We start from the raw sequence: 139,497 nt of genomic DNA, 5'->3' as shown, positions 1-139,497 counted from the left end.
GTCTGTATAAAACTATATGCTTTGATCAACTTATCAAAACGTATATTCCAACTCCGAGATGCTTGCACCAGTCCATAGATGGATCACTGGAGCTTGCATATTTTTTTAGCACCTTTAGGATTGACAAAACCTTCTGGTTGTATCATATACAACTCTTCTTTAAATCCATTAAGGAATGTAGTTTTGTTTATCCATTTGCTAGATTTCATAAAATTGCGGCAATTGCTAACATGATTTGGACAGACTTTAAGCATCGCTACGAGTGAGAAAATTTCATCGTAGTCAACACCTTGAACTTTGTCAAAAACATTTTTCGACAAGTCTAGCTTTGTAGATAGTAACACTACTATCAGCGTCCGTCTTCCTCTTGAAGATCCATTTATTTTCTATGGCTTGCCGATCATTGGGCAAAATCCATCAAAGTCCATACTTTGTTCTCATACATGGATCATATCTCAGATTTCATGGCCTCAAACCATTTCGCGGAATCTGGGCTCATCATCGCTTCCTCATAGTTCGCAAGTTCGTCATGGTCTAGTAACACGACTTCCAGAACAGGATTACTGTACCACTCTGGTGCGGATCTCACTCTGGTTTACCTACAAGATTCGGTAGTAACTTGATCTGAAGTTACATGATCATCATCATTAGCTTCCTCACTAATTGGTGTAGTAGTCACAAGAACAGATTTCTGTGATGAACTACTTTCCAATAAGGGAGAAGGTACAATTACCTTATCAAGTTTTCTACTTTCCTCCCACTCACTTCTTTCGAGAGAAACTCCTTCTCTAGAAAGTTTCCGAATTTAGCAACAAAAGTCTTGCCTTCGGATCTGTGATAGAAGGTGTATCCAATAGTTTCCTTTGGATATCCTATGAAGATTTACTTCTCCGATTTGGGTTCAAGCTTATCATGTTAAAACTTTTTCACATAAGCATCGCAGTCCCAAACTTTAAGAAACGACAGCTTAGGTTTCTTGCCAAACCATAGTTCATACGGTGTCGTCTCAACGGATTTAGATGGTGCCCTGTTTAACGTGAATGCAACTGTCTCTAATGCATAACCCCAAAACGATAGTGGTAGATCGCTAAGAGACATCATAGATTGCACTATATCCAATAAAGTACGGTTATGACGTTCGGACACACCATTATGCTGTGGTGTTCCATGTGGCATGAGTTTGTGAAACTATTCCACATTGTTTTAATTGAAGACCAAACTCGTAACTCAAATATTTGTCTCCGCGATCAGATCGTAGAAACTTTTATTTTCTTGTCACGATGATTTCCCACTTCACTCTGAAATTCTTTGAACTTTTCAAATGTTTCAGACTTATGTTTCATCAAGTAGATATACCCATATCTGCTCAAATCATCTGTGAAGTTCAGAAAATAACGATACTTGCCGTGAGCCTTAACACTCATCGGACCGCATACATCAGTATGTATTATTTCCAATAAGTCAGTTGCTCGCTCCGGAGAACGGAGTCTTAGTCATCTTGCCCATGAGGCATGGTTCGCAAGCATCAAGTGATTCATAATCAAGTGATTCCAAAATCCCATCAGCATGGAGTTTCTTCATGCGCTTTACACCAATATGACCTAAACGGCAGTGCTACAAATAAGTTGCACTATCATTATTAACTTTGCATCTTTTGGTTTCAATATTATGATTATGTGTATCACTACGATCGAGATCCAACGAACTATTTTCCTTGGGTGTGTAACCATATAAGGTTTTATTCATGTAAACAGAACAACAATTTATTCTCTTACTTAAATGAATAACCGTATCACAATAAACATGATCAAATCATATTCATGCTTAACGCAAACACCAAATAACACTTATTCAGGTTCAACACTAATCCCGAAAGTATAGGGAGTGTGCGATGATGATCATATCAATCTTGGAACCACTTCCAACACACATCGTCACTTTACCCTTAACTAGTCTCTGTTTATTCTGCAACTCCCATTTCGAGTTACTAATCTTAGCAACTGAACTAGTATCAAATACTGAGGGCTTGCTATAAACACTAGTAAAGTACACATCAATAACATGTATATCAAATATACTTATGTTCACTTTGCCATCCTTCTTATCTGCCAATCACTTGGGGTAGTTCCGCTTCCAGTGACCAGTCCCTTTGCAGTAGAAACACTTAGTCTCAGGCTTAGGACCAGACTTGGGCTTCTTCACTTGAGCAGCAACTTGCTTGCTGTTCTTCTTGAAGTTCCCCTTCTTCCCTCTGCCCTTTTCTTGAAACTAGTGGTCTTGTCTACCATCAACACTTGATGTTTCTCTCGATTTCTACCTTCGTCAATTTCAGCATTATGAAGAGCTTGGGAATCGTTTCCGTTATCCCTTGCATATCATAGTTCATCACAAAGTTCTACTAACTTGGTGATGGTGACTAGAGAATTCTGTCAATCACTATCTTATCTGGAAGATTAACTCCCACTTGATTCAAGCGATTGTTGTACTCAGACAATCTGGGCACATGCTCACTAGTTGAGCGATTCTCCTCCATCTTTTAGCTATAGAACTTGTTGGAGACTTTCATATCTCTCAACTCGGGTATTTGCTTGAAATATTAACTTCAACTCCTGGAACATCTCATATGCTCCATGACGTTCAAAACGTCTTTGAAGTCCCGATTCTAAGCTGTTAAGCATGGTGCACTAAACTATCAAGTAGTCATCATATTGAGCTAGCCAAACGTTCATAACATCTGCATCTGCTCCTGCAATAGGCCCGTCACCTAGCGGTGCATCAAGGACATAATTCTTCTGTGCAGCAATGAGGATAAACCTCAGATCACGGATCCAATCCGCATCTTTGCTACTAACATTTTTCAACACAATTTTCTCTAGGAACATATCAAAATAAACATATGAAAGCAACAACGCGAGCTATTGATCCACAACATAGATATGCTAATACTACCAGGACTAAGTTCATGATAAATTAAAGTTCCATTAATCATATTACTTAAGAACTCCCACTTAGATAGACATCCCTCTAATCCTCTAAGTGATTACGTGATCCAAATCAACTAAACCATGTCCGATCATCACGTGAGATGGAGTAGTTTCATTGGTGAACATCACTATGTTGATCATATCTACTATATGATTCACGCTCGACCTTTCGGTCTCCGTGTTCCGAGGCCATATCTGTATATGCTTGGCTCGTCAAGTATAACCTGAGTATTCCGCGTGTGCAACTGTTTTGCACCCGTTGTATTTGAACGTAGAACCTATCACACCCGATCATCACGTGGTGTCTCAGCACGAAGAACTTTCGCAATGGTGCATACTCAGGGAGAACACTTCTTGATAATTTAGTGAGAGATCATCTTATAATGCTACCGTCAATCAAAGCAAGATAAGATGCATAAAAGGCTAAACATCACATGCAATCAATATAAGTGATATGATATGGCCATCATCATCTCGTGCTTGTGATCTCCATCTCCGAAGCACCGTCGTGATCACCATCGTCACCGGCATGACACCTTGATCTCCATCGTAGCATCGTTGTCGTCTCGCCAAGCTTGTGCTTCCATGACTATCACTACCGCTTAGTAATAAAGTAAAGCATTACATCGCGATTTCATTGCATACAATAAAACGACAACCATAAGGCTCCTGCCAGTTGCCGATAACTCGGTTACAAAACATGATCATCTCATACAATAAAATTCAGCATCATGTCTTGACCATATCACATCACAACATGCCCTGCAAAAACAAGTTAGACGTCTTCTACTTTGTTGTTGCAAGTTTTACGTGGCTGCTACGGGCTTAAGAAAGAACCAATCTCACCTACGCATCAAAACCACAACGATAGTTTGTCAAATAGACTCCGTTTTAACCTCCGCAAGGACCGGGCGTAGCCATACTTGGTTCAACTAAAGTTGGAGAGACAGTCGCCCGCAAGCCACCTATGTGCAAAGCACGTCGGGGGAACCGGTCTCGCGTAAGCGTACGCGTAATGTTGGTCCGGGTCGTCTCGTCCAACAATGCCGCCGAACCAAAGTATGACATGCTGGTAGGCAGTATGACTTATATCGCCCACAACTCACTTGTGTTCTACTCGTGCATATAACATCAACATAAATAACCTGGCTCGGATGCCACTGTTGGGTTTCGTAGTAATTTCAAAAAATTTCCTACGCACACGCAAGATCATGTGATGCATAGCAATGAGAGGGGAGAGTGTTGTCTACGTACCCATGCAGACCGACTGCGGAAGCGTTGACACGACGTAGAGGAAGTAGTCGTACGTCTTCACGATCCAACCGATCAAGCACCGAAACTACGGCACCTCCGAGTTCGAGCACACGTTCAGCTCGATGACGATCCCCGGACTCCGATCCAGCAAAGTGTCGGGGAAGAGTTCCGTCAGCACGACGGCGTGGTGACGATCTTGATGCACTATAGCAGCAGGGCTTCGCCTAAACTCCGCTGCAGTATTATCGAGGACTGTGGTGGCTAGGGGCACCGCACATGGCTAAGGAATAGATCACATAGATCAACTTGTGTGTTTCTGGGGTGCCTTTGCCTCAGTATATAAAGGAGCCAAGGGGGAGGGACCGCCGGCCAGGAGGTGGGCGCAGGAGGAGTCCTACTCCTCCCGGGAGTAGGACTCCCCCCCAATCCTAGTTGGACTAGGATTCCCCGAGGGGGAAAGAGGGAGTGGGGGGGCGGCCACCTCTCCTAGTCCTAATAGGACTAGGGGAGGGGGGAGGCGCGCGGCCACCTTGGGCTGCCCCTTTCTCCTTTCCACTAAAGCCCATTAAGGCCCATATGGCTCCCGGGGGGTTCCGGTAACCTCCCGGTACTCCGGTAAAATCCCGATTTCACCCGGAACACTTCCGATGTCCAAATATAGACTTCCAATATATCAATCTTTATGTCTTGACCATTTCGAGACTCCTCGTCATGTCCGTGATCACATCCGAGACTCCGAACAACCTTCGGTATATCAAAATGCATAAACTCATAATATAACTGTCATCGTAACCTTAAGCGTGCAGACCCTACGGGTTCGAGAACAATGTAGACATGACCGAGACACGTCTCCGGTCAATAACCAATAGCGGGACCTGGATGCCCATATTGGCTCCTACATATTCTACGAAGATCTTTATCGGTCAGACCGCATAACAACATACGTTGTTCCCTTTGTCATCGGTATGTTACTTGCCCGAGATTCGATCGTCGGTATTCCAATACCTAGTTCAATCTCGTTACCGGCAAGTCTCTTTACTCGTTCTGTAATACATCATCCCGCAACTAACTCATTTAGTTGCAATGCTTGCAAGGCTTAAGTGATGTGTATTACCGAGAGGGCCCAGAGATACCTCTCCGACAATCGGAGTGACAAAACCTAATCTCGAAATACGCCAACCCAACATGTACCTTTGGAGACACCTGTAGTACTCCTTTATAATCACCCAGTTACGTTGCGACGTTTGGTAGTACCCAAAGTGTTCCTCCGGTAAACGGGAGTTGCATAATCTCATAGTTATAGGAACATGTATAAGTCATGAAGAAAGCAATAGCAACATACTAAACGATCGGGTGCTAAGCTAATGGAATGGGTCATGTCAATCAGATCATTCTCTTAATGATGTGATCCCGTTAATCAAATAACAACTCATTGTTCATGGTTAGGAAACATAACCATCTTTGATTAACGAGCTAGTCAAGTAGAGGCATACTAGTGACACTTTGTTTGTCTATGTATTCACACATGTATTATGTTTCTAGTTAATACAATTCTAGCATGAATAATAAACATTTATCATGATTATAAGGAAATAAATAATAACTTTATTATTGCCTCTAGGGCATATTTCCTTCACCATATGGCTACCTTCCACCCCTGCCGGATTCGGAAAAACCCTCCGCGACGACACCTCAGGGTCGCCCGCCTCGCTAGGCGGTACAGCAGGGGGAGGCGTTCCGCTCTCCATCATCTCCGGAAGAAGATCCCCCGAAGACGAGCTCTGCTGAGAAGGGCTGAGGTCCGAGCTGCAAGGTAAAATTTCGGTTAATCTTCTCAGATAAAAAGTAAGGATTTCTCTCATCCCTCTAAAGGAAAATCTTTCTCTACTTACGGCTCGCTAGAGGGCTGATCCCTTTGGGGGCGTAGTTCGGCCGAGGATCTCCCCGGCGCCGGACCCTCTGACAAGGACTTCTTCCCCCGCTTTGAGGCCATGGTCTCCAGGTCGTCAGAGGCGGCCCTCTTCTTCCCCCTAGGAGAGGAATTGTCGGTTCCTCCCTTCGGAGCAGCCTCCTTCGAGGAGGCCATAGTTTCCTTGTCCTCCCCCTCACTTCCTTCCAAAGGCACGATCTTCAACATCCTGACTAGCACGGGATCCGGCCTGGTCTCAGGAAGGGGAGCCAGACACCTGATCAGCTTCGCCTTCGCTACCCACTCCTGTTTAAAAGGACAGCTCTTTTAGGGGCGAGTTTATGACAATTTTACGGATAGCGAGTCCGGGCACAAGGTTACTTACTTGAGTATCCGGGCGATTGCAGCTTAAACCTGCATCCTCGGTCAAATCCGGACACATCGCTCGTGATCCGAAGAACATTTTATACATCTCCACGGGCGTTGCACCCATAAAATGTTGGAGAGCTCGTGGTCCCTCCGGATTAAACTCCCACAGATGAAGGGAGCGACGTTTGCCGGGCAATGTTCGGCGAATCAGCATGACCTGCATCACCTTGACCAGGTTGAGGTCTCTTTCTAAGAGATCCCTAATGCGGCCCTGCAACAAGGGCACGTCTTTGGATAACCACCAATCTAATCCTTTGTTGACCCATGACGCTAGCCGTGGTGGGGGACCCGAGCGAAAGGCAGGAGGCGCCACCCACTTGGCGCTCCTGGGAGCGGTGATATAGAACCACTCTCGTTGCCACAAGCCGAGCTCCTCTTGAAAGGAGCCCTCGGGCCATGGAGCATCGGCATTCTTACTTATGACAGCACCTCCGCACTCTGCGTGCCGTCCCTCGATCATCTTCGGCTCCACTCCAAAAGTCTTGAGCCATAATCCGAAGTGAGGAGTAACACGGAGGAACGCTTCGCACACAACGATGAATGAGGAAATGTGGAGGATGGACACCGGAGCTAGGTCATGAAATTCCAGCCCATAATAGAACATCAGCCCCCTCACGAAGGGATCCATCGGGAAGCCTAAACCCCGAAGGAAGTGAGACATGAACACTACGCTCTCACTAGGCTGGGGACTGGGAATAGCCTGCCTTTGAGCAGGCAACCTATGCGAAATTTCGGCGGTCAAAAACTTAGCCTCTCTCAACCTTAGCACGTCCTCCTCCGTGACGGAGGAGGGCATCCATCGGCCTCGAAGGTCGGAACCGGACATTGTCGAAGGTCCGAAGCGCCTGGAATCTGGAGCCTAGGGTGTTGGAACTCGAGGCGACAGGCGAACTTGTTTTGAGATTGGAGAAAAGGAGTAAGGCCTTGGTCTCTTTATAAGAGGTTGAATACCAGGAGCCCTCCCCGTAACCATTTGGGACTCGCCTTTAATCGAGAAAACATGCTAATGGGCACGATTGGGTTACCCACATCCGTATTAACGAGGATCTCGTAAACAAAGGGGACATGATCTCTGCTTTGACAAGACGTGCCAAGGAAACCGCCTCGCAAAACACGCTGAGGTGGAGAAGTGAAAACGATTTGAATAAAGGCTTGGCCATAGTGTGATGTCACGCTGCGGAATACGTCAGCAGATTAGATTGGTGTTAATATTATTCTCTCTATGGCAATACGTGGAAGCTTATTTTGCAGAGCCGGACACTACTCTTGGTGTTTACAAACTTTTATGAAGAATTTGGAGGAGGAACCCGCCTTGCAATGCCGAAGACAATTTGCGCGCCGGACTCATCATCATTGAAGCCTGGTTCAGGGGCTACTGAGGGAGTCCTGGATTAGGGGGTGTTCGGGTAGCCGGACTATACCTTCAGCCGGACTCCAGAACTATCAAGATACAAGATTGAAGACTTCGTCCCGTGTCCGGATGGGACTTTCCTTGGCGTGGAAGGCAAGCTTGGCGATGCGGATATTCAAGATCTCCTACCATTGTAACCGACTTTGTGTAATCCTAACCCTCTCCGGTGTCTATATAAACCGGAGGGTTTTAGTTCGTAGGACAACTTCACCATACAACAATCATACCATAGGCTAGCTATTAGGGTTTAGCCTCCTTGATCTCGTGGTAGATCTACTCTTGTACAACCCATATCATCAATATTAATCAAGCAGGACGTAGGGTTTTACCTCCATCAAGAGGGCCCGGACCTGGGTAAAACATTGTGTCCCTTGGCTCCTGTTACCATCCGGCCTAGACGCACAGTTCGGGACCCCCTACCCGAGATCCGCCGGTTTTGACACCGACACTCCCACTCACTTCTTTCGAGAGAAACTCCTTCTCTAGAAAGACTTTGAATTTAGCAAAAAAAGTCTTGCCTTCGGATCTGTGATAGAATGTGTACCCAATAGTCTCCTTTGGGTATCCTATGAAGACACATTTCTCCGATTTGGGTTTGAGCTTATCAGGATGAAACCTTTTCATATAAGCATCGCAGCCCCAAACTTTAAGAAACGACAGCTTAGGTTTCTTGCCAAACCATAGTCCATACGGTGTCGTCTCAATGGATTTAGATGGTGCCCTATTTAACGTGAATGCAGCTGTCTCTAATGCATAACCCCAAAACGATAGTGGTAGATCGATAAGAGACATCATAGATCGCACCATATCTAATAAAGTATGGTTATGACGTTCGGACACACCGTTACACTGTGGTGTTCCAGGTGGCGTGAGTAGTGAAACTATTTCACATTGTTTTAACTGAAGGCCAAACTCGTAACTCAAATATTTTACTTCTGCAATCATATCGAAGAAACTTTTATTTTTGTTACGATGATTCTCCACTTCACTCTGACATTCTTTGAACTTTTCAAATGTGTCAGACTTGTGTTTCACCAAGTACATATACTCATATCTACTCAAATCATCTATGAAGATCAGAAAATAATGATACCTGCCGTGAGCCTCAATATTCATCGGACCACATACATCAGTATGTATGATTTCCAACAAATCTTTTGCTCGCTCCATTGTTCCGGATAACGGAGTCTTAGTCATCTTGCCCATGAGGCATGGTTCGCAAGCATCAATTGATTCATAATCAAGTGATTCCAAAAGTCCATCAGCATGGAGTTTCTTCATGCGCTTTACACCAATATGACCTAAACGGCAGTGCCACAAACAAGTTGCACTATCATTATTAACTTTGCATCTTTTGGCTTCAATTTTATGAATATGTGTGTCATTACGATCGAGATCCAACAAACCATTTTCGTTGGTGTGTATGACCATAGAAGGTTTTATTCATGTAAACAGAACAACAATTGTTCTCTAACTTAAATGAATAACCGTATTGCAATAAACATGATCAAATCATATTCATGTTCAACGCAAACACCAAATAACACTTATTTAGGTTCAACAATAATCCCGAAAGTATAGGGAGTGTGCGATGATTATCATATCAATCTTGGAACCACTTCCAACACACATCGTCACTTCACCCTTAACTAGTCTCTGTTCATTCTACAACTCCCGTGTCGAGTTACTACTCTTAGCAATTGAACTAGTATCAAATACCGAGGGGTTGCTATGAACACTAGTAAAATACACATCAATAATCTGTATATCAAATATACTTTTTTTCACTTTGCCATCCTTCTTATCCACCAAATACTTGGGGCAGTTCTGCTTCCAGTGACCAGTCCCTTTGCAGTAGAAGCACTTAGTCTCAGGCTTAGGACCAGACTTGGGCTTCTTCACTTGAGCATCAACTTGCTTGTCGTTCTTCTTGAAGTTCCCTTTCTTTCCCTTTGCCCTTTTCTTGAAACTAGTGGTCTTGTTAATCATCAACACTTGATGTTCTTTCTTGATTTCTACCTTCATCGATTTCATCATCATGAAAAGCTCGGGAATCATTTTCATCATCCCTTGCATACTATAGTTCATCACGAAGTTCTACTAACTTGGTGATGGCGACTAGAGAATTCTGTCAATCACTATTTTATCTGGAAGATTAACTCCCACTTGATTCAAGCGATCGTAGTACCAGACAATCTAAACACATGCTCACTGCTTGAGCTATTCTCCTCCATCTTTTAGCTATAGAACTTGTTGGAGACTTCATATCTCTCAACTCGGGTATTTGCTTGAAATATTAACTTCAACTCCTGGAACATCCATATGATCCATGACGTTCAAAATGTCTTTGAAGTCCCGATTCTAAGCTGTTAAGCATGGTGCAGTAAACTATCAAGTAGTCATCATATTGAGCTAGCCAAACGTTCATGACGTCTGCATCTGCTCCTACAATAGGTCTGTCACCTAGCGGTGCATTAAGGACATAATTCTTCTGTGCAACAATGAGGATAAACCTCAGATCACGGATCCAATCCGCATCATTGCTACTAACATCTTTCAACTTAGTTTTCTCTAGGAACATATCAAAAATAAAATAGGGGAGCTAAACGCTAGCTATTGATCTACAACATAGATATGCTAATACTACCAGGACTAAGTTCATGATAAATTAAAGTTCAATTAATCATATTACTTAAGAACTCCCACTTAGATAGACATCCCTCTAATCATCTAAGTGATCACGTGATCCAAATCAACTAAACCATAACCGATCATCACGTGAAATGGAATAGCTTTCAATGGTGAACATCATTATGTTGATCATATCTACTATATGATTCACGCTCGACCTTTCGGTCTCAGTGTTCCGAGGCCATATCTGCATATGCTAGGCTCGTCAAGTTTAACCTGAGTATTCTGCGTGTGCAAAATTGGCTTGCACCCGTTGTAGATGGACGTAGAGCTTATCACACCCGATCATCACGTGGTGTCTGGGCACGACGAACTTTGGCAACGGTGCATACTCAGGGAGAACACTTTTATCTTGATATTTAGTGAGAGATCATCTTATAATGCTACCGTCAAACAAAGCAAGATAAGATGCATAAAAGATAAACATCACATGCAATCAATATAAGTGATATGATATGGCCATCATCATCTTGTGCTTGTGATCTCCATCTCCGAAGCACCGTCATGATCACCATCGTCACCGGCGCGACACCTTGATCACCATCGTAGCATCGTTGTCGTCTCGCCAATCTTATGCATCCACGACTATCGCTACCGCTTAGTGATAAAGTAAAGCATTACAGCGCAATTGCATTGCATACAATAAAGCAACAACCATATGGCTCCTGCCAGTTGCCGATAACTCGGTTACAAAACATGATCATCTCATACAATAAAATTTAGCATCATGTCTTGACCATATCACATCACAACATGCCCTGCAAAAACAAGTTAGACGTCCTCTACTTTGTTGTTGCAAGTTTTACGTGGCTGCTACGGGCTGAGCAAGAACCGTTCTTACCTACGCATCAAAACCACAACAATAGTTTGTCAAGTTGGTGCTGTTTTAACCTTCGCAAGGACCGGGCGTAGCCACACTCGGTTCAACTAAAGTTGGAGAAACTGACACCCGCCAGCCACCTGTGTGCAAAGCACGTCGGTAGAACCAGTCTCACGTAAGCGTACGCGTAATGTCGGTCCGGGCCGCTTCATCCAACAATACCGCCGAACCAAAGTGTGACATGCCGGTAAGCAGTATGGCTTATATCGCCCACAACTCACTTGTGTTCTACTCGTGCACAACATCAACGCATAAAACCTAGGCTCGGATGCCACTGTTGGGGAACATAGTAATTTCAAAAAAATTCCTACGCACACGCAAGATCATGGTGATGCATAGCAACGAGAGGGGAGAGTGTTGTCTACGTACCCTCGTAGACCGATCGCGGAAGCGTTATATCAACGCGATTGATGTAGTCGTACGTCTTCACGATCCGACTGATCCAAGTACCGAAAGCACGGCACCTCCGAGTTCTGCACACGTTTGGCTCGGTGACGTCCTCGCCTTCTCGATTCAGCAAGAGGGGCGAAGTAGTAGATGAGTTCCGGCATCACGACGGTGTGGTGACGGTGTTGGTGAAGAACAATCTCCGCAGGGCTTCACCTAAGCACTAAGAAAACTATGACGGAGGATAAACTAGAGGAGACGGGGTAGCCGGCACACGGCTTGGTGTTTCTTGATGTGTCTTTGGTGCTAGCCCTACCCCTCTATTTATATGTTGAGCCCTGGGGTCGAAACTTGGAGTAAAAGCCTCCTCAAAGTCGGTTTCACCCGAAAGGAAAGAGTCTTTCTCGGACTCCAGGGCTAGACGCCAGGGTTCCCGGAGTCTACCCCCTAGACGCCAGGGTTCCTGGCGTCTAGCCTCTGGTCTCCGCAAAACTTCCTTTTGCACTTTCCAAAAGCCTCGTGGGCTTTCCCCTTTGGCCCAGATAAAGTGTTCTCGTGCCCAAACATTTTGGGAAACATCCGGAACCCCTTCCGGTGAATTCCGGAACCCTTCCGGAGATCAAACACTACTATCCACATATCAATCTTTACTTCCGGACCATTCCGGAGTTCCTCGTCATATCTGTGATCTCATCCAAAACTCCGAACAACATTCGGTCACCAACATACATAACTCATAGTACTATATCGTCAACGAACGTTAAGCGTGCGGACCCTACGGGTTCGAGAACTATGTAGACATGACCGAGACACCTCTCTTGTCAATAACCAATAGCGGGACCTGGATGCCCATATTGGCTCCTACATATTCTACGAAGATCTTTATCGGTCAGACCGCATAACAACATACGTTGTTCCCTTTGTCATTGGTATGTTACTTGCCCGAGATTCGATCGTCGGCATCTCAATACCTAGTTCAATCTCGTTACCGGCAAGTCTCTTTACTCGTTTCGTAATACATCATCCCGCAACTAACTCATTAGTTGCAATGCTTGCAAGGCTTATAGTGATGTGCATTACCGAGTGGGCCCAGAGATACCTCTCCAACAATCGAAGTGACAAATCCTAATCTCGAAATACGCCAACCCAACAAGTACCTTTGGAGACACCTGTAGAGCACCTTTATAATCACCCAGTTACGTTGTGACGTTTGGTGGCACACGAAGTGTTCCTCCGGTAAACGGGAGTTGCATAATCTCATAGTCATAGGAACATGTATAAGTCATGAAGAAAGCAATAGCAACAAACTAAACGATCAAGTGCTAAGCTAACGGAATGGGTCAAGTCAATCACATCATTCTCCTAATGATGTGATCCCGTTAATCAAATGACAACTCATGTCTATGGTTAGGAAACTTAACCATCTTTGATCAACGAGCTAGTCAAGTAGAGGCATACTAGTGACACTCTGTTTGTCTATGTATTCACACATGCATTATGTTTTCGGTTAATACAATTCTAGCATGAATAATAAACATTTATCATGAAATAAGGAAATAAATAATAACTTTATTATTGCCTCTAGGGCGTATTTCCTTCAAAAAGTGTCCTCCACATGGATGGGCATTTTTCCTGTTAGGGAGAACAAGAAAGAGGAGAGGTACAAGTTCATGTTTGATGTGTACAAGGAGATGATGGATCAGGACCGGGAGAGGGTAAACAAGAAGCTACAAATTGAGAGGGAGAAGAAAGAAGCGACGATCAAATGGGAGATCGAGAAGGCCAATACATTTGGAGAGCTTCAGCTTGAGAAGAAGAGATTGCAAATCACACGAGACGCGGAGGATGCCAATAATGTTGATGGACGAAGGCCTTTTGGACGAGCATGCAAAGAATTGGCTTGTGGGGATGAAGAAGAAGCTCAACGACATAAGGAGTGAGGCAGCGAGGGTGGCTATGGCAGCAGCGGAAGAGGAGGCAAGGATGCAGGCGGAGCAAGAGGCAAGAATGGTCACGGAGCAGGCGGCATAGCTGGCGTCTGGTGACTGATCCGGCCAGTGAGTGATCTGTTACGCTCGAACTTTGTTTATGTTGGCGTGTCCAGATTGTTGAGATATGATTTGTTTTGCTTTGTTGTTTTTGTTTCAAAACGTTGAATTATGATGAATTTGTGTCGTATAATCGATGTGCATGACTTGCATGAATTTGAGGATCGTATCGATCGATGTGCATGACTTGCATGAATTTGAGGGTACATATTTGAGATGTGTGATTGAGCGACATGGTAAACGAGGGGTCATCTAACACTGTTTGCAGACACGTATAGATGTATAGGGCCGTATTTGCCAACTCCGGCGGTAGATGCTCTTAGGGGCATTGTTTTCCGCCACGAGCAAATCGTTAGGGTGTCGGCGTAGTCTTGTGCTCTTGGCCGTCAGAAGGTAAAGACACGACAGCACCACGTTTGGCGTGTCTGTGTCCTCCAGCCCCACTGGCACGTGCAATTGCACGGTCGCTGCCGCATCGACATCACTGCCTCACCGGTAACAGCGACGCAAACTTCATTGCCGGCCCGCAGTGCCTCTACAAGTTGGCCCGTGCGAGTGCGATCGAGCAGTCGGTCGCCGTCTCTCGTCTCCGCGCGCATCTTCCACTCGGTTCCCACTTGCAAGTGCGAACACACTCTGCGCACGCTAGCTACGTACGAGCGCTGAAGGCATGGCCAGCCACTTCGTCCTCAGCACCGGCGCCAAGATCCCGTCGGTCGGGCTCGGCACCTGGCAGTCCGAGCCCGGCGTTGTCGGCGACGCCGTCTACGCCGCCGTCAAGGTGCGTGCGTACGTCGTCGCTGCAAACCGATGCTCCTTCGCGCTGTCTGAATCTTACTCTGCGTAATAATGCAGGCTGGTTACCGGCACATCGACTGTGCTCAGGTCTACGGCAACGAGAAAGAGGTAACCAGATCGTCCCTCTCTCAAATTAACGATGTTAATTTGCATCAAAAGGCAGGACACTAGACAACCTCTACGCCACTGCAGATCGGATTCGCCCTCAAGAAGGTGTTCGACGAGGGCATAACCAGCCGGCAAGATCTCTTCATCACCTCCAAGCTATGGTGAGCCTTTGCAGTGTTTGTCTTCCCATCCTCCCATCATCTGAACATTGCCCATTCAGACACTCCAATTGCGAAAAACTGAGAAGTTAACGAGCGAAAATCTTGATCTGAATGTTTCGAGGTGCACTAACCACGCGCCGGAGGACGTGCCGGTGGCGCTGGACGGCACGCTCCAGGACCTGCAGACCGACTACGTGGACCTTTACCTCGTGAGCCCGCGCACCATCTGACTGACTGCATTGCTGCAGTTTCTTCCACCCGGTATCTTGATTTTGATTCCTGAGATGCATTCTTCGTTCTCGTCAGGTACACTGGCCGATCCGGATGAAGAAGGGCGCCGGCTTCAGCCCGGAGAACGTGATCCCGGCCGACATACCGGCGACGTGGGCGGCGATGGAGGGCGTCTACGACTCCGGCAAGGCCCGCGCCATCGGGGTCAGCAACTTCTCGTGCAAGAAGCTGGAGGATCTGCTCGCCGTCGCGCGCGTGCCGCCGGCGGCCAACCAGGTGGAGTGCCACCCCGTCTGGCAGCAGGCCAAGCTCCGGGACCTCTGCGCGTCCAAAGGGATACACTTCTCCGTACGTTAATGTCTCTCGTATAGAAACACGCCATTGTTACTGTAGCTTTCCCGGTGTGTTCAACAGTTCATGCGTATGCAGGCCTACTCGCCGCTGGGCTCGCCGGGGACGTTCAAAGCATTCACCGTGCTGGAGCACCCGATGGTGGTGTCGACGGCGGAGAAGCTGGGGAAGACGCCGGCGCAGGTGGCGCTGCGGTGGGGGATCCAGTCGGGGCACAGCGTGCTGCCCAAGAGCACCCACGAGGAGAGGATCAAGGCCAACTTCGACGTCTTCGACTGGTCCATTCCGAGCGACCTGTTCGCCGGCTTCTCTGAAATCGAACAAACAAGGCTGATCCGCGGGAAATTCTGGACTCACCCGGAAGGCCTGTTCAAATCCGAAGAAGAGATCTGGGATGGTGAAATATAGTCTGAACAGAACAGTCACTGTTCCTTGAGCGGAGGCTGCCAAGTGCTGCCATGGCAACAGAATAATGCGGTAGTAATAATCAGCAGTCGAAGGAGCTCGAGCTTCGCTGCTGCTGGTATGTAGAGCAATTTGCATGAGTGATTTGAGTTCAGAATCCTCCCTGGAAGTTGTAAAATACAAATAGCTTTGTCCTGCTCTGTCATTTTTGTTTTGATGCATTAGTCAATCCAAAGTCATTGTGAAAAAAAGCAGATAGAACAGTTCATTGCAGTGTCACCACCAACAAGGCCTTCTAATTTACTGCAATGTCCCCTCACTGTGCTAGATACTGCCTGCAAAGGCCACCGCAGCACTTGCCGAGATGGTGCTCCAGTCGTCGCTTCCGGCACCACCACCACCACAAACATAGTAGAAAACCAGGCCGCCGACGAGCGTAGAGGCGAGCTGAACCGTCAGGTTATCGTCCAAGCGCGTGCTGACGGGGAGTGACTCGACGGTCGCCGCGGCAAGCGACGTGATGCCGAAGCCAACGGCCATGGCCCAGCTCTGCTCGACGAACCCGAAAAGGTCGAAGTAGCCCATGAAGCTGCAGGTACACCACATCCAGTTCTAGTTTCAGTCATACAGTTACAGACAACAAAACAAAAGATGACCTGGGACTTCATTGCTCTTTTGCTTACAGGACCGATGACACGAAGCCGGCGAAGAACATTGCGGTGGTTCCGGTGTAGGATTTGTCGGTATTGTAAGGGAGCTTCGCGCAGCCGAATCGCCTCCCGGCTATGTCAGCCACACCTAAAAGAAGTAGCATACATAGTTATGCTGTTTTCTGAAACCTTCCCTTGAACAATCAAATTAAGGAGAATGTAGCACCGGACAAAAATTTAACTGCATGAGAAAGAACTTGGTACCATCACCCGCGCACAAATTGCAAATCACGGCGATGGAAACGGGAGAAGTCCTCCGAAAGATTACAGCAGCGAAATCTAAAGCCCGGCGTAATACTGTGGACCTTTGAGAAGCTCTCTAGAGATGATGGTGAAAAGATGAAGATGTAGTCAGCTCATTGTTAGACTAATTATTAATTAAGAAGTTACCAAAGATGGGGAAAAAGAGAGGCTTACCTATAGTCTCCATGTCTTGTCATTGAATTAATTAAAACTAATAGATCGATTTTGTTTGCCGTACTTTGCCCACCGTGGGGCTTTCTCATTATATAGACAACAACACATACATGTTTAGAGTACACGGCAAGGCTAAGGATCACAACCGATCCTTGCCATAGTTAGGATATGCACAATCCCTAAACAATAGCTACAGCTAACCAACGCTACGCTTAACACTCCCCCTCAATCGGAACCGACGTGAACGAGGTTTAGATTGGACTGAAATCTACGGAGGGTGAGATGAGTAGCGGGTTTAGTGAACATGTCAGCTAGTTGATCACCAGACGCGATGAACCGAACATCAAGAGCGCCCATGGCCACCTTCTCGCGAACAAAGTGGAAGTCAATCTCAATATGCTTGGTACGTGCATGGAAGACAGGATTCACCGATAAATACGTAGCGCCGAGGTTGTCACACCATAAAACTGGGGGTGTCGATAGATGCACTCCAAGCTCCCGCAGCACATACTGTATCCAAGTAGCCTCGGCAGTGCCATTAGCCAAGGCTTTGTATTCAGCTTCGGTACTCGAACGAGAGACAGTGGGTTGCTTACGAGAGCTCCACGAGACAAGGTTGGGACCAAAGAAGATGGCGAAACCGCCAGTGGAGCGCCGATCATCTGAACAGCCAGCCCAATCAGCATCAGTGTAGATGTTGAGAGCACACGAAGGAGAACGTGCAAACTGCAGTCCCGTGGAGACAGTACGCTTGACAGCTTCATAATGAACAGTGGTCGGCTGAGACAGAAACTGGCAAACTTTGGAGACAGCAAAAGAAAGATCTGGCCGCGTCAATGTGAGATACTGCAAACCCCGAACCAAACTGCGGTATTTAAAGGCATCTTCAGCAGAAAGCACAATACCAGCAGTACGAGAGAGTTTATCCGTGGATGACATGGGGGTGGGAACTGAACGACAACTCTCCATGTTAGCACGATGCAGAAGATCGAGAGCATACTTATGCTGAGTAAGAAGCAGGCCAGAGGAACGATATGTAGCCTCAATACCGAGAAAATACTCCAAACGCCCAAGATCCTTGATAGGAAAGGTGCCAGCGAGAGTCTGAACGAGGCGATCAACAGCAGCAGCCGAAGAACCAGCTATAACAATGTCGTCAACATACACCAACATGAATACCTGAACACCTTGATGATCGAAGATGAACAGAGAGGTATCTGCCTTGCTGGAAACAAAACCAAGCTGATGAAGTTTATCACTCAGACGGGCATACCAGGCGCGAGGAGACTGCTTCAGACCATACAAAGCACGCTGAAGTTTGCAAACATGTCGTGGATAACGAGGATCCTCAAAACCAGGAGGCTGCTGCATATACACATCGTCAGACAAGAAACCGTGGAGAAACGCATTACTGACATCAATCTGGCGAAGACACCATCCACGCGACACGGCGAGGGAGAGCACAAGACGAACAGTGACAGGTTTGACCACTGGACTGAAGGTGTCATGATAATCGATGCCATGCTGCTGAGTGAAACCACGGGCAACGAGACGGGCTTTGTATTTATCAACAGAGCCATCGGGGCGAAACTTCGTCTTGAATATCCATTTACTGCCAACAATGTTAGTACCGGGGGGCCGAGGGACAAGTACCCATGTTTGAGTCCGCTGAAGGGCGTCGAACTCTTCCTCCATCGCGGTCCTCCATGCTGGTTCTGAAAGAGCAACCCGATGCGTCGCCGGAACAGCGAGAAATGCTCCGCGGCGATACGGATCATAACGGACCGTACTGTCCGTCCATATCTTCGGACGGAACACATTGTTGCGCTGCCGTGTCGTCATAGGTTGAGGCGCTGTCGGAGAAGCAGGCGGCACTGAGGATGTCGCAGATGAGGAGACATCAGCAGAGGGCGGCGGCGAAAGAACCTCCCCCTGGTCGCGCACAGGGGAGCTGGCCACTGGAGAGGACGATCCAGCATCAGCGCCGGGCCCAGTATCGGCGTTGGGCGACTGCGGCCCGTCAGGTGGGCCGGACGCGGAGCAAGGCGAGGACGAGGCAGTGGCCAGGCGTGGGCTGGCGGGCCGGTGCGAAGCGCTGGGCGCCTCGGAAGGCGGGGCATGCACATGCACGTCAAGTGATCCTGCGCCTGGTACGTCGATCGCCCGGGCTGGTACCTGAACAGAAATAACAGAAGAAACACCAGTAGCATCAACGGGTAACAAGGACATGTCATAATTACGCGCATGGTCATTCTGAACAACTGGTTCTTTCGGAGGAAACGACACAGGGAGGAGCTGAGACACGTCAACCACCGCACCTGGAGTGGCAAACGGAAAAACATTCTCGTCGAAAGCAACATCGCGAGATATGTAGATGCGACCGGTACTGCGATCGAGGCATTTGTAGCCTTTGTGCATAGGACTATATCCAAGAAACACGCACATTTTGGAGCGAAACTCTAACTTACGGGAGTTATATTTTCGGAGGCTAGGCCAGCAAGCGCATCCAAACGTACGAAGGAAGGAGTACTCGGGGGCTATGTTGAGGAGGCGAAAGAGAGGAGTGGCATGATTTATGACTGAAGTAGGCATTCTATTGATAAGATAACATGCGGTGAGAAACGCTTCATCCCAGAACCGGAGTGAAAGAGAGGAATGCGCAAGGAGAGCTAGCCCAGTCTCGACAAGATGTCGGTGCTTCCGTTCAGCAATACCGTTTTGTTGAGATGTATGAGGACATGACACATGGTGGGAAATACCGATGCGCTGGAAATAGGCATGGAGACGGTGATACTCACCGCCCCAATCAGACTGCACGGCGCGAATAGTGGTGTTTAAGAGGCACTCAACGTGCTTCTGAAACACATAAAAAACATTCTCAACATCGGATTTATGCTTAAGCAAGTATATCCAACAATAGCGACTATAGTCATCAATGAAACTAATGTAGTATTTAAAACCCCCAGAAGAAGGCAACGCCGGACCCCAAACATCTGTATGAACAAGCTCAAGAGGTGTAGTAGACACACGGGTGGAATAACCATAAGGTAATTGATGACTCTTAGCACGTTGACAAGCATCACAGATAGAAGACTCAATGTTTGGAGTACACGGGAGATTATTGGACTTGATAGTTGTTTGAACTACTTTATTTGACGGATGACCAAGACGCTGGTGCCAGTGGTGCGATGAAAGCTTGACACCAGAAGACGCATGCTTCTCATGATGGGAGGCTCGACCGATCGGAAGAGGATAAAGGCCTCCACGACTCCTACCGCGAAGGAGGATTTTCTTCGTTACCTTGTCCTTAACAAGAAAGAAATATTTGTGAAATTCGAGGAAGATGTCATTGTCAAAAACAAGGCGATAAACGGAGAGTAAATTTTTGGCCAACGAAGGGACATGGAGGATATTGTTCAAAACTAGGGAAGAACCAGCTAAACGAGATTGACCAACGTGCGTAATAGACATACCTGAGCCGTTTGCGGCTTGAACCTGGTCCTTCCCGTGGTAGCGTTCATGGATGCCTAGTCGCTCCATGTCATTAGTGAGATGATCGGTTGCCCCTGTGTCGAAGAACCACGGCTGTGACTGGGGCACCCGCTCGTTGTGGCCGTGGGTGGAGGCGGCAGCGTTGCCGGAGCGCTGTCCGTCGGCCTGAAAGGCGTCGTTGTAGCGATTCTTGCAGGAGAGGGCCTCATGACCCCATGCCTTGCAGACCTGACAGCGTGGGCGCCAAGGACAGTTGCCACCGCCTTGACCGCCACCGCCTTGGCCTTGTCCGCCGGTACCGCCGCCGCCGTTGCGGTTTGTGTTACGGTTGCCCTGCTGGCCACCGTTGTAGGAGCCTCCACCGCCATAGTGGCCACCACCGTGTTGGCCACCGCTGCCATGCGATGGGCCACCACCAGAGCGCCCGGTGATGTCGAAGGGGCGGCCGCCACCGTGGCTGCTATCACCCTGCCGAGCCGCGGCGTTCGCCGAGGAGGAGTATCCGCCGGCCTGAGCGTTCTGCACCTGGATCGCCTCACAAGACAGCAGCATGGGGTAAAATTCAGAAAGAGACAGGGAGGCGTTGGCGGCACCAAGGACGGCGAGAGCTTGCTGAAGTGCCTCGAACTGGGATCCGAGGCCAACGACGATGTAGTCGATCAGTTCATCGTCGGGGACGGGGGAGCCCGCCATTGCCATGGCGTCGGCAAACCCCTTCATCTTGCTGTAGTAGTCGGCGGCGGACATGTCGTTCTTCTTTAACGTCGTCAGCTGGCGACGAATCTGACGGATCCCGGCCCGATTTTGGGCGGAAAACAGGTCGGCGACGCAGCTCCACACCGAAGCCGACGTGGTGCGCCCGACCATCTGCGCGAGGATGTCCTCGCTCATCGATCCGACAAGAATCGAGAGGACACGCTGATCGGCGTACCACCAGCGCGCATACTCCGGGTTGGCCTCCGTGGTGGCTTTATCCCCGCTTCCCGTGGTGATGGTGGCGGGAGGGCAGGCGCAAGACCCGTCCAGGAAACCATACCACCCTTGGCCGGCAATGGCGGGCACGACCTGGGTTTTCCACAGGAGATAGTTGGAGCGATCTAAACGGATGGTAATGGTGTTGTTGAAAGAGGTAGGTAGGGTGGTGGGGATGGAGGTGGCAACGCCGGCGGCTAAGGAAGCGGAAGAGGAGGAGGTGAGCGCGCCGACGGTGGTGCCAGAGAGCTGCAGCGTGGACGTTGTCATCGCGCGCGGCCTCGGGAGATTGGATCGGAACAATCGCTCTGTTACCAAATTAAAACTAATAGATCAATTTTGTTTGCCGTACTTTGCCCACCGTGGGGCTTTCTCATTATATAGACAACAACACATACATGTTTGGAGTACACGGCAAGGCTAAGGATCACAACCGATCCTTGTCATAGTTAGGATATGCACAATCCCTAAACAATAGTTACAGCTAACCAACGCTACGCTTAACAGAATTAACCACGCCATCGTCCTGAACAAAGGCCACATAAGGAAATATACCTGCCCGTCACTTATGTGCACCAGCTTCCTGCAGAGTTTCTGAAAATGCAGAGCAAAAGACAGGCAGATTGCGAGATACCAACCAACTTCTCATTAATAATTTGCATGATAAAGTTCAAATAAATAAATTTTCTTGTTGATCTATAGAATTTCCTCCGGATTTTTTCCGCGCAAATCAAAACAATCATCAATCCGAAAGAGAAAAAAAAACAAAAAACAAGAAAAGCGTGCGTATTATTTAGATGGTGAGCAGAGATTACTCGGTCTGCCGTTGCGGACCTCCTCCCAGAAGCCGAGCACCATCATGCCGGCGCCTACGGTGAGCACGGCAGCGCCGACGTCCCGGAGAAGCGGGCTCTCCGGGGTCCGGCCACATGGATCCAGCAACTCTACTTACATCAAAGAGGCCAACTGGCCAAGCAAGTCAAGAGGGGAGCTCTAAGCCAGCTCTTTTCTTTTTTCAGGAGAGCCTTCTATTCATCTAGCAAAAAGAAGGCACGACGTGCTCGAAGATGAACCATTTCTTGCAGCCTGAATAGGTCGAGACACTGTGCAAGTGATGCCTACGTTGTGCAAAATAATCCTGCCACAGCTTTGTCTGTTCACTTCACAGCAGGAACAGATGACACATCTTCTAGAAATCGCAGCTGCCATGATCCCATTCACTAACAGTAAGTACGTGTCGTTCATTATGTATAAATTATTGCCCAAACCCTACCCCCAACCCCGCTGAACCTTCCACCCACCATCCTTACGTGTTTGAATTGGTAGTCTCACTCCCTGCTAGTTTATATTACTCCAGTCCTAGCTGAGTTTTCTTGACCAAAAATGGCTGGATCATTCGTCCTGAACACAGGCGCAGGGATCCCATCGGTTGGCCTTGGGACATGGCAGATAAAACCTGAGGTTGTCGGCGACACCATCTACGCCGCTGTCAAGGTCTTTTCTCCTTGCTCTAGCTCTGCCTTGATTCCTTCCTCATGGTTTTCTGAATCTTGGACATGTATACCTGTATGGGTTGTTGCTTTACCGCGCTCAGTTCAGATATGCTATCAAACTACATCCCTTTTATGAGTTTCATGTTTTTTTCTGGCAGGCTGGATATCGGCATATTGATTGTGCTCCAGCATACAGCAATGAGAAAGAGGTACTTGTAATTACTTGCACCATATATAGCTTTTCCTCCCATGTTTGTCCCGAAAATGTGGCTTGCTTCTGCCTCTCTGATCAATACTCTTATGACAAAATGGTCGGCGTATGCTTAAGCGCATGTTTGGTTCATATACTAAGTTTTTCTTAGGGATGGTTCATATACTAAGTTTGCCACCATTTACCACACTTTTTGCCACAAAATTGGCACCACAGTTTGCCACACTTTTCTGACATGTTGCAGAGGCCGGGAGTAATCCTCCTTTTCGAAAAAAAAAACACTTTTCTGACATGTGGGGTCTAGTTTGCATGAAAGGAATCTTGCCCTAAGTGTGGCTGCAAACCAAACCGGGGCCTAACTCAGTCAAACTTGCCTAACTTGGAGAGTGGTAAAGTGTGGAGACTTAGTATACCAACCAGACACACCCTAAGTGTCATGTCGATGAATGTGTGATCCCACAATATTGTATCATTCTAGATGTTTGGATTTTATCATACGGAAAGCATATCCTTTTAATTTCGGTACGTTATACGCATATCTGATAGGTCTGTAGTTTTTGTGCTGAAATTTAGTGCACATTTTTCTAATAGTAATTTTGAAGGAAATATACCTTCATATGAGAAGGAAATACTTGAGTTCTGAAACATAGAATCAGGCACCAGCAATAAGATGGCAAAAAGGGTGTGTCCGTGTCCTGTGTGTGCTGACACACAGTACATCAATGAAACTGGAAAACAAGAAAACACTTGAGGAAGTTTTCTAGTTTTGCGATATTATCATTTTGTAGGTCACTAAACCGAATGACCTTTCGTAGGTCGGCTTGGCTTTGAAGAAATTATTTGAGGATGGTGTGGTTAAGCGTGAAGAATTGTTTATCACCTCTAAGCTATGGTTAGTTTTCATTTCCCAGCCTCAGTTAAAGCAACAGGTGAAACAATTTCTGTCTTGTCAGGAATGTTCTTAATTTTGCAGGTCCGGTAATCATGCACCGGAAGATGTGCCAGAGGCAATTGACACTACTCTGAAAGATTTGCAGCTTGACTACCTAGATTTGTTCCTCGTAAATTCCCATGCTTCATAGTACAGTCAGTTATTTGTATGTACATTTAACCGCTTTATACTGACATGTGTCTATTTGGTTGTTGAAATGACCTTATATTACAGATCCATGGTCCAATCCGTATCAAGAAAGGAACCACGCACAGCCCTGAAAATTTGATCCCAACTGACATCCCTGCTACATGGGGAGCGATGGAGAAGCTATACGATTCTGGCAAAGCTCGAGCAATCGGTGTGAGTAACTTTACTTGCAAGAAGATGGAGGACTTGCTCGCCTTTGCACGCGTGCCTCCAGCAGTCAACCAGGTTGAGTGCCACCTGATCTGGCAGCAAGACAAGCTCCGTGAACTATGCCAGTCAAGGGGTGTTCATCTTTCTGTAAGCTCATTACATATATTATACTAGCATTCTTTCAGTTTCAGTAAGCTACTACCTTAGCTTGCTAATAAGCAGCAATGCAAATATTTCTTGTCATAAACTGCCACTTGTTTTGTTGCAGGCACATTCACCATTAGGTGAGGCTAGTGTCCTTAGCAACACTATTGTCGTGGCTGTTGCCGAGAAGCTGCAGAAAACGCCTGCGCAGGTCGCGTTACGCTGGGGTCTTCAGATGGGTCAGAGTGTACTACCAAGAAGCGGCAACGAAGGAAGGATCAAGGAGAACTTTGACATATTTGATTGGTCCATTCCTGAAGATCTGATGGCAAAATTCTCCGACATCAAACAGGCATGTCTCAAGTCTCAGCACATGGTTCTCCCAAAGTCCTGAATCTTGTAGTGTAACGATATGCACATGGCAATGGAGAATCCTCCAAAGACCAGACCATTCTTTTCTCAGAGATATACTCCCATATCACTGGAGAAACTCATTCGACATTTTGTTTGATTTGGAAAAAAATGCAGGTAAGGTTGGTGAAGGCGGAGTTTGCAGTTCACCCTCTGAGCGGTTACAAAACATTGGAGGACTTTTGGGATGGCGAAATCTGAAGCATGTGAACTTCTCCGGAGCGAACAAACCGAATGAGCCAGCCAAAGACACTCCATGCTTACTAAATAAAGTCGATTGTCATGGAGATAATTTTCCTTTATTTCTTGAACACCTGATAATGTAGGGTTCAGATAAACCCCCCCGAAAAGAACCGCTCTGAAGTTCACCTGGAGTGTATGTACCAAGTACTACTATATATGATGTGCGCCTTTAGTTTCTCATTTCTAAAACTTACGCGCCCTAGTTTTGTTCATTGAAAAACAACGGCAACGTAATCAACGATCGTTTTTCTCGCCGAGGAATTCCGTGCCTCAGTCTCTCCACCTCCTTTGTTTTCCTTGCTACCCCCCTGCGCCTCATCTGTTCTGCACAGATAAACTTTTGGTCACATTCTTGTCCACAACAGCAAAGAGGGCCCATCTTCTAGAAAAGTCTAGCTCTTTAACAATCTTATATCACTGATAAAGTGATAGTGGAGTGTGTCGGTCACTCTGTCTCATACATTATGTGTAGTTGCCGCAGAACAAATAGATACCTCCACTAGCAGCCCCAAGCCCACCGTACCCATCTTCTTTGATAGTCTTTCTCCTCTACCTTGCTCCAAAGATGGCCTACATTAGGTGTAGTTGCTGCAGAATGAATAGATATACACCCACCACCAACCCCAAGCCCACCGTACCCTTCTTCCATAGTCTTTCTCTTCTAGCCTCTTGCTCCAAACATGGCCGGGTCCTTCGTCCTGAACACTGGCGCAAGGATCCCATTGATTGGCCTCGGCACATGGCAGATAGAGCCTGATGTTGTCGGCGACGCCATCTACGCCGCTGTCAAGGTCTTTTCCTGTCCCTTTAATTCCTTCTTGATGGTTTTGTGAATCCAAGATATATCTGTATGTGGAGGTGAGCTCGAATTACCTGCTCATTTCATCAAGGTAGGGTAGGGCCTATAGAATCCTTAGGATGAGTTTTAACTGTGGATCGAATTGTATCCTAAGTGGAAATCTGTGTTCATTCAGTGAACTCAACTTAACTTCTGAATTTTGCGCACGCATGTGTTCTGAAGCCCTGAGATATAACTCTTTCCCTTATTTTCCCTTCTAAAAGTTCCATGCTTTTCCGGCAGGCTGGATATCGGCATATTGATTGTGCTCCGGTGTACCGCAATGAGAAACAGGTATTAGTGATTACTTGCAATATTTTTCTTTTCTTTTTCGAGTAACGCGTTAAATACTTGAATTGGACTGATTAGTACTCTCAGCAAAACAATACTAGTGTGTGTTTAACTAGTCCATGATTGGTTGATCCCACATGAATATTACATTGGTCTAAATGTGAATTTTATGATATAAAAAGCATTTAATTTTGATATATTATGTGCATATAGTTTCTGTGCCGAAATTCAACGCATATTTTTTTTCTCAAAACAATACTGGGAAAATATGTTGATGATAACTGATAAGTGAGAAGGAAACACTTCAGTGCAGTTCTGAAATTTAGAATCAGACACAAACATGAGATGGCAAAAGGGGTGTGCAAGGTAGTAGATCAATGAAACTGAAAAACATGTACACATATCAAGAAGCCTCCTGGAGTTGCAATAGTATTATTTTGATTTGGGAATATTTCTACTAATATGAAGTATTGCCTGTGTAGGTTGGCTTGGCTTTGAAGAAATTATTTGAGGACGGCGTGGTTAGGCGTGAAGATTTGTTTATCACATCTAAGCTATGGTTAGGATTCATTTCCCAGCTTCAGTTAGGAGAACATGTGAAATAATTTCCATCTTGTCAGAATATTCTTAATTTTGCAGGTCTGGTGATCATGCACCTGAAGATGTGCCAGAGGCAATTGGCACTACTCTTAAGGATTTGCAGCTTGACTTCTTAGACTTATTCCTCGTAAATTTCTATGCTTGGTAGTATATTCAGTTATTCGTTTGTTTACAGTTATGTACTGAGATATACCTATAACTAACTGAATACCAAAAGGTAAGGAGCAAAAACCTCTTCTTGATACTATTTCTACATGGGCTGGCAATATTCTTGTCCAGAGATAATTATGTTTGTGTATGGTCCTTAGGTATTTTCATAGGGATGTTCATTAGGTATTTTTTAGGGATGGTCATTTGGTATTAGTTGCAGAACAAAAATGGAAAACACACTAGGATTATCATAGAGAATTTCTTTGTCCTGTATAAATTGGTGATAATTATAATTTCATTATAATAACTGACACTAAACATATTTTCAAGGTTGTTCTGTATTTGAGAATATATGAAAGAAACCTGCAAATACAGCTCTGCTGAACTGAGTAGATGAACAACTGTGCACAATAGAACTGCTTTAATTGCACGCAACCTATTACCTCGTCTGGTTGTTGAAATTGTTGGAATTATGTGTCCTGCAACTATATTCAAATTACTTAGAATTGTTAATATTCGGAATACCTCGTACGGAATTATACATGTATTTATACATGGAATTGCTTTACATGTTTAGCATGGAGTTGTTACTTGTTGGAATGTACTTAAGCAATATATGCTTAAGGAAACTGGTCGATTATCAGTGGAATACAATATACTATTTATATTGGAAAGACTACCCGGATACACTGTGGAAGGAGCTAGATCGTACAGTTAGATTACAGCCCTAATGTTGATCTACGTAATTAGAGGAATTTACACTGTTATGGCGCGTTGCTCACAAGCGCGTGCTCCAGGGACACAACGGGTAGAATCCGTTAACAGACAAATTTGATCGTGGTTGGTAATTTGATCTGGACTCTATCCGGAAAACTAGTTGGAAAGACTAGGAATCTTATCTGTATAAGAGATGGACTCTTTGGAAAGGCAGTATAAGAAGGTCCCTACCCCCTAGTCTCAGATATGCGAATTGTGAGCGGCACCACGGATAAGCGCAGAGGAATTAGGGGTAGACCGCAAACCCTAAATTTCTAACAGAAATGACCTTATTTACAGATTCACGGTCCAATCCGCATCAAGAAAGGAACAACGCCGAGCCTTGAAACCTTTCTCCCACCTGATATTCCTGCTACATGGGGAGCGATGGAGAAGCTATACGACTCTGGCAAAGCTCGAGCAATTGGTGTGAGTAACTTTTCTAGCAAGAAGATGGAGGATTTGCTTGCCGTCGCACGCGTGCCTCCAGCAGTCAACCAGGTTGAGTGTCATCTGATTTGGCAGCAAGACAAGCTCCGTAAACTATGCCATTCGAGGGGCGTTCATCTTTCTGTAAGTTCGATAAGTCATCTCCAGTGCTGTAGCATTTTCTTTCAGTTTCGTAAGCTTCTGCTACCTCCGTTTGCTGATAATCGGTACTGCACCACTCCCATATGTTGTGAAAAACTGCCACTGGTGTTGTTGCAGGCATTTTCGCCATTAGGTTCACCTGGATCACCTCTACCTGGGATCATTAGTGTCCTTAGCAACCCTATTGTCATCTCTGTCGCCGAGAAGTTGCAGAAAACGCCTGCGCAGGTTGCCTTTCGCTGGGGTCTTCAAATGGGTCAGAGTATACTTCCAAAAAGCACCAATGAAGCAAGGATTAAGGAGAACTTTGACATATTTGATTGGTCCATTCCCAAAGATTTGATGGCGGAGCTCTCCGGTATCAAGCAGGCATGTCTCAAGTCTCAACACATGTTTCTTCCGATGTCGCATGTCATTGACTTGTCGTCCATGTTTGTTACTTCCACTATCTAACCATATGCACATGGAATCGGCAATATATCATTCGATAGCTCAAAGTGCTTGCCCTTTCATTCTTCGCATCTGATATCTGGTTTGATCTGCAAAAAATGCAGGAAAGGTTGCTGAAAGCAGAATTCGCAGTTCACCCTCTAAGCGTTTACAAAACCTTGGAGGACCTTTGGGATGGCGAAATTTAAAGGACATGAACTTCTTCTGTAGTGAACAAACTGAAGAAGGTAGTGAAGGCACTGCATGTCCGCAGTATGCCTTGTGTGTTAAATAAAGTTTTTTTTTTGATAGGGTTGTGTGTTAAATAAAGTTAATTCCTTGCCTTGGCACGCTCAACAAGGATTGCAAGAATATCCGCCACAGTATTACGCAAAATGTCCCCCTGTCGGAGGCCCTTCTTTGTCTAGAAGTAGTAATCAATGTCATCATTGACCTTGATGGCTACACTACCCCTTACCATTAGGAGAGAAACCCTTCATTATGAGCGCTTGTTAAACAAAAAGGCGACTTAGCTCTATCATATAACTTTTCAAAATTGATCTTGAATATGAAGTAAAATGTACTGGTGATCACTGTACTTGTCTCAGCAGGTTTTACTTTTGTAATTGTACTAAAGAATGCTGTCAATAAATACGATATTTGGTGATTATATGGCCACTGGCTCCCCGTATAGCTCTGCATTTTATTTACATTGACAGGTCAAACGTGGCAAGTCAACTCACGTTCTCCCTCCCTCCCTACGCTTCAGTGAATGGAAAAAACAAATAGAGGGAAATAAAATCATCCGTCGGTCGGTCGGTCAGTCACCCTTTATAATCTTATATATACTATCACTGATAATGGAGTGTGAGCAGGTCACTGGGTCGCATACAATATATGTGTAGTTGCTGTAGAACGAATAGGTATACCCCCACAACCAAACCCAGGCCCACCGTACCCATCATCTTCCATAGTCTTCCTCTCCTGCCTTGCTCCAAAGATGGCCGGGTCCTTCATCCTGAACACCGGTGCAAGGATCCCACCGATCGGCCTCGGCACATGGCAGATAGAGCCTGATGTTGTCGGCGACGCCATCTACGCTGCTGTCAAGGTCATTTCCTGTCGCTTTAATCATCCTTGATGGTTTTGTGAATCTTTGGGTATTACCTGCTCACTTCAACAAACACGTGCTTGTGTTATGAAGTTCTGAGATAATATCAGATATATTTCCCTTGTTTTCCTTTCTGAAAGCTTCATGCTTTTCTGGCAGGCTGGATATCGGCATATCGATTGTGCTCCAGCATACCACAATCAGAAACAGGTATATTAATTAGTTCTCTCAACAACAACAAAAACAGGTATTAGTAATTATACTTGCACCACAGTATTCGGTCGCATGTATGTCCCTTCAATAGCTCAATGTGCATGCTGCAACCCGTTTCTTCTCTTTTTTTTGTGTAACGGGTTAAATACTTCATTTGGACTGATTAGTCAGCAGAACAATGGTTCGTGTATGTTTCACTAGTCCATGATTGTTTAATCCCACATGAATATCATGTTGGTCTAAATATTTGAATTCTATGACATGAAGAGCATGCTTTTAAAAGGGACAAGTGAGAAGGAAATACTTCAGCTCTGAAATTTAGAAGCAGGGACAAACAATGAGATGGCAAAAAGGGTGTGCAAAGTAGTATATGCTCCCTCCGGTCCTTTTTACTCTGCGTATTAGATTTGCGTCAAGTCAAACTTTACAAAGTTTGACCAAATTTATATTAAAAAATATCAACATCTACAATACCAAATATATATACTATGAAACTACATTTCGTAATGAATCTAGTAATGTTGATTTGGCATTGTGAATGTTGATACGTATTTTTATAAATTTGGTCAAAATAGACATACTTTGACTTTGGACAAAATTATATGCGGACTAAAAAGGACCGGAGGGAGTATCAATGAAAGTGGAAATAACAAGCACACATTTCAAGAAGCCTTCTAGAGTTCAGATGTTATTATTTTGATTTGGAAATATTTCTAACTAAATCGAAGTATTAATTACTTGTGTAGGTTGGCTTGGCTTTAAAGAAATTGTTTGAGGATGGTGTGATTGAGCGTGAAGACTTGTTTGTCACCTCTAAGCTATGGTTAGGCTTCATTTCCCAGCCTCGGTTAAAGGAACATGTGAAATAATTCCCGTCTTGCCTCTGAATTATCCAGGTTTGGTGATCATGCACCTGAAGATGTGCCGGAGGCAATTGACACTACTCTTAAAGATTTGCACCTTGGCTTCTTAGATTTGTTCCTCGTAAATTCCTATCCTTGGTATTAAACTCAATTATCCGTTTAATTAACTGGTATATATGTAGATGTGCCTATAATTAACTGAACATTGAAATGGAAGGAGCAAACAATATCATGAGTTCCCAATTTTTTCCGTATGGCTTGGCCCTATTCTTATACAGTGCTAGCCTATAGTCACTACATATTAGTTGCAATCCAAAAGAAGAAATCATACTAGAATTACCAGATTGGATATCTATGCCATAGTTCTTGCATAAATTGGCAGCAGTCCCCATTCTATACTAATAGCTGACTTTTTTTTAACAGTGAGCACAACAAAACTGTCCCTTAAGTGTACGCTACCTATTATCTGATTTGGTTGTTGAAATTACCTTACTTTACAGATTCATGGTCCAGTCCGCATCAAAAAAGGAACTACACTGAGCCCTGAAAATTTGCTTCCACCGGATATCACTGCTACATGGGGAGCGATGGAGAAGCTATATGACTCTGGCAAAGCTCGAGCAATTGGTGTGAGTAACTTTGCTTGCAAGAAGATGGAGGACTTGCTTGCCGTCGCACGCGTGCCTCCAGCGGTCAACCAGGTTGAGTGTCATCCGATTTGGCAGCAAGACAAGCTCCGCAAACTATGCCAGTCGAGGGGTGTTCATCTTTCTGTAAGCTTTGATATGTCATCTCTAATGCTGTAGCATTTCTTTCAGTCTTGTAAAGCTGCCCCTACACTCGGTTTTTTGACAATCTGTACTGCTACTCCCATATGCTGTCATAACCTGCCACTTGTGTTGTTGCAGGCATATTCACCATTAGGTTCACCTGGATCACCTCTATCTGTGGTCAGTGGGACTAGTGTCCTTAGCAATCCTATTGTCATCTCTGTTGCCGAGAAGTTGCAGAAAACGCCTGCACAGGTCGCCTTACGCTGGGGTCTTCAAATGGGCCAGAGTGTACTTCCAAAAAGCATCGATGAAGCAATGATTAAGGAGAACTATGACATATTTGATTGGTCCATTCCCGAAGATTTGATGGCCAAGTTCTCCGAAATCAAACAGGCATGTTTGAAGCCTCAACACATGTTTCTTCCCATGTCTCATGGCATTGACTTCTCGTCCATTTTTGTTACTTCTGCTATCTAACTCGATATGGACATGGAAATAGGCAATCCTTCAGAGATCAAGACCATTATTTTTCCGGCAATATAGCATCCGATAGCATCAGAGTGCTTACCCTTTCATTCTTCACATCTGACATCTGGTTTGATCTGAAAAATGCAGGAAAGGTTGCTGAAAGCAGAATTTGCAGTCCACCCTCTAAGCGTTTACAAAACCTTGGAGGATCTTTGGGATGGAGAAATTCAAAGCACATGAACTTCTCGAGAGTGAATGAATGAGCAAGTGAAAGGCACTGCATATATGCAGTATGCCATGTGTGTTGAATGAAGTTAATTAGTTACTACTTTACAGATATTTTTCATTTCTTTCTTGAAAACATCTGATAAACTAATAATCTGTGCCACTGATCTGAGAAGTTTCCGAAAGGAACCGATCTGCTGTTCATTTGAAGTCTTGTGCTGTTTCTCAAAGAAATCTGATTTCGGTTTTGTCATGCTACTATAGTGTGTGTGTGCCTTTAGTTATTCTTTCTAGACAAGTATGGTGTGCTTTTTTATCACAAAGTTGAATAGTGCTAACCGTCTGTCCGTCCTAAGCACAACCAAAAGAGGCGTGTCCATTTCAGATAACGCCGTTAAATCATTCTGCAGAGATTCTGCACAAAGTTTCCGTTCCTTCACAAGGAGTTGATGCTGCTCCCCGTGTTGTGCCGTGCTACATCCATCAAATTCCTGTGATGTACGTAGTTGTGCCTATATGCTGCAGTCCCTAATTTGGCTAATGACCGTTTGTTCCGCACCGATCCACTTTTGGTCAAATTCTTGTCCACAACAGCGAAGAGGACCCATCTTCTAGAAAAGTGTACTCAGTCCAATCAGCTCTTTACAGTCCTGTCACTGATGACATACATTATGTGTGTGTCGATCACTCTGTTACATTGATATGTCTAGTTTATTGCAAAGCGAATAGATAACCCCAGCAGCAACCCCAAACCCACCGTACCCATCTTCTTTGACAGTCTCTCTCTCGTCTATCTTGCCCCAAAGAGCAAAGATGGCCAGGTCCTTCGTCCTCAACACCGGCGCAAGGATGCCATCGGTCGGCCTCGGCACATGGCAGATAGAGCCTGATGTTGTCGGCGACGCCATCTACGCTGCTGTCAAGGTCTTTTCCTGTCGCTTTAATCCCTTCTTGATGGTCTTGGATATTAAGTGCTCACCCCATCAAGCTAGGTTCAGCTTTGTGTTACCTGGGGCCTGTAGAATCCATTAGGATGAGGTTTTAATTGTGGATCAAGTTAGCTCCATTAGGGTGATTTTTTAATGGTGGATAAAATTGGCGACCTGTGTAGAAATCTCTGTTCATTCAGTTACCTCAAGTTGACTTTTGAATTTTCCACATGCTTCTGCTCCGGAGCCCTGAGATATATATCAATCTCTATCCCTTATTTTTTCCCTTCTAAAAGTTCCATGCTTTTCCGGCAGGCTGGATATCGGCATATTGATTGTGCTCCAGTGTACCGCAACGAGAAACAGGTATTAGTAATTACATGCACCATAGCGTGACCGTTACATCACATGTTTGTCCCTTCAATAGCTCAATGCGCATGCTGCAACCTTTTTTCTTTTCTTTTTTGTGTAATAACAGGTTAAATACTTAAATTGGAGTGCTCCGCAAAACAATGTTGGTGTATGTTTTTTAATTTTGATATATTATGTGCATACAGTTATTATGCCAAAATTCAATGCATATTTTTTTTCTCAAAACAATATTGCGGAAATGTATTGATGATAATTGATAAGTGAGAAGGAAATACTTCAGCTCTGAAATTTAGAATCATACACAACAATGCGATGACAAAAAGGGTGTGCAAGGTAGTATTTTTTTAGGGGTGTGTGCAAGTAGATCAATGAAACTGGAAGTAGCAAGTACACATTCCAAGAAGCCTTCTAGTGTTTCAATATTATTATTTTGGTTTGGAAACATTTCTACTAATATGAAATATTATTTGTGTAGGTTGGTTTCGCTTTGAAGAAACTATTTGAGGATGGTGTGGTTAAGCGTGAAGATTTGTTTATCACCTCTAAGCTATGGTTAGGATTCATTCCCCAACCTCAATTAAGGGAACATGTGAAATAATTTCCATCCTGTCAGGAATATTCTTAATTTTGCAGGTCTGGTGATCATGCACCTGAAGATGTTCCAGAGGCAATTGACACTACTCTTAAAGATTTGCAGCTTGACTTCTTAGATCTGTTCCTCGTAAATTCCTATGCTTGATAGTACATTCAGTTATTCCTTTTCACACTTATGTACTAAGATATACCAATAGCTAATTGAATACCAGAAGGTAAGGAGCAAAAACCTCTTCTTGATCCAAATTCTTATTACCTCTGCATGGCTTGGCAATATTCTTGTCCAGGGCTAATTATGTTTGTGTACAGTCCTTCGGTATTTTTTTAGGGATGGTCGTTAGGTGTTAGTTGCACAGCAAAAATGGAAAACACACTAGGATTATCATATTGGGGTTCTAATTTGTGCAGTCATAGCTCTTACATAGACAGTTCTAATTGCAAAATAAAATAAAAATGTGAGAAGACAGTTCGATTTTCACGATAATAACTGACACTAAATTATATAGTCAAGACTGATCTGTTTTTGAGAATATATGAAAGAAAATTGTAAATACAAATGTGTTAAACTGAGTACATTAATAACTGTGCACAACATAACTGCTTTAACTGCACACCACTTATTACCTCGTTTGGTTGTTGAAATGACCTTATTTTGCAGATTCATGCTCCAATCCGTATAAAGAAAGGGACTACGCCGAGCCATGAAAACATTCTCCCACCTGATATTCCTGCTACATGGGAAGCGATGGAGAAGCTATACGACTCTGGCAAAGCTCGAGCAATTGGTGTGAGTAGCTTCTCTTGCAAGAAGATTGAGGATTTGCTTGCCATTGCACGTGTTCCTCCAGCAGTCAACCAGGTTGAATGTCATCTGATTTGGCAGCAAGACAAGCTCCAAAAACTATGCCATTCGAGGGGTGTTCATCTTTCTGTAAGCTTGATATGTCTAATGCTGTAGCATTTCTTTCAGTTTTGTAAGCTGCTATCTTGGTTTGTTGATAATCGGTACTGCGCCGCTTCCATGTGTTGAAATAAACTGTCACTTGCAGGCATTTTCGCCATTAGGTTCGCCTGGATCATCTCTACCTGGGGTCAGTGGGGCTATCGTCCTTAGCAATCCTATTGTCATCTCTGTTGCTGAGAAGTTGCAGAAAACGCCTGCTCAGGTTGCCTTACGCTGGTGTCTTCAAATGGGTCAGAGTGTACTTCCAAAAAGCACCAATGAAGCAAGGATTAAGGAGAACTTTGACATATTTGAGTGGTCCATTCCTGAAGATTTAATGGCAAAGTTCTCCGAAATCAAACAGGCATGTCTGAAGTCTTAACGCTTGTTCCTTCTGTTATCTAACATAACTTGAAAATCGACAATACTTCAAAGATCAAGACCATTCTTTTCTCGGCAATATATCATTGGATAGCTCCAGTCCTTACACTCTCATTATTCACATCTGATATCTGGTTTGACTTGAAAAATGCAGGCAAGGTTGATGAAAGGGGAATTTGCGGTTCACCCTCTAAGCGTTTACAAAACCTTGGAGGACCTTTGGGATGGCGAAATTTAAAGCAGATGAAGTTTTCTAGAGTGAACAAACTGAATGAGCTGAAGGCACTGCATATCCGCAGTATGCCTTGTGTGTTTAAACAAAGTTAATTGTTTTGAAGATATTTTTCATTTCTCTCTTGAACTTCTGGTAATGTAATAATATTTGCCATTTATCAGAGAAAAATCCGAAAGGAATCGCTCTGCTGTTTATTTGAAGTATTGTATTGTTTCTCAAAGGAGTCTGCCTAAGGATGCATCATGCTACTATAATGTCTGCAGAGTTGAATATGTGTCTTTATAGTTTTATTAAAAGGAATATGTGCTTTTTACCACAAAGTTGAATAGTGCTACATATATGGATATAATGAAGTCAAGAAAGTCAAATCACATAGTGGGACACCACTAACTGTCTGTTCGTCCTAAGCACCTGTTTCGTCCTCCTGTCCTCGCTGTCCACAACCCTGCGCAGCACTTCTACGACTACGAGTAGGATGGCGATGTCTCTTGCGGGTATGGGATTGCGCCGGAGGTGGCATGGCCAGGGTGACCTGTGAGGCCGGCGGTGGTGGAGTATCTGGTGAACCCGCAAAGAGCATGCATATGAGTCATGCAGGTTTCATAGGAAAACCATAGTTACAACATCACGATCACTAAAACAGTAATTAGTATATTAGCACTGATATATACCTGTTGTCACCATCACTGAGAGTTGAGCAGGAGGGGGGTGAGGTTGGTGGTACCAGGAGGAGCCACCGGACTGCATAGGGGAAGGTGGAGGCAGCAGGCGGACCGTTGGCTGGAACATCGGCCTAGCACGGTGTGAGGGGCATGGGGGAGTGTGTGCTTCGCGACTAGACAGGGTGTCAGATGCACCCTATGCCTCAAAGTCTCGAAGATCCTCCGCAGCTTGCTCTAAGTACGCTGCCACGCTGCTAGATTCTCGGACGGAGTCATTTCGATCCCCATGGTCACTCGGTTAATTATCACGGCAGTCTCCTCTTGAGCCTCCAGCATCAACTGGGCCTGCAAATTCCCTAACAGTTAGAAATCGGTCACTTCTTATGGTTCCGAAATATGAACTGAATAAATGATGTAACCATATTGCTTACCGAGTGATCTATGACGCTGGTCACTGAAGAACTCTAGTACGTCTCCGAAGCCGAAGTGTGAGCCGTCTCCATGTCCTCAGGGTCAGCTCTTGGTATGCAGCGCAATCTCATCTGTGGCCGGTACCACCGTAGGTGAGCCTCATGCGCAGCTCGGTCGAAGAGCGCCTCCTCGTGCCAGTGAACCAAGCTTGCTGTTCTCCACTGCTCAACGAATGGTCTCAATTTTGTTTCCCAATTATGTGCCGTCTTATTTCCACCCTTGCCGCCGTACCTACAAATGATGTTTTTTTAATATAAGTGAGAAAAACATATGACAATAAGCTTAGCTTCCAACAAAAATATATGCATGCAGTTCTGGATGTGAGGTTGAATAGGATCTGCTGGCGGGGTAAATATATGATACTGTAGTAAATTTAGTTGCCAAATTAGATATGCACATACTTCCTCCGTTCCGAATTACTTGTCGCGGGTATGGATGTATCTAGATGTATTTTAATTCTAGATACATCCATTTCTGCGACGAGTAATTTGGAATGGAGGGAATACTTGTGAATGTGAGGTTGAATGGGATGTCTTGGTGGGGGAGGAAGCACTTGGTGTCTGCCAAACTGCCGCATCACTCGGTGAACGGCCGTCTCCTCCACGGTGACATCGAATACTAGCTTTGCCTTAGTCATCTACTCCCTCTGTTTCTAAATATTTGTCTTTCTAGAGATTTCAACAAGTGACTACATACGGAGCAAAATGACTGAATCTACACTCTAAAATACGTCTATATACATCCGTATGTGGTAGTCCATTTGAAATCTCTAAAAAGACAAATATTTAGGAACGGAGGGAGTAGTATTGTTTGCCTCTGGTACACAAGACGGAAATCCCTCTGAGTGCTCGTGCCAACACCGCTTCTTTGCTATGCCCGTCTCCTAACACGAATTTCTTCTCAGTGGGTTGCACTAATGCGACCTGAAGATTTTACCGAGCATTGCATGGTCAGGCCAAGATACCTGGTCTCTAGTGCTTCTGACGGCAACAACTTCCATTTGATATCGATTACTGCTTGATATTGACAACATATTGCGAAGGATCATGTCGGCCAATCATTCGCTTACCAGATGTTCGGCCTCTCCCAATAGGTTAGAGGCAAGGCAACATGGCTGAAATCAGTGATATCAACCCCATTAAAATTTTAGGATTGAACAAACAAGCTAGGGCAACATGAAGGATTTGGCGAGATGTTTGGCCTCTCCGAACCAGATAGATGCAATGGAACATGGATGAATTCAGCACCCTTTTACAACTTTAGAATTAAACGAACACATGAAGGGTCTATAGAGTTTGAGAGAAGCTAAATGTCAGCCAATCATTCACTTATCTGATGTCTGCATCTACGGATTGGTTAGAGGCAAACATGGCTTAATCCAGCGAGATCGATCCCATTAATTTTTTACAGTATTAGCTAAGGTGCCGTGCATTAAGTTATAATAATACTTCAGTATTAGTTATTACTACAATCGAATAAATAACTAAGCAAAAAATTAAACACGTAACAGTACATTTTTCAGACACTGCACACTCCAACACATAAACAAAACAATCTCCAATAATAAGCATAATTTTTAGACAAATATCAACACAGCCTAGTGCGTATTGCTATTTAGATCTACACAAAGTACTGACCAGAAATAAAACCATACATACCATGCGAGGAAGCGTTCCCCTCTTCTTCGAGCTCTTCTCCTCCCCCGGGCGGTTCCTCTCGTCGTCGACCTCTTCTCCTCCGCTGGAGCGGTTCCTCTTCCCGGCCATCTCCTCCCTCCACAGAGCTCGAGCTCGAGCTCATCCCCCTCACCTCTCTCTGGATCTGTTTCGGCGCAGCAGCGACATAGGAGGAGACAGGCATAGCAAAACTGCAAAAGGCTGGCTGGGTTTCCAGTCGTCCAGCTGACTTGGATAGCCTCGAAAGCCCGAAGACCCGACCCATGCGCCCACCATCGTCGTGGGCCGGCGACCCACGATGCTCGTTTGTCGTTCTACCGCTGGACGACAACCGCAAATTCTGCGTCAAAGCAAAAAATGTTTCATCTATATCTATACTACTTATAAAAAAGCAAACATTATCTTCTCTAAGTGCACCTCACAAAACGTATACGGATACATTTCCACCGCATGATTAGTCCCACTAAACTTAATCTAACGGCTAGCCTTAACCGAATCTGTTCTCTATGTGCACTTAGCAATTTACATTGACTGATCGTACTCCACCGTGGAGGAAAATATGAAAGTTCATGCCTGGTCAATTAGGAAACTATAATCACGAACACGTCCTATTAAGAAACTAATCACGGTCACATCTAATTATTAGGAAACTAATCACAAACCCATCCTATCATTAGGAAAAAAAATCACGCGTGCATCCTATTATTAGGAAAATAATTACGAGCCATCCTATTAGAAAATTAATCACGGACGCATCTAATTATTGGGAAACTAATCATGACTGCATCCTATTAGATAACTAATCACGAACGCATTTAATTATTAGAAAACTAATCACGAGCGCATCCTATCGTCTCCTATCAGGGAATCGTGATCGCGAGTCGCCAGCCGTCACCAGCCCACCACCCACGCGAGCCACAATGGGAGACACGCGAGGAGGAACTGCGGCTTCCTCCGAACACACTTCTACTGACTGCAACGACTTTATCCACATCCTGGGCATGCTCTCCGGGAACCATCGGCATCCGCGTCGACTTCGGCTCCATCCACAACACCCACGCTGACAACCACCCACCGCCGAGGTCCTTCAAGTGGGGGCAACGCTGAGTATCTTGGACCAGTATAAGCGGGCCAAAAAAATCTGCCCCCACAACCATGCATGTAGATTCGCCTGGTCGCCAACCATCATCGTCCCCAGGGCGGTGCAGGTCTCGGTCACTGTGCAGCAGGTGAAGCTAATCACGGCCCCGTCTCACTCGCCCGAAGCCACCGCCGATTCCCTCAGCTCTGATGCGTGCTGCTCCGTTGGACACGCTTGTCCGGTACTCGCGTGTGGACGACGTCGTCCAAAACTAATCCCGGTGCATGGAGGCCGCCGCCTCAAAGTTGGACGACTGACTCACCTGCGTCGACAATGCCGCCCAGCTGGTGAGAGGACACGGTCGCCGCGGCCGCTCGCAGGCCTAAACGACGGAGACGCTCGCCTTCATGCGAACGCACCACACACACGCATTAATCAAGTAAGTATCGAGTGTTGTTTTTTTACTGTCATCGCTACCTCGCCGGTGGTGACACATCTAGAAGTACAGGAACTAGAGATGATGCAATGAGAAACAGAGGAGCGTTGAAGCACACACAGAGACGTTCGCCTTCTTTCTTTCTTTATTTTTTCACTGATTTTCACGTACCTGCAACAGACATCCTTGTTTTTTTAAGTACTGACTACCGGTTATTACATGGCCAACTCACGACTACATAGTGAACTCACAGACAAATTCGCTGAACCAAGACCTTACTTGCAGTCATGAAATTACGTTTCACTGAAAAAACCCAGAAGTTTGCATAAGTTTTAATGAAAAAAACTAAAGTTCGCATAAGTTTTATTAAAAAAACCTGAAGTTTGCATAAGTGTATTTGTTTGTCCAGCAGATACATGGCAATTGTAATTTTACATGAGCATTTTCATACCATCCTTATCTACAGTTAAGTTAACATGTTTTCCTGATAGAAAACTTGGACTACATACAAGAGAAGCAAAAACTGCATGTTGATTATGATGATGATGAATGTAGGATATTTTGTGGTCATGGTAAATTTCATATCATTTAGTACATAAACAATATTCACAATTTTATTTTATTACCATCAATTGTGTTGAGTTTCTTTCATATATATGTATTGACCCTTTTCTTTAAATTAGATGTGACAGATGCGGAATGAACTCATACCACATGATCGCATACGAGCAATTCAAGAGGAATTGGCGGGATTCTTTCTTGACCATGTCATACATAAAGACGGAGAATGCCATGTGGAAGTTGAAATCGATTTTAGATGTTAGGGATTATAAGAGATGTTATATTGTATATATGTAGTAGTGTCGGATAGATATATACAAAAACTTGTTGTTCGATCAATCTCGGAGAAAGAGAGGTCACTTCTCTCTGTATATGTTCATGACGATCTTGTGTAATTCTTGACTGGAATTTGTTGGCACTGAAACGGTTCCTTAGCTTGTCCTAAGTGACATTTTCATGTGTGACTATACTTGCATAAATGTGTGCATATGAAGAATCATGATGAATCTTCTAAATAATTTTGTATTTTATACATTGATAAAAGTGGGTGGTCTTTTAATACAGGAGACATGTTGATTAAGAAGAAACGATATTTCAAATTATTTGTACGAGTTGGAAATAAGAGATCGTGTACTTTATAGGGAAATTTCAAATTTATGAATAAATTATCTTGTATTAAGTTTAGTATAATATGTTAATCCAAATAGATGCGTATTACGTGTGCACACTTATTAGTTCAAATAGACGTGTGTTGCACGTGCACATTTACTAGTCCTACCCAAAAAGCAAGGCAATATATCCGGACTGAACTTTTTGAAACACAGGAGCTTCTAATCCGAGCTCAAATATATCCTCATGAATCATAAAATCAAAAAAACATTAGTTAAAAAATGAATTTTATTTGCACAAACATCGTTGAATGCACATGCGTGTGATTTTTCATGAAGAAAAAACATTCCTAATGCTCTAGGCAAAAAAGTCAATGCTCCAGAAAATACTATTTTTTAAAGCAATTTGAAGCACTGATTTGTTTTTTTCTTTTTAGAGAATTAGGAATGTTTTTCCTTCACGAACATTTGCAAATCAGATAATGTTTTTTTTGCCAAAAAACTCTGAATATTTTGATTTTGTCTACTTTTTATATTTTTACTCCTTCCGTTTCTAAATATAAGTCTTTTTAGATATTCCACTATGGACTACATATGAAACAAAATGAGTGAATCTACACTCTAAAATATGTCTATATACATCTGTATGTAGTCCATAGTGGAATATCTAAAAAGACTTTCATTTAGGAATGGAGGAAGTACTATTTATGGCTGGTGCATTTGAGCTCGGGAGTAGAAGGTTACTTTCGGGACTAAAAGTATTTTGCAAGAAAAATATAACTATACAATCTGTATATGTTGAATCCATGTGTTTTGTACATATTGGTTGTCAATGTCATATATCGAAGACCATAAACATTTAAATGTGCACTATATTTTGGAACTAAAGAGCATTTACAAAACAAATTCTAGTTAACCCAGAGACTACTCTCCGAAGCATTTCATCAAACGAGCTTTATGACTGGGTTATTGCCTCATTGGCCACCTTGCTGAGTTTATGAACTCTTCGTGGGATACGGGCAATGATCGGTGTTGACGTCGGGATATGCTAAGAGGACTAGTAAGTGGCCATGGCCCATTGGTGGCGCGATAATAATGACTCCATCATCGTTCGCACCACACATGGCAATAATGCAATATAACTTGCACCGAAGAAAAAGAAAAACTGACTATGGATACATTTCAAGACTCATAATGCTAGAACCCCCCCCCCCCCCCCCCCCCCCCCCCCCCCCGCGAAAGAAGAGAGCTCTTGTTCACCAAATACACAGTCTCTTAGACAACTCTGTTGTTTCATGTACATATCATCCCACTTATGGCCATTGTGTAAGTTCCTATGGTCCAAGTAAAGTTTTAAATATTCGAAATTTAGTGCCACATTTACCATGCAATATGTTTCAACGTCAGATTTTACATGCATAAGTTCATCGCACACATTATTACCAGTCATGATCATCTAAAAACCCTGTCCTACCTAAAGAATTTAAATGACTAAGGGCGTGTTCGGTAGTTCACCATAGCTGCAAAATCCTGAACTCCGTCGCCCAGATCCAGCAGCCAGCTTCCCACCTAAACTCCAGGAGTGAGCAATCCGTTCGGTGCTGCAGCTTCTCGTTGCGAGCGATTGACTAGGTAAAAAGGCCAGAAAGTGCCTGCTCGGGAATGGGTGGTCGGGGACGGAGGAGACAGTCCGCGACGGCGGCGAACGACCGGCGGTGGAGAGCGCGGCTGCCGGCGCTGAAGGTGCAGACTGACGGTGGAGAGCGCGGCCGCCGGCGCTGTCGGTGCAGAGCAGTGGATGAGGGTGAGCAGGGCGGGGATGGGTGGTCGGGGACGAAGGAGACGGTCCGCGACGGCGACGGTGGAGAGCGCGGCCGCCGGCGCTGAAGGTGCGGAGCGGTGGCGGAGAGCGCGGGCGCCGTCGCTGTCGGTGTAGAGCGGCGGCTAGGGTTGGGGGAAGGGGAAAAGGAGCCGCGGGTGTGGTGGAGTGGCCCCGAGGGAACGGTTGGTGCAGTCCATCGATCACTTGGCGGTGGCATACGCCCGTAATTGTTGCTGAATCCAGCTTCCCAGTTTCCACAGAGCCAGGTATTTCCAGCTCCACGACTCCGTCAATTTTGCACGTAGCGTCGAGCCAGCTTCTCGGTCAAATAACCAGGAGTGGAACCGTTCGGCGGGACTCCAAGGCTGGAGTCGAGGAGTTGAGAGGCCAGAGGGCTCCCGAACACGCCCTAACTATAGTTCAAAAGGATGCTACCCAGTTCACGTCCACGCCGCCTAGTCATGTGCTGACCGATCACCATATATGACCTCAGGCCAGTTTTGTCGAAGGAAGCGGATAGATGCGGCACAAAAGAGCGGCCAAGTTAAGAGAAAGTCATGGGCAACATCTTTTCATCTCCGTTTGCCATAGCTTGAGCATGCCCATTGTTTTACGGATGTTTTCAGCACCAAAATCCTGTCTAAAGGGCATGTTTGGAATGCAGCCACGGGCGCCTCTACCAAAAAATTGCTCGTTGACCACTACTATGGGCGCCCGTTTGGACCGGCACCAACATTTCGAATCGACAGATAATTTTTTGGTCCGTTCAGCTTTCACACCCACGCGTTAGTGAGATTGCGGCGACAAAATATTTCGTCAAATTTTTGGTGGGGCTGGTTGGGGCGTGATCCAAATGGACCCAAATATACTGAATAGAGACACGTCATTTGCCACGTGTGTGCATGCCCGACGTGCCATGTTCGGACGCCTGCTTAATTTGGACTAAATTGTTCTGCAAGACACTTGCTCCTGCTTGCAACCAGGCCTGCAGTTAGAGGACCGGACGGATTACCACAAGGGAAACACAACCGAAACATGTTCCCGTCTCGGTCCATCCATATCCACATATCCATATGTACTAGGAGATTCAAACCGAAACAACGTGAAGTTGAAAGTTGAAACAACCTCGGACCTCGGGTGACCATGCCGACGAAATACTTGATCGCCGCCCTCCCCGTACAATCCGCCGGCGGCGACGTCGCCGCCGCCGAGAACTCCCTCTGGCGCAGCCTCGAGGACTCCATCTCCCAGCACTCCATCGACACCCCCCTCTACCGTGTAAGCATATACTAATAGCAAGCCTCTCCTCCGCGATCCTCTCTTCTAGCTACTTCAATTCAATCTCCCCGAGCTTGATCACTCCCTCCTGCAGTTCACCGTCCCCGCCCTCAAAGGCGGCACGCTCGACTCCCTCCTCGCCCTCAGCGACGACCTCATCAGGGTGCGCCTCCTCCTCCCCTACAAGCTATATATAATCTCGTTCGCTAGTGTTAGGGTATTCTGATCGTTGTCTGTCTCTGTGCTTCCGGGCGTGCAGTCGAACCTCTTCATCGAGGGGGCCTCGCACAGGATCAGGAGGCAGATCGAGGACCTGGAGCGCAACGGAGGCGCCGGCGAGGGCGGCGCCCTGATCACCGTCGACGGCGTCCCAGTCGACTCCTACCTCTCCAGGTCTGCGCATGCATTCAGCTGTTGGTTTTCACGGCCGCGTCTGCTTAGCTTAACTGAAGCTTGGCCTTGGATTTTCGCGCAGGTTTGTGTGGGATGAGGGAAAGTACCCAACAAAGTCGCCACTCAAGGACATCATCGCCAGCATCCTGTCGCGGGTCTCCAAGATCGAGGATGAGATCAAGGTGATAAGTAACTCTACTTCTTGTTTATTCGTTAGTTTTTTTATTCCAGTCTGCTCCGAATTCTGCTAAGATAGTGGAACGTTAACACTGGTTACCCGTGTAGCTACATGCATTATGGGAACTGTACATGTTGGATAGAATTGTTTAGCAAGTAATTTTACTCGTCAGCTACACCAAGCCATTCTTATACATATGCCAAGTAGTAGTGGTTTGGGGCTCAATCTTGAGTTTATGGATGTTCACTTCGTTATGAAATACGAATAAGATGAAAATTCCCCCCCTGAAGTTTTGGGTAGAATTTCGAATTTAATGAAACTCAAGATTACCTTTTGCAGGTTCAAGCAGCAAAGTATAATTCTTGTAAGAACCACCTTAGAACAGTCTACAGAAAGCAAAGTGTAAGGTAAAATACCTAGATGTTGCTAGAATGTTGACCACTACTTAGTCCCTAGAATGTTGCTGAGTTCTTGACCTCAAGTCTCCTTGTAAAATAAGAAAAACATGTTTCTCCTTCCATTCATTGTTTTTCCTACTTTAATTGGTCCGCCTTTCTTGTGTGACAGTTTAGTCGTGCGTGATCTGTCGAACCTGGTAAAACCAGAGGATATAATCACTTCGGAACATCTAGCAACACTTCTTGCTATTGTTCCAAAATGCTCCCAGAAGGACTGGTTGTCATGCTATGAGTCACTTGACACCTTTGTGGTAAGTTTGAAATTGTGTGTATGCACTTGAGTAGTGATAATATTTGTGGAAAACTGTCACTCAACTATTTTAGAATTGTCATTCATTTCAATAACTGCCTATTCTGCTTGTGTGTTTTCCCCTCTAGTGTCAATAATCATGAACTTGACATCATATATAAATTACAAATACATTTGACTTGCAACTCTTTTTCACTCAAATTTTGTTGTATTTGCCCTTATGAAGAGCTTGTACATAATTTTTGCCAAAAAGTTATCCTATTTGCGATTATATTCAGTTGAGGTAGTTGTTGAATTATAGGTACCGAGATCATCCACAAGGCTTTATGAGGATGATGAATATGCGCTCTACACCGTCACATTATTTGCGAAGGTTGTTGGCAACTTTAAAGCACATGCTCAAGAGAGAGGTTTTCTGGTAAGTTTTTTGCCCATACCCTCTTTGGAACCTTGTTTACACTTGTCGTAGTTTCACAAGGTAACCTCGATCCAAGCATCCTTCGGTATAACACTAAGGGACAATTCTTTTGCTGGCTTTTTTGGGCTTTCAGAATAAGCTACTCCCTACCCAGCTTATTCTAGAAGACTAACCAAAAATTTTTTAGAAGCCTACTAGTCAAGCCTTAACTATTAGGCTTCTAAAAAAATTGGTTGCGCTTCTAGAATAAGCTGGGTAGGGGGCAGCTTATTCTTGAAGCCAACAAAAGAACTGGCCCTAAATGATCTTGATTATCGTCCATGTCATTTTTTTCCTACTTTTGTCAACCATTAACATCTATTTCACCCTGGATTACAGATCCGTGATTTTGTGTATAGTCCTGAAGCACAGGAAAGTGAGAAGGACGACCTGGAAAAGCTGCTGCAAGACGAGGAAGCTATGAGAACGTCTCTTCTGCAACTATTATATGCCAGATACAGTGAGGTATATGCCTTCTGTAGCTTATTTACACGTTCCTGTCCAAAATGGCGTCATTTTCTTCTTGAAAACAAAAGAAGGTTATGTCTCCACTCACTATGGTTTTCCATGAGAACCATTATGTCATGGTGTCCGGCGTCTTATTTTTCTTCAGTTTTCGTTAAGATTGATACTATTATAGTTTCCATATTTGCCGGAGACAACAAGTCATTTGGATGTTTGCATTTTGTTCCGTAGATCTTCTTCACTTTTGCATTAATACCCACTGATTGCGAACTATAATCTCCGTCTATTATTTCCTACCTATTTGAGTTCTTATTTCTATTTATTCTTTTGTGCTCCATAAGTTTTTTCATTTCTTCTCTGGTTGAACTGAAAAACCTCCACACTATGGTTCTGAATTTTTTATGTCTATATCATCTTCTTTAGTAATTTGACTGTCTGGACATGATGATACTGGCATGTCCAAATCAGGCCTATTCTGACTTACTAATCTGATAGTGGTTGTTCTGAGTTGTCAACATTACACGGTCAACACTTATGGGTTTCTCGTGAGTCGCGACCACCTATGTTCCTGCATGCCTCCTCGATTATAACTGCTTTTACTGACTATGGTGCAGGTATTCAGTTCCTGGATGCACATATGTGCTGTATTTGTCTTTGCAGAGAGCATTCTTAGATATGGTCTGTCACCATCAATCCTGGTAATTATTAATTTCCTCCACTGTTCTACCATGGCCAGTCTTATAATTTCATTATCTGACCGATAAATCTGCTGTTGCTTTTTGCGTCAATCAGTGTGTCGTTCTAGCACCGTCTACGCAGAGCGAAAAAAAAGTAAGGAACATCTTAGAAGAGCATTGTGGAAATGCCAATAGGTAATTCATTGCTTGGGTTGCAGTCAGTTGCGACGTTAGTTAGTTACAAGTCACTCATATTGTTTTGCTAATTGAACGTTTGAATTGCAGCAATGATTTCTGGAAATCTGACGATGATGGTCTCGGAGGTGAAATCCACCCTTATGTATCCTCCACCATGAATGTCGTGTGAGTATGAGCATATAGTGCTAGTGTGCTCCTGATATCTCCATGGAGGCAATGTTCTGGAGCAACTGTTCTTTCAGTAATCAACATATTTTTTCAATGCACTGTTATTGACTCATAACGTCGCATTAAGGGGATACAAGCGTAACGGATTCACACCCGGCCTCTGCAATATGAACGAACAAATTGTCACAACGCAAGTTTGGTCAATTTTTCGGTTTATATGTAGCTTATGTCCTAGAAATGAACCGACCCATTTGTAGCTTTGGGAATCTTTATTTTTTTGGCACAAGACGGAATTCCCGTGTTGGCTTTATAAATGTAAATATATATTTCTGGCACGATATGGAATTTCATTTATGTATAGTTACTCGTCACGATGAGAGTTTGAGTTGTGTTGTTGCAACTAGTTTGTGTTGGTAGCTGATACAACGTTGCATGCCATTTTTGCAGAAGTGATTAGGGGGACTAAAGATATTCACTAGGTATGTCAACATGCTTTAATCGCATGGAAATGAAGAAAAGGTACTTAGAAACCCTAAGCAAAGAGGAGGAAGCAAGGCGACATTTATTTATGCATTTATTCTCTATGTTGAGTAATAGGGAAGATATACTATTCAGAGGGTGTTCGATTAGAGTGGGATGAATGCCTAGCCTCCAAACGCATCTATGACAAAGACATATGCCAATTAATTAATATTTTAAACAAAGTAAGTACATTGAGATGTGACAATTTTATTATCAATGAAGTGGTAACTTGGTCAACTACTAGGTGATAGCTTTTGACGAAAAAAGGTATGAAGATCCTACTAAGACAAAGTCGATTGAAAGAGTGTAAATTCGATGAGAGCTAAGACATTTTTCATTTTCAAATTCATAAAGAATTTTGATGATATCATATGTTTTGTCTCCTAGTATACGTGAAATACCAACCACGTGCACATCCAAGCCTCATTTCATGCAAGGTGCCATTGATCATCTCTAGTCGAACCGTCAAAATTTATCCCCTCAAAAGCCTCCTCAAATTTTAACTCCTCAAATTTGTGGAGTTAAGAAAAAGTGGTTCCCGTTGAAGTGTAGATATTGATTGCCTAACCCTTTTCATAAGTTCAGACTTTTGGTTGCGTTGGCTAATGCATGAAACTTAACATGACATCAGTGCCTAAGATATTGGTTCAAGTCCCGGCTTTCGCAATTTATCCAAAAATTGATGATACCCCCTCTATGTCCACCCTAGGCCATCTTTTCAGGCTCAATAGTGGCGACGTGTTGCGTCCGCACTCTCTTTGGGGCATCGTCGTGGAGCTCTTGCCCCGTCTGATTGGTCTCCTATCTTTTACAGGTGTCCTTGTTGTCACTGTTCTCGGTCCTCGTGATCTCCTAGCAAGATCAGTACTCCACATCCCACGAGAGGGTAGGCGCTAGTCTATTCTGGGCCGATGGTTACGGTAGCTTGTTGTTAGATGTTTTGTCTCCTCTTTTATTGTTCGACTTTGAGTTTTGGCGTTGTTGCTTCCCTCTCATATGTCATTTTGTTTTGATTTGCTTGCATATAGCTTTCATTGCCCCATTATATCAGTTCAGCCGTATGGAGGAAAGCCTTTTTTGAGGTTTGCAGGACATGAATTCATTGAACAATCTCAAATTAAACTCAAATGATAAGTGTCACATGTGTGGCACGAAGCACTCCGGCCCTGACATTTTTTACAACTAAAGTTGCCATCCGAAAAGAAAAAACAAACAAAAAAACAGAAACTTGCCATACAAAAAGGTAGTTTCCATGCTTGATAACCAAAGTTGACATCCTTGTGTCACTAAAATTGTCATAAAACGGAGTTGCCATGTGTTCGTGCCACACTTGTGGCACTTATTAGGGTCCTTAAACCCAAATTATATCGGCTTCCGGCTAGGTTTTTGGCACAACCTCTTCGCAATGCTTCGTGGGCCGAGATATGCTAGGGACGTGTTTGGTGGCCTTCCCGAGCGAGCCTGGCTCAACGAAGCCTGACTGAGATAAGACAGGCAGAAAACTAACATCTGCACTTCGTTTGGTTGCCTGCATCTAGTCCTCTTTCCATGCAACACTTGTTGTCTGGTAACCTCTTCAGCGAGGTGGTGAGGTTACCAGAACACAGCAGTGTGAAGAATAAATTATACACACACAACAGAAGATAGTTGTAAACTATAGCAAGCCACAGTTTTAAATATAGTGCCACAGTTAAACATATCAGTTCAAACGCAAATTGGTACGATAAGAAACTAAACCAACTGGAGCATAGGAAGGATTGTTCTAGACGTTCACGGCGAAGGCGTCGTCATGCCTCCCACACTTGGTTACCACTTCAATGTTGTCATCGTTGAGGATGACGACCTTGAGCGTGTCGGGAGTGAGCAGATTGAACGTCACCATGTAGCTGATCTTGATCTGATAGATGACTACGAAGGGGGCCCAACCCTGATCGAGGGTGACCCTTCCGTCCATCAGCCGGACAGTGACCCTCCATGATCAGCCGGTGTTCGTCCTTAGCTTGAACTCTTGCAGCACGGCAGGGAAGTGCTTGCTGAAGTCTAGGGGTTTCCGGATGCACTCAAGCTGAGGGGAAAGGATCACCTTGCAGAAGTGGGTTGGACCACCCTCCTCCTAGTAGTGCCCGTACTTCCGTTGCTTCCCGCTATGGGGCCCCTCCGGCACTACGTCGTCATCCGTGGCCACCTCCTCAGGCGTGGTCGGCACAACCTTCATGGGCGGCACCACCTCCTTGCCCTTCTCCATGGGCAGCACCACCTCCTTGCCCTTGTTCTCCGTGTCGTTCTCCATTACAAAGAGCACGCATTATGAAGAGCACAAAGTTCCGAGGTTGATCACCGTTAAAACCTATCATCCATAACCCTTTTATTTACCCATCCTCACGGTCACTACTTACCCACCATCTCACTAAGTTATGTTTGTCTCTCACTGTTCCTCGTATCCATCGCCATGAACTCCAGCAGCAGCTCCAACCCCATCCCCAACCCCTTCCCTTGGGGCATTGGATGGAGGGCTTTCTTCCTCGGGTGCTCGCTCGGTGACCGCACCAAGTTCGAGAACACCATGGAAGTCTGCTCGAACTTCACCAGCATGGCAGACATGCAGAAAGAGTCGGACGCTGTGGTGAAGAAGGCAACGCCGGAGGAGTTGAAGACGTTGATTCTTGACCCAGCGAAGGGAGCTATGTTAGTTGACATCCTTTGCTAGGGCATGAAGATTTACTCCCAATACTGTTGGAAATATGCCCTAGAGGCAATAATAAAATGATTGTTATATTTCCTTGTTCATGATAATTGTCTATTGTTCATGCTCTAATTGTATTATCCGGAAATCGTAATACATGTGTGAATACATAGACCACAATGAGTCCCTAGTGAGTCTCTAGTTGACTAGCTCGTTGATCAACAGATAGTCATGGTTTCCTGGCTATGGACATAAGGATGTCATTGATAACGGGATCACATCATTAGGAGAATGATGTGATGGACAAGACCCAATCCTAAACATAGCACAAGATCGTATAGTTCGTTTGCTAAAGTTTTTCCAATGTCAAGTATCTTTTCCTTAGACCATGAGATCGTGTAACTCCCGGATACCGTAGGAGTGCTCTGGGTATACCAAACGTCACAACGTAACCGGGTGACTATAAAGGTGTACTACGGGTATCTCCAAAAGTGTCTGTTGGGTTGACACGGATCAAGACTGGGATTTGTCACTCCGTATGACGGAGAGGTATCTCTGGGCCCACTCGGTAATGCATCATCATAATGAGCTCAAAGTGACCAAGTGTCTGGTCACGGGATCATGCATTACAGTACGAGTAAAGTGACTTGCCGGTAACGAGATTGAACAAGGTATTGGGATACCGACGATCGAATCTCGAGCAAGTAACGTACCAATTGACAAAGGGAATTGTATACGGGGTTGCTTGAATCCTCGACATCGTGGTTCATCCGATGAGATTATCGAGGAGCATGTGGGAACCAACATGGGTATCCAGATCCCGCTGTTGGTTATTGACCGGAGAGCCGTCTCGGTCATGTCTACATGTCTCCCGAACCCGTAGGGTCTACACACTTAAGGTTCGGTGACGCTAGGGTTGTAGAGATATGAATATGCAGTAACCCGAAAGTTGTTCGGAGTCCCGGATGAGATCCTGGACGTCACGAGGAGTTCCGGAATGGTCCGGAGGTGAAGAATTATATATAGGAAGTGCAGTTTCGGCCATCGGGATAGTTTCGGGGGTCACCGGTATTGTACCGGGACCACCGGAAGGGTCCCGGGGGTCCACCAGGTGGGGCCACCCATCCCGGAGGGCCCCATGGGCCAAAGTGGGGAGGGGAACCAGCCCATAGTGGGCTGGTGCGCCCCCCTAGGCCCATCCCATGCGCCTAGGGTTGGGAACCCTAGGGAGGGGGGCGCCCCACCTAGCTTGGGGGGCACTCCACCCCTTGGCCGCCGCCCCCCCCCCTAGGAGTTCCCATCTCCTAGGGCCGGCGCCCCCCTAGGGGGCCTATATAAAGGGGGGAGGGAGGGGCAGCCGCACCCTTGTGTCTTGGCGCCTCCCTCTCTCCTGCTACACCTCTCCCTCTCGTAGTCTAACGGCGAAGCCCTGCTGCGGTGACGCCCTGCATCCACCACCACACCGTCGTGCTGCTGGATCTTCATCAACCTCTCCTCCCCCCTTGCTGGATCAAGAAGGAGGAGACGTCACACTGACCGTACGTGTGTTGAACACGGAGGTGTCGTCCGTTCGGCGCTAGATCTCCGGTGATTTGGATCACGTCGAGTACGACTTCCTCATCCCCGTTCTTTGAACGCTTCCGCGCGTGATCTACAAAGGTATGTAGATGCAATCCGACCACTCGTTGCTAGATGAACTCATAGATGGATCTTGGTGAAACCGTAGGAAAATTTTTGTTTTCTGCAACGTTCCCCAACAGTGGCATCATGAGCTAGGTCTATGCGTAGTTCTCCTTGCACGAGTAGAACACAATTTGTTGTGGGCGTAGATGTTGTCAACTTTCTTGCCGCTACTAGTCTTATCTTGCTTCAGCAGTATTGTGGGATGAAGCGGCCCGGACCGACCTTACACGTACGCTTACGTGAGACTGGTTCCACCGACTGACATGCACTAGTTGCATAAGGTGGCTCGCGGGTGTCTGTCTCTCCCACTTTAGTTGGAGCGGATTCGATGAAAAGGGTCCTTATGAAGGGTAAATAGAAGTTGACAAATCACGTTGTGGCTATTACGTAGGTAAGAAAACGTTCTTGCTAGAACCCTTTTGCAGCCACGTAAAACTTGCAACAACAATTAGAGGACGTCTAACTTGTTTTTACAGCAAGTGATTTGTGATGTGATATGGCCAAAGTTGTGATGAATGATGAATGATATATATGTGATGTATGAGATCATGTTTTTGTAATAGGAATCACGACTTGCATGTCGATGAGTATGACAACCGGCAGGAGCCATAGGAGTTGTCTTTATTTTTTGTATGGCATGCGTGTCATTGAGAAACGCCATGTAAATTACTTTACTTTATTGCTAAATGTGTTAGCCATAGTAGTAGAAGTAATAGTTGGTGAGCAACATCATGGAGACACGATGATGGAGATCATGATGATGGAGATCATGGTGTCATGCCGGTGACAAGATGATCATGGAGCCCCAAGATGGAGATCAAAGGAGCTATGTGATATTGGCCATATCATGTCACTATTATTATTTGATTGCATGTGATGTTTATCATGTTTTTGCATCTTGTTTACTTAGAACGGCGGTAGTAAATAAGATGATCCCGCATAATAATTTCAAGAAAGTGTTCCCCCTAACTGTACACCGTTGCGACAGTTCGTTGTTTCGAAGCACCATGTGATGATCGGGTGTGATAGATTCCAACGTTCACATACAACGGGTGTAAGACAGATTTACACATGCAGACACTTAGGTTGACTTGACGAGCCTAGCATGTACATACATGGCCTCAGAACACAGAAGACCGAAAGATCGAGCATGAGTCGTATAGAAGATACGATCAACATGAAGATGTTCACCGATGTTGACTAGTCCGTCTCACGTGATGATCGGACACGGCCTAGTTAACTCGGATCATGTTATACTTAGATGACTGGAGGGATGTCTATCTAAGTGGGAGTTCATTATATAATTTGATTAGATGGACTTAATTATCATGAACTTAGTCTAAAATCTTTACAATATGTCTTGTAGATCAAATGGCCAACGTTGTCCTCAACTTCAACGCGTTCCTAGAGAAAACCAAGCTGAAAGACGATGGCAGCAACTATACGGACTGGGTCCGGAACCTGAGGATCATCCTCATAGCTGCCAAGAAAGATTATGTCCTACTAGCACCGCTAGGTGACGCACCCGTCCCACAGAACCAAGACGTTATGAACGCTTGGCAGACACGTGCTGATGATTACTCCCTCGTTCAGTGCGGCATGCTTTACAGCTTAGAACCGGGGCTCCAAAAGCGTTTTGAGCGACACGGAGCATATGAGATGTTCGAAGAGCTGAAAATGGTTTTCCAAGCTCATGCCCGGGTCGAGAGATATGAAGTCTTCGACAAGTTCTTCAGCTATAAGATGGAGGAAAATAGTTCTGTCAGTGAGCACATACTCACTATGTCTGGGTTACATAACCGCTTGACGCAGCTGGGAGTTAATCTCCTGGATGACGCGGTCATTGACAGAATCCTCCAGTCGCTTCCACCAAGCTACAAGAGCTTTGTGATGAACTTCAATATGCAGGGGATGGAAAAGACCATTCCTGAAGTATTTGCAATGCTGAAATCAGCAGAGGTAGAAGTCAAAAAGGACCATCAAGTGTTGATGGTGAATAAAACCACTAAGTTCAAGAAAGGCAAGGGTAAGAAGAACTTCAAGAAGGACGGCAAGGGAGTTGTCGCGCCCGGTAAGCAAGCTGCCGGGAAGAAGCCAAAGAATGGACCCAAGCCCGAGACTGAGTGTTTTTATTGCAAGGGAAGTGGTCACTGGAAGCGAAACTGCCCCAAATACTTAGCGGACAAGAAGGCCGGCAAAATGAAAGGTATATGTGATATACATGTAATTGATGTGTACCTTACCAGCACTCGTAGTAGCTCCTGGGTATTTGATACCAGTGCAGTTGCTCACATTTGTAACTCAAAGCAGGAGCTGCGGAATAAACGGAGACTGGCGAAGGACGAGGTGACGATGCGCGTCGGGAATGGTTCCAAGGTCGATGTGATCGCCGTCGGCACGCTACCTCTACATTTACCTACGGGATTAGTTTTGAACCTCAATAATTGTTATTTGGTGCCAAGTTTGAGCATGAACATTGTATCAGGATCTCGTTTAATACGAGATGGCTACTCATTTAAATTCGAGAATAATGGTTGTTCTATTTATATGAGAGATATGTTTTATGGTCATGCTCCTATGGTGAATGGTTTATTCATAATGAATCTCGAGCGTAATGCTACACATATTCATAGTGTGAATACCAAAAGATGTAAGTGTAGGATCTAGAAGTATATGTGTCTAGAGGGGGGTGATTAGACACTTAATGCTAAAGTTGCAATTTTTAAGCTTTTTCGGTTTAAGTGGAGTTTAGGCACAATTTCAACACACACAATACATATCAAGCAAGCATGCAAAGAGTATATGAGCAGCGGAATGTAAAGCATGCAACTTGCAAGAATGTAAAGGGAAGGGTTTGGAGAAATCAAACGCAATTGGAGACACGGATGTTTTTCCCGTGGTTCGGATAGGTGGTGCTATCCTACATCCACGTTGATGGAGACTTCAACCCACAAAGGGTAACGGTTGCGAGAGTCCACGGAGGGCTCCACCCACAAAGGGTAACGGTTGCGCGAGTCCACACAGGGCTCCACCCACGAAGGGTCCACAAAGAAGCAACCACCCACAAAGGGTCCACGAAGAAGCAACCTTGTCTATCCCACCATGGCCATCGCCCACACAGGACTTGCCTCACTAGCGGTAGATCTTCACGAAGTAGGCGATCTCCTTGCCCTTACAAACTCCTTGGTTCAACTCCACAATCTTGTCGGAGGCTCCCAAGTGACACCTAGCCAATCTAGGAGACACCACTCTCCAAGAAGTAACAAATGGTGTGTAGGTAATGAACTCTTTGCTCTTGTGCTTCAAATGATAGTCTCCCCAACACTCAACTCTCTCTCATAGGATTTGGATTTTGTGGAAAGAAGATTTGAGTGGAAAGCAACTTGGGGAAGGCTAGAGATCAAGATTCATATGGTAGGAATGGAATATCTTGGTCTCAACACATGAGTAGGTGGTTCTCTCTCAGAACATATGAGTTGGAATGGTGTATGCGTTCTGATGGCTCTCTCATCGAATGAAGAGGAGGTGGAGGGGTATATATAGCCTCCACACAAAATCCAACCGTTACACACAGTTTTCCAATCTCGGTGGGACCGAATCAACAAACTCGGTCGGACCGAAAAGGTAAACCTAGTGACCGTTAGAGATTTCGGTGGGACCGCCTGGATCAACTCGGTGGGACCGATGTGCTAGGGTTAGGGTAAATCCAAAACTCGGTTTGATCGATTACTCAAACTCGGTGGGACCAATTTGGGTAATAAGTGAAACTGAGATTTGGCCAAGCAAACTCGGTGGAACCGATTGCATATCTCGGTGGGACCGAGAATATTGCAATGGGTAACAGAGAGTTTGCAAGCCCATCTCGGTGAGACCGAGATCCCATCGGTGAGACCGAACTGATTAGGGTTTGGCAGTGGCTTATGACAAGTGAAACTCGGTGGCGCCAGATAGGAAGAATCGGTAGGACCGAGTTTGGCTTAGGGTTTAGGTCATATGTGGAAGTGGGAAAGTAGCTGAGGGTTTTGGAGCATATCACTAAGCACATGAAGCAAGAGGCTCATTAAGCAACACCTCATCCCTCCTTGATAGTATTGGCTTTTCCTAAAGACTCAATGTGATCTTGGATCACTAAAATGTAAAATGAGGAGTCTTGAGCTTGAAGCTTTAGCCAATCCTTTGTCCTTAGCATCTTGAAGGAGTTCCCACAACCTTTAGTCCATGCCACTCCATTGTTGAACTTATCCGAAACATGCTAGATCGAAATGTTAGTCCAACAAGAGATATGTTGTCATCAATTATCAAAACCACCTAGGGAGCACTTGTGCTTTCAATCTCCCCCTTTTTGGTAATTGATGGCAACATACATCAAAGCTTTAGATAAAGATATAAAGAACAGCAAGTAAAGCTTTGGAAGGACATGTAACAAGCATAGGCTCCCCCTACATGTATGCACTCATGTAAATATGAAATATAGAGGCATGTGAGAGAATAACCATGACAGAGTAGGCAATGTGTTACATGCATCTTGGCCATATGCATCAGAGCAAAAGATTATCAAGGAAAATACCTTCATGCTCATGAGTCCTTCTTGCAAACAGTATGTACATAAGCAAGAACTCCTCATACTCATGATTTTGATGCATATACTTACCTTGTGGTCTTGAGTTGGCTTAGGGTGGAATGAACCTGCACAAACAGGGTTAGATAACACAGGTACATCCACTAGCCAGAGCAAACAAAAGAAACCACAAGAATACCAAGACTGGGATGACATGTAGAGAGTGAGTACAAGGTACCATATTGAATTCAACATGTCCCCAAGAATAAAGATATGCAATGAATTTGACTGATTTCTTTCCCTTAGGTGTCTTGCTCCCCCTGAATCTTACATGGGATATTGGGAGAAGATAGGGAACAGAAAATCAGAGCTGAAAGATACAAATGGAACTTAATTCAAATGAGTACATATGAACATGTCTTTCCCCCAAAAGGACATGTGGTATCTCTCCTCTTGAACATCAAGCATCTGGGATCCTTGAGACTTTCTCTCCCCCTTGAGCTTTGATGTGATCTCTTTCTCCCCCTTTGACATCAATTTCCAAGAAGGTTTTTCCTGGAATCCGTCGACTAGGTTTGGTCCTTGAGATTCAGCACAAAGCAGAGGATAAAATTGTGATGCTTGTAGAGGACAAGATTCATTGAGTGGAGCTGGATTAGAAGAAATGTAGAACAAGTGGCAATCTTGTTTTTCTGATTGCAAAGTCGGTGGCACCGAGTGGCACATTTCGGTGGTACCGAAAAGATTCGGTTGGACCGAAAATTGCAAGTCGGTGAAACCGAGTTTACACAGAGAAAAACACTTGTCACCTCAGCTCACTAGACATGTAGGATCTCACAAAGATTTGCAATGAATTTCCTGAAGGATTTGCAAGGAATTAAGTGCAGAAAATGCAGAACAAAAACAAAGAGAAAAGAGAAGAAACTGAAAGATCTAGATGAAGTTTTTTTTGTTTTTGAAAAAAAGGAGAGAGAAAATAAACATGCATGAGACAAATGCAATAACACAAAGAAAGAACACAAGAGAGCTTCATCTAGAGTTGGGCAGTGACATAGTCACCTATGTTAGAGTATATTGACTTAGGAGTCAAGTGGGAACACTTGATCATAGGTCATACTCATCATTTAAGCTCAAAATGGGGTTACCATCTTTCGTTTAAGCATCTTGATGTATTCATATCTTGTTGAGTTGCTTTGACTCATGTCTTGGAGTAAAGCTTCTCTAAGATGGAATAACATACCTTGGGTGGTGGTGTGGTTCTTGCTCATGTAGTTGAACTTGTGTGGGTGCTCAAGGTTGATGTAGCTCATCAAGAGTTGGGAGCACCACTTGGAGTTTGAGTTCATCTACCTACATGGGTTAGTTCTTGCAAGGAAGAGCACTTGTGTATCCAAAAATGACAATCATGAGGCTTAACATAGAATTTGTCAAAGGATATGTTTGAATGGTTTTGTGCTTCCTTGTCTTCAACCACTATTGTGTAGAGTCTTGGTCTTGTAGAGATTGCTCAAGATGTGAGTGAGTCGCAATCTCATGGAATTAGATTCAACCAAGCACCTACATGGGTTAGACAACATGCAAGGTGCAAATATATCCAAGACATAAGATAGTTATCATAAGAGATATATCATGGATTAGTCATAAGCTCATGTCTTGCATGTATCCAATGGAGTTTCTACTCCAAGTTCGAAGCATCAATGATGTTCAATTCTCCTCTCAACCTGCAAAACACTTTCTCATCAAGTGGTTTAGTGAATATATCCGCTAATTGCTTATCGGTGCGAACATGCTTAAGATTGATGTCACCCTTAGCAACATGATCTCGAATGAAATGATGACGAACTTCAATATGCTTAGTTCGAGAATGTTGTACAGGATTATGACCAATTTTGATAGCACTTTCATTGTCACAAAGCAGTGGAACATGTTTCACATAAATCCCATAATCTTTAAGAGTTTGGGTCATCCAAAGTAATTGAGCACAACATGAACCAGCGGCAATGTATTCCGCTTCGGCGGTGGATAAGGATACCGAGTTTTGTTTCTTGGACGACCAAGACACAAGAGATCTACCAAGAAATTGACAAGTACCCGAAGTAGACTTTCTATCAACCTTGTCTCCGGCATAATCCGAGTCAGAATAGCCAAAAAGATCAAAGAAGACCTCTTAGGATACCAAATGCCAAAATTTGGTGTATGGATTAAATATCTCACTATCCTTTTCACAGCCTTAAGATGACAATCTTTAGGAGTAGCTTGATATCGTGCACACATGCACACACTTAGCATAATATCAGGACATGAAGCACATAGGTATAACAATGAACCAATCATAGAGCGATAAACCTTTTGATCAACCGGTTCACCATCTTTGGTTAAATCATTATGTCCACTAGTAGGCATGGGTGTAGACATACCTTTGCATTCTTGCATATTGAACTTCTTGAATAAGTACTTGGTGTACTTTGTTTGAGAGACAAATGTACCTTCCTTAGTTTGCTTGATTTGCAACCCGAGAAAGAATTTGAGTTCACTCATCATAGACATCTCAAACTTCTCTGACATTAGCTTTCCAAACTTTTCACTAAAGAGAGGGTTAGTTGAACCAAATATGATATCATCAACATAAATTTGGCATACAAATAGTTCTCCATTAACCCTTTTAGTAAAAAGAGTAGAATCAATTTTACCAATTTCAAAACCACTTGTAGTAAGGAACTTGGTAAAGCATTTATACCATGCTCTAGGAGCTTGTTTAAGACCATAAAGAGCTTTGTGAAGTTTGTAAACATGATTTGGTTTCTTAGGGTTGATAAAGCCGGGAGGTTGTTTGACATAAACTTCCTCCTCTATTTCACCATTTAGAAAAACACTTTTAATGTCCATTTGGTACAAGGTGATATTATGGTGATTAGCATAGGCAAGTAAGATGCGAATGGACTCAAGTCTAGCAACGGGAGCATACGTCTCACCATAGTCCATACCTTCGACTTGTGTGTACCCTTGGGCGACGAGACGTGCTTTGTTGCGAACCACTTGTCCATCTTCATCTTGCTTGTTGCGAAACACCCATTTGGTACCAATGATGTTGTGGTTGTTGTCGGGCTTCTCGACCAATGTCCAAACTTGGTTTCTCTCAAAATTATGTAGCTCTTCATGCATAGCGTTTATCCAATCCGGATCTTCCAATGCTTCTTCAACCTTCATAGGTTCAATGCTAGAGATGAATGAATAGTTTTCACAAAAGTTAGCTAAACGAGTTTTTGAGCAAGTGATTCTCCCGGTTTGTATATCATTGAGGATTTACTCGACGGGATGATCTTTGGCAATTCTTGCTCGAACTCGTGAGAGCTTTTGCTTGGGTCTTCGTTGAACATCTTCTTCATCTTGTTCTTCTTCTTGGCCTTCTTCATTGTTGACGCCGTCGTTCTCTTGTCGTGGTGGAGAAGGAGGTTGTTGATGTTCGTCTTGACGTATTTCCTCGTTTTCTTCATCTTGGTGTGTCCCACTTGTGGATGCTTCCGTGTCGATTCTTGGTTCACCTTGTCGTGAAGTAGAAGCTTCCACTTGGACGGATGAAGTACTCTCCTTCACCTCCGTTGGACGAATTTTGCCAATGGACAAGTCTTGAATTGCTTCTGAAGGGTCTTTGTCTCCTACATCAATTGGCAATTGCTCTACTTGCGAGCCATTAGATTCATCAAACTTCACATCTACCGTCTCTTCAACCTTTCGGGTGAAATTGTTGTAGACACGGTAAGTGTGAGAGTTTGAGCCATAACCAAGTAGAAAACCTTCATGAGATTTAGGAGCAAACTTTGAACGACGATGCTTATCAAGAATGTAGCACTTTGAGCCGAACACTCGAAAGTATCCAACTTGGGGTTTGTTATCGGTGAGAAGCTCGTATGCTGTCTTGCCGAGTAGCTTGTGAAGATATAAGCGATTTGTTGCGTGACAAGCTGTCTCAACTGCTTCTGCCCAAAAGTGCTTTGGCGTCTTGTATTCATCAAGCATCGTTCTTGCCATTTCGATGAGCGTCCGGTTCTTCCTCTCAACAACTCCATTTTGTTGAGGTGTGTACGTAGCCGAGAACTCGTGTGAAATCCCTTCTTCGTCAAGAAAGGTGTCCACATTTGCGTTCTTGAACTCCGTTCCATTGTCACTCCGAACCTTCTTGATCTTCACATCAAACTGATTTTGGGCCTTCCTAGCGAAGTTTCTGAAGATCTTCTGGACCTGCGACTTGTCATTAAGAAAGAACACCCACGTAAATCTTGAAAAATCATCAACTATAACTAGACCAAAAGAATTTCCACCGAGACTCTTGTAGGCGTTGGGACCAAAAAGATCCATGTGAAGTAGCTCGAGTGGCCTCCTTGTGGTCATGATGTTCTTCACGGGATGTCTTCCTCCAACCTGTTTACCTGCTTGACAAGCACTGCAAAGTCTATCCTTATCAAATATGACATCGTTGACTCCAAGGATATGATTTCCTTTAATAAGCTTGTCAAGGTTTCTCATGCCAACGTGACCTAGTCGTCTATGCCACAACCAACCTTTTGAGGATTTAGCAACAAAGCAAGTTTTAGGTTGTGCCTTTTTAGAGAAATCGACAATGTAAAGATCACCTCTACGCATACCCGTAAAGACCATTTTATGATTGTCTCGACGAAATACTTGGCAATCTACCTCAGTAAATAGGACATTCAAACCGAAATCAGCAAGTCTAGATACTGAAAGTAAGTTGTAGCCAAGAGATTCAACGAGCATGACATTTTGAATGGAACTATCATGTGAGATGGCCACCTTACCAAGGCCAACCACTTTACCCTTTGAATTATCACCAAAGGTGACATATTTTCGAGGGCCGTCATTTTCAGCAAGCTCACGAAACATCTCTTCATCTCCGGTCATATGATCAGTACATCCACTATCAAGAACCCATTCCTTTCCTCCTGATTCATATCCCCGAAGATTTGCCATAAGACCAAAATGTCTCATTGCATTATCAAGATCGAAGTCACTATCATCATCATCATAATATTCATGTTCATCATGATCTTGTGACTCATCATTTCCTAGAGAGGGTAATTCATTAGATAAATGATCATTAAAGTGGTCACTTTTATGAATTCTTATAGCTTTGAATATGATATCATTAATGATTCCAACATCTCCTTTAGCATGCTTAAGATTGGTAAGTTCAAATAGACATTTACCAAAACTAGGATCACTAGAGTTCATCTTACTCAAGGCAATAGATTTATGGAGAATTTCATCCGAAGTTTTCAAGGAATGATCGGGAAATCGTTCCTCAAGAAATTTCCATATAGTATAGGCACAATTTTGAGTAGGCAAACTAGCAATCAAATTTTTGGGCAATCCTCTAATGATGAGCTCAATAGTTCTAAGATTGCGAATCATGTCAATATCTTCATCTAGGGTAGGATGCAAAGGATCAATATGAGATGCACAAGGGCTAGCAATATACTTGTTCAAATGATATTGATTGAAGATTACAAGCATCTCATTTTTCCACTCATGAAAATACTCTCCATCAAGAATAGGCACTCTATGTCTAAGACTCCCTAATGTAGACACATCCATCTTCCTCCAATGGTGATTAAACCAAGGCAATGGAGACCAAAGCTCTGATACCACTTGTAGGATCTAGAAGTAGATGTGTCTAGAGGGGGGTGATTAGACACTTAATGCTAAAGTTGCAATTTTTAAGCTTTTTCGGTTTAAGTGGAGTTTAGGCACAATTTCAACACACACAATACATATCAAGCAAGCCTGCAAAGAGTATATGAGCAGCGGAATGTAAAGCATGCAACTTGCAAGAATGTAAAGGGAAGGGTTTGGAGAAATCAAACGCAATTGGAGACAAGGATGTTTTTCCCGTGGTTCGGATAGGTGGTGCTATCCTACATCCACGTTGATGGAGACTTCAACCCACAAAGGGTAACGGTTGCGAGAGTCCACGGAGGGCTCCACCCACAAAGGGTAACGGTTGCGCGAGTCCACACAGGGCTCCACCCACGAAGGGTCCACGAAGAAGCAACCACCCACAAAGGGTCCACGAAGAAGCAACCTTGTCTATCCCACCATGGCCATCGCCCACACAGGACTTGCCTCACTAGCGGTAGATCTTCACAAAGTAGGCGATCTCCTTGCCCTTACAAACTCCTTGGTTCAACTCCACAATCTTGTCGGAGGCTCCCAAGTGACACCTAGCCAATCTAGGAGACACCACTCTCCAAGAAGTAACAAATGGTGTGTAGGTAATGAACTCCTTGCTCTTGTGCTTCAAATGATAGTCTCCCCAACACTCAACTCTCTCTCATAGGATTTGGATTTTGTGGAAAGAAGATTTGAGTGGAAAGCAACTTGGGGAAGGCTAGAGATCAAGATTCATATGGTAGGAATGGAATATCTTGGTCTCAACACATGAGTAGGTGGTTCTCTCTCAGAACATATGAGTTGGAATGGTGTATGCGTTCTGATGGCTCTCTCATCGAATGAAGAGGAGGTGGAGGGGTATATATAGCCTCCACACAAAATCCAACCGTTACACACAGTTTTCCAATCTCGGTGGGACCGAATCAACAAACTCGGTCGGACCGAAAAGGTAAACCTAGTGACCGTTAGAGATTTCGGTGGGACCGACTGGATCAACTCGGTGGGACCGATGTGCTAGGGTTAGGGTAAATCCAAAACTAGGTTTGACCGATTACTCAAACTTGGTGGGACCGATTTGGGTAATAAGTGAAACTGAGATTTGGCCAAGCAAACTCGGTGGAACCGATTGCATATCTCGGTGGGACCGAGAATATTGCAATGGGTAACAGAGAGTTTGCAAGCCCATCTCAGTGAGACCGAACTGATTAGGGTTTGGCAGTGGCTTATGACAAGTGAAACTCGGTGGCGCCGGATAGGAAGAATCGGTAGGACCGAGTTTGGCTTAGGGTTTAGGTCATATGTGGAAGTGGGAAAGTAGCTGAGGGTTTTGGAGCATATCACTAAGCACATGAAGCAAGAGGCTCATTAAGCAACACCTCGTCCCTCCTTGATAGTATTGGCTTTTCCTAAAGACTCAATGTGATCTTGGATCACTAAAATGTAAAATGAGGAGTCTTGAGCTTGAAGCTTTAGCCAATCCTTTGTCCTTAGCATCTTGAAGGAGTTCCCACAACCTTTAGTCCATGCCACTCCATTGTTGAACTTATCTGAAACATGCTAGATCGAAATGTTAGTCCAACAAGAGATATGTTGTCATCAATTATCAAAACCACCTAGGGAGCACTTGTGGTTTCAGTAAGGTTGATAATGATAGTCCCACATACTTGTGGCACTGCCGTCTTGGTCACATAGGTGTCAAACGCATGAAGAAGCTCCATGCTGATGGACTTTTAGAGTCTCTTGATTACGAATCATTTGACACGTGTGAACCATGCCTCATGGGTAAGATGACCAAGACTCCGTTCTCAGGAACAATGGAGCGAGCAACCAACCTATTGGAAATCATACATACTGATGTGTGCGGTTCAATGAGTGTTGAGGCTCGTGGTGGCTATCGTTATGTTCTCACCCTCACTGATGACTTGAGTAGATATGGGTATATCTACTTAATGAAACACAAGTCTGGAACCTTTGAAAAGTTCAAGGAATTTCAGAGTGAGGTTGAGAATCAACGTGACAGAAAAATCAAGTTTTTGCGATCAGATCGTGGAGGAGAATACTTGAGTCACGAATTTGGTACACACTTAAGAAAATGTGGAATAGTTTCACAACTCACGCCGCCTGGAACACCTCAGCGCAATGGTGTGTCCGAACGTCGTAATCGCACTCTATTGGATATGGTGCGATCTATGATGTCTCTTACCGATTTACCGCTGTCATTTTGGGGCTATGCTTTAGAGACTTCCGCATTCACTTTAAATAGGGCTCCGTCGAAATCCGTTGAGACGACACTGTATGAATTATGGTTTGGGAAGAAGCCTAAGCTGTCGTTTCTAAAAGTTTGGGGATGCGATGCTTATGTCAAGAAACTTCAACCTGAAAAGCTCGAACCCAAGTCAGAAAAATGCGTCTTCATAGGATACCCTAAAGAAACTATTGGGTATACCTTCTACCTCAGATCTGAAGGCAAGATCTTTGTTGCCAAGAATGGATCCTTTCTAGAGAAGGAGTTTCTCTCGAAAGAAGTAAGTGGGAGGAAAGTAGAACTTGATGAAGTATTACCTCTTGAACCGGAAAGTGGCGCAACTCAGGAAAATGTTCCTGTGGTGCCTGCACCAATTAGAGAGGAAGTTAATGATGATGATCAAGATACTTCTGATCAAGCTCCTACTGAACTTCGAAGGTCCACAAGGACACGTTCCGCACCAGAGTGGTACGGCAACCCTGTCTTAGAAATCATGTTGTTAGACAACGGTGAACCTTCGAACTATGAAGAAGCGATGGCGGGCCCGGATTCCGACAAATGGCTGGAAGCCATGAAATCCGAGGTAGGATCCATGTATGAAAATGAAGTATGGACTTTGACTGACTTGCCCGATGATCGGCGAGCCATAGAAAATAAATGGATCTTTAAGAAGAAGACAGACGCGGATGGTAATGTGACCATCTATAAAGCTAGGCTTGTCGCTAAGGGTTATCGACAAGTTCAAGGGGTTGACTACAATGAAACATTCTCTCCCGTAGCAAAGCTGAAGTCCGTCCGAATCATGTTAGCTATTGCCGCATACTATGATTATGAGATATAGCAAATGGACATCAAAACGGCATTCCTTAACGGTCATCTTAAGGAAGAACTGTATATGATGCAGCCGGAAGGTTTTGTCGATCCTAAGAATGCTGATAAGGTGTGCAAGCTCCAACGCTTGATTTATGGGCTGATGCAAGCATCTCGGAGTTGGAACATTCGCTTTGATGAGATGATCAAAGCGTTTGGGTTTATGCAGACTTATGGAGAAGCCTGCGTTTACAAGAAAGTGAGTGGGAGCTCTATAGCATTTCTCATATTATATGTGGATGACATACTTTTGATGGGAAATGATATAGAGCTTTTGGACAGCATTAAGGCCTACTTGAATAAGAGTTTTTCAATGAAGGACCTTGGAGAAGCTGCTTATATATTAGGCATCAAGATCTATAGAGATAGATCAAGACGCCTCATAGATCTTTCACAAAGCACATACCTTGATAAGATATTGAAGAAGTTCAATATGGATCAGTCAAAGAAGGGGTTCTTGCCTGTGTTGCAGGGTGTGAAATTGAGCTCAGCTCAATGTCCGACCACGGCAGAAGATATAGAAGCGATGAGTGTCATCCCCTATGCCTCAGCCATAGGTTCTATTATGTATGCCATGTTGTGTACCAGACCTGATGTAAACCTTGCCGTAAGTTTGGTAGGTAGGTACCAAAGTAATCCCGGCAAGGAACACTGGACAGCGGTCAAGAATATCCTCAAGTACCTGAAAAGGACTAAGGAAATGTTTCTCGTTTATGGAGGTGACGAAGAGCTCGTCGTAAAGGGTTACGTCGATGCTAGCTTCGACACAGATCTGGATGACTATAAGTCACAAACCGGATACGTGTATATTTTGAATGGTGGGGCAGTAAGCTGGTGCAGTTGCAAGCAAAGCGTTGTGGCGGGATCTACATGTGAAGCAGAGTACATGGCAGCCTCGGAGGCAGCACACGAAGCAGTCTGGGTGAAGGAGTTCATTACCGACCTAGGAGTCATACCCAATGCGTCGGGCCCGATGACTCTCTTCTGTGACAACACTGGAGCTATTGCCCTTGCCAAAGAGCCCAGGTTTCACAGGAAGACCAGGCATATCAAGCGTCGCTTCAACTCCATTCGTGAAAGTGTTCAAAATGGAGACATAGAGATTTGTAAAGTACATACGGACCTGAATGTAGCAGATCCGTTGACTAAACCTCTCCCTAGAGCAAAACATGATCAACACCAGAATTCCATGGGTGTTCGATTCATCACAATGTAACTAGATGATTGACTCTAGTGCAAGTGGGAGACTGTTGGAAATATGCCCTAGAGGCAATAATAAAATGATTATTATATTTCCTTGTTCATGATAATTGTCTATTGTTCATGCTCTAATTGTATTATCCGGAAATCGTAAGACATGTGTGAATACATAGACCACAATGAGTCCCTAATGAGCCTCTAGTTGACTAGCTCGTTGATCAACAGATAGTCATGGTTTCCTGGCTATGGACATAAGGATGTCATTGATAACGGGATCACATCATTAGGAGAATGATGTGATGGACAAAACCCAATCCTAAACATAGCACAAGATCGTATAGTTCGTTTGCTAAAGTTTTTCCAATGTCAAGTATCTTTTCCTTAGACCATGAGATCGTGTAACTCCCGGATACCGTAGGAGTGCTTTGGGTATACCAAACGTCACAACGTAACTGGGTGACTATAAAGGTGTACTACGGGTATCTCCGAAAGTGTCTGTTGGGTTGACACGGATCAAGACTGGGATTTGTACTCCGTATGACGGAGAGGTATCTCTGGGCCCACTCGGTAATGCATCATCATAATGAGCTCAAAGTGACCAAGTGTCTGGTCACGGGATCATGCATTACGGTACGAGTAAAGTGACTTTCCGGTAACGAGATTGAACGAGGTATTGGGATGCCGACGATCGAATCTCGGGTAAGTAACGTACCGATTGACAAAGGGAATTGTATACGGGGTTGCTTGAATCCTCGACATCGTGGTTCATCCGATGAGATTATCGAGGAGCATGTGGGAGCCAACATGGGTATCCAGATCCCGCTGTTGGTTATTGACCGGAGAGCCGTCTCGGTCATGTCTACATGTCTCCCGAACCCGTAGGGTCTACACACTTAAGGTTCGGTGATGCTAGGGTTGTAGAGATATGAATATGCAGTAACCCGAAAGTTGTTCGGAGTCCCGGATGAGATCCTGGACGTCACAAGGAGTTCCGGAATGGTCCGGAGGTGAAGAATTATATATAAAAAGTGCAGTTTTGGCCATCGGGATAGTTTCGGGGGTCACCAGTATTGTACCGGGACCACCGGAAGGGTCCCGGGGGTCCACCGGGTGGGGCCACCCATCCCGGAGGGCCCCATGGGCCAAAGTGGGGAGGGGAACCAGCCCATAGTGGGCTGGTGCGCCCCCTAGGCCCATCCCATGCGCCTAGGGTTGGGAACCCTAGGGGGGGGGGCGCCCCACCTGGCTTGGGGGGCACTCCACCCCTTGGCCGCCGCCCCCCCTAGGAGTTTCCATCTCCTAGGGTCGGCGCCCCCCTAGGGGGCCTATATAAAGGGGGGGAGGGAGGGGCAGCCGCACCCTTGTGTCTTGGCGCCTCCCTCTCCCCTGCTACACCTCTCCCTCTCGCAGTCTAACGGCGAAGCCCTGCTGCGGTGATGCCCTGCATCCACCACCACGCTGTCGTGCTGCTGGATCTTCATCAACCTCTCCTCCCCCCTTGCTGGATCAAGAAGGAGGAGACGTCACACTGACCGTACGTGTGTTGAACATGGAGGTGCCGTCCGTTCGGCGCTAGATCTCCGGTGATTTGGATCACGTCGAGTACGACTTCCTCATCCCCGTTCTTTGAACGCTTCCGCGCGTGATCTACAAAGGTATGTAGATGCAATCCGATCACTCGTTGCTAGATGAACTCATAGATGGATCTTGGTGAAACCGTAGGAAAATTTTTGTTTTCTGCAACGTTCCCCAACAAATACCCATAACCCTTGTACTTCATTCCCGATTGGTAACCTCAAATCTATTGGTACTAGGAACTCATGATGATGTTATGATCACTTATATGGCTATTTACCCCGATCCCCCATTCTTCTAACGTGAATCGAATGCGAATGAGTATGTGAGGAGGTGAAAAAAGAACTTACGGCCATTGCCGAAGTGCGGGAGGTGATGATACCGATGCCAATGAAGGGGCCGGAGTCCGCCTTGTTGTTCTTCAATCTGCTGAAAGCCGCTGCCGCCGTCAGTGGGAGTGGAGAGAGAGGGGAGAGAGAGCGGTGAGGGGGCAGTGAGTGAGAGTGGAGAGAGAGGGGAGAGGCAGCGATGAGGGGCCGGTGAGGGTAATAACTGTTAGCGCTTCGGGAAGCAATATGGCTTCTCGAGCGTGGCTCCTCGCATGGAGGCCCCACCGCCCACATGCATCGCACGAGTCTGGTTTTGGAGAAACTGTCGATTCCAGCGTTCCCAGCGAGGCAGGCTCAGATGTGCTTTGAGTTTCGTGCTATGCATGCAACCAAACGGGCCATAATTTTCCCGTGCAGGTTTAGTTGGCCTATATGCAGGCAACCAAACACGTCCTAAATCAGCAGACAGCAGGGCGACGACACTAATTTTTTTAAAAAGGTATGACTAGGTCTCAGTCGACTGTCTCTGTCAAGTGGCATAACATATAATGGAGAAAAAGAAAAAACTGAAAAGAAAATTTTGCACGAATATTAACATAAGATCTAACGGGTATAGCATCGAATGAGATTTAGCAAGACTAAAAAAAGCAGGGCTACGGCACGACGATAGCGACAGCGTCATTGTCCAGAGCACTCAGACGTGACGATAACGGGGCTCGCACCGGACAAACAACGGCCATGGCGGCAGTACCGTCCAAGCAATTTCCGCTAGTTAATTACACTCCACTCCACGGTCCACTTTGCGCACTGTACTCTGACCGGCCAGAGTCCCTCGCCCCCTTGGTCGCGTCGCCCCTCTCTACCGCCAGGCCGGCCGTCCGCCCACCTCGACTTCGCCTCCTCCGCTCCGGCGAGCCGTCGAACGGCGCAAGGTTCGATCCCCCAAATCAAATCCATCTCAGTGCGATTTCCATGTTCCCGCGATTACCTTTGTCTGCTTCGCTCTTCGATCTCTCGCAGGTTGTTGGGACCAGCCACATAATCTCAGATGGCTGAATCCTTTGTGCTCAACACCGGTGCAAGGATCCCATCAGTTGGCCTCGGCACGGCGACGGGGAAGGCCGAACCCGGCGTCGTACGGGACGCCGTCTACGCCGCCGTCAAGGTCACTTCTAAGCAGAATCTGTACAGCTTTTCTGCTGAACCACATCTAAGATGGATGATCTGTTGAATTCAAAATTAAGTTTCTTCACAAGTAGGAGTACTACCCATGTGCTACTCATTTTGTGTGGTTTAAAATGCTACCAAAGCCTGTCGTTGTTTCGATTTTGAAATACCAAAATGTACTCTTCTGTCCAGTACTGAAATTTTGATGTTTTGACAATACAGGCTGGATATCGGCATATCGACTGTGCTCCAGCGTACCGCAATGAGAAGGAGGTAATTAGTAATTACTTGAGCAGTAGCAGTCAATCAGATTTGATAGATGCCCCTTAGATGTGCTTGCTGTGGATTTTTATTCTTTTTACCAAATTAAATTAACTGGTCTGTACTCACTGAAAACATATGTGGTTCTAGATTTTACTGTAATAAAAATGGTTTGCTTGCACAGGAAATGTACATAATTCTTGTGCCCGAACCAATTGTCGATCAAGCGCACTATCTGTACTGCTGTGTTTTGTCTGTAAGACAAGGAACATGGTTCTTCTCTTTGTTCAAAAAATATGGATAATTACCAAATCAAAATATCAAATAAAGTGCCAAAAATTCTGAAAACATTCTCCCCTGTACATGTGGGAAGGAATTATGAACCTGCAAAATTGATGGAAAAATATTTAGACATGTGGTCTGCTTAAAGAGAAGGCCACACTGTGACTCTTGATATCATTCCTGCATTCATATGTTGTCTGAACTCATGTAGTACTACAAAATTTATCCCTCCTCTACTCTTGTTGATTTTTATCAAAAGCTATGTTATGTTCTGTCACTAAGCTAACTGAATTGAAATATATGCCTTCTCACCTTTTATAGATTGGTCTCAGTCTCAAGAAATTATTTGATGAAGGCGTGGTTAAGCGTGAACATCTATTTATCACTTCTAAGTTGTGGTTAGGCTTCATGTTTTCAACCTCAGCTGCATCATTGATAAAGAAGCAGCTTATGTAATTTGCAGTGCTGCGTTTTCAAAAGATCTTTTAAATTTTGCAGGTCTGGTAACCAAGCCCCAGAAGATGTGCCGGAGGGCATTGACACCACTCTTGAAGATTTGCAGCTGGACTACTTAGACCTTTTCCTTGTAAATTTCTATGCATAATTGTCCATCTCTTATAGTGTATATAATGAAATTCCCTTCGCTCACATAATACTAAAAGTAGATGTATTATGCTTATCGTGCAGTCTGAGAAACATTTTCAGCATGAATGTTTTTTTGTATTTGGTAGTAAAAACAATACTAAAATATTTTGTTTTCCGAAAAGGAGGTTGAAACCCCCGGCCTAGCTTTCACTGAACTATGAAGTGTGTTCTCAAGCTCATCGTGGGAGAAATTGATTTTAACCGTGTGTATATGTGCCCAAGTTGTTTTGTTGATGATGTCCTATATTTTGCAGATCCATGCTCCACTTCGTTCGAAGAAAGGTGCCACCCCAGCCCCTGAAAACTTTCTTCCTGTTGACATTCCTGCTACTTGGGGAGCAATGGAGAAGTTATATGCCTCTGGCAAGGCCCGTGCGATCGGTGTGAGTAACTTTTCTTGTAAGAGGATGGAGGATTTGCTTGCCATTGCAAGTGTACCTCCAGCAGTCAACCAGGTTGAGTGCCATCCAGGTTGGCAGCAAATGAAACTCAGGGAACTTTGCCAGTCAAAGGGTGTTCATCTTTCTGTAAGTTTTAAACATCGCCAGTATAGCGGCGATTTCCCCTCGTTTTCAGTAACCTTGGTAGCTACTTTCTTGAAAATTACTCCACTTCTCTTGTTTGTTGTTCACAATTTTTTACTTTTGCTTTTGCAGGCATATTCACCCTTAGGAAAACATGGATCACCTGGATCCATGGGTCCAAGCTTTCTTAGCAATCCCATTGTCATCTCTGTTGCGGAGAAGTTAAACAAAACTCCTGCGCAGGTTGCCCTACGCTGGGGTCTTCAAATGGGCCAGAGTGTACTCCCGAAAAGCACCAATGAAACAAGAATAAAGGAGAACTTAAGCATATTTGACTGGTCTATCCCTGAAGATTTGATGGCGAATTTCTCTGAAATTCAGCAGGCATCTCTCAATTCCATCCTTGTTATTTTGCTCCGTTGAAACAGAATTTTATCCGCATTATGATGTCTAATAATTTGCACATTCTCCCATCGGAGAAATGCAGTGCATGACAGCTTTACCTTCCTATATTTGTTATCTGATATTGTTTTGTCTTGCTAAATGCAGGTTAAGGTGCTAAGAGCTGAATTTGTGGTTCACCCCCAAGGTATTTTCAAAACCGTGGAGGATTTTTGGGATGGTGAAATCTGAAGCGTATGAAGTGCTGCACAGAAGGCATTGCATTCCAGCATGAAACCGTAGTCGTCGTCTGATTTTGTATTTGCATGTAGATGCTTCTTGTAGAGAAGAAACTGAAAGCATATTGGCTAGATCATCTGTCTTCCTCTGTAATTTTTACTGGTTTACTATGATTATCGGATCCCTTTATCCGGGAATATCTCATTTTCAAGTGTCAATACAGGCCGCTTCGTGATACCGAAGCTCATGGAATCTATAGTTGAGCCATGATGTCCCCTGGTTTACTCCATTTTCCACGTTTTACAATACTAGTAAATAGATACAATAAGAAAAAAAAAACTAATTTGGTACTGTAGTTATTGATGAAATATTCTACAAACTTGGGTCAAACTTTACATTGTTTGGCTTCAAGCAAAATTTATACGCCTTATTTTCAAACACCGAGGGAGTAGAAAATAGTTCTGGTCTGATCATTTCTTTTTCGTTAGTGCTGTTAAGAATTGAAAACAATTGATATTCTGGCAGCTACCAGAAAATGGTGGTACATCTCTAAAGGCATCTCCAACGTGAATCCTCAAATTGGCCCCAAATATCCGGACTGGACGGTAATTAGACTTTTAGCGCTCCAACAAGGATCACCAAATGGGGCCAGACCGGCCCGGGTGTTTGAAATCCCACAGACCAACTTCAAACCGAGGAGATCTGGGTGAGTCCAGGCGTCCGCCATGGGAGAAATATGGGAGAAATTCCCATGGCAAATTTAGGAAAATTATGTAGGGTTGAAATGAAATTAGGAAAAAAATGTTTTCTCTAGAAGTCATGGGAGAAATTTTTGTGGTGTTTACATGGCAATAATGGGAATGATGGTATCAGAAAAACATGGCAGTTATGGAGGGAAATGTGAATTGTTACATGGAAAATTTAGTATTTTTTGTGTTCTAAATCATGGCAAAATTAAAGAATGCTGTAATGGTCAGATGGCAAATGTAGGACTTTTTGTACTGCTCACATGGCATATTTTGGAAAATGTTTGTATTGCTCTTGCTCACATGAAAAATTAGTGGGTATTTTTTGTTCTGCACATACAAAAAATCAATAATATAATAACAAGCATGACAACTTACGTAAAAAAGTAATCAATCCAGGGGAAAAGGGACAGCTCTCTCTCTCTCTCTCATGAGAAGCTCTCTAGTCATGGAGAAACAAATATGAGGACACAAGGGGCCTGTTTGGTTGCAGTTTGCAATAGTAGTTGCATTGCATGTCCATCTCTAGCCAGTTTGGTTGCTGAAAAACAGCCTCATATGCAGCAGATGCAACCTGTTTGGTTGCCTGTATCACATCGAGAGGCACTTGTCCCCCTGCTGTTTGGTTGCCCGCATTTGTGCTTAGGGTGTGAGTAGATGCAAACTTCAGCCGTTTGATTGCAAACAACGTTTGTGTTCTGCTCATCTCATTCAAATGTGGTGGCCTTACCACCACACATGAACAGCACAACAACAACATCACAATATCTAAGATCAAACAAAGCAAGCAATGTAATGACAACAAACTTAACACAACAAACTACTTAATTAGATAGCATAAGTCTAGATTAAGAGCAGGGGCATCCTCCTTCCCTGCTGTGCCAGGGTGCTGCTCCTGGCCAAAATATGAACAAGTTCCCAGCACAAGTCTCGTCACACACCCTAAAAGTTCTCCACTAACACCTGACTTAACTTAACTGCATAGCATGCTCGATGCCACCAAGCTAGTTGTGCCTGCTGCAACGATACCTGCACATCACCAACGAGTCGTGGTTGTAGATCTAAACCTTCAGTCCGAGTTCGGAGATGCGCACAACGACGAGGTCGTCGGGGACGATGCGGTGGCGACGGCAGAAGTAGTTCCACCCCCGGTCAAGCACCATGTGGCCCTCAAAGTTCTGGACCTGCACTCAGAACACGCGCCGCTTGTTGGCTGAGAGCCTGACCACGCGCAGGAGTCGCTTGATGACCAGCCAGGTGTTCATTACCTCCACGAACTTGGGAAGGACGACGAGCATGGCGAGGTCCTCGTTGTCCTTGATCTGCTGGTAGAATCTCATTGGCTCCCTGGCTCCCTCCTCGTGGCCCTGCCATGGAGATCGTCCCCTTGAACGAGGACACGCTCATGAAGGCGATCCTGCCAGGCAGGTCCACCGTCCTGAGCCACCTGTTCATGGGGATGAAATCCTCGGCGCGCTCAGCTCCGGCCACGACCTGAGCTCCTCCACCCGCCACATCCCAATCAGTCTTCAGTATCTTGTCAGGCAACATGACAAGTATTAGTATCAAGAAAGCAAGCAAGCAAATGCCACTAATAAGTGGCACTGATCAGTGGACTTGCCCAACAGCAAGTGCCACTGATTAGTGATGAATACTAGAATGCCCAACAGCAAGTGCCACTGATCAGTGGCATTTGCCCAACAACAAATCAGTGGCATGTGCTCATGGACAAATGGCAATGATCAGTGGCACTTGGTGTTGGGCAAGAGCACTAATCTACTTGTTGTAGTGCAAATGGCACTGATCAATGACACTAATCAGTGACTTGCCCAATAACAAGTGCCATTGAGAAGTGCCATTTTTCCCAACAGCAAGTGCCATTGATAAGTGGCATTTGCCTATCAATGACACTTGTTGTTGGACAAGTCACTGATCAGTGCCATCTTCTTTGCTGCAACTGGCACTGATCACTGAACTATCCTAAACAAGGAAACATCTAAAAATAGCAACAGCAAGTGCCAATAGCATCAATGTGCAGTCATGCAGATTTGGGACCATCCTAAAATGGTCCTACTACATGCACGTATAACATCCACTCATGGCACAAACCCTAGCTTCAACATGCAACATGAAACAATGACATGATCCTAACATGAACATGCCATCAGTCAACATGATTCTAGCATTCATCACTCAACATGAACATGATTCTAGTATGAACACAGCTACTAGCATGTAGCACAAATCTAGCATGTAGTAGGACTCGGACTAGCATGATTCTAGGATTCTAGCATGTAACACAGCTACTAGTATTCTAGCATGAACACAAGCACTAGCACACGCACTGTACAAAACAAAAACAGATCAATCCGGCGGAGCAGAGGACGAGCCGGCCCCGGCGACGGCCTGCGGCATCGGCCCCGTGTTGAACGCCACGCCGGAGGTCGAGAAGGACGGCACGCCGACCGGAGAAAACCCTTGGACGGGGATCAAGAAAACCCCCGAGCCCAATGGCGTCCCAAGAAGGGGCGGCTCTGTCGACGGCGCCGGCGCCGAGCCCAGAACAACGAGGTCCGGAATCAGCGGCGGAGCAGGAGCGGCCGGCACCGCATTGGCCGGCCTCGTGGAGGCCGACAGCAGATGGGGGACGGCGCCCGCAGCGCCGAGGCCAGGTCGCGGCCCGAGTTCTGGAGCCCGGCCAGCCAACGCTCCTGGATGCTGACGATGCGCTGGTCGACCGGGGTCAGAGGGCGGCGTGGCGGCGGGCGTGGCGGAGCCATCGGAGCAGAGGAGAGGAGAGGGAGGGGCGGTGCGGGAGAGAGAGGGAGCGATGGGAACAGTGCGCCTGGGCGGTGACAGGAGAGTGGGGGGCGAGTAATGAGACGTCGCCTCCATCTCCCGCACTACCTGAGACGTGCAACTGCCCCGCACGCGCGGCCGCGCCTGGTCAGGCTCGCGAGAAACTGTCAATTCAGCAGTTCCCGCCGGGCCAGGCTGCGGGCTGCTTTGAGGTTCGTGTGGGCCTCAAATCGCATGCAGCCCAGCCAACCAAACAGGCCGTGCACATTCCGCACGGACCTGGTTGGGTTGCATGCGGGCAACCAAACAGGCCCAAGCTGATCAACTCACATCAAATGTCGAATATGTGTTCTGGACATGTTGCTTGCAACGGATTATCCTTTTATAAACATATAAAAATCATCATAATCTGTTTCGCAAAATACACACCCTAATTTGGCCTGGTATCGACAGTATTGCACCATAGAATAGGGTGTGGTGCGTGCGTATGTACGAGCGTTTGCGTTTATACTGTGTTCGGAAAAAAGACAGTATTGCATCGTAGAACTCATCATTACAACTTTGTGCTAATAAAACTTGGCACGGGAATATAAAAAAAACAGTTTTGCTAGAGCACATCTAGATGTGCCATAAGTATTGCACATCTAAGTTCTATGTCATTGATCTTACGTCGAGATGCGTGCGGATATTATTTTTTTCCTCTTTATGCTTGACTCACTTACTTTACATGTGCAATAACTAGAGCACATCTAGATGTGCCTTAGACACACCCTATAAAAAACCTAGGCCGGCAGGTCCAGCAAAAAGAACTCCACCGGCCGCTTGATCGCCGCTCTCCGCCTTGTCGCATGCCCGCGTGGATCGATCAGCTTCCACTCCAATCCAATCACAGGTAACCACCCATCATTCGTCTGTTTTTCCGTGAGGATTAATTTCACTATGCATCAGCGCAGTAGTATAATTATTCTCAGCTTGAACTCTGAAGGACCCTCGTGATCCCTCTGTTGTTATCTTCCGTGCCTAAGCATCTTTATACCTGCTTGTTCTTTGATCTCTAGCAGGCTTTTGGAGAGATGGCCGAATCCTTCGTCCTCAACACCGGAGCAAGAATACCGTCAGTTGGCCTCGGCACGGCGAAAACAGAGCCCGGGACCGTCGGGGAGGCCGTCTACGCTGCCATCAAGGTTCTTTAATAGAATCTGTACAGATTTTCTCTGTTAATTGATCCAGATAAGCTTTGTAGATTGTAAGATTTGTTCAATTCAGATTTTAGGCCTGTGTACCTGGGCACTTTCCTGTTGTTTGGCTAAAAAATCGCAAAAATAAAAATGTTATCCGACCTACCGGATTCAAGGTTCTTTAATGGAATCTGTACAGATTTTCTCTGTTAATTGATCCAGATAAGCTTTGTAGATTGTAAGATTTGTTCAATTCAGATTTTAGGCCTGTGTACCTGGGCACTTTCCTGTTGTTTGGCTAAAAAATCGCAAAAATAAAAATGTTATCCGACCTACCGGATTCAAGGTTCTTTAATGGAATCTGTACAGATTTTCTCTGTTAATTGATCCAGATAAGCTTTGTAGATTGTAAGATTTGTTCAATTCAGATTTTAGGCCTGTGTATCTGGGCACTTTCCTGTTGTTTGGCTAAAAAATCGCAAAAATAAAAATGTTATCCGACCTACCGGATTCAAGGTTCTTTAATGGAATCTGTACAGATTTTCTCTGTTAATTGATCCAGATAAGCTTTGTAGATTGTAAGATTTGTTCAATTCAGATTTTAGGCCTGTGTACCTGGGCACTTTCCTGTTGTTTGGCTAAAAAATCGCAAAAATAAAAATGTTATCCGACCTACCGGATTCAAGGTTCTTTAATGGAATCTGTACAGATTTTCTCTGTTAATTGATCCAGATAAGCTTTGTAGATTGTAAGATTTGTTCAATTCAGATTTTAGGCCTGTGTACCTGGGCACTTTCCTGTTGTTTGGCTAAAAAATCGCAAAAATAAAAATGTTATCCGACCTACCGGATTCAAGGTTCTTTAATGGAATCTGTACAGATTTTCTCTGTTAATTGATCCAGATAAGCTTTGTAGATTGTAAGATTTGTTCAATTCAGATTTTAGGCCTGTGTACCTGGGCACTTTCCTGTTGTTTGCCAAAAAAATCGCAAAAATAAAAATGTTATCCGACCTACCGGATTCAAGGTTCTTTAATGGAATCTGTACAGATTTTCTCTGTTAATTGATCCAGATAAGCTTTGTAGATTGTAAGATTTGTTCAATTCAGATTTTAGGCCTGTGTACCTGGGCACTTTCCTGTTGTTTGCCAAAAAAATCGCAAAAATAAAAATGTTATCCAACCTACCGGATTCAAGGTTCTTTAATGGAATCTGTACAGATTTTCTCTGTTAATTGATCCAGATAAGCTTTGTAGATTGTAAGATTTGTTCAATTCAGATTTTAGGCCTGTGTACCTGGGCACTTTCCTGTTGTTTGGCTAAAAAATCGCAAAAATAAAAATGTTATCCGACCTACCGGATTCGAACCAGTGACCTAAGGATTTATCTGCAACGACTACAGTCCTCCGCTCTACCAACTGAGCTAAGGTCGGTTTGTGTCAATCTGCGTGCACCTCGCTTCATAACCTCGCACTTCACCTTCTGAACAACGAGCATCCCATTCTTAAATTCGAATCTTAGTCGGACTTGAAGTGCTCACACGCTACAAATTGTGTGTGATTTAATCTGGAGCGGGGTGTACATACAGCAAGCAACACAATTGGTTATAAGTTCTTTTTCCAGGAAATTGGTTATGAGGTTATCTCTATGGTTCCAAAATTCCATCAGTTTAGCCTACGAACACTTAGTTTTTGGCACTTTTTGCTTCTATTCTCGCTAAATTATACTTTTGCATTCTCTTTCGCCCTTCCTCTTTTCTACCGAAGCTCCGCCACTGGATTTAAGCTCTGGAAAATGCTACTGAAGCGTACCATATAATCTTAAGCTTGAAACATGAAACTATATACTATCTCACCCAAGTCTAACAATTTGATGCACTTACAATGCAGGCTGGATATCGGCATATTGATTGCGCTCCAGCGTACCGCAATGAGAAGGAGGTAATACTTGAGCCATAGCTTTCTATAAGATCAGGAAAATGATAGGCTCATGAAATGTTGGTGGTTAGTCATCAGAGTATGACACTCATGACATCATTATTATTTTTATCTGAAGTAATTTCTGCTACACAAAACTGTCCATCTGTAAGACTGTAACCGTTATGTTTTTTCATATAACCCAGCGAATTCAATCTACACCTTTTATAGATTGGTTTGGCTCTGAAGAAACTGTTTGAGGATTATGTGGTTAAGCGTGAAGATTTGTTTATCTCTTCTAAGTTGTGGTTAGGCTTCATTCCTTTTTACCCTAGTTTCATCATTTGTATGTAATTTGCAGCGCCGTGTTGTCAAAAGATGTTTTGGATTTTGCAGGTCTGGTAATCACGCCCCAGAAGATGTGCCAGAGGGCATTGACACTACTCTTGAAGATTTGCAACTGGAGTACTTAGACCTGTTCCTTGTAAATTTCTATGCTTGATTGTCTATCCATTTAACAGTGAATCTACTGTGATATGCCTGTTCCCCCACGCAGTACCGAAAGTACAAATATGACTCACCTCTAAGCAGCTTCTTTGGCGTAAAAGATTGAGAGGGTCAAACAAAACCTAATAGTATTACATTTACTGAACGATGAAGTGTTGTTTTAACTGAATGAAGTGCATTCCTGAGCTTAGTGTGAAGTAAAAGTTGCTTTAACTGTATGAATGCCTTTTTGAAAAAATATATTGTGCAGATCCACGCTCCAGTCCGAACTAATAAAGGAGCTGTCCGAACCGCTGAAAACTATATTACTCTTGATGTCCCTGCTACATGGGGGGCGATGGAGAAGTTATACGACTCCGGCAAGGCTCGTGCAATCGGCGTGAGCAACTTTTCTTGTAAGAGGATGGAGGATTTGCTTGCCATTGCTAGAGTAACTCCTGCTGTCAACCAGGTTGAGTCCCATCCAGGTTGGCAGCAAATGAAACTCCGCGAACTTTGCGAGTCAAATGGTGTTCATCTTTCTGTAAGTTTCGAACATCACTAATGGACCAGTAGTTTTCCCTCTTCTTCTTCTTCTTTTTCAATAAGATACTGCCAAAGTTTCTTGAAAAACACTTCCCCTGGTTAGTTTACTTTAGGTTCTTCTCTTGAAAATCACTTCTCCCTTGGTTAGTTTACTCTAGGTTGTTCAATAATTTTTTTACTTTCATTTTGGCAGGCATATTCACCCTTAGGTAGGCCTGGATCACCTGCGTTCACGGGTCCAAGCTTTCTTAGCAACCCTATTGTCATCTCTATTGCCGAGAAGTTGCAGAGAAGTCCTGCACAGGTTGCTCTACGCTGGGGCCTTCAAATGGGTCAGAGTGTGCTTCCAAAAAGCATCAATGAAACAAGGATAAAGGAGAACTTTAACATATTGGACTGGTCTATTCCTGAAGATTTGATGTCAAAGTTCTCTGAAATCCCACAGGCATGAATAAACTCCTCTATTTTCCTCCATGCAAAATTGCAAATGGTCCTTCCTATTTTTATTATGTTGGTTATATTGGCTTAGCACACCTTGATGGTAATATGCAATGTTTTGTCCTTCCAAAAAAAATCTTAAAAACATTAATGTTTTGTATCACTATTTTTTTAGAAACATAGTGCGTCAATCTATAGAATTACCTCTGATATTGGCTATTGAGATTGTTTTGGTCCTTTGTATGCAGATTAAGACTCTAAGAGCTGAATTTGTAGTTCACCCGCAAGGTATTTACAAAACCGTGGAGGATTTTTGGGATGGTGAAATCTGAAGTGTATGAAGTTCTGATGAAGGCATAGCATTATTATCATGCTAGCATAAATATCTTGCTTCTTCAGTTCTTCTCATTGGTTGTATGCAGATGGAGATACTTACTTTAAAACTTTTGAGAATAAATGGCTTTTTTTATGGATGTGTGGACCAACGGATGGGAAGGCCGAAAAAATGCCTTCTTTTACTGATGGCTTAAAATAATTGCTCGATCATATATTTTTCTCATGTGCTACCATTTTGATTGTTGTATTCTTCTATTCGCAAATATTGTATTTGTTGGGGAACGTTGCAGAAAACAAAAATTTTCCTACGGTTTCACCAAGATCCATCTATGAGTTCATCTAGCAACGAGTGATCGGATTGCATCTACATACCTTTGTAGATCACACGCGGAAGCGTTCAAAGAACGGGGATGAGGAAGTCGTACTCGACGTGATCCAAATCACCGGAGATCCTAGCGCCGAACGGACGGCACCTCCGTGTTCAACACACGTACGGTCAGCGTGACGTCTCCTCCTTCTTGATCCAGCAAGGAGGGAGGAGAGGTAGATGAAGATCCAGCAGCACGACGGCGTGGTGGTGGATGCAGGAGTCATCGCAGCAGGGCTTCGCCGTTCTACTGCGAGAGGGAGAGGTGTAGCAGGGGACAGGGAGGCGCCAAGAGTCAAGGGTGCGGCTGCCCCTCCCTCCCCCCCTTTATATAGGCTCCCCAAGGGGGGGCGCCGGCCCTAGGAGATGGGATCTCCTAGGGGGGCGGCGGCCAAGGGTGGAGTGGCCCCCAAGGCAAGTGGGGCGCCCCCCCACCCTAGGGTTTCCAACCCTAGGCGCAGGGGGTGGGCCAAGGGGGGCGCACCAGCCCACTATGGGCTGGTTCCCCTCCCCACTTCAGCCCATGGGGCCCTCCGGGATGGGTGGTCCCACCCGGTGGACCCCCGGGACCCATCCGGTGGTCCCGGTACAATACTGGTGACCCCCGAAACTCTTCCGATGGCCGAAACTGCACTTCCTATATATAATTCTTCACCTCCGGACCATTCCGGAACTCCTCGTGACGTCTGGGATCTCATCCGGGACTCCGAACAACTTTCGGGTTACTGCATATTCATATCTCTACAACCCTAGCGTCACCGAACCTTAAGTGTGTAGACCCTACGGGTTCGTGAGACATGTAGACATGACCGAGATGGCTCTCCGGTCAATAACCAACAGCGGGATCTGGATACCCATGTTGGCTCCCACATGCTCCTCGATGATCTCATCGGATGAACCGCGATGTCGAGGATTCAAGCAACCCCGTATACAATTCCCTTTGTCAATCGGTACGTTACTTGCCCGAGATTCGATCGTCGGTATCCCAATACCTCGTTCAATCTCGTTACCGGCAAGTCACTTTACTCGTACCGTAATGCATGATCCCGTGACCAGACACTTGGTCACTTTGAGCTCATTATGATGATGCATTACCGAGTGGGCCAGAGATACCTCTCCGTCATACAGAGTGACAAATTCCAGTCTTGATCCGTGTCAACCCAACAGACACTTTCGGAGATACCCGTAGTATACCTTTATAGTCACCCAATTACGTTGTGACGTTTGGTACACCCAAAGCATTCCTACGGTATCCGGGAGTTACACGATCTCATGGTCTAAGGAAAAGATACTTGACATTGGAAAAACTCTAGCAAACAAACTATATGATCTTTTGCTATGTTTAGGATTGGGTCTTGTCCATCACATCATTCTCCTAATGATGTGATCTCGTTATCAATGACATCCAATGTCCATAGTCTGGAAGCCATGACTATCTGTTGATCAACGAGCTAGTCAACTAGAGGCTTACCAGGGACATATTGGTGTCTATGTATTCACACGTGTATTACAATTTCCGGATAACACAATTATAGCATGAATAAAAGACAATTATCATGAACAAGGAAATATAATAATAATCCTTTTATTATTGCCTCTAGGGCATATTTCCAACAGTCTCCCACTTGCACTAGAGTCAATAATCTAGTTATATTGTGATGAATCGAACACCCATGGAATTCTGGTGTTGATCATGTTTTGCTCTAGGGAGAGGTTTAGTCAACGGATCTGCTACATTCAGGTCCGTATGTACTTTACAAATATCCATGTCTCCATCTTGAACATTTTCACGAATGGAGTTGAAGCGACGCTTGATGTGCCTGGTCTTCTTGTGAAACCTGGGCTCCTTGGCAAGTGCAATAGCTCCAGTGTTGTCACAGAAGAGCTTGATCGGCCCCGACGCATTGGGTATGACTCCTAGGTCGGTGATGAACTCCTTCACCCAGATTGCTTCATGTGCTGCCTTCGAGGCCGCCATGTACTCCGCTTCACATGTAGATCCCGCCATGACGCTCTGCTTGCAACTGCACCAGCTTACTGCCCCACCATTCAAAATATACACGTATCCGGTTTGTGACTTAGAGTCATCCAGATCTGTGTCGAAGCTAGCGTCGACGTAACCCTTTACGACGAGCTCTTCGTCACCTCCATAAACGAGAAACATTTCCTTAGTCCTTTTCAGGTACTTCAGGATATTCTTGACCGCTGTCCAATGTTCCTTGCCGGGATTACTTTGGTACCTACCTACCAAACTTACGGCAAGGTTTACATCAGGTCTGGTACACAGCATGGCATACATAATAGAACCTATGGCTGAGGCATAGGGGATGACACTCATCTCTTCTATATCTTCTGCCGTGGTCGGACATTGAGCTGAGCTCAATCTCACACCTTGCAACACAGGCAAGAACCCCTTCTTAGACTGATCCATATTGAACTTCTTCAATATCTTATCAAGGTATGTGCTTTGTGAAAGACCTATGAGGCGTCTTGATCTATCTCTATAGATCTTGATGCCTAATATATAAGCAGCTTCTCCAAGGTCCTTCATTGAAAAACTCTTATTCAAGTAGGCCTTAATGTTGTCCAAAAGTTCTATATCATTTCCCATCAAAAGTATGTCATCTACATATAATATGAGAAATGCTACAGAGCTCCCACTCACTTTCTTGTAAACGCAGGCTTCTCCATAAGTCTGCATAAACCCAAACGCTTTGATCATCTCATCAAAGCGAATGTTCCAACTCCGAGACGCTTGCACCAGCCCATAAATTGAGCGTTGGAGCTTGCACACCTTGTCAGCATTCTTAGGATCGACAAAACCTTCCGGCTACATCATATACAATTCTTCCTTAAGGAAACCATTAAGAATGCCGTTTTGACGTCCATTTGCCATATCTCATAATCATAGAATGCGGCAATTGCTAACATGATTCGGACGGACTTCAGCTTCGCTACGGGAGAGAAAGTCTCATCGTAGTCAACCCCTTGAACTTGCCGATAACCCTTAGCGACAAGTCGAGCTTTATAGATGGTAACATTACCATCCGCGTCCGTCTTCTTCTTAAAGATCCATTTGTTTTCTATCGCTCGCCGATCATCGGGCAAGTCTGTCAAAGTCCATACTTTGTGTTCATACATGGATCCTATCTCAGATTGCATGGCTTCAAGCCATTTGTTGGAATCTGGGCCCGCCATCGCTTCTTCATAGTTCGAAGGTTCACCGTTGTCTAACAACATGATTTCCAAGACAGGGTTGCCGTACCACTCTGGTGCGGAACGTGACCTTGTGGACCTACGAAGTTCAGTAGCAACTTGATCTGAAGTTTCATGATCATCATCATTAACTTCCTCTCTAGTCGGTGCAGGCACCTCAGGAACATTTTCTTGAGTTGCACCATTTTCCGGTTCAAGAGGTGATACTTCATAAAGTTCTACTTTCCTCCCACTTACTTCTTTCGAGAGAAACTCTTTCTCTAGAAAGGATCCATTCTTGGCAACAAAGATCTTGCCTTCGGATCTGAGGTAGAAGGTATACCCAATAGTTTCTTTAGGGTATCCTATGAAGACGCATTTTTCTGACTTGGGTTCGAGCTTTTCAGGTTGAAGTTTCTTGACATAAGCATCGCATCCCCAAACTTTTAGAAACGACAGCTTAGGTTTCTTCCCAAACCATAATTCATACGGTGTCGTCACAACGGATTTCGACGGAGCCCTATTTAAAGTGAATGCGGCAGTCTCTAAAGCATAGCCCCAAAATGATAGCGGTAAATCGGTAAGAGACATCATAGATCGCACCATATCTAATAGAGTGCGATTACGATGTTCGGACACACCATTACGCTGAGGTGTTCCAGGCGGCGTGAGTTGTGAAACTATTCCACATTTTCTTAAGTGTGTGCCAAATTCATGACTCAAGTATTCTCCTCCACGATCTGATCGCAGGAACTTGATTTTCCTGTCATGTTGATTTTCAACCTCACTCTGAAATTCCTTGAACCTTTCAAAGGTCTCAGACTTGTGTTTCGTTAAGTAGACATACCCATATCTACTCATGTCATCAGTGAGGGTGAGAATATAACGATAACCACCGCGAGCCTCAACACTCATTGGACCGCACACATCAGTATGTATGATTTCCAATAAGTTGGTTGCTCGCTCCATTGTTCCTGAGAACGGAGTCTTGGTCATTTTACCCATGAGGCATGGTTCGCACGTGTCAAATGATTCGTAATCAAGAGACTCTAAAAGTCCATCTGCATGGAGCTTCTTCATGCGTTTGACACCTATGTGACCAAGGCGGCAGTGCCACAAGTATGTGGGACTATCATTATCAACCTTACATCTTTTGGTACTCACACTATGAATATGTGTAGCATTACGCTCGAGATTCATTAAGAATAAACCCTTCACCATCGGAGCATGACCATAAAACATATCTCTCATATAAATAGAACAACCATTATTCTCGGATTTAAATGAGTAGCCATCTCATATTAAACGAGATCCTGATACAATGTTCATGCTCAAACTTGGCACTAAATAACAATTATTGAGGTTCAAAACTAATCCCGTAGGTAAATGTAGAGGTAGCGTGCCGACGGCGATCACATCGACCTTGGAACCATTCCCGACGCGCATCGTCACCTCGTCCTTCGCCAGTCTCCGCTTATTCCGCAGCTCCTGCTTTGAGTTACAAATGTGAGCAACTGCACCGGTATCAAATACCCAGGAGCTACTACGAGTACTGGTAAGGTACACATCAATTACATGTATATCACATATACCTTTCATTTTGCCGGCCTTCTTGTCCGCTAAGTATTTGGGGCAGTTCCGCTTCCAGTTACCACTTTCCTTGCAATAAAAGCACTCAGTCTCGGGCTTGGGTCCATTCTTTGGCTTCTTCCCGGCAACTTGCTTGCCGGGCGTGGCAACTCCCTTGCCGTCCTTCTTGAAGTTCTTCTTACCCTTGCCTTTCTTGAACTTAGTGGTTTTATTCACCATCAACACTTGATGTTCCTTTTTGACTTCTACCTCTGCTGATTTCAGCATTGCAAATACTTCAGGAATGGTCTTTTCCATCCCCTGCATATTGAAGTTCATCACAAAGCTCTTGTAGCTCGGTGGAAGCGACTGAAGGATTCTGTCAATGACCGCGTCATCCGGGAGATTAACTCCCAGCTGAGTCAAGCGGTTATGTAACCCAGACATAGTGAGTATGTGCTCACTGACAGAACTGTTTTCCTCTATCTTACAGCTGAAGAACTTGTCGGAGACTTCATATCTCTCGACCCGGGCATGAGCTTGAAAAACCATTTTCAGCTCTTCGAACATCTCATATGCTCCGTGTCTCTCAAAACGCTTTTGGAGCCCCGGCTCTAAGCTATAAAGCATGCCGCATTGAACGAGGGAGTAATCATCGGTACATGTCTGCCAAGCGTTCATAACGTCTTGTTCTGCAGGGAGAACAGGTGCTTCACCGAGCGGTGCTTGTAGGACATAATCTTTCTTGGCAGCTATGAGGATGATCCTCAGGTTCCGGACCCAGTCCGTATAGTTGCTGCCATCGTCTTTCAGCTTGGTTTTCTCTAGGAACGCGTTGAAGTTGAGGACAACGTTGGCCATTTGATCTACAATACATGTTGTAAAGATTTTAGACTAAGTTCATGATAATTAAGTTCATCTAATCAAATTATTCAATGAACTCCCACTTAGATAGACATCCCTCCAGTCATCTAAGTATAACATGATCCGAGTTAACTAGGCCGTGTCCGATCATCACGTGAGACGGACTAGTCAACATCGGTGAACATCTTCATGTTGATCGTATCTTCTATACGACTCATGCTCGACCTTTCGGTCTTCTGTGTTCCGAGGCCATGTCTGTACATGCTAGGCTCGTCAAGTCAACCTAAGTGTTTGCATGTGTAAATCTGTCTTACACCCGTTGTATGTGAACGTTGGAATCTATCACATCCGATCATCACGTGGTGCTTCGAAACAACGAACTGTCGCAACGGTGCACAGTTAGGGAGAACGCTTTTTTGAAATTATTATGAGGGATCATCTTATTTACTACCGTCGTTCTAAGTAAACAAGATGCAAAAACATGATAAACATCACATGCAATCAAATAATAATAGTGACATGATATGGCCAATATCACATAGCTCCTTTGATCTCCATCTTGGGGCTCCATGATCATCTTGTCACTCGCATGACACCATGATCTCCATCATCATGATCTCCATCATCGTGTCTCCATGATGTTGCTCGCCAACTATTACTTCTACTACTATGGCTAACACGTTTAGCAATAAAGTAAAGTAATTTACATGGCGTTTCTCAATGACACGCATGCCATACAAAAAATAAAGACAACTCCTATGGCTCCTGTCGGTTGTCATACTCATCGACATGCAAGTCGTGATTCCTATTACAAGAACATGATCTCATACATCACATATATATCATTCATCATTCATCACAACTTTGGCCATATCACATCACAGAACACTTGCTGCAAAAACAAGTTAGACGTCCTCTAATTGTTGTTACAAGTTTTATGTGGCTGCAAGAGGGTTCTAGCAAGAACGTTTTCTTACCTACGTTAAAGCCACAACGTGATTTGTCAACTTCTATTTACCCTTCATAAGGACCTTTTTCATCAAATCCGCTCCAACTAAAGTGGGAGAGACAGACACCCGCCAGCCACCTTATGCAACTAGTGCATGTCAGTCGGTGGAACCGGTCTCACGTAAGCGTACGTGTAAGGTTGGTCCGGGCTGCTTCATCCCATAATACCGTTGAAGCAAAATAAGACTAGTAGCGGCAAGAAAGTTGACAACATCTACGCCCACAACAAATTGTGTTCTACTCGTGCAAAAGGAACTACGCATAGACCTAGCTTATGATGCCACTGTTGGGGAACGTTGCAGAAAACAAAAAATTTCCTACGGTTTCACCAAGATCCATCTATGAGTTCATCTAGCAACGAGTGATCGGATTGCATCTACATACCTTTGTAGATCACGCGCGGAAGCGTTCAAAGAACGGGGATGAGGAAGTCGTACTCGACGTGATCCAAATCACCGGAGATCCTAGCGCCGAACGGACGGCACCTCTGTGTTCAACACACGTACGGTCAGCGTGACGTCTCCTCCTTCTTGATCCAGCAAGGGGGAGGAGAGGTAGATGCAGGAGTCACCGCAGCAGGGCTTCGCCGTTCTACTACGAGAGGGAGAGGTGTAGCAGGGGAGAGGGAGGCGCCAAGAGTCAAGGGTGCGGCTGCCCCTCCCTCCTCCCCCCCTTTATATAGGCTCCCCAAGGGGGGCGCCAGCCCTAGGAGATGGGATCTCCTAGGGGGGCGGCGGCCAAGGGTGGAGTGGCCCCCAAGGCAAGTGGGGCGCCCCCCCCCACCCTAGGGTTTCCAACCCTAGGCGCAGGGGGTGGGCTAAGGGGGGCGCACCAGCCCACTATGGGCTGGTTCCCCTTCCCACTTCAGCCCATGGGGCCCTCCGGGATGGGTGGTCCCACCCGGTGGACCCCCGGGACCCATCCGGTGGTCCCGGTACAATACTGGTGACCCCCGAAACTCTTCCGATGGCCGAAACTGCACTTCCTATATATAATTCTTCACCTCCGGACCATTCCGGAACTCCTCGTGACGTCCGGGATCTCATCCGGGACTTCGAACAACTTTCGGGTTACTGCATATTCATATCTCTACAACCCTAGCGTCACCGAATCTTAAGTGTGTAGACCCTACGGGTTCGGGAGACATGTAGACATGACCGAGATGGCTCTCCGGTCAATAACCAACAGCGGGATCTGGATACCCATGTTGGCCCCCACATGCTCCTCGATGATCTCATCGGATGAACCACGATGTCGAGGATTCAAGCAACCCCGTATACAATTCCCTTTGTCAATCGGTACGTTACTTGCCCGAGATTCGATCGTCGGTATCCCAATACCTCATTCAATCTCGTTACCGGCAAGTCACTTTACTCGTACCGTAATGCATGATCCCGTGACCAGACACTTGGTCACTTTGAGCTCATTATGATGATGCATTTGTTGGGGAACGTAGCAGAAATTCAAAATTTTCCTACGTGTCACCAAGATCTATCTATGGAGAGACTAGCAACGAGGGGAAGGAGAGTGCATCTACATACCCTTGTAGATCGCTAAGCGGAAGCGTTCAAGTGAACGGGGTTGATGGAGTCGTACTCGTCGTGATTCAAATCACCGATGACCAAGTGCCGAACGCACGGCACCTCCGCGTTCAACACACGTACAGCCCGGTGACGTCTCCCACGCCTTGATCCAGCAAGGAGAGAGGGAGAGGTTGAGGAAGACTCCATCCAACAGCAGCACAACGGCATGGTGGTGGTGGAGGAGCGTGGCAATCCTGCAGGGCTTCGCCAAGCACCACGGGAGAGGAGAAGAACTTGGGAGAGAGGGAGGGCTGCACCAAAGGCATAAGGGGTGTCTCAAGAGGCCCTCCTACCCTCACTATATATAGGGAGCCCAAGGGGGGGTGCGCCAGCCCTAGGAGATCCAATCTCCTAGGGGGCGGCGGCCAGGGGAGGTTTCCCTCCCCCCCAAGGCACCTAGGAGGTGCCTTCCCTCCTTGGGACTCTTCCTTAGGGTTCCCCTTTCACCCTAGGCGCATGGGCCCTAGGGGAAGTGGCGCCCCAGCCCACTTTGGGCTGGATCCCTTCTTACTTCAGCCCATGGGACCCTCCGGGATAGGTGGCCCCATCCGGTGGGCCCCCGGGACCCTTCCGGTGGTCCCGGTACAATACCGATGACCCCGAAACTTGCCCCGATGGCCGAAATAGGACTTCCTATATATAAATCTTTACCTCCGGACCATTCCGGAACTCCTCGTGACGTCCGGGATCTCATCCGAGACTCCGAACAACATTCGGTAACCACATACAAGCTTCCTTTATAACCCTAGCGTCATCGAACCTTAAGTGTGTAGACCCTACGGGTTCGGGAGACATGCAGACATGACCGAGACGTTCTCCGGTCAATAACCAACAGCGGGATCTGGATACCCATGTTGGCTCCCACATGTTCCACGATGATCTCATCGGATGAACCACGATGTCAAGGACTCAATCAATCCCGTATACAATTCCCTTTGTCTAGCGGTATTGTACTTGCCCGAGATTCGATCGTCGGTATCCCTATACCTTGTTCAATCTCGTTACCGGCAAGTCTCTTTACTCGTTCCGTAACACATCATCCCGTGATCAACTCCTTGGTCACATTGCGCATATGATGATGTCCTACCGAGTGGGCCCAGAGATACCTCTCCGTTTACACGGAGTGACAAATCCCAGTCTCGATTCGTGCCAACCCAACAGACACTTTCGGAGATACCTGTAATGTACCTTTATAGCCACCCAGTTACATTGTGACGTTTGGCACACCCAAAGCACTCCTACGGTATCCGGGAGTTGCACAATCTCATGGTCTAAGGAAATGATACTTGACATTAGAAAAGCTTTAGCATACGAACTACACGATCTTTGTGCTAGGCTTATGATTGGGTCTTTGTCCATCACATCATTCTCCTAATGACGTGATCCCGTTATCAATGACATCCAATGTCCATGGTCAGGAAACCGTAACCATCTATTGATCAATGAGCTAGTCAACTAGAGGCTTACTAGGGACATGGTGTTGTCTATGTATCCACACATGTATCTGAGTTTCCTATCAATACAATTATAGCATGGATAATAAACGATTATCATGAACAAGGAAATATATAATAATAACCAATTTATTATTGCCTCTAGGGCATATTTCCAACAGTCTCCCACTTGCACTAGAGTCAATAATCTAGTTCACATCGCCATGTGATTAACACTCACAGGTCACATCGCCATGTAACCAACATCCAAAGAGTTTACTAGAGTCAATAATCTAGTTCACATCACTATGTGATCAACACTCAATGAGTTCTGGGTTTGATCATGTTGCTTGTGAGAGAGGTTTTAGTCAACGGGTCTGAACCTTTCAGATCCGTGTGTGCTTTACAAATCTCTATGTCATCTCCTAGATGCAGCTACCACGTTTTATTTGGAGCTATTCCAAATAACTGTTCTACTTGGAGTTATTCTAAATTGTTGCTCCATTATACGTATCCGGTATCTCTATCGGAGCTATCCGGATAGGTGTTAAGCTTGCAGCGACATAACCCTTTACGACGAACTCTTTTACCACCTCCATAATCGAGAAAAATTCCTTAGTCCACTAGTTACTAAGGATAACTTTGACCGCTGTACTGTGATCCATTCATGGATCACTCTTGTAACCCTTGACTGACTCATGGCAAGGCACACTTCAGGTGCGGCACACAGCATAGCATACTGTAGAGCCTACGTCTTAAGCATAGGGGACGACCTTCGTCTTTTCTCTTTATTCTGCCGTGGTCGAGCTTTAAGTCTTAACTTCATACCTTATAACTCAGGCAAGAACTCCTTCTTTGACTGATCCATCTTGAACACCTTCAAGACCATGTCAAGGTATGTGCTCATTTGAAAGTACCATTAAGCGTTTTGATCTATCCTTATAGATCTTGATGCTTAATGTTCAAGTAGCTTAATCCAGGCTTTCCATTGAAAACACTTTCCAAATAACCCTATATGCTTTCCAGAAATTCTATGTCATTTCCGATCAACAATATGTTAAAACATATACTCATCAGAAATTCTATAGTGCTCCCACTCACTTCTTTGGAAATACCAGTTTCTCATGAACTTTGTATACACCCAAAATCTTTGATCATCTCATCAAAGCATACATTCCAACTCCGAGATGCTTACTCCAGTCCTCAGAAGGATTGCTGGAGCTTTGCATACTTATTAGCATCTTTCAGGATTGACAAAACCTTCCGGTTGTATCACATACAACCTTTCCTCAAGAAAATCGTCGAGGAAACAATGTTTTGACATCCTATCTGCAAGATTTCATAAATAATGCAGTAATCGCTAATATAATTCCAACAGACTCTTAGCATCGCTACGAGTGAGAAAGTCTCACCGTAGTCAACTCCTTGAACTTGTCGGAAAACATCTTAATGACAAGTCGAGCTTTCTTAACGGTGATACTTACCATCATTGTCCGTCTTCCTTTTAAAATCCATATGTACCTAACAGCCTTACAACCATCAAGTAGTTCTTCCAAAGTCTACACTTTGTTTTCATATATGGATCCTCTCTCGGATTATATGGCCTCGAGCCATTTATCGGAATCCGGGCCCACCATCGCTTCTCCATAGCTCGTAGGTTCAGTGTTGTCTAGCACATGACTTTCAAGACAGGATTACGTACCACTCTGAAGTAGTACGCATCCTTGTCATCCTACGAGGTTTGGTAGTGACTTGATCCAAAGTTTCATGATCACTATCATAAGCTTCCACTTCAATTGGTGTAGGTGCCACAGGAACAACTTCCTGTGCCCTGCCACACACTAGTTGAAGAGACGGTTCAATAACCTCATCAAGTCTCCACCATCCTCCCACTCAATTCTTTCGAGAGAAACTTTTCCTCGAGAAAGGACCCAATTCTAGAAACAATCCCTTATTGCTTTCGGATCTGAGACAGGAGGTATACCCAACTGTTTTGGGTGTCCTATGAAGATGCATTTATCCGCTTTGGGTTCGAGCTTATCAGCCTGAAACTTTTTCACATAAGCGTCGTAGCCCCAAACTTTTAAGAAATGACTGCTTAGGTTTCTCTAAACCATACGATGTCATCTTATCGGAATTACGTGGTGCCCTATTTAAAGTGAATGTGGTTGTCTCTAATGCCTAACCCATAAATTATTGTGGTAATTCGATAAGAGACATCATGGTATGCATCATATCCAATAGGGTGCAGTTATGATGTTCGGACACACCATCACACTATGGTGTTCCGGGCTGTATCAGTTGTGAAACAATTTCCACAATGTCTTAATTCTGTGCCAAACTCGTAATTCAGATATTCATCTCTATGATCATATCATAGACATTTTATCCTCTTGTCACGATGATCTTTCAACTTCACCCTGAAATTACTTGAACCTTTCAATAATTCAGACTCGTGATTCATCAAGTAAATATACTCAACATCTACTCAAATCATCTGTGAAGTAAGAACATAACGATATCCACTACATGCCTCAGCACTCATTGGACTGCACACATCAAAAATGTATTACTTCCAACAAGTTGCTTTCTTGTTCCATTTTACTGAAAACGAGGCTTTCAGTCATCTTGCCCATGTGGTATGATTTGCATGTCTCAAGTGATTCAAAATCAAGCGAGTACAAAACGGTCCATTTGCATGGAGTTTCTTCATGCATATATACCAATAGACATGGTTCGCATGTCCCAAACTTTTCAAAAACGAGTGAGCCCAAAGATCCATCAACATGGAGCTTCTTCATGCGTTTTATACCGATATGACTTACGTGGCAGTTCCACAAGTAGGTGGTACTATCATTACTATCTTTTGGCATGAACATGTGTATCACTACGATCGAGATTCAATAAACCATTCATTTTAGGTGTAAGACCATTGAAGGTATTATTCAAATAAACAGAGTAACCATTATTCTCCTTAAATGAATAACCGTATTGTGATAGACATAATCCAATCATGTCTATGCTCAACGCAAACACCAATCTCGATGGTAGAGGGAGCGTGCGATGCTTGATCATATCAACATTGAGAACACTTCCAACACATATCGTCAGCTCACCTTTAGCTAGTCTCCGTTTATTCCGTAGCTTTTATTTCGAGTTACTAACACTTAGCAACCGAACCGGTATCTAATACCCTGGTGCTACTAGGAGTACTAGTAAAGTACACATTAACATAATGTATATCCAATATACTTCTATCGACCTTGCCAGCCTTCTAATCTACCAAGTATCTAGGGTAATTCTGCTCCAGTGGCTGTTCCCTTTATTACAGAAGCACTTAGTCTCGGGTTTGGGTTCAACCTTGGGTTTCTTCACTAGAGCAGCAGCTGAATTGCCGTTTCATGAAGTATCCCTTTGTTCCCTTGCCCTTCTTGAAACTAGTGGTTTCACCAACCATCAACAATTGATGCTCCTTCTTGATTTCTACTTTTGTGGTGTCAAACATCACGAACATCTCAAGGATCATCACACATGTCCCCGATATATTATAGTTCATCACGAAGCTCTAGCGGCTTGGTGGTAATGACTTCGGAGAAACATCACTATCTTATCTAGAAGATCAACTCCCACTTGATTCAAATGATTGTTGTACTCAGACAATCCGAGCACAAGCTCAACAATTGAGCTTTTCTCCTTAGTTTGCAGGTTAAGAAAATCGTCGGAGGTCTTATACCTCTTGACGTGGGCACGAGCCTGAAATTCCAATTTCAGCCCTCAAAACATCTCATATGTTTCGTGACGTTTAAAAAACGTCTTTGGTGCCTCAACTCTAAACCGTTTAACTGAACTATCATGTAGTTATCAAAACATGTATGTCAGATGTTCGCAACATCCACAGACAACGTTCGAGGTTTAGCACACTGAGCGGTGCATTAAGGACATAAGCCTTCTAAGAAGCAATGAGGACAATCCTCAGTTTACGGACCTAGTCCGCATAATTGCTACTATCAACTTTCAACTAATTTTTCTCTAGGAACATATCTAAACAGTAGAACTGAAACGCGAGCTACGACATAATTTGCAAAATCCTTTTTGACTATGTTCAGGATAATTAAGTTCATCTTATGAACTCCCACTCAGATAGACATCCCTCTAGTCATCTAAGTGATTACATGATCCGAGTCAACTAGGCCGTGTCCGATCAACACGTGAGACGGACTAGTCAACGTCGGTGAACATCTTCATGTTGATCGTATCTTCTATATGACTCATGCTCGACCTTTCGGTCTTCTGTGTTCCGAGGCCATGTCTGTACATGCTAGGCTCGTCAAGTTAACCCTAAGTGTTTTTGCATGTGTAAAACTGTCTTACACCCGTTGTATGTGAACGTAAGGATCCATCACACCCGATTAACACGTGGTGCTTAGAAACGACGAACTGTAGCAACGGTGCACAGTTAGGGGAGAACACTTCTTGAAATTTTAATGAGGGATCATCTTATTTACTACCGTCGTTCTAAGCAAATAAGATGTATAAACATGATAAACATCACATGCAATCAAATAGTGACATGATATGGCCAATATCATATTGCTCCTTTTGATCTTCATCTTCGGGGCTCCATGATCATCATTGTCACCGGCATGACACCATGATCTCCATCATCATGATCTCCATCATCGTGTCTTCTTGAAGTTGTCTCGTCATCGACATGCAAGTCGTGATTCCCTTGACAAGAACATGATCAATCTCATACATCACATATATCATTCATCACATCCTTTTGGCCATATCACATCACATAGCATACCCTGCAAAAACAAGTTAGACGTCCTCTAATTGTTGTTTGCATGTTTTACGTGGCTGCTATGGGTTTCTAGCAAGAACGGTTCTTACCTACGCAAAGACCACAACGTGATATGCCAATTGCTATTTACCCTTCATAAGGACCCTTTTCATCGAATCCGATCCGACTAAAGTGGGAGAGACAGACACCCGCCAGCCACCTTATGCAACTAGTGCATGTCAGTCGGTGGAACCAGTCTCACGTAAGAGTACGTGTAAGGTCGGTCCGGGCCGCTTCATCCCACGATGCCGCCGAATCAAGATAAGACTAGTAACGGCAAGCATATTGAACAAAATCAACGCCCACAACTACTTTGTGTTCTACTCGTGCATAGAATCTACGCAATAGACCTAGCTCATGATGCCACTGTTGGGGAACGTAGCAGAAATTCAAAATTTTCCTACGTGTCACCAAGATCTATCTATGGAGAGACTAGCAACGAGGGGAAGGAGAGTGCATCTACATACCCTTGTAGATCGCTAAGTGGAAGCGTTCAAGTGAACGGGGTTGATGGAGTCGTACTCGTCGTGATTCAAATCACCGATGACCAAGTGACGAACGCACGGCACCTCCGCGTTCAACACACGTACAGCCCGGTGACGTCTCCCACGCCTTGATCCAGCAAGGAGAGAGGGAGAGGTTGAGGAAGACTCCATCCAACAGCATCACAACGGCATGGTGGTGGTGGAGGAGCGTGGCAATCCTGCAGGGCTTCGCCAAGCACCACGGGAGAGGAGAAGAACTTGGGAGAGAGGGAGGGTTGCACCAAAGGCATAAGGGGTGTCTCAAGAGGCCCTCCTACCCTCACTATATATAGGGAGCCCAAGGGGGGGCGGTGCGCCAGCCCTAGGAGATCCAATATCCTAGGGGGCGGCGGCCAGGGGAGGTTTCCCTCCCCCCCCAAGGCACCTAGGAGGTGCCTTCCCTCCTTGGGACTCTTCCTTAGGGTTCCCCTTTCACCCTAGGCGCATGGGCCCTAGGGGAAGTGGCGCCCCAGCCCACTTTGGGCTGGATCCCTTCTTACTTCAGCCCATGGGACCCTCCGGGATAGGTGGCCCCACCCGGTGGGCCCCCGGGACCCTTCCGGTGGTCCCGGTACAATACCGATGACCCCGAAACTTGCCCCGATGGCCGAAATAGGACTTCCTATATATAAATCTTTACCTACGGACCATTCCGGAACTCCTCATGACGTCCGGGATCTCATCCGGGACTCCGAACAACATTCGGTAACCACATACAAGCTTCCTTTATAACCCTAGCGTCATCGAACCTTAAGTGTGTAGACCCTACGGGTTCGGGAGACATGCAGACATGACCGAGACGTTCTCCGGTCAATAACCAACAGCGGGATCTGGATACCCATGTTGGCTCCCACATGTTCCACGATGATCTCATCGGATGAACCACGATGTCAAGGACTCAATCAATCCCGTATACAATTCCCTTTGTCTAGCGGTATTGTACTTGCCCGAGATTCGATCGTCGGTATCCCTATACCTTGTTCAATCTCGTTACCGGCAAGTCTCTTTACTCGTTCCGTAACACATAATCCCGTGATCAACTCCTTGGTCACATTGCGCATATGATGATGTCCTACCGAGTGGGCCCAGAGATACCTCTCCATTTACACGGAGTGACAAATCCCAGTCTCGATTCGTGCCAACCCAACAGACACTTACGGAGATACCTGTAATGTACCTTTATAGCCACCCAGTTACGTTGTGACGTTTGGCACACCCAAAGCACTCCTACGGTATCCGGGAGTTGCACAATCTCATGGTCTAAGGAAATGATACTTGACATTAGAAAAGCTTTAGCATACGAACTACACGATCTTTGTGCTAGGCTTAGGATTGGGTCTTTGTCCATCACATCATTCTCCTAATGACGTGATCCCATTATCAATGACATCCAATGTCCATGGTCAGGAAACCGTAACCATCTATTGATCAATGAGCTAGTCAACTAGAGGCTTACTAGGGACATGGTGTTGTCTATGTATCCACACATGTATCTGAGTTTCCTATCAATACAATTATAGCATGGATAATAAACGATTATCATGAACAAGGAAATATATAATAATAACCAATTTATTATTGCCTCTAGGGCATATTTCCAACAGCATTACCGAGTGGGCCCAGAGATACCTCTCCGTCATACGGAGTGACAAATCCCAGTCTTGATCCGTGTCAACCCAACAGACACTTTCGGAGATACCCGTAGTATACCTTTATAGTCACCCAGTTACGTTGTGACGTTTGGTACACCCAAAGCATTCCTACGGTATCTGGGAGTTACACGATCTCATGGTCTAAGGAAAAGATACTTGACATTGGAAAAACTCTAGCAAATGAACTATACGATCTTGTGCTATGTTTAGGATTGGGTCTTGTCCATCACATCATTCTCCTAATGATGTGATCTCGTTATCAATGACATCCAATGTCCATAGTCGGGAAACCATGACTATCTGTTGATCAACGAGTTAGTCAACTAGAGGCTTACCAGGGACATATTGGTGTCTATGTATTCACACATGTATTACAATTTCCGGATAACACAATTATAGCATGAATAAAAGACAATTATCATGAACAAGGAAATATAATAATAATCCTTTTATTATTGCCTCTAGGGCATATTTCCAATAGTATTCAAAGTGTGAAAAATGTGTATCATATTGTAGTTCTTAACCTTAAGAGTATTACATAGTTTTTCAAGAAAAAGCAAACACCTTTCACCTTGGCATTGATAGAAAAAAAATTACAAGCCCATAAGGGCATCTCCAACCCGACTCACCAAATCTCTCCTAAATGTTTCCAATGTTCGGACCTCACAGTCGAGACACTTTTAGGCCTCCAACATTACCCGTCATTCCGTCCCAAAAGTCAGGAGGAAAAGGGGGGGGCTCTAGGTAAGTCCAGACGACCCGCAAACACCACCAACTCGACGTACGACCACTCCGACCACAATGCTTTTCCCTCTATTTCCCTTCTCTCTCTTCTTTTCATTGAACAAGTGGGCGGATAATTGAGGATGGCATTGGATGACCGTTGTCCGGCCGACTGTCCGCCGATATTTGAGGGTGTCTGTTTGATAATTGTCGATGGAGATGCCCTAAGGGGGGAAGCTTAAAGAAATAAATCAGTTTTTCTTTAAGCATCGATTGCTTATTTATAGAAGATAGACGTTTAATTAGGCATTTCCATATAGATAAGTATAGTGCTTAAGAAAAAAAATCAATTTATTTTACTAAGCATCTTCCCCGACGACCTTAGAGCATTACTAGTAGAGCCCTCAAACCCTCAAACCTCTAAAAATAACCGCTTTTTTACAGTTTTCGCCGAAAAAACGCCGTAGACTAGAACCTCTAAACCCTCAAACTCGTAAAAAAATTAGAGGTCCAACCCTCAAACCACTTTGCAATCTGTAGAAGTAGGGGTTGAGGGGAAAATCGCCCCCCAACCCGCACTCCTCCTCCTCGCTCGCTCCTCGCTCGCGCGGGAGCCAACCGCTTCCTCCTCCCGGCCTCCTCCTCCCGTCGCCTCCTGCCGCGCCGGCCATGGAGGGCCCCGCCGTTGCCGCGCCCCCGCCCGTCCCGCCCGCCTCGGCGCCTGCCCCCGCCCCTGCCCCCGCCCCCGCCCCCGCCCAACCGACCGTGGCCGACGTGGTGGCGGGGACCCACGTCGGGGCCAAGCGGCGGCGGGCGGGTCTCGCACCACCTCCTGCCGCCCCGACCACCGTCACCGCCCCGGCCACCGTCACCGCATCGGCGCCCGCCCTCGCCGCCTCCCCGCCGCCTGCCCCGGCCACCAAGAAGAGCCGGCCGAAGGCGGCCTCTCATGGACCGCGAGGGGCGGCCTCCAAGGTTGCCGGCTCGTCCCCGGCCGTGACCAAGCCGCGAAAGAAGCCCGCTGCGCGGAAGAAGCCCGCGGCGGCCGCCGTCGCCGAACCTCCTCCCGCCGCGCACGAGGTGTTCGAGGAAATGGCAAACCCATCCTCGTTCATGGACCTCCTCCAAAACGTGGAGGTGGACCTCGGAGCTCCGCCTCTAGACCCCTTTAGGGTTGGTGACGACTTGGAGGAGAAGGAGGAAGATGAGGAGGATGTAGGGGATGACGAGGAGGAGGTGGCCGAGATAGGGGAGGAGGCATTCACCGCCGCTTCCCGCCCACACGCGTTGTCGACAAACTACACCGAGGTGGAAGATGTCCTCTTGGTTCGTGTTTGGGCAGCTGTGGGAATGGATGCAACCACTGGCACCGATCAAACCGGTAAACGGTATTGGCAAAGGATCGAGGACGTCTATTGTAAGATCAAGCCGAAGAACAGTGGGTTCATCCATCGCTCTTTCCGGTCGCTTCAAGGCCGGTGGGAGTTGATCAAGCCCGCTTGTTCTCGTTGGAGTGCGGCCATGGACCAAGTGATAGATGCACCACCTAGTGGAACCGTGGAGAGTGACTATGTGAGTACATATTTCTTCACTATTTTGATTATGTGTGTGCACTATGCTATTGGTGGGTTCTTATGTGATTTATGTGTGGTTGATAGGAGACAATTGCCGGCATGAGGTACAAGGAGATGGCCGCTTCCAAGGGCAAGCCATTCCCATTTAAGCATGTTTGGTCAATTCTTCAAACCTTTGACAAGTGGAAGTTGAGGGATCAAGAGACCGCACCCAAGAAGTCGGCAATGCTAAGGATGGATGATAGTGAAGATGAGGAGGAGAGGAACTTGGGCAAGCCCGAGGGAACCAAGAAGGGCAAGCTAAGGGTGAAGATGGAAGAAGAGGCGTCAAGCCTAAGGGAGAAGATGGACCACATGATGAAGGCAAGAGAGGAATTGACAACGAAGACATTGGAGACGAAACTTCTTATCACCGAGAAGAAGAAAGAGGTCAAGCTTGCACAAGTTGAAGCAAAGCGTGAAGAAGCAAAGCACAAGGCCGAGTTGGAGGAGAGGATGATCAAGCTCAAAGAGGCAAAGGTATGGAAAGAACTCATGGTGGAAGAGAAAGAGCACATGATGATGTCCAAGAAGGACATGGATGAAGACCAATTGCAATGGTGGAAGGACTACAAGGAGGACATCGCGGAGAGGAAGAGGATGTTTCGTGTTGCGTCCTCTACTTTTCGAGGTGACACTCCGATGAGTAGTTGTGGTGATGGCGGTGTGTACGACTCCACCGGTGCCGATGAAGATGCTTGATGGAGCCCGCTTGTGGTCTAGGAGATGGCGCCGAGGTGCAACTTTTTGGTGATGGTGCTGATGAGAAGAGGAAGATGATGATTTTGTGATGTAAACTATTAAACCATGCATCAATGATTGTCATTTGGTAGTTTGTTTGGAAGTTGATTGTGTTCTTGTTGTCATAAATTATGAGATGTCAAATGATAGATTTAAAGGTTGGGGTCGAGGCAAAGACTAGAACCCTCAAATCCAATCCTTAAAGCAGTTTAAGGGTTGGGTTTGAGGGTTCTAATATTTGCCTCTTGTTTTTCAACCCTTAAAAGTGTCAAAAAGTGGCACTTCTCAACCCTTAAAACTGCTTTAAGGATTTGAGGGTTTGCGGGTTTTACTAGTAATGCTCTTACAAGACCTAAAAGGACCAACCTCCAACATCGAAACTACTACATGGACGACAATTTTCAAACAAAGTGTGCACAATAGAGGAAAAGACGTAAAAGGACCAATCTCTAACATCGAAACTACTACATGGACGACAATTTTCAAACAAAGTGTGCACAATAGAGGAATGGACGGTGATGTCCAGGTGCACTGACGGCTTGATGAGATGGGTCGTCTGCAAATCGTCTACAGCCTATCGTGTGTATAGCATCTCAACGCTGTACTCCAAAGTTGGCCATCGCCTCCGCCCTACGCCGCGCCCCGAGGGCGGCGGCGGCCGCGCGCGCCCTTCTCGCCGCCCTGGGCAGCCCACGCAGCGGACGCGTCGGCCCTCCCCACCCTCGCGCGGCGCCCGTCGCCCCTCTCTCCTCCCTCTCCGCCCCGAAGCCGAGCGCCGTCGCCGACGCCCAACTCCTCCGGGTCATAACCTACGAGATCTCCCGCGCCCAGCTCGACTGCAGGAACCGCAACTGGGTAACCGCCACGCCTCCTGCACAAGGCTCGCCATCTCTCTCCCCTCCACTGCAGATGATTCGGGGAATAACACTGGCTGATCTGAAGATGTAACAATGGATTATCTCCTGCCAGGCGAAGGAACTAGGGGAAGGCTTCCCCTTCGAGATCAGAGACAAGGAGGGCACCAGCAGGATAACGCTCACGAGGACCCATCAGGACGAGCGGATCGAGGTGGAGGCGCTCCTGCCCAGCCCCGTCGCCGGAGCTGCGCAAGACGACGGCGAGCAGGAAGAGGATGACCAAGCTGAAGACGGCAAGAAACAGAGCCAGGCCGGTGGCGGTGTCCCAAACCAGTACTGCATCCCACTCACTGTGAGGATTCGCAAAGGAGTAGGAGCGGCTTCATGCTTGGAGATCGGCTGCCGCTCCTACCCCACGGGGTTCGTCGTCGAGAGGCTGGAGTTTGGATCGAGCGATGAATCTGCTGGTGGAACTGCTTTCAGGTAATTGGTGTAATGCCCTTGCGGTGATGGTTTGTCATGGCTGTTCTAGGTTTGCTTACACTGGGTTCACATCACATTGTTTGCAGCGGCATTCCTGGGGAGCTTCAGAAGGCTTTGCATCTCTACTTGGGAAGTAGGGACATCTCGGCGCATTTTACCGACTTCATGCATGCTTACATGATAACCAAGGAGTGCCATGAGTACTTGTCCTGGTTGAGAAAACTCAAAGGTCTGGTAAAGGGTTGAATGGAGTGGAAGTTCAGGTTTATTTCTTTCTATCTGGGTGGTAGTTTGGACAAATGGTACTGTACTAGGAATGCATTCCTATGGAACATGAGTCCTGCAGAAATGATGTGAGATGGGGCCTAGTATTGTAGTATAACCTTTGTTATGTGGCATGTTAACATTGAGGCAAATGCTACTACAGAACTTTGTTTTAGCTGTAGTTGTACTGGGCCTTGGTCATGGACTGCAGTTGGTTGTCAAGATTAAGCGAGGAACTGACCACTGCAACCATCTCTTCCTATAATATTTCGCAGTTTCACTGGTGCTACATTTATCTAGTACTCCTACAAATCCTGGTGAAAAATGCTTACCACTCTGCTGCTTGTTTGGTTTGAAGCTAAGCTGCTGCGAGTATGCGCCTTACCACAAGAATAAGCCTACAAAGTTCGTTACTCCCTCGCGCCTTACCACAAGAATAAGCCTACAAAGTTCGTTACTCCCTCCGATCCATACGAAAGTTGTACAAAAGCAGCATCGCTATTAAACTTCTGGCAACCATAGGTGTGACAAGCTTTGATTGAGATCCAAACAGCCCAATGATTTGAACCGAATGTCATCTCAGTCCAAATTCCAGAATCGTATGATTAACCAGGCTATATCTACTTTTTCAAGCTTCGCCCATGAAATAATTAAGGCATTCATGTTCGCTGGTTAAACCTAAGGGATGCACGTCTACGCAAACAACATACCTCACATCAATTAGCTTACTATGCTGGATAGAAACATGAGAAAACCATGCATTCACAGCAATGGATTGTACAAACAAAAAAGAGCTTCACATTCTTGCTAACCACCGTTGTTGTACAACACGGTAGCAGAAAGTTCACCAGGTGCAAATTTAGATTGCAAACTTAGTAACTTCGCACTGGAACGCACACAGTGAAATTCCCTTAACTACACAAGTCAAAAATCTTGAAAACAGACACTCCCAAGGTCTATCAAATCTAGGGTCAATATGTATGTAGGGTGAAACTAGTCCACTGCCTGGTCCTCAGAAAGATGAATGGCAGAACAGAACGACGGGGACACAAAGAAAACATCCAGCTCACCTGCTAAAAGGAAAAAAGAAGTGTGTCAAACAGCTTGCCCACTTTACTATAGAGTACTCAATAACATTAAAAGCGTGGAGTTGTTCAGAAGGGTGTAACGGAATATTTGGAAGTGGAATTGAGGATATGCAGTTCGACAAGAGTAGCCGACCTGAAGCAACACAGAATAGATCTCAGGCAAAAAAGAAAACTTTGATGAACAGTGCCAGAGCAAACTGCAGCACTGATGCACTTGCGATCAAAGCCATCATATCAGCTCCTTCGGTGCATTCCTTCAAGTTTAAAAAGATGAACCAAGATGATGCACCACCAGCACCAGCTATGATGACCCAGCGAAGAAATTCCACAGGAATAAGTAGCAGTATCTGAGGCAAAGAAAAATAGCAGAGCAATCTGTGTTAGACAAGCAAGTCACCCTTTGCATGAAAGAATAGAGTGCTAGCCAGAACACGGACAACCATAACATTACATGGATTATTACTTTGATAGAGTCAATTCTCTGACTAGATATTCTTTACATTATATATAGTTGCATCAATGAATGAAAATTCTCACGGAAGTTCAATAAAAGGTACGTACGCAATGTGCTACATGTTCTTGCTTGTAAAAAAATATAAATGTACTGGGATAGAACTTAAATACTTACAGATGCTGGTACGAAGATAAACAGAGAATAGCCCCACATACACCAAAACCGGATAAGGCTTGGGCGTGATCCAAAGTACTGAAACAGGAAAAAGAATGCAGCAGGTACCACGATAGCATAACCGTACATGACTGATGCCGCCAAACTGAAATAGCTAACATCAAAGTTCCATATGTTCAGATCACTTTTCCTTTGCATTAGATAAGTGGCAAAGTTTCCGAATGCAGCCAGCATGAATATCAGTGTAGTGGTAATCCATAAGGGCCCATACCTGCAGAATGAAGAAAATGATTATCACAGATCGAAAAGTAGGCTCAGAGATAAAATGTAGTCATAACAATGCAGTAAGAAACTCAAGTGCAAAAGTGGGTGAGGAGTTCCTTAAAATTATGACTTGTCGTGTTCCCTTAAAAATTATGTTGCTAGCATAACAAACCCCATTCTGCTATACAAATTACAAGTTACAACATATATCTGTTACACCATATTTGGTATTTCTCTAGAATGTCTATTAAATTATCGCACTTCCCCAATAAAAAAATTCATCTGATGCTAGTGCTAGTATTGCTTCACTACACAATTCTGGCATGTTCCAACAGTGCTCTCAATAATACTGCAGCATGTGCATGTGCTGCAACTTATGATATCACTTGAGTGTAATGATCTTTGTGAATTGCCCATATTATGAGCTATATACTTGACCATTCGCCTCAAATCATTTACTACAGACTGTGGTACTTAGAACTCAAAATTTTCAAACTTGGAAGCAGGTAGAAGCTTGGCAATACACTTACATGTCAGGATTAGCATCTATCTTCCTGAAAAATCCCTCCATTGGATAAACTGAACTGATAAGTCTGTCAACAACGACATCAGTATCAACATTGAAATATGGAGTATAAGAGGCAACATTGAAGTATCCTGTCCAGTTTGTCTGTGTTTCTACATCTCCACCTGCAAAGAGGGTAAACAAAGACTTCAACATAGAACAACAGGTGCAAAAGAAACATCATCCACATCACCACATGCAATTTAAAATGAAATATTGAGAAAAATCCTATCATCTATGCATTGTCTGGGATAAAGGCCAAAGTAACAAACAAAGAACTAACGCACGATAGTGCTTTCTTTGGACTGGAGACTTCTAGAAAAATCATAATTACATTATTTTTCTGAAGACCTAAAAATGGTGCGCCGTAGGCAAACAATAGCAGTCATGAAATGCACAATATTATTATCATCTGCTCCATACAGCAGCTATGGTACGCAATCTCTATGACTCATGCAAACAGAAGTTGCTATAAGCTCTATATTAGTATTTTGCACATGCAGCTTTAACAAAGTATTACCAGGATATATATATACATACTAATATCACATCGGGACGGAAACCATGGGGAGGCCATGTCCTTTGTTCAAGATTTCTCACACCAGAGACATCACAGCTATACTCAGGCCCTTCCGGACTGAAATCTATAAACCCTACACTTGGCCCATTGGAATGTAAATACAATCACATAAGCAAGTAAGATATCCACTTCGCATCCCACCAAACCAAAATGTATCCGCACACATTACCCTGGTACATCGTGTATGCAGAGCTGGATTCATTCGAATATTGCAGACAAACTAATTACTGTGGATGGAACACGCTGATAATTAATTTAAGAGGCCAGTTCATTACCTAGAGGACTCCCTGGAGGCTGGTAACCTCCTCCGTTGGCAGCAGGAGCAGGCGGAAACTGCTGCAGGCGCGAGGTGGCAGCGGCATTTCCAACTGAAATGTAATTAATGGCAATTAATGTAACCTCAACCAAGCAGCGGCAGCGGCAGAACTAATCTGAAACGCACGCGCGCGCGCGCACGTACCTTCGGCCGGGGCACCGGGCTTCCTCTCATCGGGAGCCACAGCCACAGCCTGCAGATGCAACAGAATCGATCACCCCAGCTCAACAACAACGCCAACCCTAGCGAGACGAGATGCAGGAAACGATTAGGGGGGAAGGGCGTGATCGGTACGGGGACGGAGCCGAGGAGGTGGCTGGTGGGGAGGCTGGCGTAGCCCTCGTCCATGGCCGCTCACGCGTGGTCGCTGCAGTCGTCGCCTATCGGCAGCTGCGCATGGCCGCGTCGCGTCGCCGGAGTGGGGATTTGGATCGAGGATTTTTGGCGAGTGGGGAGGGGATGAGGGGGGAAAGGGGAAAACTCTGCCGTGGGGAAGTCGTCGTCGCACAGCCCTCGTGCTTTGCTTCGGAAAGAAGGAGGTCACACCTCGTGTGGCTGTTTTGTTTTTTGTTTTTTGTTTTGTTTTAGAAACCCTCGTGTGGCTGGTTTTTATTTAGGGTAATATCTAGATTTTATTGATCAAAACCACATGAAGTGAGATAGAAAAAAGATCGTGGGGTTAAAATCAAACATGGCGCCCCTCGTGTGGCTTTTTCTTTTTTTTAGACAAACTCTAAAGCTTTTTATTCAGCCGTCACAATGTTTACACGGACGAAAGGAAGTCATTCCGACTGACCCAACCACACATGTCTGCTAGCCGGTAGGGATAAAGCATGCTTCGTGAGCTTGTGAGCCTCGACATTCGAGCTCCTAAATTCATGACTAATGTCGGTGTCCTGGGAACGGGGGTACCCAGACTTGCCTGTCTGCGGCCCACGGCGTGGCTCCACCGGCGGCCTGGTGCGGCCCATTATCTGCAGCGACAATTCAAGACTCTCGCGAGGGGCCAAGCCACGCGAGGCGGGCGACGCCAAGACCTCCCAGGGGCAGCCTCACTAGGCTGGCTCCTGAGGAGCGGAGATATCTATGCAAGGGGCACCTTGTGAGGTTCACGTGACGTGAGCCATGATAACCAAAGTCAGGCGTGCGCCAGCGGATGCAGTGTACCAGTTTCCTCTTTGATGCTAAAGAGGCAGGCGCAGGCGAGGAGTCCCGAGGCATCAGGCAAAGATTTCCTTGTCGGTGCAACAAGACCAAGGCCAGCAGGACGAAGGTCATCACGGAGCCCACAGCGGCGTCACTACCAGAGTCTTTGGCATGCGAAGACCACCTTTTATCAGGATAACTTGTATTGGTTGTCCCCCTTCAAACTTGGCCGTTGTTGGATCCCTTCCCGCCTAACATTTGGGAAGAGGACCAGGGCCTCTATAAATAGGGCTAGCCACCACCATAGCAAAGGGGAGGTCATTCGGACCATCCGCACACACACCAGCTCATCGGGCTCAAGAACACCTCTCCTCAAGAGGCAGTTCATCCATTGTACTAATTCATCCCAAGCCCTCGAGGCAATCCACCACCACTACATTGGGGGAGGGTATTACACCACAACGGTGGCCAGAACCAGTATAAACTTCCGTGTCCCGTGTTTTTTGGGTTCGTCGAGCTCGGCCTTGAGATCATTGTGCGAGCGAGATAGATAGATAGAGAGAGAGATTACTTCGTGCGCACCGTAGTGTTCGAACCTCAATGGTTAGCCGGAAACCAGAATCCGACATTTGGCGCGCCAGGTAGTGGTGCGCCAAAGCTTCGCCTCTCCGCTTGCTTCGTCCTGCTCCCATGGCAGACGTCACTCCTCCGATTAGGCCGGCGGGCACCTGCGGATGCGCCGCGGGCATCTGGGCCTTCACCCTCGCTTTGCGGCAGGTGTGGTGGCCGCGCAAGTTCAAGCCAGAGATACCGCCCCGCTATGATGGCGCGGCAGATCCAGCGGCCTTCCTGCAGACGTACGAGGAGCTCGTTCTCGAAGCCGAAGGCGATAACCAGGTCATGGCCAACTGGTTCCCCATGGCCCTGGCCGGTGTGCCACGCGCCTGGCTGCTCAGTCTGCCAAGATCCTCGATAGCATCCTAGGAGGAGCTGCGCGGTCTCTTCGTCGCGCGCTTCGCGGCACAGGCACTCCCCGCCGTAGCAGCCCTCCTTGGTGGTTCGCGGGCGCCGCCCTCGGATCGCCACGTCAAGTAGTTCATCCGCCAGATGGGCGTCGCCCGCGTGAAGCAGGGGGCTCCCCCGGGATGGGCGGCGCCACATGCCGACCTCACCTTCAGCTCGGAGGACCACCCAGCAATCACCACGGGTTCGGGCGCGCTCCCAATGCTCTGCACACCCACCATCTGCAACGTGGATGTGACTAAGACCCTCATCGACGGCGGACAAACCTAGTTGAGGGACTGGTGTGTTTGTGAGAATTGCAGGATAACACAGGTAGAAGTCCCTCATTGATTCGGTTTTCCTACCAGAGATGGCCCCTAAAAATGTATGAAGACATTGATGTCAAAGGTGGTATATGAAGATATTCTCATTGAAGACTATGACAAGAGAAGACATCGCATGAAGCCTATGGAGCTCGAAGACTTAGATCTTTTGTAGTTCTGTTTCTTCTTTGTTGAGTCATAGGAACCACCGTACTGTTAAGTGGGGTCCAAGTGAACCAGTCAGAATGACTGAAGTGATGCTTAACCAAAACCTATGTCTTCGAGTGAAGACTATGAGAGCGAAACTTGTCCAGAGTCAGACAAGTCAGCTTTGCTTGTAGCCCAAGTAAAGCTGCCGCGTGAGTTTGAAATCTGACCGTTGGAACACGTGTCAGTTCCTTAGTGACCCAGGGTCATTTCGGACAAATCAGGTCAGGTTGCCTAGTGGCTATAAATAGCCCACCCCCTACAACCATAAACGGTTGGCTGCTCAGAGTTAGAGTACGGCTTTTGTCGTTTGAGAGCAACCCACCTCGAAGCCTTTGAGAGAGAATTCCTTGCGAGGATAAAGCCCTAACCACCCATAGCCTAAGAGTGTTAGGCATCACTTAAGTCTTCTTGTCTGTGTGATCTGAAGACTTATTACACTTGAGGACTGTGAATCCTCCAGCCGGTTAGGCGTCGCGTTCTGAGCATCCAAAAGACATTGTGGATCGCCGGTGAACGAAGTCTGTGAAGGTTTGGGAGTCTACCTTGAAGACTTACCAGAGTGATTGGGCGAGGCCTGTGTGACCTTAGCTCAAGGGGAATACGGTGAGGACTTGGTGTCCTGAGCTGCGTGTTCAAGACTGGGTGTCTGGGACTGTGTGTCCTCAGGTTTAAATACCTAGCCGCCCTAACCAGACGTACAATTGTCACAGCAACTGGAACTGGTCCAACAAATCATTGTCTTCAACGAGTCACTGGTTTCATCCTTCCCTTCCCTTTACTTACTCTTGGTCCTTGTGAAGTTATTGTATGATTGCACTATCTTTTGTCTTCACTGAGTGACTGCGTGTTCTGTTTGGCTTCATAATATCTTCCTACCTGATTCTCACTACATTGCTGCTATTAGTCATTGTGCTTTCACTTCATTGAATACTTGACTATGGTTTGCCTAGTGTAGTCTACCTTCCGCTGCATGGTAATAGGTTTATTTCTATCATTTGTCTTCGAAACTTTCACGTTTTGAAGACTTTCATAAAAATCGCCTATTCACCCCCCCTCTAGTCGATATAATGCACTTTCAATTGGTATCAGAGCAAGGTACTCCCTTGTTCTGTGTGATTCGGTTTAACCACCTGGAGTTTTAGCTATGTCGACTGCAGGGATAATTAAAGTCTCCGCTGCATGCCCCGTCTTCGATGGAACTGAATATCCCTACTGGAAGAATAAGATGCGCATGCATCTTGAAGCCATTGACGTCGACCTATGGTATGTCGTCAAGAACGGCGTTCCCAAGGCTGGAGAAGGTGTTACTGCTGCTGACGTCAAGAAGTTCGTTCAACTGGACTCTACTGCCAAGAATATCATCTGTGGTCATCTGACCAAAGGACAGTATGGCCGCGTGAATGCTTTGGAAACATCTAAGCTAGTCTGGGACTGGCTCTCCAAGGTCAATGAAGGCGTCTCAACTCAGAGAGATCAGAGAATCAGTGTCCTTCGCAACCTCTTCAACCGCTTCAAGCGAAATGACAATGAGAATGTCCAGCTCATGTTTGATCGACTCACTGACATCACAAATGAGCTTCAAGCCCTCGGCGCTACTGAGATCACCAAGCATGAAGTCGTCAAGACACTACTGAGATCACTTGACAGTTCGTTTGACACCCTAGCCCTGATGATTCAAGAACGTCCTGATTTCAAGACACTCGATCCGTCTGACATACTTGAGAGGCTCAACACACATGAGTTTCAGCTTTCTCAGAAAAGAGATATCTACGGTCCAAACTATGGGCGAACTCGTGCCTTGAAGGCAAAAGCTGTCTCCTCATCTGAAGAAGAATCTGACAGCAGTTCTGATGATCCTGAAGACATTGGAAGGGAACTTGCTATGCTTGTGAAGAAGTTCCAAAAATTCACCAAGAAGAAAGGTTTCAGAAAGTCTTCACGATCAAGCTCAAGGAATGATGAAGCTTTTGCTCATGACTACAAGAAGAAAACATGTCACAAGTGCAAGAAACCTGGCCACTTCATCTCTGAGTGTCCGCAGTGGGACAATGAGAACAAAAAGAAGAAGAAGAGCAAGGAATATGACTCTGACAACAACAAGAAGAAGAAATACTCAAAGTCTTCTTCCAAGTCTTCCTCAATGTCTTTATCACACAAGAAGAGCTCATCTGGCAAGGCACGTGCGTTTGTTGGCAAGGAAATGGATTCAGAGGAGGAGTCCGCTTCTGAGGAGGCGGAGGTGGAGTCTGAGGAGGAGTCCGATTCTGGCGTTGCTAGTCTGGCTACAGCATACGTTGCCAAGTCCATCTTCAACACTGAAGACAATGACTTCATCACCGACATCAATGCAAATGACAAGGACTACTCCGCTCCTACCTACTGCTTCATGGCACGCGGTGCCAAGGTAAACACACGCGCTACTCAATATCAAACAACTAGTGAAGATGACTCTGATTGTGGTTCAAAACCTAGCTACAAAGCACTTGCTAAAATTGCAACTGAACAACAGAAAGCTATGGAACATATTCAAAAACTGTTAGACAAAAGCGATGATCTGTTAGGCGCTGAAATGACTCGATCTGAGTCCTTAATTGAAGACATAAAAAATATTCACGTTAAGTATGAGGAACTTGAAAGTCGTCATGAAACGCTCTCAACATCTCATGAAAAGCTTTCCTAGGATTATCTTCAAAGGAAGCAAGATCTTGAGAAATTGAGAGCGGCTCATGAAGATCTTTAAAAAGAAAATGAGTCACTTCGCGCCGAACAGATCAGTTCCGCTCGGGAAGGATTTGAACCACCATGTCTTAAATGCATTGAGCGTGATAATGCTACTTCTGTTGCTGAATGTTCTACTGCTGCTACTGTTGCAATATCTTTAACTGTTGATGTGGGAACTAACCCCTCTGCTGAGGATACCACTGCTATTGCTGATGAGAATGCTAGGTTGAAGACATTGCTTGAAACAGGGATGTACAAAAGTCTTAAAGGGCATCAGACACTATGTGATGTCCTCAAAAAGCAGATCCTGAACCGAAACCCGAGGAAAGAGGGTGTTGGGTTCGTAAGGAAAATGAATGATGATGGCTCTTACTGGAAACCTGAGCAGTACCCCAAAACCACGTGGGTTGCTGCAAAGGAACTTTCAGCAGATCCATCCACTCTATCTGGCTTCACGTGTGCTAACCCCATTGTCATTGATGAATCCTTTGATGCAAATTATAAACTGTTTAAGAATCAGAATGGTGAAGTGTTTGCCAGGTATATTGGTACTAACTGCAGGAATGGGCTGCCTATGAAGAAGATCTGGGTGCCGAAAAAGTGTTTGGAGAATCTTCCTGTGAATGTCATCATGACACCACAAGTGAAGAAGACAAACCCCAGACCACAGGCTTCATACGGTTCAAAGGCTTCATACAGACAGAGGACTCACCTGAGTCGCACTAACGCAAATGTTTTGCAGGGAAACCATACTCAGGCCTATGAATATGAGCGCGGTTCATCAAACCGCCATGTTCATAAGACCAAGAACTATTCTGCTTATTCTTATGAGTACTATTGTCCGCCTGCAAGAATTTTTGCTAGGGCTCCAAAGACAAAGTTCTCAGACGCTGCACTTAGACTTATTGCTTCTAAGCCACCCTTGAAGATGTGGGTGGCTAAGAAAGCTTAACTCTCTTTTGCAAGGAAAGGTCTCCAGCAGAAAACCAAAATCGTCTGACGCTATTGCTGGGGACCTTAAACATCTTGTAGGGCGCAAGATCAAATGCCCGAATGGTCTTATTATGTACTTCGTTCCTGAATCGCTTGCTACTCTCCCTATCAGTCCTAATCTGGATCTAAGCTTTCATAACCCACTGGTTCGTCAAATTTTTTTGCTTCACAATTCTCTTCGTGAAGCATATCCCCCTAACTGCACTGTAGGGTACGACACCAGCGTCTTCAGAATGGATTATTGATAGTGGGTGTACCAATCACATGACTGGCAAAAGAAGCCTTCTTATGGACTCAACCTTACGTCCATCCGACAAGAGTCACATCACATTTGCTGACACTGGTAAAAGTAAGGTATTGGGTCTAGGTAGAGTTGCAATCTCAAAGGATCAACACATGGATAAAGTCATGCTTGTTGAATCCCTTGGCTTCAACTTAATGTCTGTCTCAATGCTTTGCAATTTGAACATGATCGTAATGTTTGGAAAATATCGCTGCCTTGTTCTAATGGAATCTGACAAGTCTCTAGTGTTTGAAGGGTATCGGAAAGATGATTTGTACGTGGTAGATTTCTCAGCAGGACCACAGCTTGCCATATGTCTTCTAGCAAAAGCTTCAGAATGCTGGCTCTGGCATCGGAGGCTAGGGCATGCTGGCATGAGGAACCTCCACACCCTTGCAAAGAAGAAGCATGTCATAGGCATCGAGGGCGTCAAGTTCAAGAAAGATCACTTATGCGGTGCCTGTGAAGCAGGAAAGATGACGAGGGCCAAACATCCCTCGAAGACAATCATGGCAACCACTTGACCCTTCGAACTGCTCCACATGGATCTTTTCGGTCCCACTCATTACTCAACTCTTACTACTATTGCTTGTCTCTATGGCTTTGTCATTGTTGATGATTATTCTAGATATACTTGGGTGCACATAATCCTCTACAAGACTGAAGTGCAGGATGTCTTCAGACGCTTCGCCAATCGAGCAATGAACAACTATGGCGCCAAGATAAAGCACATCAGAAGTGACAATGGCACTGAATTCAAGAACACTGGCCTTGATACATATCTTGATACTTTGTGCATCACACATGAATTCTCATCTCCGTACACGCCACAGCAGAATGGCATCGTCAAACGCAAGAACAGAACACTCATTGAGATGGCCCGAACGATGCTGGATGAATACAAGACTCCAAGAAAATTCTGGCCTGAAGCCATTAATACTGCATGCCATACAATCAATCGTGTTTATCTTCACAAGCTTCTGAACAAGACATCTTATGAGCTCCTTACTGGCAAGAAGCCAAATGTCAGTTACTTCAGAGTATTTGGCGCCAGGTGCTGGATCAAGGATCCACATCACACTTCAAAATTTGCACCAAAAGCACATGAGGGTTTTATGCTTGGATATGGAAAGGATTCGCACTCCTACAGAGTCTTCAATCTCTTTCATTATAAAGTGGTTGAAACAGTGGATGTGCGGTTCGATGAGACTAACGGTTCACAGAGAGAGCACCTGCCAAATGTGCTAGATGAAGTTCCATCCAGTGAATCAATCAAACTAATGGGAACTGGAGAAATCATACCCTCTGAAGCTCAACCTGAAGAGGAACTTATCATCTCTGCACCTGATCAACCTGAAGAAAATGCTCAGCCTGAAGACAATCCCTCTAACAATGACAATGATCAGCAAGAGCAAAATCCTCGCCCTGTACATCCTCGTGTTGCTAATGAAGTGCAGATTGAGAGAATAATTGATAGCATCAATGCACCTGGTCCGCTCACTCGTTCAAGGGCAACTCAGCTAGCAAATTTCTGTGGGCACTTCGCATTCGTCTCAATAACAGAACCCAAGAAAGTTGAAGAAGCCTTCATGGAACCTGAATGGATTCAAGCTATGCAAGAAGAGCTTCAACAGTTTGAGCTGAATAATGTATGGGAACTGGTTAAGCGTCCCGATCCTCAGAAGCACAATATAATAGGCACCAAATGGATATACCGCAACAAGCAAGATGAGCATGGTCAAGTTGTCAGAAACAAAGCTCGTGTCGTTGCTCAAGGATATACTCAAGTGGAAGGCATTGACTTCGATGAAACATTTGCTCCTGTGGCTCGACTTGAAGCCATACGCATACTGCTGGCCTATGCAAATCATCATAACGTACTTCTATATCAAATGGATGTGAAGAGCGCTTTTCTCAATGGCAAGATTGAAGAAGAAGTGTCTGTTGCACAACCGCCTGGCTTTGAAGATCCAAAACATCCTGACATGGTATACAAGCTCAACAAGGCACTGTATGGCCTCAAACAAGCCCCACGGGCTTGGTATGACACACTCAAATACTTCCTGAAGAGCAAAGGCTTCATACCTGGTTCCCTCGACCCCACTCTCTTCACGAAGACATATGATGGTGAACTGTTTGTGTGCCAAATATATGTGGATGACATCATCTTCGGCTGCACCAATCAGAAGTACAGTGAAGAGTTTGGATATATGATGCAAGAGCAATATCAGATGTCCATGATGGGAGAGCTGAAGTTCTTCCTCGGTCTTCAAATACGACAGTAACGCAATGGCATCTTCATATCTCAAGAGAAGTATCTCAAAGATTGCCTGAAGAAGTTCGGTATGCAAGACTGCAAAGGCTTCACGACGCCAATGCCAGCCAAACATCATCTGGGTCCCGACGACAATGGTAAAGAGTTCGATCAAAAGGTATACCGCTCCATGATTGGTTCTTTACTTTATCTATGTGCATCTAGGCCAGATATTATGCTTAGTGTTTGCATGTGTGCTCGATTCCAAGCGGCACCAAAGGAGTCGCATCACTTAGCTGTGAAGCAAATTCTTCGATATTTAGCTCACACCCCAACTCTAGGATTATGGTATCCAAAGGGCTCAGAGTTTGATCTGGTTGGATTCTCGGATGCTGATTATGCTGGTGACAAGGTGGATCGCAAGTCTACATCAGGCACATGTCATTTTCTGGGACGATCACTTGTATGTTGGTCTTCAAAGAAGCAGAACTGTGTATCTCTCTCCACTGCTGAATCTGAATACATTGCTGCTGGATCTTGCTGCACTCAGCTTCTGTGGATGAAGCAAACACTCAAGGACTATGGCATTCATCTGAAGCAAGTGCCACTCTACTGCGACAATGAAAGCGCCATCAAGATTGCCAACAACCCAGTTCAACACTCGAAGACAAAGCACATTGAAATTCGTCATCACTTTCTCAGAGATCATGTTGTGAAGGAAGACATTGATATCATACACGTCAACACTGAAGAACAATTGGCAGATATCTTCACCAAGCCCTTGGATGAGAAGAGATTTTGCAAGTTACGGTGTGAGCTAAATATCTTGGAATCCTCAAATGTCCTGTGATCAGGCACACATCCTAACACTTATGCATATTGATGACTTAGATGTGCAACACATGAAGTAAAGTATATCCTCAATCAATGAAGACATACATTCTAAGTGTGAATATATCAATATGGAATTTGACTTCGGAGCGCCACGATAATTGTGCGCCGTGTCTGGGTCTAATACTTCCTATACGGTGGGTAACGCCACCACCAAAGGTTCTGTTTGAAGTGTTTCACTCATGGCGTTACATTTGCTATGTCCTCACATTTGGTTTGGCTTCAATTTCAACATGTCTTCATGATTATCTTCACTATGTTGAATATATATATATATATACTAGTGTTCTGTCCTCTACAGCATTCACTTATAGCTATGTCTTCGTGTTGAGTCTTTTGAACTAAGTGAATGTGATCGGACCCTAACCTCTTTATGCTTTCTATCTCAAACTCTATCTCTCCAAGTCATATGCATTCTGTTGAAACTGTCGAATGTCTTCTCTGCGTCCTTGTCAGCAGAAGATACAGAGACAAACATTAAGTCCGTTTTCAATGCTCATTCCTTCACCTGAAACCCAGAGAAGTGGGAACGACCACCCGACAATCCAGGCGTGCGTGGGACGTGGAACAACCTCTGACATGTTGCATGATGGCCACGTGTTCCTCAGATGTGAATCGCCAGGGGCACCTGTGTAATAACACTGAGCCGCCCCTGTACCTATAAATACACGCCTCACCGCAGTCATTATCTCTTCTTCCACTCTCGCACGAACCCTAGTGCCACCGCTAGCCCTCGACGACGCCGGCGACGAAGCGCTTCGCTGCTGCAACTTCTCCGACGCCGTCTTCACGCCGACCGCGGACATCATCTTCTCCGCCGTCGCCGTAGGTGTCCTTTGTCGCCAAGTTAGGGCACGGAAGATCGAACTGCTCGGCCTCCTCTTCCACTCCGTCTAGCAGTTCTTCGTGTGGTAAATAAAAATTCCTTTTTACGGCCCCTTTGATCCTATAGCTTTGTCACTTTCTACCACAAGCAGTTTCTATTCACACAAGTTGGATCTCTTTCATACTACATCTCATAACATGCCTAGTATATTCACTTATGCTTCACAAAGTAGTTAGATTCCTCACTTGTACTGATCTCTGGATTCGTACAAATCTGGAACCAACTCCTTATCTATGAGTGAATGTCTTCGCACGATGAGGTCAATGTCTTCTAAACTAATTTATCTTCAAAATCTTCTGAGAATGCATATGACCTCTTCCCCTTCCCTCGCACCTTAATGCTGTCACAGGTACATGTCCGTGGGAGAATCCCTTGGTTCTCATAGTCTGCATTCATTTGCAGAATACTTATAGCATCATATAAGTTCTCCCGAAGCCAGTTCCTGTTTGTCCAGCAAGCAAAAACCTTTGAAACCTTTGAACGTATTGAAGCCTTTCAGTTTAAAATTCATGGCTTCAGAGAAATCTGCAAGGAAGGGAGGCAGACAGCGTCGTGGCGGAACATCAACAGATCTGCCTGATGACCTCTCAGAACTTTACAAGACAGATCCTGAAGAGGATTATAATCAACGCAAGACCCGAATCCAGTGGATTCGAAGATATTGGGCAGAACAATGGTTCAAATACCGGTTTGTGACCCAAGAATATGCTGAGAAAAATGCCATCAAGCGACCGTGGGGAGACATCCTATACAAGAATCTTCAACACAGGTCTAGAGAAGAAGCCATTGAACAAGACTTCTATCACTGCATGGTCCGTGGGCCACAGCCTGCAGATGCACACCCATCGTCACTACTATGGTGCCGTGACGACAATCTATTCAAGCGCAACTTTCAGTTTGCCAAGAACTCAGCGAAGCAGAACAAGAAGTCTTTGGGTTTAGACTTCAACCCTGGTCCCTCTGCTCCCCATGCCGATGGAACTCGTGAAGCTGAACCCAATCTTCTTGGGCCCTTCTACAACCTTGAAGGTCTCATCACCCATATCGTGGTTCAAGGGACTGCCGTGAATGAGCCTGCAGATGACGCTGACTCAGATGAAGCGCCTGCAGCGCCGAAGCCAAAGAAACTGAAGCAGCCAAAAGCTTCCAAGCCTGTCTCTGCACCAAAAATCTCACGGGCGAAGCCATTGGCCACTGCACCTCCTGAAGACAGTGTGCAGTCTGAAGATTTGTCATGCATCTCCAAGCCCCAGAAGGTCAAGATGCCTCTGCCACACACCGGCCACGAACTGACAGCTGCTGCTATTCTGCGCAATGATGCCATTGATCTATCCAGTGATGAAGATCTTGCAGATGACGCTCTTGAGCAGCTGATCAAGAGCAAAGAAGAAGCAGAAATCTTCAACAATTTGCCTCTCTTTGACATGGCAATCATCCACGACTTCATTGATGAGTGGTTTGAAATGCCCAACCTCAGCTTCGAAGACCTGCAACTTCCCATTGGTCTCAGTGTCGCCTTCCATGGCGCCATTGCTTCAGAGCTAGCTCTCGCTCAGTGCATCGTCGAACTGAAGCAAAAGATTAACTATGAAAAGGCTCAGTTCAAGAAGCATATGGCTAAGCTCAGTGTACAAGAGGTCAAGAACTTCAAGCTCATGCTGCACAAGCTTAAAGAAGCCTTTCTCAAGAAGCATGAAGAAGCTCAAGGCTCTCGTGAGCGCATGAAGAGCCTGGCTGACAAGTGTGTGCAAGCCTACAATGAGGCTGAGAAGCGCAAGGCCCTTGGGCGTCCTGGCATCGACCCCAGGATGGCTGCAAAGAAGAAGAAGAAACCCGCTATGGCCGAACCCGACGCACCAAGGCAGGAAGAAGATCCCATTGTCTTCCCAACTAGCATGACTAGCTCGAAGCCAAAGGTCCGGTCAACCGCTTCAGAGTTGAAGAAGACGAGGACTGCTGAGGCTGAAGCCAGAAAGAGGAAACTCCTGAAGCCTCTGCCACTGCTCCCTCCAAGAAGAAGCGGAAGACCAAGAAGGAATGGGCTGCTCCCACAGAGCCCTTGATTGTTGAACCCATCTCCATGGTTCGCCCTGACGCTGAACCTCAAGAATGTCAACTGACTGTCCATGAGCCTCCTTTCACAGAGGCTCATGAAGCTGAAGACTTTCCAGCAGCTGATCCCATCGCTGCTGAAGACATTGGTCACCATGACCATGTTGAAGATGATGCAGTTCTTCCTTAGCTCGAGCACCAACAGGTATCATCGCCTGTGCTAACGCACAGTGAACTCATCAGCATTGGTCGTCCTCTGACGCCAATTGCTCAGGATGCATCATGGGCTGATCGCCCACAAGCACAAGAGGAAGAAGACTTTGAGGCCTAGCCAACTCCAACTCCACAGGTGTCGCCAGCGTTACGCAGGCTTCGCAAAGGACCAAGGCCTCCAGTCTCTGAGTCTGAAGCTAAAGCTGCTGAAGACATTCCGGCTGCATCAGCCGATGAAGAAGAAACCCCAAAAGCTCCTACTCCCCCGTCCCACCAAGAAGCTGTTCTCAAGGAGAACGTGACTGTGACTGACCCTCCAGCTCGTCAAGTGGAGGTCGAGAATCTTGAGGCTGCCACCACCAACACCAATGAAGCCACTGACGCTGTCATGGCTGAAGCTAATGTGGAGCCTTCACCAACCCAAGCACCAGAAGTCAGCGAAGCCACTGATCCCACTGCTTCTTTTCCTGCGCCTGCTGCTGGTCCTCAGTTCGACTATCATGTTGAGCACAGGCCTCAGGTACAGAAGCCAATCCCAAGATTGCCCAGGTTTCCAGGTCCTGCATCAGCACCTGGATCCTTCAATGTCAATGGCTTCAAAGTAGACAACACTTTCTTCAATAGCTCCAGGAACCCCTACTCAAGGGAAAGGATATCATCTGATCGGTTCTGGAGCTATCCGCAGCGAAGCTATTACTCCTGCATTCTATACAATCAAGGTCGCATCTTCCCACACAAGCGTCTTGACATTGAAGCAATAGCTGGTCTACCCTGTCTGGAAGAAGCTCTGGATTGCTTCAAAGAGGTTGGACTGCTGCCGTTCGTCACCGACCAAGAGCATTGGAATGAAGAGTTGCTGCTCCAATTCTATGCCACACTTCACATCCGCGGGTACAACAGAGATCCGAAGACTTGGGTCCTGGAGTGGATGACAGGAAACATTCATCACGAAGCCAAAGCCTTTGACATCATTGAGCTCATTGGTCTACCCACTCCTGGCGATCTCTACGAAACTGGCTGTCAGATTCACAGTGAAGCTGTGGAAAGCATCTTTCAGAAGCCTGAACCCAACATGAGTCAGATGCTCAGTATCATGAAGCCATTGCCCCAAGATGCTGCATATCCCAAAGAGTTCTTTGTTGAAGACCTTGAGTATCTGCCAAGGACTATTTATCACATCATAAGGCGAACTCTCTGGCCCATCAAAGGACACTCTCCACATGCCAAGCTGGAAGGTGAAATGAAGACCTTGGTCTTCTATATTCTTCATGGCAAATGCTTCAATGCACAGGACTTCTTCATACGCCAATTTGCTGCATCAGGCTCTAATCTTTTCGGCTTGAAGTTCTACGCTCCATGGATAATGCGGCTGATTAAACTCCACTCCGCTATCTCATATCAGCCATCTGCTCGCAATCATCGGATCTTTCTGCCTGATGTGGATATGTCTGTTGAAGCCATTTATCCTGAGCCTGCCAAGGAACCTCTAAGTCTTCAGAATGCGGAGCATCAAAGTTTTTCTCAGAACATTGAAGGAGTTGAAGCAGTCACTCGTGTGTATCCTTTGGCTGGAACTACACGTGCACCACATCCTGCCCTTACTGAAGCCACCGACAGCACAATTGCCCAACGACCCAAGAAGCGCACTCGTGTTCTTAATGACCGAGAGCTTCTGGTGGCTCTTCATCAGAAACAGGATAGGCATCATGACTGGCTGAAGCGCCAAATGCAAAGCCTCTTGGTGGATGTCAACCGCATTCGCAATCTTGCCACCAAGAATGCTTTTGTTGCCCATGAAACCTCTCGACGCACATGGAAAGGGCTGACGCTGATGTGCTCTGAAGATGATCTTCAAGAGGATGGCTTCTCTAAACGCTTCAAGTTTGACTCCACACCTCCTCGAAGGGCCGTGCTGCGACGAACTCCATCTCTTGAAGACTCTGAGTTCTCTTCCTCTGCTGCAACTGTGAATGCCAGAGTGATCGAGGATGAAGACAATGCCACTTCACCGCCACCTCCTTCAGCACGCTTCGACACTGCTCCAAGTTCTTCTGCACCGCCGAACACCACTGATGACCCTGCTGCTTCACCTACTCTTCATGGGAACGAGTAGATGCTCTATGTCTTCAAACCTTTTTGGTCCTTACTAACAAAAGGGGGAGAAGCATATGAGTTTGATAGTCTTCAAGCGGGTCCATATGGGCGGGTGCTTTATATTTTGCTTCGTGTTTACAACTCTCGTTTTGATACATTTGGTTCTTTGAGTTGTAACACTTAAACTCGATGGTCGTCTGCTACTTATTTGCTACTTTGTGATGCGATGATAAATTCCGCATGTGCGACGATAAATTCCGCACTTAGATCACTTTGCAGACATCCATTTTCCATTATGCATGTCATTATCTTCACATACCTTCACATTCATAGTGGATTGTCATCATAAGTTGAAGAGGATCTCCACAAGTACAACCTGCCATGTGCATTTGCATTCCAAAAGCAAATTACTTATATGCACATCTTCAGGGGGAGCCCTTGCAACTTATGAAGAAAATTCCTTATCCTTTACAATTTCACATATTATATTCCCCGTTGAAAACTTCAACTAGTTTGTCATCAATCACCAAAAAGGGGGAGATTGTAAGTGCATCTAGTGCCACCCCTAGTTGGTTTTGGAGTATTGACGACAAACCTAGTTGAGGGACTGATGTGTTTGTGAGAATTGCAGGATAACACAGGTAGAAGTCCCTCATTGATTCGGTTTTCCTACCAGAGATGACCCCTAAAAATGTATGAAGACATTGATGTCAAAGGTGGTATATGAAGATATTCTCATTGAAGACTATGACAAGAGAAGACATCGCATGAAGCCTATGGAGCTCGAAGACTTAGATCTTTTGTAGTTCTGTTTCTTCTTTGTTGAGTCATAGGAACCACCGTACTGTTAAGTGGGGTCCAAGTGAACCAGTCAGAATGACTGAAGTGATGCTTAACCAAAACCTATGTCTTCGAGTGAAGACTATGAGAGCGAAACTTGTCCAGAGTTGGACAAGTCAGCTTTGCTTGTAGCCCAAGTAAAGCTGCCGCGTGAGTTTGAAATTTGACTGTTGGAACACGTGTCAGTTCCTTAGTGACCCAGGGTCATTTTGGACAAATCAGGTCGGGTTGCCTAGTGGCTATTGTCGTGATTCTAACTCTGACAGTGATGTAGGGGGGTACGTATGGAGAGGCTAGGTCTCAGCTATTGGGAAGTTGTAAACACACCAAGATGTATGAGTTCAGGCCCTTCGCGGAGGAAGTAACAGCCCTACGTCTCGGTGCCCGGAGGCGGTCGATTGGATTACTGGCGTGTGAGTAACAGGGGTGCGAACCCTTCATACTGAGGAGGGGGGTGGCTTATATAGAGTTCGCCGGCCCCCTCCTGCCCTCAGTAATGCAGGGTTTAAGGTACATTTAAGGTCGGGCGTTACTGGTAACGCCCCTAATAAAGCTATAATGACCATAAAGACTACTTAACAGCTGACCGTTTGCCTGCGGAGTGACTACAGGTCTCCTGGTGGTCGAGTGGTTGGCTTCATGGTCGAGTGATAGCCTGCAGGTCGAGTGTCTTGAGTCCGTCGAGTGGGATACCTTTAAGTCGATTGAAATGTGACTTCTCCTAGGGATGTCCTAGGGTAGGACTCTTAGGTCAGGTCCGTGTCCCCACCCTAGGTACATGTCTTCATCATTAGCCCCCGAATTGATCGAGGTTCGAGTGGGGAAAGAGTTGGAGATCTTTCCGACTGGTTCTTCAGGCTACGTGAGCGCCTCGTTTTGGGTCAATCGTCACGGGTGACGTTGCCAACCTTTTTCAGTCGCCTTGATCCATTCCAGGCCTTCCGTCGAGTGAATTTCTTTGCTTGTGACATACCGAGCGCCGGTGCGATCGGGGTCTTCTGTTTTGACAAGTTGTTTTGTGGCCCGCGGATGTCGCGGGATTCGGATTTTGGGAAGCGCGCGGGACGGGAGCGGCCGCAGTAATCGGAAGCGATAAAGCGGAAGCCCCTCGATCCCCGCGTCGCCTTTTTCGCCACGTACTGCGCGCGCGTCTGCTGCGGGATTTGACTGGATAGCCTGGGCCTACCAGTCAGCCACTCGGAAGCGGTCCCTTATAAATCGCCGGCTCGGGGCTTCCAGGCAGTGTGCTCTCTTCTCCTCCTTCCTTCTTCCTCTCTCCCTTCGCAAGTCCTTCCGCCACCTCCGTTCTCGCCCTAGCGCAGCAGGCTCGAGCGAGACCTCGCCAGCGACGATGGCGAAGGGCAAGACCTCCGCTCTGGAGCGCGCGAAGAAGGCGGCGGCGTAAGGGAAGGGAAGAAGATCGGCTCGGGGCGGATCCTCCTCCAGAACCGCTCTGCCCAAAGGTTGGATTCAGGGCGACTGGATGCCGTCGGTGCTCCGCCAAGAGGATCTCGATGACATGGTCGAGGGGGAGTCATCCCCCACCAAGCCGCGCGTCTTCCGGGGGGAGAGATCGAACCCCAACCCCGTGACGGTGAGTGCGTGCTCCTAGCCACCCACATCGACCGAGGGTTTTCTCTGCCGCCCCATCCCTTTTTCCGGAGTTTTCTGAACTTCTTCGGGGCGCAGCTCCATCACTTCACTCCCAACTCCATCGTATACCTCGCCGCTTACATTTCTATGTGCGAGGCCTTCTTGGGTTGCCGCCCTCACTGGGGACTCTTCACGCACATCTTTACCTGTCACTCTCAATCGGTCAAGAAGGCCAAGTCGAGTGACGAGAGGACGCAGGTGATCCAGCTGTGTGGGGTTCTGGCGATCCAGGCGAGGGGGAAGAGTTGTTTTCCTTCCATCACTTTCCCGGAGTCGGTCCGCGGTTGGCAGGCAACCTGGTTCTACTGTCAAGACCAGGTGACCCCGGGGCAGTCGACTGGACTTCCTCCATTCTCTCTCGACCGAGCTGAAAAGCATGCTTCTCTGAAAGTGTCGCCGGAGGAAAGAGCCTAGTTCAAAGTGTTGGCGGGTCGAGTGGTTGAGCTCGTCCGTGAGGGTGTGACTGGTATGGACCTGCTGGAGGTCTTCCTCCGGAGGCGTATCCAACCGCTCCTGGCCCGTGACCACCCGATGTGGCTGTACGCGGGCCTTGACGACACCACTCGGGTCCACCCGGAGGAGGTCACCGACGAGATGCTGGAGGGGTGGCTGTCGAGCATTACGGGGAACAAAGACAACCCCCGAGGAGCCAGGAGGGTGGTTCCACTCGACAATTCGTATGAGGTGGACCAGGTGTGTCTTTATGCTCCCGACCGAAATCTTGTTTTCTGCATTGGTCTTCTTTGAGTTGGTCGATTGACTTTCGTCTTGTCTGTTGTTTTCCAGGCGACCACTGAGATGTACTCGATGCCCAACGGGGCTCAGGGGCCGACTGAGGAAGGGGAGGCGAGCGGAGGTGAGAGCGGGGACGACCAAGGCGAGTGGGAGTCCGACGGTGAAGGGGAGGGAGACGACAATGTCTACTCCAGCGAAGAGGAGGAGGAGGAGGAGGTCGAACCCCCTCGCCCAGAGGGGCGGTCCAAGCACACACACGACCCAACGCGGGAACGTGGCAAGGCGACTGCTTCTGTTGGGCAGTCGTCGAAACGCCCTCGGACCTCTTCTCCTACGCCGACTGGGAAGGTCCCCAAGCTCCCACGCACGACGCTGTCCAAGCCGCCCAAGGCTCTTCCCAAGATGAAGAGAGCTGTCCCTACCATTTCTGGGTAATAATAAAACTTGTTTTCCTTCATCGACCATGGACAGATCCTTGGTCGATTCATTGAGCCAACTGACTGACTTTCGAGTTTTGCAGTGCTGCTACTTCTGAGGTCTCCGCCAAGGATGACGACCAAGAGCTGGAGGATGCTGTTACCTCCAACCCTGGTACGATTACTGACGTTCTGTCTTGAGTCGACTGATCATTTATTGCAACTTTGGTCGATTAAATGTTTCCTTTGTAGCCCCTCCTCATGTTGTTGACCTCCCAGATGACGATGACGATGGTCCGTTGAGGGTGAGGAGGCATAAGAAGGCGCCGGCTGACCAGGCCCCCCACTCCGCTCCGGCGTCCGAGGCCGTAGCTCGGGATGGTGGTGACACCGCTCGGGCTTCTGTGACCTTCGCTGTTCCTCTGGCGAGTGCGCGGCCCTCATCGTCGACTGCGGATCCGTCTTCGCTTTTTGCCGCATACCCCGTCCCTGAGGACCAAGCGGCTGCTGCCAAGGAGGCTATACGCCAGGCGAGGATCATGATGGAGCAAGTGAAGATGGCTCGGGAGGCCAGCCAAGCAGCCTATGACGCGAGTTCGGTTCTTCAGAGCAACGTCCAGGTCAGTCGACTTCAACACTTGTTCTGTTATGACATGCTGTTTGAAGAGTCTCTTTTCCGAAGATCTTTTTGTATCTGTATTTGTACACCCACTGGGTGTGTCTGCCTATCCTTGGACGAGTGGGGGCACGCTGAGTGCACCCACTGGGTGTAGTCCCCGAGACTACGGTGGACTGCTGGCAGTCGACTGTAGTCTTTACATTATGTTGCTGTAGTTGTATTTCTTCACTCGGTTTGGTCGGGCCAGGTCGAGTGGAACTCTTATTTTTTTTGGTCAAACCAGTGGGGGCACACTGAGTGCACCCACTGGGTGTAGTCCCCGAGACTACTGTCAAATGTTTTTGATTCGGCTGTGGTCTTAGAAACGTCGTCATTGTCCCTTAGTTACTCGGAAGCAACTTATCTTGGACGTCTGTCGACTGATTTTGCTTTTACAGAAATCCTGCGAACTCGTAGCTCACTATACTGAGTTGGAGAACCAGAAGATTCAACTGAACCTTGATCTGGAGCTGGCCAGAACAGAGCTGCAGAAGGTCAGAGACGGCGCCGCAGGTAAGACGGCTTTGTCGATTGGTTAGTATTTGGGCTTGAGTACCCTTTTGTTATTTCCGATTCAATCATCATTTCTTCGCAGAAAAACTGAACGAAGCTCTGGCGAAGAAGGATCAGGACTTGGCTGTTGCCCGTAAGGAGGCTGATGACAAGACCGCTCTGGCCGCATAGAAGCTGGCTTCGATCGACCACTTAGAAGAAGAGAATACCAAGCTGAAGACCGCTCTGAATGAAGCCAACAGGGAGTGTTCACGTTGGAAGAAGGAGAACCTCACCCTGAGCGAGAAGCTGGAAGGCATCGCTCGCAGGAGGGACGACCTGGAGAGCTACTTGGGGAGCCTCGCTAAGAAGTTGTACCTTACGCTTGAAGGTGCACATTCAGTTCCGACTGGTTTTTGTGTCGACTCAGTCTATGAAAATTGACTTATCCTTGGATCGTGTATGCAGAACTTTGCCAGAATTTTGACAAGGAGACCAGTCGAGTGGAGCCAAGCTTGGACCCTGTTAACTCTCTTGTGAAGGACGAGGCTGCAATGAATGTGCTCCGTCTGGAGTCTCGTACTGCCAGCATCGTTGACTATCTGGCTCGGCTGAAAGTGGCGATGTCGCGGATCGACACATCACTCTGGCCTGGGGCGACGCTTCAGAACGACCTCGAGTCTCTGATGGCTCGACTTAACGAAGTCCCAGGTCGAGTGGCGGAATGGAAGAAATCTTCTGCTAGATGTGGTGCTGACGTCGCTCTGTCTCTGGTCCGCGTCCATTGCAAGGAGGCGCGAGAAGAAAAGTTGGCGGCCATCCAAGTTTCCAATACTAGGAAGCACAGCTTTCAAGACTTCATGGAGACTTTCATCGCTGCTGCCACCCGTATTGCCGACGGGATCGACTTGGATGAGTTCGTCGCCCCTTCCAGTCCTCCTCCTGAGGAGTAAAAAACTTTGAATTTACCTCGGAATGCCGAGCGGATTTGTAACCATTTAAACTCTACCGAGACGAGGGCTCGAGCACTTTGAGGTCTGGGACCTTTTAGGCTTTTTCTGAACTAGATTTGTTGTTGGATATCTTCACAGTTTGATTCGTCGAGTGGAATTGGATCTTCACTCGGAATAATCTTGTATTTGCGACGCAGCTCCGAGGGAGAAGGTAGCGGTCGATTCACGAATTGGGCTGTGTCCTGTACTTAGGCGAGCGTCGTGCTGTAGCTAAGCCCCCGAGTGGGAGGTTTGCTCTCCACTCGGTAGGATTTTTAAACACTTAGGCGAGCACTGACTGCAGCTAAGTCTCTTAGTGGGAGAACTTAGGCGAGTCCTGGACTGCAGCTAAGCCCCCGAGTGGGAGGTTTGCTCTCCACTCGGTGGGATTTTTTGAACACTTAGGCGAGCGCTGGGCTGCAGCTAAGTCCCCGAGTGGGAAGTTTGCTCTCCACTCGGTGGGATTGTTAAACACTTAGGCGAGCGCTGACTACAGCTAAGTCTCTTAGTGGGAGAACTTAGGCGAGTCCTGGACTGCAGCTAAGCCCCCGAGTGGGAGGTTTGTTCTCCACTCGGTAGGATTTTTAAACACTTAGGCGAGCACTGACTGCAGCTAAGTCTCTTAGTGGGAGAACTTAGGCGAGTCCTGGACTGCAACTAAGCCCCCGAGTGGGAGGTTTGCTCTCCACTCGGTAGGATTTTTTTTAAACACTTAGGTGAGCACTGACTGCAGCTAAGTCTCTTAGTGGGAGAACTTAGGCGAGTCCTGGACTACAGCTAAGCCCCCGAGTGGGAGGTTTGCTCTCCACTCGGTAGGATTTTTTAAACACTTAGGCGAGCACTGACTGCAGCTAAGTCTCTTAGTGGGAGAACTTAGGCGAGTCCTGGACTGCAGCTAAGCCCCCGAGTGGGAGGTTTGCTCTCCACTCGGTGGGAGTTTTTGAACACTTAGGCGAGCGCTGGGCTGCAGCTAAGTCCCCGAGTGGGAAGTTTGCTCTCCACTCGGTGGGATTTTTAAACACTTAGGCGAGCGCTGACTGCAGCTAAGTCTCTTAGTGGGAGAACTTAGGCGAGTCCTGGACTGCAGCTAAGCCCCCGAGTGGGAGGTTTGCTCTCCACTCGGTAGGATTTTTTTAAACACTTAGGCGAGCACTGACTGCAGCTAAGTCTCTTAGTGGGAGAACTTAGGCGAGTCCTGGACTGCAGCTAAGCCCCCGAGTGGGAGGTTTGCTCTCCACTCGGTAGGATTTTTTTAAACTTAGGCGAAACGGATTCGCAGCTAAGTCACCCACTGGGGGATTTCGTATGTAAAAAGTGATAACAATTATTGGAACACTCTTGCCTTTGATAAAAATGAACTGCAGAAATTTTTCTTATTACATCTCTGCCAAGGGAGAACTCAAGTGTAAAAGGGGCGGAGTAGTTCCGCATTCCAAGCTCGTGGCTCGTCGATCTGGTGATCAACATTGTAGAGGTGATATGCTCCGTTGTGAAGGACTCTGGTAACGATGAAGGGGCCTTCCCAAGTAGGAGCAAGCTTGTGTGGTTTCTGTTGATCCACTCGGAGGACCAAATCTCCTTCTTGGAAGGCTCGACTCTTCACATTTCGGGCGTGGAATCGACGCAAGTCTTGCTGATAGATGGTCGATCTGATCATGGCCATCTCCCTCTCTTCTTCTAGGAGGTCGACTACGTCTTGCCGGGCCTGTTCTGCTTCATCTTTGGTGTAAAGCTCGACTCAGGGCGCGTTGTGAAGAAGATCACTTGGCAGAACCGCTTCGGCTCCATAAACCAGAAAGAATGGAGTTCTTCCAGTCGACCGGTTAGGGGTGGTCCTCAATCCCCACAGAACTGACGGAAGCTCGTCGACCCAAGAACCTGCCGCGTGCTTGAGATCACGCATCAGCCGAGGCTTCAGTCCTTTGAGAATCAGACCATTTGCTCTTTCAGCTTGTCCATTCGACTGAGGATGCGCAACCGACGCGTAGTCGACTCATGTGCCTTGAGAGGCGCAAAACGCTCTGAACTTGTCTGAATCGAAGTTTGACCCATTGTCAGTGATGATGCTATGCGGGACCCCATACCTGAATATCAACTCTCTGATGAAACCGATAGCAGTGCTAGCATCAAGATTTTTGATAGGCTTGGCTTCAATCCATTTGGTGAACTTGTCGACTGCCACAAGCACATGCGTGAATCCGCTCCTGCCTGTTCTCAGTGGACCAACCATGTCCAGTCCCCAGACAGCAAAGGGCCAGATGAGTGGAATGGTCTTCAGGGCTGATGCAGGCTTGTGTGACATGTTGGAGTAGAACTGGCAGCCTCCACACTTGTTGACTATCTCTTTCGCCATCTCATTTGCTCTAGGCCAGTAAAATCCCGCTCGGTATGCTTTAGCCACAATGGTCCGAGAGGACGCATGGTGGCCACAGGTCCCCGAGTGGATATCATCAAGGATTATCCGACCTTCTTCTGGTGTTATGCACTTCTGACCGATTCCAGTCGCGCTTTCTCTATACAACTGCCCCTTTATGACCGTGAAGGCCTTGGATCGGCGGACGATCTGTCGAGCCTCTTCCTCGTCCTCTGGGAGCTCTTTCCTTAGGATATACGCAATGTACGGTATCGTCCAGTCGGGAGTGATTGCCAAGACTTCCATGATTAGGTCGACCATAGCAGGAACTTCGACTTCAGTCAAATCTGTGGCACTTTTCGGTTGTGGGGCTTCTTCTGTGAAAGGATCCTCCTGGACTGACGGCGAGCGGATGTGCTCCAAAAACACATTGCTGGGAATGGCTTCTCTCTTGGAGCCTATCTTTGCCAGATCATCAGCTGCTTGATTTTTTTGTCGGGGGATGTGATGAAGCTCTAACCCCTCGAATTTCTTTTCTAGATTTCTCACTGCGTTGCAATAGCCAGTCATAGCCGGACTTCTGACGTCCCACTCCTTCAGCACCTGATTAACCACCAAATCTGAGTCACCATAGACCATGAGGCGACGGACACCGAGTGAAATGGCCATGCGCAACCCATACAAAAGTGCTTCATATTCTGCTTCATTATTGGAGGAATCAAAGTGAATCTGGAGAACATATCTGAGCTTATCTCCTCGGGGGGAGACTAGAACTGCCCCAGCACCGGAACCATTCAGCATCTTAGATCCATCGAAGAACATGGTCCAGTGCTCCGAGTGAACTTGAGTCAGAAGTTGCTGTTCAATCCACTCGGCGATGAAATCTGCAATTGCTTGGGACTTGATAGCCTTCTTTGCTTCAAACTTGATATCTAAGGGAAGGAGTTCAATCGCCCACTTGGCCACTCGACCAGTTGCATCTCTGTTATGCAGAATCTCTGACAATGGGGCGTCGCTGACGACTATAATGGAGTGGTCAGAGAAGTAATGTGCAACCTTCTTCGTGGTCATGTAAATCCCATATACAAGCTTCTGGTAGTGAGGGTATCTTTGTTTTGAAGGGGTCAAGACTTAAGACAGATAATAGACTGGGCGCTGAACTCTGAAGGCCTTTCCTTCTTCTTCCCGCTCGACCGTGAGTACTGTACTGACAACTTGTCCCGTGGCCGCAATGTACAGCAGCAGAGGCTCTTTGCTGATTGGGGCAGCAAGCACCGGCTGGGTGGAGAGCAGAGCTTTGAGCTCTGCAAACGCTGTGTCAGCTTCTGGAGTCCACTCGAACTTGTCAGACTTCTTCATCAGTCGGTAAAGAGGCAACGCTTTCTCACCGAGTCGAGAAATGAATCGACTTAGAGCGGCCAAGCAACCTGTAAGCTTCTGGACATCGTGTATACGCACGGGGCGCTTCATCTGGAGTATGGTGCCAACTTTCTCGGGGTTAGCGTCGATTCCTCGTTCGGAAACGAGAAAACCGAGTAACTTTCCACCTGGAACTCCGAATGTGCACTTTGATGGATTGAGCTTGATATCATATCTCCTGAGGTTAGCAAAGGTTTCAGCAAGGTCAGTCAGTAGGTCGGAACCTTTCCGTGACTTAACCACAATACCATCCATGTATGCTTCTACGTTCCGACTGATCTGAGTGAGCAAACACTTCTGAATCATCCTCATGAACGTGGCCCCAGCATTCTTGAGGCCGAATGGCACGGTGACATAACAGAAGCACCCAAATGGGGTGATGAAAGCCGTTTTGATCTCGTCGGGTCCATACAGACGGATCTGATGGTACCCTGAATAAGCATCTAGAAAAGACAAACGCTCACATCCCGCGGTCGAGTCCACTATCTGGTCGATGTGGGGGAGAGGGAAATGATCTTTCGGGCAGACCCGATTGATATGTTTGAAATCAATGCACATGTGAAGTGACTTGTCCTTCTTGGGGACCATGACGACATTGGCGAGCCACTCGGAGTGGTAAATCTCTTGGATGAACTCCGCTGCTAAGAGCCGAGCCACCTCCTCGCCAATGGCCTTCCTCTTCTGGACGGCGGACCATCGAAGATGTTCTTTCACAGGCTTGAACTTCGGGTCGACTCGCAGACGGTGCTCAGCCAGCCCCCTGGGAACTCCAGGCATGTCAGAAGGCTTCCATGCGAAGACGTCCCAGTTCTCACGGAGGAACTGGATGAGCGCTTCTCCCTATTTGGAGTCGAGCGTCGTCGAGATGTGAGTCGGAGCAGTGTCGGGGTCGGTCGGGTGAATGTGAGCTGTCTTTGTTTCACCGGACGACTGAAAAGCTGACTCTGAAGCAGGCTTCTTGGCCCGAAGCAATTCACTCAGATCGGCAGTCTTTTGGTACTCTTGCAGCTCGACCACTGCCATCTGAGCATCTGCAATCTTTGAGCCTTTCTGAAAGCACTCTTCTGCCTTCTTCCGATTGCCTGTAACAGTGATTACCCCTTTAGGGCCAGGCATCTTCAGTTTGAGGTACACGTAACATGGTCGAGCCATGAAGCGCGCGTAAGCTGGCCTGCCCAAAACGGCATGATAAGCACTTTGGAAGTCCACAACCTCGAATGTCAACTTTTCCTTGCGGTAATTCTTTGAATCACCGAAAACCACATCAAGAGCAATCTGGCCGAGTGATTCGGCTTTCTTGCCAGGAATGACTCCGTGGAAGCTCATGTTACTGGTACTCAGTCTGGACATCGGAATGCCCATTCCTTTCAAAGTTTCAGCATATAGTATGTTCAAGCCACTGCCGCCATCCATCAGGACTTTGGTCAGTCGAGTGCCTTCAACGATTGGGTCGACTACCAAAGCTTGCCTCCCAGGGGTGGCAATGTGCGTCGGGTGATCGGACTGGTCGAATGTGATGGCAGTCTGAGACCACTTCAGGTAACTGGGCGTTGCTGGGGCAACCATGTTCACCTCGCGGTTAATGACTTTCAGTCGATTTTTGCTCTCGACATCGGCAAAAATCATCAGGGTGGAATTGACTTGGGGGTATCCATCGTCACTGTCTTCCTTGTCCTCAACTCTGTCTGACTCTTTTCCCTTGTCTTTGGGCTGTTTGCCCTGAAACTGCTGGATCAGGAGTCGACACTGTCGAGTGGTATGCTTTGGGTAAATGAAATTACCCTCTTCATCTTTCTTGGTGTGGATGTGGCATGGTAGATCCAAAACATCATTTCCATCTTGATCCTTGACTTTCTTGGGCTTCCAGGGGCCTTTGGGTTTTCCCTTGAAGTTTCCCTGGGCTACGGCCAGGGCCTCCCCAGGAGCGGCTGGCTCGGCCTTCCGCTTCTGTTTCCGACTGGAGTTTCCTCCGGTTTCTTGGGCGACTGCCTTGAGCTTCCCGCTTCGGAGTCGATCTTCGTCTTCACCATTAGCGTACTTGGTGGCAATCTCCATCATCCGATTCAAAGACATCTCTCCATTTCGACCGAACTTCAAATTCAACTCTCTGTATTTAACGCCTTCCTTGAAGGCACAAACTGCTTGATGGTCTGGCACATTCTCGACCGTGTGATGCAGCGTGATCTACCTCTGGATGTAATCCCTTAGTGTTTCATTCGGCTTCTGTACACAGGACCTCAACTCTGTAAGGCCCGCGGGTCGCTTGCAGGTTCCTTCAAAGGTTGTGACAAACACTCGGGAGAGGTCCTCCCAGGTGTAGATGCTGCTGGGTGCCAACTGATTCAGCCACGCTCTGGCTGAGCCCTCTAACATGAGAGGCAAATGCTTCATGGCCACCTCATCGTTGCCGCCGCCAATCTGTATAGCCACTCGGTAATCTTCGAGCCAAGTGTCAGGCTTAGATTCACCGGTGAACTTGCTGACCCCAGTCGCCAGCCTGAAGTTGGGAGGAATCACTGCGGCCCTAATGGCTCGACTGAAACACTCTGGCCCTGAAACACGTGCTCTGCTGCTGGCGGGCGCATCTCTGTTCTGGCCTTCCCGATGAGCCCTGTTCCTGTCAACCAAGCCTTGAACGAGGACAGATCTCGCGTCAAAGCCTGGGTCCCTGGGGTTGACTGGAATCCTCTGCCCAACACTATGAGGGCATCTGTCATCTTGCCGTCGAGGCGCATATGACCCACTCCTCGGGGGAGGGGTTGGCACTCGACGTCGATCATCACGGTCGAATCGGTGATCATACTGCTCATTCCTCCTGTACTGATCATGCCGGTCGCCACGTCCCTCACGCCTCAGGGGCGATCTCGGGCTGTGAGCCGACTCGACTGTACCCGTTGCGACGGATCGACTATGGATCCTGTTCCGCGACTAAGAGACAGCAGAATTCTGGTTTCCCGCCGCCCGGAGCAGCGCTCTGATCTGCAACAAGCCTCTGCCCGCCTCCGACTGGGAGGGCTGAATTGATTCTGCTATACGGGCCGCAGCGGCCAAATTCTGAACTGGGGTTCGGTATACCTGCGGCGGCGGGAAGAGCTGACGCCGACTGGACTCGGGAGCTTGCTGACGTCGACTGGACTCGGGAGCCCGCTGACGCGCTTGCTCGTCGAGTATCCGCTGGAGATTCTCCAGTCGAGTGCGCTCGGCCAAGTTAGCCAAGCGCGCGTCCTCCAAGGCCCGGGCCTCGGGGGTTTCTCCGACAATAGGAGTGTGGAGCGCGTCCATGTTCCGACGGCGAAGCTCCTCTCGCTGTAATGATGTGAGAGGTTCGGGGAGATACTCATCGTGGGGATGCGACGGGTCGCCCCCACCCGCGCCTCCACCAGCGCGAGGGAAACCAGGAGGACTGTGCGTCCCATCGACCGCCAGAACCTCAGCCGCTGGGTCGCTGCTGTCGCACTCGGATGCGGTCTCCGCGGAGCCAGTCGACAGGTCGAACAGGCCGCAGAGGGATTCGTCGGGCTCGATCGCCGCGACTTGCGGGGTGGCCGACTGGCGAGCCACGGCATGTCTCACCCACCTCTGAAGTCTCGACCGACCGGAGCACTTGCACTGGTGGGAGACAGAGCGGGGAGACGATACGGGGGCCGACTGATATTGGGTCGACGGTTGCCGCAGGAGGACGCCACGAATGCATGCGCGGAAATGCGTTGCACCGCGGACGGGGAGCGCGTCGATGTCGAGTGGCGCCTCCTGAAGCCAGGCGGAGTCGTCGGCGATGAACGTGAGCGCGCCGAGACGGATCTCGCGGCCCTCCACCAAAACTCCGCACGAAACCATGATCAAAGGGATCGGAAAAATCGCAACTTCTCCAATCAGGCGCTAAGACTGCTGCCCCACGGTGGGCGCCAACTATCGTGGTTCTAACTCTGACAGTGATGTAGGGGGGTACGTATGGAGAGGCTAGGTCTCAGCTATTGGGAAGTTGTAAACACACCAAGATGTACGAGTTCAGGCCCTTCGCGGAGGAAGTAACAGCCCTACGTCTCGGTGCCCGGAGGCGGTCGATTGGATTACTGGCGTGTGAGTAACAGGGGTGCGAACCCTTCATACTGAGGAGGGGGTGGCTTATATAGAGTTCGCCGGCCCCCTCCTGCCCTCAGTAATGCAGGGTTTAAGGTACATTTAAGGTCAGGTGTTACTGGTAACGCCCCTAATAAAGTGCTATAATGACCATAAAGACTACTTAACAGCTGACCGTTTGCCTGCAGAGTGACTATAGGTCTCCTGTTGGTCGAGTGGTTGGCTTCATGGTCGAGTGATAGCCTGCAGGTCGAGTGTCTTGAGTCCGTCGAGTGGGATACCTTTAAGTCGATTGAAAGGTGACTTCTCCTAGGGATGTCCTAGGGTAGGACTCTTAGGTCAGGTCCGTGTCCGCACCCTAGGTACATGTCTTCATCAGCTATAAATAGCCCACCCCCTACAACCATAAACGGTTGGCTGCTCAGAGTTAGAGTACGGCTTTTGTCGTTTGAGAGCAACCCACCTCGAAGCCTTTGAGAGAGAATTCCTTGCGAGGATAAAGCCCTAACCACCCAGAGCCTAAGAGTCTTAGGCATCACTTAAGTCTTCTTGTCTGTGTGATCTGAAGACTTATTACACTTGAGGACTGTGAATCCTCCAGCCGGTTAGGCATCGCGTTCTGAGCATCCAAGAGACATTGTGGATTGCCGGTGAACGAAGTCTGTGAAGGTTTGGGAGTCTACCTTGAAGACTTACCAGAGTGATTGGGCGAGGTCTGTGTGACCTTAGCTCAAGGGGAATACGGCGAGGACTGGGTGTCCTGAGCTGCGTGTTCAGGACTGGGTGTCCGGGACTGTGTTTCCTCGGGTTTAAATACCTAGCCGCCCTAACCAGACGTACAGTTGCCACAACAACTGGAACTGGTCCAACAAATCATTGTCTTCAACGAGTCACTGGTTTCATCCTTCCCTTCCCTTTACTTACTGTTGGTCTTTGTGAAGTCATTGTATGATTGCACTATCTTTTGTCTTCACTGAGTGACTGTGTGTTCTGTTTGGCTTCATAATATCTTCCTACCTGATCCTCACTACATTGCTGCTATTAGTCATTGTGCTTTCACTTCATTGAATACTTGACTATGGTTTGCCTAGTGTAGTCTACCTTCTGCTGCATGGTAATAGGTTTATTTCTATCATTTGTCTTCGAAACTTTCACGTTTTGAAGACTTTCATAAAAATCGCCTATTCACCCCCCCTCTAGTCTATATAACGCACTTTCAGAGCCGGCCTCAACGTGCTCTCTGTGGAAGCTTTCGGTTTGCTTCATGTACCATACGGCCGGCTCCACCCCACCAAGCCTTTCTCCAGAGTCGGCATCGGTTCCACCAGCCCCTTGAGGCAAATATGCCTCCCGGTCACCTTCGGTACCCGCTACAACTACCGCACCTAGATGATCAACTTCGACATCGCCCACATCGGACTCCCGTACAACGCCATCCTCGGGTACCCTGCCCTGGCTCAGTCCATGGCAGCGACCCATCTACAACCTCATGAAGATGCCGGGGAGCAGCGGCGTTCTCACCATGGCTGGGGACACCAAGAAAGCCCTGACGGCTCTCAAGCTCGCCTCTAGGGCCGCCGCGGCAGCGCGCCCAGTCGACGGAGCCGCCCCGGGGGCCAAGGGGGCTGCGCCAGCAAAAAAGAAGCAGTTGTTCACTCCAGATCGGGCTGAAACCAAGCAAGTGCCGGTCGAGGAGGACGGGGCCTCAGGAGCCACTTTCACCATAGGCGCCAACCTCGATCCTGACCAAGAAGAGGCACTGGTGAAGTTCCTGCGTGCGAACAAGGAGGTATTCGCCCGGGAGCCCAAGCAGTTGGTGGGGGTCCCAAGGGGGGTAATCGAGCATCACTTAAGGGTGTGCCCCAATGTGTGCCCTATGAAGCAGAAGGCGCGACGGCAGTCCATGAAAAAGCAGTCCTTCATCATCCAGGAAACCCGCAAGCTACAAGTTGTGGGTGTCATCCACGAGGTCCGGTACCCAGAGTGGCTGGCGAGCCCCGTCGTTGTGCCCAAGAAAGGCGGGAAGGAACGTATATGCGTCGACTTCACCAACATCAACAAAGCCTGCCCTTAAGATCCGTTCCTGCTTCCACGCATCGACCAGATCGTTGACTCCACCGCCGAGTGCGCTCTGCTGTGTTTTCTAGATGCTTTCTCGGGTTATCACCAGATCAAGATGGCGGTGGAGGACATGGACAAGACTGCCTTCCTGACCCCGTGTGGGGTATACTACTACACCTGCATGCCGTTCAGACTACGCAACGCTGGGGCGACTTTTCAGCGGCTGATGCACATCACCCTGGGCCAGCAGTTCGGGAGGAACGTTGAGGCCTACGTCGACGACATCGTAGTAAAGTCTCGGGAGGCAAGGACACTCATTCAAGACTTGGAGTAGACTTTCGCCAGCCTGCGCCAGGTGGACCTGCGGCTCAATCCAGAGAAGTGTGTGTTTGGTGTCCCTTCTGGCAAGCTGTTGTGTTTCCTCGTGTCACACAGGGGGATCGAGGCGAATCCAGAGAAGGTCAAGGCGATAGAAGACATGAGCCCACCGCAAACCCTCAAAGAAATGCAAAAGCTTGCGGGGTGCGTGACCTCACTGGGGCGCTTCATCTCCAAGCTGGGGGAGCGCGCCATGCCGTTCTTCAAGCTGATGAAGAAGAAAGGCCCGTTCGAGTGGACCCCGGTGGTCGACCTGGCGTTCCAAGACCTCAAGAGGTACCTGACCATCCCACCAGTGATGGTAGAGCCTCGCCCCCTCGAGCCTCTGGTGTTCTATCTGGCCGCCACGCCTCACTCCACCAGCACGGTGCTGGTGGCTGTCCGGGAGGAGCGCCAGGTCAGGAGCCCGCCGCGCAAATGCCGCACCTTCAGCAGGGGTGAGGCGGCACCAAGATGGCGCCACTAGAGCCGTAGCGATGCCAGCAGATGGTCAGGCCCTGCAAGACGGTGGTCCTGGGCTAGTGGAGGCCCCAATGGGTGACTAGACTCCTGAGGTCCCTCCATCTCAGGAGGCGTCCCAACCTCCGGAGACTTCGGGTTCCGTCGATGCTCCCGCCCTCGTCAAGCACCCGGTGTACTTCGTCAGCCTGGTGCTATGAGACACAAGGGCATGATACCCCATGCCACAGAAGCTCCTGCTCGCGCTCCTAGTGGCCTCACGCAAGCTGCGTCATTATTTCCAAGGCCATCCAATTAAGGTCATTTCAGCTTACCCACTGGAGAGGGCGCTCCGGAGTCCCAACACTGCGGGAAAAGTCGTCGAGTGGAACATCAAGCTGCAGGTGTTTCAGCTGGAGTTCAGCACAACCAGGGTCATCAAGGGAGTTGTCCTCGCTGACTTTGTGGCAGAATGGACCGACGCTTCAAAACCCGAAGCGGCAAGAACCGATCCCTCTCGCCAGGAAGTGAAGCGCTAGATGGTTGGTTCATGTACTTCGACGGCGCTTTCGCACGCCAGGGCGCAAGGGCTGGCGCCGTGCTCATCTCGCCCACTCAGGACAAGCTATACTACGCTGTGCGGCTCTACTTTCAGCAGGGCGAGAAGGTCTCTTACAACATCATGGAATACGAGGGGTTGATCGCCGGCCTCAAGGCCGCAGCAGCCTTGGGGGTGAAGCGTATCACCATCAAGGGCGACTCTTAGCTCCTCATCAACTTCTCCAATAAGGTGTATGAGCCAAAGGACGAGCACATGGAGGCATACCTCATGGAGGTACGTAAGATGGAGAAGCAGTTCTTGGGCCTAGAACTGCAGCATGTGCCCCGAGGCATGAACAAGGAGGCCGACGACATCGCCAAGAGGCATCCAAGCGTTAGCCTCAAGAACCAGGCGTCTTCGAGGAGCGGCTCTTCAAGCCTTCCGCGACCCCTCCGGTCGCGGAGCCAACACCGCCACGAGAGTTGCTTCCCTCACCACCAGCCTCAGGAGCCCCTGCTTGTGGCCCGACCTCAGGATCGCGTCTGCTACTCGCGCTCGGGCCTCAGGAAGGATGTTGGACTGAAGAGTTCAAGGCATACCTCAGGCAAGGAACACTGCCGGAGAAGGAAGAAGACGCGGAGCGCGTGGCCCGACAGGCTACGGCGTACCGCATCCAGGATGGTGAGCTATACAAGAAGCGACTAAATGATGTTTTCTTGCGATGCATCTCCAGGAAGCAGGGGTACGAGCTGCAAGCTAACATACATGACGGGTATTGCGGGCATCACTCGTCGTCACGGACCCTAGTGGGCAAGGCGTTCCGCAGTGGGTTCTACTGGCCCACGGCACTTTGTTGGGGATCATTGCAGAAATTAAAAAAATTC

At 46.4% G+C, this 139,497-nt stretch overlaps 11 protein-coding genes, 2 long non-coding RNA genes, 1 other non-coding gene and 1 pseudogene across 20 annotated transcripts; 10 read left to right on the top strand and 5 right to left on the bottom strand.

The window, feature by feature from the left end:
• The first annotated feature begins 14,535 nt into the window (after positions 1–14,535).
• LOC125520499 (aldo-keto reductase family 4 member C10) lies at positions 14,536–17,092 on the top strand. 2 transcript variants are annotated; one of them, XR_015604796.1, is made up of 8 exons: positions 14,536–14,774; positions 14,849–14,899; positions 14,984–15,060; positions 15,182–15,269; positions 15,367–15,639; positions 15,721–16,165; positions 16,376–16,642; positions 16,733–17,092. XR_015604796.1 is itself a non-coding variant. In XM_048685452.2 (6 exons), exons 1-6 carry the CDS (start codon positions 14,664–14,666, stop codon positions 16,048–16,050), a joined length of 930 nt encoding a protein of 309 aa, XP_048541409.1. In that variant the 5' UTR covers positions 14,536–14,663; the 3' UTR covers positions 16,051–16,326. The 2 variants fall into 2 exon arrangements, 1 of the variants encoding a protein (XP_048541409.1); XM_048685452.2 differs by lacking the exons at positions 16,376–16,642; positions 16,733–17,092 and having other exon boundaries at positions 15,721–16,326.
• Positions 17,093–22,927: 5,835 nt separating this feature from the next.
• LOC125520507 (NADPH-dependent aldo-keto reductase, chloroplastic) lies at positions 22,928–25,633 on the top strand. Its single transcript, XM_048685463.2, has 7 exons — positions 22,928–23,132; positions 23,290–23,340; positions 24,158–24,234; positions 24,316–24,403; positions 24,508–24,780; positions 24,902–25,129; positions 25,306–25,633. The coding sequence occupies exons 1-7, from the start codon at positions 23,022–23,024 to the stop codon at positions 25,387–25,389; spliced, it is 912 nt and encodes a 303-aa protein (XP_048541420.1). The 5' UTR covers positions 22,928–23,021; the 3' UTR covers positions 25,390–25,633.
• Positions 25,634–25,985: 352 nt separating this feature from the next.
• On the top strand, positions 25,986–29,756 carry LOC125520491 (NADPH-dependent aldo-keto reductase, chloroplastic-like). Its single transcript, XM_048685440.2, has 7 exons — positions 25,986–26,222; positions 26,513–26,563; positions 27,043–27,119; positions 27,200–27,287; positions 28,367–28,639; positions 28,775–29,026; positions 29,212–29,756. Exons 1-7 carry the CDS (start codon positions 26,112–26,114, stop codon positions 29,293–29,295), a joined length of 936 nt encoding a protein of 311 aa, XP_048541397.1. The 5' UTR covers positions 25,986–26,111; the 3' UTR covers positions 29,296–29,756.
• Positions 29,757–29,987: 231 nt separating this feature from the next.
• Positions 29,988–32,949, top strand: LOC125520474 (NADPH-dependent aldo-keto reductase, chloroplastic-like). 2 transcript variants are annotated; one of them, XM_048685417.2, is made up of 7 exons: positions 29,988–30,197; positions 30,357–30,407; positions 31,157–31,233; positions 31,307–31,394; positions 31,774–32,046; positions 32,182–32,439; positions 32,662–32,949. In XM_048685417.2, exons 1-7 carry the CDS (start codon positions 30,087–30,089, stop codon positions 32,752–32,754), a joined length of 951 nt encoding a protein of 316 aa, XP_048541374.1. In that variant the 5' UTR covers positions 29,988–30,086; the 3' UTR covers positions 32,755–32,949. The 2 variants fall into 2 exon arrangements, with proteins under 2 accessions (XP_048541374.1, XP_087382373.1); XM_087526247.1 differs by lacking the exon at positions 32,662–32,949 and having other exon boundaries at positions 32,182–32,640.
• LOC125520516 (uncharacterized) lies at positions 30,051–39,223 on the bottom strand. Of its 2 annotated transcripts, none has more exons than XR_007288698.2 (5): positions 38,985–39,223; positions 37,287–37,557; positions 36,865–37,200; positions 36,585–36,751; positions 30,051–30,260 (listed from the first exon to the last, which is right to left on the bottom strand). It is a non-coding gene; the product is annotated as an uncharacterized LOC125520516 (long non-coding RNA). The 2 variants fall into 2 exon arrangements; XR_007288699.2 differs by having other exon boundaries at positions 30,237–30,253.
• On the bottom strand, positions 33,318–34,014 carry LOC125520529 (uncharacterized). Its single transcript, XR_007288703.2, has 2 exons — positions 33,873–34,014; positions 33,318–33,755 (listed from the first exon to the last, which is right to left on the bottom strand). It is a non-coding gene; the product is annotated as an uncharacterized LOC125520529 (long non-coding RNA).
• On the top strand, positions 33,525–36,413 carry LOC125520482 (NADPH-dependent aldo-keto reductase, chloroplastic-like). Its single transcript, XM_048685430.2, has 7 exons — positions 33,525–33,663; positions 33,984–34,034; positions 34,516–34,592; positions 34,674–34,761; positions 35,293–35,565; positions 35,684–35,941; positions 36,113–36,413. Exons 1-7 carry the CDS (start codon positions 33,553–33,555, stop codon positions 36,194–36,196), a joined length of 942 nt encoding a protein of 313 aa, XP_048541387.1. The 5' UTR covers positions 33,525–33,552; the 3' UTR covers positions 36,197–36,413.
• A 5,430-nt stretch (positions 39,224–44,653) lies between the features above and the next one.
• On the top strand, positions 44,654–48,033 carry LOC125535845 (V-type proton ATPase subunit C-like). The gene is made up of 11 exons (XM_048698916.2): positions 44,654–44,788; positions 44,883–44,951; positions 45,048–45,181; positions 45,264–45,363; positions 45,699–45,766; positions 45,927–46,068; positions 46,369–46,485; positions 46,864–46,989; positions 47,604–47,687; positions 47,782–47,861; positions 47,952–48,033. The coding sequence occupies exons 1-11, from the start codon at positions 44,654–44,656 to the stop codon at positions 48,031–48,033; spliced, it is 1,137 nt and encodes a 378-aa protein (XP_048554873.2).
• Positions 48,034–50,316: 2,283 nt separating this feature from the next.
• LOC147991801 (uncharacterized) lies at positions 50,317–50,817 on the bottom strand (annotated as a pseudogene).
• Positions 50,818–70,110: 19,293 nt separating this feature from the next.
• On the top strand, positions 70,111–73,086 carry LOC125520464 (aldo-keto reductase family 4 member C10). 2 transcript variants are annotated; one of them, XM_048685390.2, is made up of 8 exons: positions 70,111–70,314; positions 70,403–70,547; positions 70,772–70,822; positions 71,414–71,490; positions 71,591–71,678; positions 71,992–72,264; positions 72,394–72,645; positions 72,811–73,086. In XM_048685390.2, the coding sequence occupies exons 2-8, from the start codon at positions 70,431–70,433 to the stop codon at positions 72,892–72,894; spliced, it is 942 nt and encodes a 313-aa protein (XP_048541347.1). In that variant the 5' UTR covers positions 70,111–70,314; positions 70,403–70,430; the 3' UTR covers positions 72,895–73,086. The 2 variants fall into 2 exon arrangements, with proteins under 2 accessions (XP_048541347.1, XP_087382361.1); XM_087526235.1 differs by having other exon boundaries at positions 70,134–70,547.
• Positions 73,087–77,181: 4,095 nt separating this feature from the next.
• LOC125520447 (NADPH-dependent aldo-keto reductase, chloroplastic-like) lies at positions 77,182–81,459 on the top strand. 2 transcript variants are annotated; one of them, XM_048685382.2, is made up of 8 exons: positions 77,182–77,319; positions 77,489–77,611; positions 79,494–79,544; positions 79,752–79,828; positions 79,917–80,004; positions 80,278–80,550; positions 80,746–80,997; positions 81,239–81,459. In XM_048685382.2, exons 2-8 carry the CDS (start codon positions 77,501–77,503, stop codon positions 81,320–81,322), a joined length of 936 nt encoding a protein of 311 aa, XP_048541339.1. In that variant the 5' UTR covers positions 77,182–77,319; positions 77,489–77,500; the 3' UTR covers positions 81,323–81,459. The 2 variants fall into 2 exon arrangements, with proteins under 2 accessions (XP_048541339.1, XP_048541335.1); XM_048685378.2 differs by having other exon boundaries at positions 77,209–77,319; positions 77,486–77,611.
• TRNAY-GUA (transfer RNA tyrosine (anticodon GUA)) lies at positions 78,952–79,037 on the bottom strand. The gene is given in 2 exon segments: positions 78,952–78,987; positions 79,001–79,037. It is a non-coding gene; the product is annotated as a tRNA-Tyr (tRNA).
• An 18,662-nt stretch (positions 81,460–100,121) lies between the features above and the next one.
• LOC147991800 (uncharacterized) lies at positions 100,122–101,669 on the top strand. The gene is made up of 2 exons (XM_087539239.1): positions 100,122–100,662; positions 100,749–101,669. Exons 1-2 carry the CDS (start codon positions 100,183–100,185, stop codon positions 101,403–101,405), a joined length of 1,137 nt encoding a protein of 378 aa, XP_087395365.1. The 5' UTR covers positions 100,122–100,182; the 3' UTR covers positions 101,406–101,669.
• Positions 101,405–103,223, top strand: LOC147991799 (uncharacterized protein At2g39795, mitochondrial-like). The gene is made up of 4 exons (XM_087538823.1): positions 101,405–101,459; positions 101,992–102,299; positions 102,414–102,784; positions 102,871–103,223. The coding sequence occupies exons 1-4, from the start codon at positions 101,405–101,407 to the stop codon at positions 103,028–103,030; spliced, it is 894 nt and encodes a 297-aa protein (XP_087394949.1). The 3' UTR covers positions 103,031–103,223.
• Positions 103,224–103,788: 565 nt separating this feature from the next.
• LOC147991798 (Integral membrane Yip1 family protein) lies at positions 103,789–107,052 on the bottom strand. Of its 2 annotated transcripts, none has more exons than XM_087526226.1 (7): positions 106,784–107,052; positions 106,634–106,682; positions 106,449–106,541; positions 105,559–105,718; positions 104,765–105,035; positions 104,270–104,483; positions 103,789–104,121 (listed from the first exon to the last, which is right to left on the bottom strand). In XM_087526226.1, the coding sequence occupies exons 1-6, from the start codon at positions 106,835–106,837 to the stop codon at positions 104,292–104,294; spliced, it is 819 nt and encodes a 272-aa protein (XP_087382352.1). In that variant the 5' UTR covers positions 106,838–107,052; the 3' UTR covers positions 103,789–104,121; positions 104,270–104,291. The 2 variants fall into 2 exon arrangements, with proteins under 2 accessions (XP_087382352.1, XP_087382353.1); XM_087526227.1 differs by having other exon boundaries at positions 103,789–104,118.
• Positions 107,053–139,497: the final 32,445 nt, after the last annotated feature.

The sequence above is a fragment of the Triticum urartu genome, chromosome 1A, assembly GCF_056163025.1.
Source record: "Triticum urartu cultivar PI428250 chromosome 1A, HENAU_Tu73, whole genome shotgun sequence".
Taxonomy (NCBI): domain Eukaryota; kingdom Viridiplantae; phylum Streptophyta; class Magnoliopsida; order Poales; family Poaceae; genus Triticum; species Triticum urartu.
The sequence above is the reverse complement of the archived record's forward strand: the minus strand, read 5'-3'. Positions and strand labels throughout refer to the sequence as shown.

What these genes read in the sequence shown, in the direction of transcription:
- LOC125520499 (XM_048685452.2), top strand. Translation starts at nt 14,664, where the DNA reads ATGGCCAGCCACTTCGTCCTCAGCACCGGCGCCAAGATCCCGTCGGTC. An exon ending in TCTACGGCAACGAGAAAGAG is followed by an intron (nt 14,900 to 14,983) that starts GTAACCAGATCG and finishes ACGCCACTGCAG; the next exon opens with ATCGGATTCGCCCTCAAGAA. An exon ending in TTCATCACCTCCAAGCTATG is followed by an intron (nt 15,061 to 15,181) that starts GTGAGCCTTTGC and finishes GAATGTTTCGAG; the next exon opens with GTGCACTAACCACGCGCCGG.
- LOC125520507 (XM_048685463.2), top strand. Translation starts at nt 23,022, where the DNA reads ATGGCTGGATCATTCGTCCTGAACACAGGCGCAGGGATCCCATCGGTT. An exon ending in CAAGGGGTGTTCATCTTTCT is followed by an intron (nt 24,781 to 24,901) that starts GTAAGCTCATTA and finishes GTTTTGTTGCAG; the next exon opens with GCACATTCACCATTAGGTGA. An exon ending in AATTCTCCGACATCAAACAG is followed by an intron (nt 25,130 to 25,305) that starts GCATGTCTCAAG and finishes AAAAAAATGCAG; the next exon opens with GTAAGGTTGGTGAAGGCGGA.
- LOC125520491 (XM_048685440.2), top strand. Translation starts at nt 26,112, where the DNA reads ATGGCCGGGTCCTTCGTCCTGAACACTGGCGCAAGGATCCCATTGATT. An exon ending in TGTACCGCAATGAGAAACAG is followed by an intron (nt 26,564 to 27,042) that starts GTATTAGTGATT and finishes TTGCCTGTGTAG; the next exon opens with GTTGGCTTGGCTTTGAAGAA. An exon ending in TTTATCACATCTAAGCTATG is followed by an intron (nt 27,120 to 27,199) that starts GTTAGGATTCAT and finishes TTAATTTTGCAG; the next exon opens with GTCTGGTGATCATGCACCTG.
- LOC125520474 (XM_048685417.2), top strand. Translation starts at nt 30,087, where the DNA reads ATGGCCGGGTCCTTCATCCTGAACACCGGTGCAAGGATCCCACCGATC. An exon ending in CGAGGGGTGTTCATCTTTCT is followed by an intron (nt 32,047 to 32,181) that starts GTAAGCTTTGAT and finishes GTGTTGTTGCAG; the next exon opens with GCATATTCACCATTAGGTTC. An exon ending in AGTTCTCCGAAATCAAACAG is followed by an intron (nt 32,440 to 32,661) that starts GCATGTTTGAAG and finishes TGAAAAATGCAG; the next exon opens with GAAAGGTTGCTGAAAGCAGA.
- LOC125520482 (XM_048685430.2), top strand. Translation starts at nt 33,553, where the DNA reads ATGGCCAGGTCCTTCGTCCTCAACACCGGCGCAAGGATGCCATCGGTC. An exon ending in TGTACCGCAACGAGAAACAG is followed by an intron (nt 34,035 to 34,515) that starts GTATTAGTAATT and finishes TTATTTGTGTAG; the next exon opens with GTTGGTTTCGCTTTGAAGAA. An exon ending in TTTATCACCTCTAAGCTATG is followed by an intron (nt 34,593 to 34,673) that starts GTTAGGATTCAT and finishes TTAATTTTGCAG; the next exon opens with GTCTGGTGATCATGCACCTG.
- LOC125535845 (XM_048698916.2), top strand. Translation starts at nt 44,654, where the DNA reads ATGCCGACGAAATACTTGATCGCCGCCCTCCCCGTACAATCCGCCGGC. An exon ending in AGATCGAGGATGAGATCAAG is followed by an intron (nt 45,364 to 45,698) that starts GTGATAAGTAAC and finishes TACCTTTTGCAG; the next exon opens with GTTCAAGCAGCAAAGTATAA. An exon ending in TACAGAAAGCAAAGTGTAAG is followed by an intron (nt 45,767 to 45,926) that starts GTAAAATACCTA and finishes CTTGTGTGACAG; the next exon opens with TTTAGTCGTGCGTGATCTGT.
- LOC125520464 (XM_048685390.2), top strand. Translation starts at nt 70,431, where the DNA reads ATGGCTGAATCCTTTGTGCTCAACACCGGTGCAAGGATCCCATCAGTT. An exon ending in CCGTCTACGCCGCCGTCAAG is followed by an intron (nt 70,548 to 70,771) that starts GTCACTTCTAAG and finishes TTGACAATACAG; the next exon opens with GCTGGATATCGGCATATCGA. An exon ending in ATTTCTCTGAAATTCAGCAG is followed by an intron (nt 72,646 to 72,810) that starts GCATCTCTCAAT and finishes TGCTAAATGCAG; the next exon opens with GTTAAGGTGCTAAGAGCTGA.
- LOC125520447 (XM_048685382.2), top strand. Translation starts at nt 77,501, where the DNA reads ATGGCCGAATCCTTCGTCCTCAACACCGGAGCAAGAATACCGTCAGTT. An exon ending in TTTATCTCTTCTAAGTTGTG is followed by an intron (nt 79,829 to 79,916) that starts GTTAGGCTTCAT and finishes TGGATTTTGCAG; the next exon opens with GTCTGGTAATCACGCCCCAG. An exon ending in AGTTCTCTGAAATCCCACAG is followed by an intron (nt 80,998 to 81,238) that starts GCATGAATAAAC and finishes CTTTGTATGCAG; the next exon opens with ATTAAGACTCTAAGAGCTGA.
- LOC147991800 (XM_087539239.1), top strand. Translation starts at nt 100,183, where the DNA reads ATGGCAAACCCATCCTCGTTCATGGACCTCCTCCAAAACGTGGAGGTG. An exon ending in GAACCGTGGAGAGTGACTAT is followed by an intron (nt 100,663 to 100,748) that starts GTGAGTACATAT and finishes TGTGGTTGATAG; the next exon opens with GAGACAATTGCCGGCATGAG.
- LOC147991799 (XM_087538823.1), top strand. Translation starts at nt 101,405, where the DNA reads ATGGAGCCCGCTTGTGGTCTAGGAGATGGCGCCGAGGTGCAACTTTTT. An exon ending in ACTGCAGGAACCGCAACTGG is followed by an intron (nt 102,300 to 102,413) that starts GTAACCGCCACG and finishes ATCTCCTGCCAG; the next exon opens with GCGAAGGAACTAGGGGAAGG. An exon ending in GCTGGTGGAACTGCTTTCAG is followed by an intron (nt 102,785 to 102,870) that starts GTAATTGGTGTA and finishes CATTGTTTGCAG; the next exon opens with CGGCATTCCTGGGGAGCTTC.
- LOC147991798 (XM_087526226.1), bottom strand. Translation starts at nt 106,837, where the DNA reads ATGGACGAGGGCTACGCCAGCCTCCCCACCAGCCACCTCCTCGGCTCC. An exon ending in GCCTCCAGGGAGTCCTCTAG is followed by an intron (nt 105,719 to 106,448) that starts GTAATGAACTGG and finishes CCCTCTTTGCAG; the next exon opens with GTGGAGATGTAGAAACACAG. An exon ending in TTATCTTCGTACCAGCATCT is followed by an intron (nt 104,484 to 104,764) that starts GTAAGTATTTAA and finishes TCTTTGCCTCAG; the next exon opens with ATACTGCTACTTATTCCTGT.